We start from the raw sequence: 141,757 nt of genomic DNA, 5'->3' as shown, positions 1-141,757 counted from the left end.
TCTTGCTTTCAGAGATGCAAAAAGGGCAAATGCCCGTTTGTTAATGAACTACAGGTATGGTTATGAGAAACCAGTGGACCGGGATGTCACTGCTGATTCGAGCATGAGGATTTTAGTTCTTATGACATAAGACTACTTTTCTTAAGCAAGAGGAAGCAGGACAAGGGGGCTCCTGCCTCTTAGGAGAGTGTCTGGGGCATGGGTAAGCCATGGAGACGGAAGTCCCCGCACCACCTGGGGAAATGGAAAAGCGTGAGCCGTCCCTATTTCTCAGGATGGAAGCTGGTGGTGGGGAGAGGTCTCACGGGAAGACTGACATGTAGACTTTGTCAGATGCTGCCGTGGAGCATGTCCTATGTGTTCAGGTGACACACTGTCACTTGCCGCATGTGCTGGCTTTCCCCAGGCCTTCAGGAGGACTCAGGCAGATGTCTGGTCCGTGAAGGGTTAGGAATATCGCATCTGATCCCAACCACATCAACACTGAAGGAAGGCCAGGAGGGGGAGATTCAGGAGACTGTGGGGCTGGGGTCACTATATCTTTTGATTCAAGTGCGTATCCCAGATATAGTTTCTTTCCTTTTTTTTTTTTGAGAGCTGAGTTCTCTCTGTCCTATTTGCCCAGATGGGCAGCCTGGGAAGGATTGGAATCTGCTTTTTCTTTCCTGCCTTGAATTCCTCTAGCTAACTCAGAGACTGACCTCCAGACTGCCATGAATTAAACTCTGGTTTGTTCTTCAGAATATCCTTGTTACATTAATTTAGAGAGCATAATAAATCTGGAGTGAAGTATGTTTGCTGCAAATGCTAATTTGCTCGATGAGAATATCAATTAGATCTCTGAGGCATAGAAATTATGGCTGTTAAAGATCTCAAAGGTCATTCTTCGCCTGCTCCCAAGTAAGAGGATGAGTTGTTCTCTGCTGGAGACGTCTGGGGTAGAATAGTAAAAATACAAATACTTAATACCAATGACGTGTCAAGTCCTGGGCTTGAGACTGAAAAATTCAGGAGTTTCGCAGATCCCAAGTGACACCTAGGATTTTTACCCATCTACAGATATATGGTAATAATAATGATCACCACCACCGCCACCAACAATCAGAGCAATGGCAGCTTTTACTTACTGAGCAATTACTATGCATTAGATTCAAGTACTCATGCATTTACTCCTTACAACGGCTCCGTGACACAAGCATTATTCTTATTCTCATTTTATAGGCGAGGAGACGGAGTCATAGAGCATTTAAATACATAGCTTTCCTGGCATCTATTTCTGGCCAAACTGGAAGAGCAGGCAGGCATCAGCCTTACTCTCTCCTTGAAATAACTGAAAAACTAAACGACAGCTCTCACAACATTGGCTATCAGTGTACGAAGGACAGTGAGCCCTGAGAGACGGGGGAGCCAAGGAGGCGAGCCTCAGGCATGCTTCAGCTCGCTGCCTGACAGTTTCCAGTCCATGGTGCAGACACAGGGAATCGAGCAGAGCCCAGCACATTCTTGAGTTGACACAGCACAGGGAGTCCGAAGACGTCAAGATCTGCAAGGGGGAACACCAGAGAGCGGGGAGCTTGGTGGACAGCGAACTCTGGGGCTCTGCAGAGGATCACTCATGAGTCTCCAGGTCAAGGATCATTGCTTGTGTGTGAAGAAACCAAGTCCGAGGAAGGAGAGATCTGCCCAAGAGAAATAGGAGGAAGCATTGCTTGCTTGCTTGTTCGCTGAGAGCTCACCCAGGACTGGAACTGGGGCTTTTCCCTACCGCCAGCGTGGGAAACTCTCATCATGCGTGGCGTTGGTTAGAGGACTGGGAAGGCTGTTGCTCGGTAGTGGGGAAAATTATCGCTAGACTAGATACTGGTCTAGCCCTGCCTAGGGAAACCTAAGAGGAAGCCCTCAAAGATCAAACTCCTCCCCAGTCACTGAACCACATCCCAGAAAAACAGCTCGAGGACGCATTTTAGAAATATACGACGGTGGCCTGGCCAGAGAAAATGTTTAAGTGGGTGGACTGAATGTGTGAAAAGTAAAAAGTAAAAAAGCCAAAAACAAAAAAGCAAAGCAAAGCAAAGCAAAACAAAACAAACCTATATGTTTCATCATTTCTGGTTATAAGTGTACTAAATTAAAATGGGATCTGTTCAAGTGTGTTTGTCTGTTTAATGCAACAAAGTCCAGCGCACGACAAGGTAAGATTTCCAAAGTCTGGCATCCAAACACACAAGAGCAGCAAAATAAGGAGAAAAATCAATCACACCTGACCCAAAAATGACATGGATGATAGAATTAGCAGATAAGGACAGGAAAAGAGTCATTAAACTTTATTTCCTATGTTCTGGAAGCCAGCGGAAGGATCAGGCGATCAGACATGTTAAACAGGTATAAGGAAGAGGGGCACCTGGATGGCTCAGTCGATTTTAAGCATTGGACCATTGATTTCAGCTCAGGTCAGGATCTCAGGGCCGTGATCTCAGGGTTGTGAGATGGAGCCCTGCGTGGGGCTCCTGGGCATGAAACTGCTTAAGATTTTCTCTTTCCCTCTCCACTTCCCACCCCACTCTCTCTCTTAAAAACAAAACAAAACAAAACAAAAAACCAAAAAGCAAGGAAGATATTTTTAAAAACCAAAATACCCAAATTGAGATTCTTTGAAATGAGAACTGCCGTGTCACAGATAAAAATACATCAGATGAGATTCTCGGAACATTGGACGTCAGAGATTAGTCACACTGGTGACGTAGCAGTAGAAACTACTGGAAACTAAACAAAGAAAATGCAACCTGATCTGTAGGACAGAAAGCAGGGGGGTGGGTCCCTGGAGGTGCGGGCACTCAGAAGCGGGAGGGGCATCAGCAAACTTGGGGAGATGGATGTGTTCATTATCTTAGCTCTTGGTGATGGTTTCACATGTGTTTATATGTGTCAGAGTTCATAAAACTGTACACTTTGAACATGTGTAGCTTATTATATGTTGATCATGCCTCCATAAAGCTGTTACAGAACAATTTTTCAAAGGTCATTCAGCTGATAAATTGCAGTCTGGCTCCAGATGCTGAGCCCTGGAGAATCACTTTATATGGCAAGGCAGATATTGTTATTCCCATTTCATAGATGAAAGAGAATCAAAGGGATGCCGGGACTTCTCCAAGTTCACACAGCGGGCAAGTGACCCCTAGGATTTATACCCATGTCTGGCTGACTCCAAATCCAGTGCTCTCTCTGTCCCATTCTCTATGTTTTTGCTGTTGACTTGAAGGCAGTAGACACCAAGCACGCAGCCTCCGTTCTCCCATACATCTCTGGGTCACCTCCTTCCCCCCGCACCACTTCCTCCATGTACAAAGCCCACCCTGGACTCCCAGTCCTCACCCATGCATCATTACTCAGCTGCCTCCCTTCTGTACCTGGGAACATGGGAACAAATCAATTTGTAAATGCCTGGACCGGAGCAGGGCTGAGTAATTGCCAATGCATCTTTGTGAAATCGCTGGGCACTTGGAAAGCAGCCCCTGCCTGTTTTAAAGAAGTAGGCACTCCGAATCGAGACAAATAGACCAGCACACATGCAGCATTTAGCATATTTCCCCTTTCCCATCTCTTTACAACAACTCAGCTCAGTCTTCTTGCTGCCCCCCTCCTTTTTTTTTTTTTTAAATGAAGCGACTGGTGCTGAAATTGATTATGAGGAACGTAAAAATGTAAATAGCTAAGCCTGCATTCAAACTCATCCTTGTTGGAGGAGGGGGTTTGCTCTGAAGTCTAGATCTCATTTAATTCACCGCAGAGTGAATATCTGACCACATTTTTCATCATAAGCATGAACTTCATGCAGCCCTGTTTAACAGCAGCGCTGTTAAAAATAAACCTCTAAACCTAACTGCCTGATTCTTGGGTGGGGGCGCTTTCTGTTAGGAGAGAGGTTCCAGGAGAAGCCTCATGGCTGCTAACAAGCCCGATGCCAAGAAGATTCCTGCATGGAGTGGAGGGCTGCTCTGAGACTTCTGGGGTCCCTTCCCCATTGGGAACGCTAACCTCACACTCAGGACACTGATGATATTTATTATACGTTAGGCTGAGGGTGAGGGTTCTGTGCCCTGTTTCCTGCCCTGCTGCTGTTCTGACTAATTCAGTATTTTTCAACCACTGGATTTTCTCTATCAGTCTGGAGCAAAACTTTAATCACTATGTAAAAACATTTGGGTTATAACTGAGAGAAGAGGCTACTTTGTATTCGCTGTCCATGGGACACTTAGTGGTTTTGAGATGCGGAACAGAGCAGAACATGCCTCTCCCTGTACTCAGAGTAAATCTGAATTTGGTGAACTCTAAATGGTGTGATATAGAACATATTCATTAAACTTTCATACTGCATGCAAAATTTGAAAAGATGCAAATTCCCCCTAAACTGACATTTTTAAAAAAGCACCATGGAAAGAATGATTTTTAAGCTGGAAAGGGGCAAGGGACTGTATTCTGTGCTGTATTCTGCGTTTATGTTATTGATTCATGGCTGTACATCTTTAGCAGGCAAGCTAAGGTACCCATTTTTCTTGCTCAGGATCTGTCTTGAATCCTGTGAGATCTTTAGGAACCGTGTCCCTCGCACTGCCCTGTTCCAGGTAAGAAGCACAGGGCAACATCAAGCCAGCTCTGATGAGGTGTTCTGTATTTTCTGGAACATGGGAGAACTGCACCTCCAGAGCAGCACTGTCCAACGGAAATATAATGTGAACCGGACATGTGATTTTAACTTTTCTGGTAGCCATATGAAGTTAAAGGAAACAGGTGAAATTTTAATATGGTATTTTATTCAACCGAATATATTCAGAACATAATTTCAATGTGCAACCCAAAGAAAGAATTTTTTTTGAGAAATTTTACCTTCCTTCTTCCGTACTACTTTCAAAATCCTGTGTGTATTTTACACCTACGGTCCATCGCAATTCAGAATGGCTGCATTTCAAGTGCTCAGCAGCCGCATGTGGCTGGTGGCCGCCATATTGGAAAATGTAGGGCTGGACTATCTATGGAGCACAGTCAGGGTTGTGAGGTCCAATACAGTTGGTGAGGTCCATGGTTGCAGGGTGTGGTGCCTCTCAGGAAACAGTGTGGTAACCGCCTCCTTTAAGGATGCTCTAGAATGCTCTTCCACTCTGGCCTTTTAGACCTTTTCCCTCCAAATGGCCTGCCCCAAACTCCAATTTCCAAAGGCATCTTCTCCCACAAGGAGACTGAGAATCACGGATATATTAGACAAGTCACAAGTCAGTTAGCTATTTCTTTCAGTAAACTCCGCATCTGTAGAATGGGGATAGGCATACCAAGAGGATGAAAGAAGACAGCTGATGTGAGTGGTACTATTTGGTTTTATCATGAATGGTTACAATGATATTCCTTGGCTTAATTTCTGGGTGTATGCCTGTGTATGATTTTATATTTCATCGTGACTTTGAAGCACGTAGTTGAACTTAAAGCAAGCAAAGCCAAACCTAAACAAATTAAAAAAAAAAAAGTCCTAATTGCCTGCATGTATTTTTTGAACTTCTAACAAACCAAATCCAAGTATTTTCTGGAAGTTGGACTGAATTGCACCAATCCCCCCAAAACAATAATAGCAATAAAACAAAAAGACCCGGTAAGTCATTTCTAACTGGTCTAATGTTTTCTTGTCCCTCCTCTTTGCTGTGGACCCCTGTCTCGGACCCTGTCTCAGACCCGAGTCTATTTTCTGTACCTCCACCAGAGGGCTCTTCGGAGGCAAGAAAAACCAACACATAATGGCTTGGGTGGAGATGTGAGGCATCAGGCAAATAATCATTATTTGCTTATGGTGTGGATGCAAACACACATTTAGGGCTTGTGTGTTTATCTTACAGAATGTACAAAAAGGAATAATTTCAGAGGAACATTCAAGCTGCCAGGGCAGGGTATTCTGTCCCCAGTCAATTTTCAAAATTGATTCAGGCGTCTAGATTGAGAACTTGCTTAAAAGAATATGCCCCAGGTGAGAATCTACTCAGTAGCCTGTTCTGCTCTGTCCTGCTCAGAATCAAATTATTTCCTTCCCATTTGAATGATAGGTTATTATTAGGTAACTGGGAGATGATTTGAAGTTGCTGAACATGGATGTTGTACAATATTTCACTCAGTGCAATTTAATGAAGAACAACCAGAAAATCTATGCTCACTCTCCTTTGCATAAACAACAGACAACATGCTCATTAGGGCTAAGTTCTTAAAGATGATTCCTGGGGCAGTTTTCATGGGCTTTGCAGTGGGACATGCCTGGTTCATATCTTAGCTTTCCTTCTTACACTGTATCTTAGTTTTTTTCTATCAGTAAAATAGGATTACCATGACTGCCCAAGAAGAGCAAAAATGAAGTCATATAAGTAACTTCTTGGCACATAGAAGGTGCTCGATAAATACCTTTCCTTTCTAGTTGCCAAGCCAGAATTCCCCTCCCAGACTGATCTTTCAAGTAATTGCTGGTTGTTTTCCAACTGGCACTACCAACAATGGAACTTGTTGACCCTATATAAATCATGAGCAACTTTCTTATAGCAACCCTAGAAATGCTTCCCCTGGGCTGGTGTCCAATCATTAAACCAAACTCAGGGAGTGTCTGCTCTTGGCCCTAAATTGGTGTGATACTCTCAGGCGTAAGATTCTATCAGCTCCTGTGTTCATATTGGTGTGTTCTCAGAGGCAGAGCGATCCATCTGAACATACCAAGGAATTAATGGGACCTGTATGTGGAGATGCACAGGTATTACTAATTAACTCCTTGGAATTAAAATTCTAGAAGTAGAATGGTTGGTTATGAAGGGCTGCATGTCTGAAAGACTTTCAGAGCATGTGAAAATGAGCCTGGGAATATTCTACCAGCAGTGGACGAAAATGCTCCTTTCTTCAAAACCTCATGCCAACCAAGTGTTGCCACTTTTTGTGTTTACTAATATGAAACATAAAATGGTATAATGTTTAATTTGTAAGGCTTTGTTGGACCTTTTTCCCATATGTTTATTGGCTGCTTGTGTTCGTTCTTTTTCTGTTGGTATTTTGAGTCTAATGTTCCCCAGAGGTTAAGTTTTTCCTTAAGGGCTTATAAAGGATCTTTGTAATATAGATATAGTGGATCCTTATCATATCTATAATGACTGTTTGTTTTTTTCCCCAGTGTGTTATTTGACTTTTAAGGTTTATTAGTCTGTTTTTCAAAACTGCCTAAAAAGTAATGAGCAAACATTTATCCACCCAATAAACACTTGCTGAATGCCAACTATATGCCAGGCTCTGTGCCAGGCATTGGCATTACAAGAGGGGAAAAAAAGCCCAAATTTCTACCCTCTGAGAGATCTGAGTCTAGTGGAAAACAGTTATTTCTGTAAAGGTGCCATGAGCACAGTGTGATAGTTGCTCTGGCCGAGGGAAGCCCTGAGGTTCCTGGCTGCCAAGTAAGGGCATCCTAACCAGTTGGGAGGGGAGAAAAGGATTGAGGGAAGGCTTCATGGAGGTGGTGGCGTTAGAGCCGAGTCTCAATTAGAGAGAGCAAGGAGGGCATTCTAGGAAGAGGAAAGAACACAGGCAAAGGTCCCAAGACAACGAAAGACTCCATCGTTTCAGAGATTTCCAAATAATTTAGAGCGACGGAAGTGTGTGATATGATGGGATGGCAGAGCTCATCCACAGACAGAGATTTGACAGCAACAAAGACGAGTAGGCGAGGGCTGGATTGTGAAGGGCCCGTACTGTATGGTAAGGACCATGCAATTAGAGTCTAAGACTTAGGAAAAGCAATAAGGGGCTTCCAGAAGTTGGCTCTTTTCAGCCTGAAAGACTGTATTCTGAAGGAAAGCTAGAAAAGCAAGTGGAACCCAGTGTGGTAGGAGACAGTCACTGACCCTTTTTACTAGGGAGCACTAGAGAAGTGCTTTAGGAGGGTAATTCTGGAAGCAGATATGGATAGTCTGGGAACCAAGAGACCAGTTAAGAGGCCACTGCAACATTCAGGCTGCTCTGAGCCGTGGTGGCAGGGATGGAGAAGGGACAGATCTCAGGGACATTATAAGGATTGAAGGACCTGAGGGATTCAGGTATGGGGGAGGGTGATGCTCTTACAGAGTCAGTTTAGGGAACTGGACAGGGGTTCCTGGAATCCAAGGTCAGCCGAAGCCCTCAAACCACGGACATCCGAACTAGCAGAGCCCTTAGAGTTCACGATGGCAGACTGTCAATGGCTGCACATTCTTTGACATTCTTCCTATGAGAAGAAGCAACTGTGTGTCCTTCACTTGAATCCAGGTGGGCTCTGGGGCTATTTGACCAAGAGTCCACCACTGTGCCAGCTTCTGAACTTGGGCCTTGGGACTCTGACTGCTTCTACTTCCCATCTTTTGGATGAGAACAACCGCGGGGGCCCACGCAGCCCCCACGAAGAAGCTGACACGAAACAGTATCATGTCCCAGCGAGTTCCCAGCCGATGGCCAGCACCAGCTTGCCAAGCACGTGAGTGAACTGCCTTGAAGTGGCTCCTCCAGCCTCCAGGGAGCGTCCTCTGCTGAAAGTGCCTGGAGCAGAGAGGGGGCGTCTCCCAGATCACAGGTTCATGGGCAAAATAAATGTTCGCTGTTATTTGAAGCTGCTAGATGTTTGAGTGGACTGTCACACGGCAATAGGGAAAGCAAAGAAAGAATCAGGTATTAGAGAGGTGCCAAACTAAGGCTAGATAACCAAACGTGGGCCGCCACCTGTTTTTGCAAACGAAATGTGGTTGGAACACAGCAATGTCTGTACACTCACATATGGCCTTTTTCTGCTTTTGTGCTTTAATGCAGAGCTGAGTAGTTGGGAACCTGGTGGCCCGCAAAGCCTAAAATATTTACTCTCTGCTCCTCTGCAAAGAAAGATTGCTGACCCCTCCTCTGGTGTATCAGAAAGAGGCCCAAGGAGAAGGCACTGGTTAAAGTCTACATACAAGTTAGGGACAGGATCGAGACAAAAACACCAGGATTCTTAAATCCCGGTTCTGTTTTTATTTACTCTATTCTACTAGGATTTATTAAACGACTATGTCAAGATGATATCCTCAAAGCTCATTACCAGTGGATAAGAGTAAAGAAATAACCATCTAGAAAAATCTATAGTAGAAATGAGCACTGTATGTGAGAGGAGGCAGAGAATGTGCTTTTCATTCCTGCTCCTGAGTACCTTCCCAACATCTGGTCTCCCATCTTTTTTAATAACAGTAAACTGATTTTCCTTTAAGAAGCCATTGCCATTCTGCCAATTCATGTGGTTTGAGTGGAACTGACCTCACCGTTCAGTGTCAGGCCTGACCACTGTGCTTTGTTCTGAGACGTCCAGATGACACACCTGCCAATGAGATCCCACCTTCAGTCTGTTGCTGGGTGTTCTAGGACCAAGAGGAATTCTTTCCCTAAACCGGTAGCCCATCTTCCTGGAGCTGCAGGGACCATTCCTCCCGCCATACTGGACGGACCTGGCCAAGACCGAGCCCCTCGGAGGAAAGCAGAACCGAGAGCCGAAGAAAGATTCTTTATGACATTGAATCAGATATAACTCCAGGCCATTCCAGGAATGCTAATAAATACCTTTGTTTTTCTGAAACCACGTAGACTCTGCCATTATAACTCAACAATTCCAGCTGATATTGGTGTTTTCCTAGGCAACCACCACCAGCCCACTTCTGAATCCTTCCCTTCCCACACCACCTCAGCCGTCTGCTATCTGCAGCCCCATCCTCCATCTAGGAATGCAAATTTCAGAACCGAGAGTGCCAGAGACACATCTGAGAGGAGCAGAGCCAACTTTGATAATGAATTCCTGCACACTGTGTGAGCCATTCCATGGTTATTCAGAAGCCCATTTGATTTTTTCTCCAGTGAAAATAAGTACACTGTCCTTGGTATCGTGTCTATCACCAGCTAAATGACAGACGTGTTTCCACTCAGGGTCTTGATAGACTTGTGGCTCTGGGAACGATGCCTCTCGGAGGGGATTGGCAGTGCAGGGCAAAAGATGGGCATGCGCTCAGTGGGCTTGGAGTTACTAGAAGCAGGAGATGTGCTGCCCGCAGAGGACCTGGCAGAGGTCTGGAGCCCATTGTTTTGGAAGATTTTTGTCTTTGGAAGTCTTTTTCTTTCCTTTCGAAGTGAGGACCGCCCCCTGGAATGGGCATCTCCAGAGCAGACAGTGGAGTGGCTGGAAAAGGATGGTCAGCAGCATAGTGGGACTGGCTCAGATCTTGGATCTCCAACACCAGCTGCCTCCACATTTCATGGAGAGCTTTCTAAAAGTCCCAGAGCTGGGCCCATCCTCTGCGAGATTCTGAGTCTGTGGGTAAGAGTAAGCAATCCTGGTGTGGACAATGCTCTCCGATTGGAGAGAGCTGCCTGGGTGGAAAACCATTGCAATGAGATGTCCAGAGGCCAGGGTCTGTCTCTTTCTTCCTCCCTGGGGGCTTCCTGTGAGTCCTCCAAGGTGCTTCTCCTCCTGGCCTCAGGATCCTCACTGAGACCCTCCCAGAGTTACCTCATGTGGTCAGAGGCTGTTGGAAACAACAGTAAAAACCAGCCGTGTAACTTTCTCTTGAAGGAAACCAACCAAGAACCAGACCTGCGTCCCAAGACCGCATAACAAGTTCTGGGCTTAACCGGGGTGCACATCAGGACAGCTGAACAGGGAAAACTCTCCTCAGTCTGGTCTCGCTCTGAATTATGGGGCTGTTATCCTCTAGTTAGCTCACTCAGCCCCTAAAGTGGACTCAGCAACAGCCTGTTCTACATCGTGATCAGTGGGAAGGAGCTGCCCACTGAGGAAGGGAAAGAGAGGGGCTTCTTTTAGTTCCCCATTCTCACATACCAGCTTTGGGCCTTGCAGAGGCTGCTTGGAACTTAACGGGTGGCTCACCAGCCTCCAGCCCCTGTAAGTAAATTTCTTTTCCCTCCGAATGGGGAGGGTAAATCTGGCTGGTGGTTACCAGCTCTACCTCTACCCTGCCTCCCTCCCTCGGCCCCTGTCCTCAGTATGCTGTATACCCACACTACCACTCACCTAGAATCAGCTCTTTCCAGTCCAGTGTGTCAGCAAGAGTGAGTGGCGGAGCTCGCAGACTATTGTTCAGGGGAGGATGGTGGTGAGTCACGGTGAGAGACTCTTTCCAGGCTGTGCTGGAAGGCAGAACAATAATGCCACTCGGACTGGCTTCTTAAAAATAGAACAGATGGAGTCTGTGACCTGGGAAGAGAGGTTGTAGGAATCCAGAGGTGTCCTGGGTGCTCTGGGTGTTCTGCCCAGTCAGGTTACAGTTCTCCAGAGATGCTGGCTCCTGGAACACCTGTGGGGGATTAGAGAGTGTCGTCACGTGCCATTCAGGGTGGGGCTTCCAAGTCTTTTGGTGGTTACAGAAACTTTCAGGATTTCATAGAAGCCAAAGACACCCCCCACCCAAAATTCATTTATGCAGATGTTTCATGCAGTTTCAAGGGTTCATGGAACCCTTGGACACTCAGTCATGGTCTCCTGGCAAAGGACTCCCAGTCTATGGGTTCTATTTGTTCACTAAGTCTATGAAACATGTTCTTTCCAAATTCTTCTCTCCAAGCCCTCCATAAAACCAGTTTTTTTTTTTCTTTTGGGTTGTCATTTCCTTACAAACATTTGTCAAGGGCTATCCAGCTCCCACGGGAAGTGCTGTACTCCTGGGAGAGACAGGAGAGGAGGGGCCGCCATTTTGGATGTCTGCAAGACAGGTGCAGGCATGGCCTAGGCAGAGGCCCTGAGGGACTGACCAGCTTTGAGAGAAAACACATGGTCAAGGTTGGCCGCCCTGAGAGCTTAGTGGTTGCTCCCCACCCTCCACCTCCTTCCCTGGGGAGTAGGAAGGGAAGAGATCCTCCCTTGCCCTGAGGTGAGTCCCCATAGGTCTAAGGCAGCCCTGGCAGTCCCAGCCCTCTTTCTGAGTGTCTCTGGCCAACAAGACCAGAGGGGAGGTCTGCTTACAGCCCTCATTTTCTAGAGAAAAGGCAGAGCTCCAGAAGGAAAAGGTTTTTGCTTATGCACCTTCTTTCTTCCTTGTGATGTCGGTGTAAGGATTTATGCCTGTTATGGCCATAATGGGAACTTGAGATGATGAGTGTGAAAATGAAGAACAAAAAACAACAACAAAAAAACTCTAACAACTTAAGAAGGAGGAACCAAAAGTTAGGAAGAAACTGGGACCTTGAAGGACTTCACTGGGCCTCTGACCTGCCCTGGCTTCTCAGACTCCTTGTCTTTCTAGGTACAGTAGTCAATGTCTGCTTTAGTAAAGCCACTGCTGGGTGGGTTTTCTGTTACTTGTAGCCAAAAATGTATGCCTAAGGGCTGAAAGTGAAGCCCTGAAGTCTTAGGTCTCTCTTAGGGGTATGTATGAACCTGGTCTACCACCAGGGCTTGGAAAAGGAGGTGATCTGCTCTAGCTGCTGGTGAATGAGGGATTGAGAAAGGCTCAAAGTAGGCAATACCCTTGACCAGGCCAAAAAGATCCCCTTTCTTTCTCTTTCATTAGATTAGACTGAAATCACTGGTGCCTAACACAGGCACGTGCTCCATAACTATTTGTTGAATGAACACACAACTATGCTTATGAATGAATGGGTACTTCAATTCAGGAGACTGAGGGAGGAGGAGGTGTTTGGCCTTGTGGACAGTGTGACATTCAGACAGGGAGACCCTCTCGTTCCCTTTCAAAGACTAAGACAAGCCCAGGGCTCCAGTTGGAGTGTTTGCAACAAAGGGCACTGGCATTTTGTTGCGCAGTTTGACATCTGTTTAGCCAGCTGGTTTGCAAAACTTCTCATCTACTACCTGAACAGGGGAACAGAAAATCATTAAGAGATGCGGAGTCAGGAATGAGTGATCAGAGAGGGTGTCAGAAAAGTGGTCCTGAATTCCTCCTTCCTCGGAGCTAAAGAAGACAGTGTCCACACCTTCACATGAAATATGGGGAATGGTGCCCGAGGAGGGGTACAATATGGCAGCCCTGTTGCCTATCGGGGGTCACGTTAACCAGGTCACCTTAACCAGGTCTATCCTGGCTGCCTTGGGATGTGTGGTTACCTTAATACAGAAACAGCTTTAGTTCTTTGAATAGGCTCTCCAACTGTCACATACCCGTGATTTCACTATGGTGAGATTCTTTGATTTTACCTTCTCTTTCAGTCAGAGCCATCCTTGGCACCCTGGACTCTGAAGGCGCAGACACACTGGGTCCCCTGAAGCCTCAGAGCCACCTGGGTAGGGTCTGGGGCAGTCAGAGCTCCTGGTCACGAGTTGCCTGAGGCCACGAGTGATTAATAAATACCATCTTCTTGGGAACAGTTTGAGAAGACTAGGAATTAACTCTACGGGGTTTGGAAGTGCTTCTTTAGGTTATTAGCAGGGTCTCATTTGGGTGTTTAAGATACAATCTTGTTCATTTAATTAACTCACTCCAATTCCAAATGCAATTAAAAACTCTCCTCCAGCTTCTTCACACTCTTTCCTGCTTTTTCAGAGAACTCCCTCTGAGCAGACAGGGCCATGGGCTTGGCAAACAGAGCAAGCTCTGGATCTCAGCCACCACCCGACCGGACTGTCTTGAATCATGACAGCCTTCAAGGGTGGAGTGCGGCTCCCCTGAATCCGCACCACAGACAGTGTGGGAGACCCTGTAATGTGCTTCATTTACTCCAGAGCATGGCTCTGGGTGCTTACCTCCTAGGAAGCTCTTTGGACCCGCTGCCAATATGGTCAGTTATGCTCTAACACTACCTGAGCTCCTGAAAACCATCGTGTGATGTAAAATGATCCAACGATGAACCACAGACTGATAGGGGAGATGGACTTAGGGTACCATACTCAAAACCTTTTTCGGTAACACACTGAAAAAAAAAAAAAGAAGAAAGGAATCTAATAAAAACAATGTCACAATCTTGCTCATGTTAAATGGTGAAGAAATACATCAATACCACAATACACATGGCCCCTTACCTTGAGAAAGACCTGAAATTTGCTTGTACAAGTGGGGGAAGGTTACAGCTTGTGAGTTATGGTGAAGTGGTGGGAGAGGGGTATCTGAAGTCAGAGAGACAGCTGTAACTTCAGATGGGGGAAAGAACTCAGGCAGCTGGTGACATTTGAGGTGTATGTATGTGCGTGTTTTGTGTAATCCTACTGACAATGTTGAATTTAACTGGAGTCCTATGATCCTGGAAAACAGGGAAGACGAGAGAACCCCCTTCTCCTTTTTGTGTTCTGGAAGCAGCTTACTGTAGAAAACCACACTTCCCATGTGACTTAGGTAAGACTCACAGAGGACCCCTTGTTAACCTATGGTAAGACCAGACACAGACTCTACAAATTCTGTTTTTTTTTTTTTTTTTCCTTATAAATGATTAGCTGAGTTGTTTTGTCCCACTGGTCAGTTGGAACACAACGGTTGTTAACCAAACTTTGGTTAAGCTTTCTCTCCTTCCCCCAGTCCCTGAGCTTTGTTGGCTCCCTTGCAGCCTGAGTCAGCATTACAACCCCTCCTTTGGGTCTTCCTGAGTGTAGGCTGATGTCCTCTGAGCTACTCTGTCTGATCATGCCAGCCTTTCATCCTTCTCTTCATGCTCGTCTCTTGTGGGCCTTGATTACTTCTCTCCATAAAAGAAAAATCCTTTTGCTTAATCTTTGAAAGCCTTGCAGATCTCACAGTGGGAGTGTCCTCTCTAATGCCATTGTTCCTCCTCCCACCTTGCAAAACCTTTCAGATAAAGTGTCTCCTTGTCGCCATCCTGATTTTTGTCTTATTTGATACACAAAGTTGGTTCAGGAGGGTGCCAGAGTTCTGCCTTCACCCAGTGTTCCTTGTGGATGAAATAAACATTTGTATTATGTTCAAATTGTCCTCCAGTATGTCAGTGGCATTGGGACAGATTCCTATTTCAAAGTGAATGTCAAAGCTGAGCTGACTAGGGAGGTCTGGCCCAGACATTCCGAATCTCAGTGGTGGTTGCAGCTTATTCACACGCTAGGGTCCCAGTTACGTGATAGTCTTTAAAACTGAGGGGAAGATTCTGGTAATATTTTAGATCCGTTGCAAAAACGCATGATATTTCCATCATTTCCCATCCCGATCTTTATCTTCAAGTAAAGCCTCTCTTCACAGGGCTTCCTCCTAGCCTTGCCTCATCTTCATAAAAAATAGCAGAATTTCAGATGAGAGAGGACTTAAAAATCACTTGGTCCAATGCTTTTATCTTACGAAGAAGGAAAATGATGTTGCTGATAGTGAGCTCCTTGGGTCCAGTCCGAGGCCAGCGTCCTATCCGGGACCCTTCTGCTTAGTTCAGGATCTGCTGTGATCATGTATTCAAGAGGAACCGAGATGAATTATAAACTTCCTTAGAAGGGAAGGCAGAGTGAAAGGCATCAAGGCAGGCAGCGAGCTTGGTGGTCTCTTGAATTACACCAACTGGCCAAAGGTTGCTCTTCCTTCTAAAACCAACCAACAGTTGCTCTCCTTCCCACCCTCTAGAGATGTTCCCTAAACCATCTAAAATACAGAGGCACCTTTGTGCTCAGGGAAGACTAAATGGAACCTTTTTCTGTTTTCCCTATTTGACTGTTTTCGCCCATATCTCAGTAGATGATATGGATTATAAATGGCCTGACTGCATACTCTAAAATGTGACTCCTCTGGGAGTTTTTAATCTATCCAAGACACAGACAAGCACAGCAGGGAAAAGTGAAAATATCTCAGCTTCATTAGAGGAAATTTATGAGCTTGTCTAGGGTCGCCATGGTGACCAGAAGACAGGCACTGTTTGTGGATGCCAGTACCTCTAGAAGATCTCAGGTAAGGGACGAGGCTATGTTTACTGACAATAAACTATGTACCAGCTTGCTTAGCATCTGTTTATCTAACCCTCACAAAAACCTGCAAGAGGGTTAGTATTAATCCCATGCAGAACTAAGGAAACTGAGGCTCAGAGGTTCTAGGCCATCTGCTGAAAACTATGCAGAATGGATCTGAACTCAGGTCCGTTTAACCCTGACATCTGTGTGAATCAGACTTCTCAGAATTGTGAGGATCACCATTCTTTGACTCGGGGGGTGGAAGTTGGCAAAAACTGCACAGAGACAAACACATACCCAGGAAATCACATCACTGGGGTATGGCACAGTCGTCACCAGCCTCCCTCAGGATGCCACAGATCACTATTTCCAGGATCCAGCCCATCTGTTGTTGTCTTCTTTGTCTTCCTTTAGTTTCTTCCTTCTCTGCTCTGCAAGAAAAAGAATCAGGTGGCTTTGCTTAATCATAATCTCGTGCAGAGTAGCATTCTGGCCAACGGCTGGTGGCTGTCTTGGATCAAGGCTAAATTTTTGTCTAACCAGTTGAACCTGAGAGTTAGTGGGGGTCCTCTGGGAAGCAGACCCTGAAGCAGTGATTTGAGCACAAGATTTCCTTGGGAAGGTGTGGGGCAGACTGGTAGGGGAGGGCAGAAGTGACCCAAAGAAGGGGAGGTCCATTATGGAGGTGGCTACTGCATTGAGAGACTAGAGTGACTTCCCTAGGGAAAACCCAACACAAAACATTTGCCTTGGAATTGTTCCACTGAAAGGTCAAGGAATAGGGAGACTTTATACTCCAGCTGCCCAGTGTCACTGGATGAGGGCTGCTTCTGGGAGATGGCAATTTCTAGTCCTTTTCAGCTGACTCTGTACCTGGGGGGAGAGCCATGGTTCCTCAATTCTGGAAAAGAAAAAAGTCTTAGGCTGAGAGATGCAGATACTGATAGCTAGAAATGGGCTAGAGCCCCCTAAAAGGTCACAGGGAACTGGATGGGGGCAACAACAGCTCTGCTAGACAAGGGTTGCAAGACTATATGAGCAAAAGCGTGATGACCTGTGTGCCAGGATGTGCCTCTGGCTGCTTGGCTCATAAAGGGAGCTTTGAGAGTGGCAGACACTCACTGAATATGATCTAGGTCCTTCTTGTCGATTATGACCACTCCTTCCAGAAGACCAAACTGTTTTTCCCACATAGTTCATAATAACAGGCTAACATTTCATGTGTTATCTCATTGACCACCTAACCCCACCCCCGTCACACTCCTCTAGGGGAGGGCTATTATTTTCATTTCACAGAAGAGAAAACGAAGGCCAGGAAAACAGGTAATAATGACTGAGGATATAATTATCCTCTTTTTTGAAAAAATATTTTACTGATGGGACGCCTCGGTTGCTCAGTCAGTTAAACGTCTGTCTTCAGTTCGGGACATGATCCCAGAGTCCTGGGATTGGGTCCCACAAGGGGCTCCTTGCTCGGCAGGAAGACTGCTTCTCCCTCTGCATGGGCTCTCCCTGACAAATAAAAAATATCATTAAAAAAAGAAATCTTTAAAAAATATTTTATTTATTTGAGAGAGTGAGCAAGTGCACGAGCAGGGGGACAGGCAGAGGGAGAAGCAGAGGGACAGGCAGACTCCTCACTGAGTAGGGAGCCTGATGCAGGGCTTGATGCGGGGACCTTGAGATGCTGACCAGAGGTGAAGGCAACCACTTAAACATCTGAGCCACTCAGGCGCCCCTTGAGGATATCATTTTCCCAAAAGGTTGTTATAAGTGCTCAGTCAAAATTGTGGTGATAGCAATTTACTTACGAGGTAATTATATATGGCTCCTGGCAGGTTTATTCATCCCACAGTCTCAAGCCTCACAAAGTGCTTTGCACATAGAAGATGCTCAATGAATGGTATGTTCAACCGAAATGAATCCATCGTTGCTGCATTGTACATACATGTACATAAGATCATAGTTTCCAGGGGCGCCTGGGTTGCTCAATCATTAAGCGTCTGCCTTTGGCTTTGGTCATGATCTTATGGTCCTGGGATTGAGCCCTGTATGGGGCTCCATGCTGAGCGAGAAGACTGCTTCTCCCACTCCCCTGGCTTGTGTTTCCTCTCTCGTGGTGTCTCTCTGTCAGATAAATAAAATCTTTAAAAAAAAAATCATAGTTTCCAAACCAAGAAGTTCTGGTTTATGAATGTTTATCGGAAAGGTCTTGTCAGAGACAAAATGCATGGGAGAATTAAGAAGATATTTTTGTTCAAGTTATCACAATAGAGAGAGCCATCCAGGTGTGAAGATCAAAGTGCCCTTGCAGGGTAGCTTTACCTTAGACCTGGAGGGAGGAATAGACAAGTTACAGGTAGGGTGACTGTAGAGTTAGAACTGTTTTGCAGTCAGAGGAAGTCTCAGCCAGCTGAACAAGGAATGTTTGTCTTTGTGTCTGGCTGGTTTTGAAGGGACAAACAATTCTAATCTTAATTATTGGTGAGACAAAGAATGGGAGGTGGGAGGGTCGGCTGTGTTCAGCTTTGTCACAGGTAAAGGATGGAGTCATCTGTGAATTTGTGGTAGTCATGACAACGAGTGTGCAGCGGGTCTTATCTAAATCACGTGGCGGGGCGGAAGAGCAGTTCTTTTGGGTAAGTCATTTCTAGGAACACACAAGGTTGGGGGATTTTGGAAAACAAAGGTTAGGGAGATTTCTGAACTGCTGCTGTCTTCCGGGATCACAGGATTCAGAGAATGTTTGACATGGTCAATTTCACACACACAAAATATAAACATTAAACTACATTTAATTACGTATTATGCCTCAGTTACTTAAAAAATAAAAGCGGGGTGCCTGGCTGGCTCAGTTGATGGAGTGTGCAACTCTTGGTCTTAGGCTCGTAAGAATGAGCCCCACGTAGGGTGCAGCAGTTACTTAAAAATAAAGTCTTCAAAACAAGTAAGTACATAAATAAGTAAAAACACACATATGCACACAGATGGAGCAAGGGCAACCTTTTCCAAAGACAAATGCAGCCCTGTCCCCTCTCTGCTGGCTTCCTGTTGTTTTTGAAATAAAGATCAAAGTCCTGAGCAAGGCCTCCAGGCCCCACCTGATCTGGCTCTGGCCTACTGTGCCCCTCTGGGCCTCACCTCACCTGGAGATGTCTTTTATATCTCCATCTGCGCATTCCAGCCTTCGTTGCTCTTTCTGGAATGTTCCACGATGCCTGTTGCCTGAAAACTGTTGCCTGAGTCATTTTCTCTGCCTGGAAAGCTCTCCACCCACCTGACCTGAACCCCACCCCCGTATAGACACTTCAGGCTTGTCTGGTTACTTCTTCCTCTTCAGTACGGATCAGGTTCCTTAGTTAAAGGTGGTCAAGGAGATTCCTTGACCACCAAAGGTTTACAGACTACTTTGAAATGACTTATCTTCCTTAGAATGTCTTCTAGAATATGTAAAAAGTGATAAATGTATCTTCTGTGATATACATACAATAAGAACTTCCATAATATATAATATATATTTGTCTTCGATATATTCTCTCCTCAAGATTGTCAACTGTTCGACAAGTGACTGTTACATAAACCTATAATCTGTTCAAATTTCGGGTTATAAACATTATAACAGAAATTGTTTCACAAACATAACATGTGAAGCACTATTAAATTTTGAGCAAACAAGTGTTCTGTCACTACTTTAATGAATGGTTCCTCCTTTCCCTAAAAACAAAAATCCATGGAGATCAAAATTCTTTTCCTTCCGAGCAGCACCATAGAAATACGATGCGAGCCATATATGTAATACCAAACTTTCCTATTGGCAAATTTGAAAAAAAAAAAAAAGTAAAAAGAAAAGGTGAAATTCAAGATTTTTGTGTTGTAATTTTGTAATTCTTAACTGCAGTGAAATGTACATCACATTCAACGTACCATCTGAGTCATTTTCAAGTGCACAGCTCCAAGGTGTTGAGCCCACTCACATCATGGTGCAATCAATCTCCAGAGCTTTTCCATTTTGTAAAACCCAAACTCTCTCCCCATTAAACAACTCCCCATGCCCACCATCCCCAGCCTCTGGCAACCACCGTCCTACTTTCTGTTTCTAGGAGTTTGATTAAGTACCTTAGATAAGTGGAATCACACAGTATTTGTCTTTTTTACTGACTTCTTTCACTGAAGAATGTCCTCAAGTGTCATCCTTGTTGTAGTGGTAGCTGCATTTCCTTCCTTTGGAAGGCTAGATAACATTCCTTTGTATGGTTTGTGTATCCATTCGGGGACCTTTGGCTTGCTTCCCCATTTTAGCTATTATGAATAGTGCTGCTACGAACGGGGATGTACAAATATTTCTTCAAGACCCTGCTTTCCATTCCTGTGGGATATATACACAGAAATAGAATTGCTGGATCATATGGTAATTTCACTTTTCATTTTTTTTGACAAGCTGCTGGACATATGTCCATAGCTGCACCATTTTATCTTCCCACCAACATCACACAAGGGTTCCCATTTCTTCTCATCCTTGCTAACACTCATTATTTTTTTAGATTAGCCATCCTAATGGGCATGAGGTGGTAAAATTAATTTTAAGAAGACATTTTATTTTTCCCAGTATACCTAAATATTATCAAGTCTACTTATAATCAATATCATGAGATATTTTATATTTTTGTGATACAAAGCCTTTGAAATCTGTTATGTATTTTATACTGAGAACATATTTCAATTAAGATGAACTACATTTTAATTTCTCAAGAGCCATGTGTGGTTGGTGGCTCCCATATTGGATAGGCCAACTGTAGCACATTTAACTCGGTTCAAACTTAGGTACTCATTGGTAGGCATTTCTGTTTGGCTGTCTCCCCCATGAGTTCCAAACTCCAGAAAGACAAGGAATGTGTCTGTTTTGTTCATATACAGTAGCTTGCTGAAGTCTGGCACAAACCAGGTGTTCAATAAACATTTTCAAATGAATGAATGAATGAGGTGTCACTATTCATATCTCTTTGCCCGTGACTTTGTTCCGACTCATTTGTAATTAATTACCAGCAATAACTTTCAATGCTTTGTTCCTTGATACACTTTCCAGACATGCAGAGGAATGAATGTTACCCAAGTAGATCCTAGATCTGTGTCTGTGAAGAGATGGAAATGGTAAGTAAATGCTATTGGGAGGGAGGAAAATATCTTTCTTCTACCCAACTTAGGTTTTTGGCTGGGTCTTTGTAATGAAAGACAGATTTACAAGAGAGAAGCATCCAGATTTATTTAAGTTCTATGTGGCATGGGAGATTTCATAAGGAAATGAAGACCAGAGGAAGTGTTTAAACCTGAGTGTTTTTACACTAGGTTTGATGAATAGTGGAAAGTCACGGCAAATGTGCTAGGACAAAAGGGGTAAGAGCTAAGAGTAGGAAACTGGAGAAAACTTAGCAAGGTCCCTTTGTCCTGATCCCTCTGGGAGTCTCTTGGGGTCCTGGAGATAAGGATGTTCCTTTCCTCCGGAGGAGGAAGGGCGTTTCTCACATGAGGGTCTCATGACCTGCTTCAAGGGAGGGTCAAAGAGTCCTTCCTGCCCCTGTTGATTCTCAACTTCTTTCAGTTTAAAATATTCAATATGGCAAGATGCCATATTTGGGGTTGGCATGTCCTGAACCCTATCACTGTCACAGCAACACACAGATAACTGGGTTCATTGAAGGATAAATATTATCTCCCTAATACCAGTAAGATTCGAGAATGTAATTTTAGTCTCTTGAGAATTATTTTCAGTATTAGTCAAGGAAGAGTACGGGTTAACTATTAATCATCAGCATTCCAATGTGCAAAATGTATATGAAGAGGTCAGGAAGCTGACCTAGGTCAGGAGGCCCTATGTGGGGTTGGGAGTGGGACTGGTGCATTTAATTCCTTTATGAGTTTCCCATAGGGCAAGTCAGGCCGCCCATCCTGCTTGGCCACATGGAGCCTTCGAATGAATTAGAGAAAGCCGCTCCCTCTGGGAAGAGTAGGCACAGCATGGGCTGGATTTGAGCATAGTCTCACTTCCTTGTGCAGTGAACAACCTGTTCAACCATAGCACCGGTCCTGCAAAGTCTCTCTCAAGCAGTCACTTTGTCTGGGGCAAATTTCCATCCACTAAGTACACTAGGTTGAAAGATAAAATTAAAAGGCCCATTGATTATTTTGAGAAGTCACTATCACCAGGATTCAGATACCTCTGTTACTAGGAGTGGTGAGTACATTCTAAGCTAGTTACATGTATTAACTAATTTAACCTCACAATTATCCTATTCTACGGTGATCAACTCCCATTTTTTTAAAAAAAGATTTTATTTATTTATTTGACAGATAGAGATCACAAGTGGGCAGAGAGGCAGGCAGAGAGAGAGGAGGAAGCGTGTTCCCTGCTGAGCAGAAAGCCCCATGTAGGGCTCCATCCCAGGACTCTGGGATCATGACCTAAGCCGAAGGCGGAGACTTTAACCCACTGAGCCACCCAGGTGCCCCTCAACTCCCATTTTTAACATATGAGGAGTCTGACGCTCACAGTAGTCAAGTAATCTGCTCAAGATCACCCAGCAAGTAAATGACAGAGCTGGATTTGAACCCAGCTGTCTAGTTTCCTTAGGCAAGGCAATGACAGGCCCAGTTCCCTGAGTCATTGCTGACCTGGAGCCTGTGAAGGTCATCATTACTCCTTCACCTTGTTTCCAGTTGTGCTTGAAAAGCCACACATCTGAATGGGCAGTCTTTTCTTAGATGTGCTAATACTTTCACTCATCTGGGGTACAAAGTCTGGGATCCGCTGGGGATCCTTCAGATGACCTTGTGAATTTTTCCTCTGGAATGCAAGCTCAAGACTTCAAGGCTTCCCTTGGAAAGCAATTGCTTCACCCTCATTTCCTGGTTATTTTGGGACATCTCCCCGGAGTGCCCAAGTCCTGACAACTAACACCCACTCAGATAACCAGAAAATACAAAGCAGTCTGAAAATTTCAGAAGATGGATTGTCTAGTATTGCTCTCTTTATACAACGAACTTGAAATGTTGCAAGCAAAGAAATTTAAAAAAAAAAGAGAAGAGAAAAAAATCTGGAATGTGTAGATATTTCCATGCTTTCAGGAAGCTGGCTGTTAGCAGAACCCTAAAGGCTTTTGCCCATTCAGATGTATGGCTTTTCAAACACAACTGAAGGCTTTTGCTAAATGGAGGACCAGATTTGTAAATCAAACAATACCCCCCAGCCAGATAAAAACAACAGCTTTCATTTCCTGACATTTACAACAGAGGAGAAACCTGCAAGGGCTTCACATCCATTCCCCCCATCTCTCTCTCTCTCTTTTCCTAATAGTTTTATTGTGACATAATTCACATACTGTGCCATCAGAAATTTGGTATTTTAAGTATATTCATTCACAAGATGTGCAACTGTCACTGCTACCTCATTCTGTTACAGTTTCACGATCCCAAAAGGAACCCCATATCAGTTAGCCTTCACTCCTCCTTCCCTCTCCCCCAGCTCCTGTCTAGCCACTAACCTGCTTTCTGTCCCCATACATTTGCCTATTCTGAACGTTTCACATCAGTGGAACTACACAACATGTGGTCTTTGTGCCTGCATTCTTTCACTTAGCACAATGTTACCAAGGTCCATCCGTATTGCTACAAGTATCAGTACTTCTGTTCCTGATCAAATAGTATCTCATCTTGCGGATATGCCACATTTTGTTTATCTACTCATTGGCTGGTAAGCATTTGGGTTATTTCCACTTTTGGGCTTCCATCATCTCTTAATCCTTTTGCCACTCTTAGAAGTATGTGTTGTCCTCTGTGGATCGCTTGGATGAATTATGTTTTCACAGAACACTGAAAATGACAAATCTTCCCCGGGAATCCTTGGCTGAGCTTAAAGTTCCAGAGACCAGTCAAGCACTGCTTCTTCTATCAGGAAAGAACAGGTGTTCTGGATTTTAGCCTTCTTTCCAGCCTTCAGCTCTAACTTCCATCAAAGGAAAATGTCCTGAGCCCTGAACCCAGCTCCTCCTCCAGTGCGAAGATGCTTCTATGGAAAAGTTCTGGCATTCCTTTGTTCCCATTGCTTGGCGGACTCCAGGAGACCATCCTGTTCTTCCCACAACCCACCAGACTCTTGCAGAAGAGCACAGTGGATTATATGTTCCACTCTGCAAGCCTGGGTCCATTCAAATACCCCATCTGACAGTTAATAGGGGAGTGACTTTGGGCAAGTTAACTTAACCCGCCTGAGCTTCAGTTTGGTTAATATAGAAAGTAGTTAATAATACTACCTTAGAGTTGCTGTCAGGAGCAAATCAAGTCTTCAGGCAGAATCCGTCATATTGTGTAAACTCAACTATTGGCTTCTTATCTACCTATCTGTGCTAGAGGATATCTCTGTGCCAAATTGCTTCCCCTAAATCCACACATGCTGGTCCTTTCCCACTAATCAACCTTATCTTTCTCTAACACTAATCCCCACTATCTTTTCCTGGCTACCTTTTTACTCTTTTGATCTTTTTTTTTTTTTTTTAAAGATTTTATTTATTTATTTGACAGAGAGAGAAATCACAAGTAGGCGGAGAGTCAGGCAGAGAGAGAGAGAGAAGCAGGCTCCCGCTGAGCAAAAAGCCCGATGCGGGGCTCAATCCCAGGACACTGACATCATGACCTGAGCTGAAGGCAGCGGCTTAATCCACTGAGCCACCCAGGCGCCCCGTGATCATTTTTGTAAAGATTTTATTTATTTGACACAGATCACAAGCAGGCAGAGAGAGAGAGAGAGAGGAGGAAGCAGGCTCCCCGTTGAGCAGAGAGCCAGATGTGGGGCTCGATTCCAGGACCCTGGGATCATGACCTGAGCTGAAGGCCGAGGCTTTAACCCACTGAGCCACCCAGGCGCCCCTCCTTTGATCTTATTTTAAATGCCACTTCCCTGGAAAAGCCCTCACGGCCACCTCCACATCCCCCTCTTTCTTAAAGTGCTCTGGTTTTCCTTCATGATTTTATCAGTTTGCGCTTTTTTTCCTCTCTCCATCAACCCTGCACTCTACCAGAGATTTTATCTTGCTCTCTGCTATTTCCTAAGTACCAACAGTGGTCTAGGATCACAGCAGGCATTCATTAAATATTTATGGAAAATAGTCCAGCTCTCCCTAAACTGGGATACAGCAAAGGAAAGCATCCTCCCCCAAATCACACAGCATATTAATGTTAGATCTGTCCCCAAGTACCCTATTCCCAATCCACGCTCTATGCCCGGAGCCTGGTAAAACTTTTCTTAATATGCCTCCTAATGTATTCAAGTGCCAAGGAACCTTCCAGAAAGGGGGAGAGGGTGAAGCAGGGTGCAAAACGGGAAGCTATTTGTGTTTTGGCCTGACTCCTTCTCTCCCGACCTTAATGCGGGCATTTTGCAAAGTGAGGGATTACAGCAATAACGACGTCGCGCCCCAACTGAACCAGGAAAGGAACAGCCACACGTTGGAGCAGGACGAGGCCGAGTGGGGGAGGGGTGAAAGGCAGAAGACATATCCTGCGCAGGCGCAGCCGCGACGCTCTGTCTTTCCTTCCCCGCCCCACCCCTTCTCTCTCCAGTCACTAGACGCCGAGTGCAATCAGCTGACGCGGCGCTGCGGTCGTCACGTGGTGGTGGGCGGGGCGCTGGCGCAGAGCGCAGGCGCAGATCTTAGGCGGCTGGGTCAGCTGACCCGAGGGACCCGCTCGAACCGATTTAGGCCGCTTCCCTCGGCCTTAGAGTCGCCACCGCCATGGCCAGCCAGTCGCAGGGGATCCAGCAGCTGCTGCAGGCCGAGAAGCGAGCTGCCGAGAAGGTGTCGGAGGCCCGCAAGCGTGAGTTACGGGGCGGGGTGGGGCGGGGCGGCCAGGCGTGGCGTGGGTGCAGAGATCGTGGATGAGGCCCCAAAACTGAGGCGTGGAGGGGTGGTGACCGTCGCGGAAGCTTGTGAGTCTCGAAGCTGTCTGGACGTGAGACTCCGGAAGGCTTGTAGGCCGACTGGAAGCTGTGATGTGGGGTAGTGGATAGGACGAAGAAACAATAGTAGGTTGACCTTCTTGGGATCTGGGAGGGGTGTGGGATGGGGTGTTCAAAGGGAACGCTTCGTCTTTGCCCGTCACTTGCTCCTTTGTGTTGCTCTGTCTCAGTGTGCAGAGCTGCCGTCCATGCTCTTGCTCAGGCTGGAAACAGCCCTCTTGCCACGTCTCTTCCTCTTCGCCACGTTTAGTCAGTCGCCTAGATGTTTATTATGGCTGTTCGCTTTTCCCCCTCCCTACGGCTAGCATCTTAGGCCGGGACATTAGAATTTCTGAGGCTCTGGTACCAGCCTGGTGTGTTAATTTCTTTAAAAAACTTTTTTTTTTTTTAATGTGGTTAATATGTGCCAGACGCCTTGGCGCGGTGCTCTAGTGTCTCCATCAACACGGTATTCAGAGTCCCAGAGAAGGAAGCAGATAAGTGGGTGGGTTAGTAGCAGGTGACACGAAGGCTAGAGTTGAGAAATGTAAGGTTGCTCAAGAACTTCACAGGTGGTTCTGATCTAGACTGGTGCGTGGGAGAAGGCCACCTCCTTCAAGTCCATTTTCCTCACTGCAGTCGGAGCCCTCCCTGGGATGCACATCACAGTCAGCAAACATGTGCCGAAGAATAAAGCTCAGATTCCTTCAGAGGGTGTAGGCCGCGTTTTTTGGACCTGGGTCTAGCTTTCTTCCCTTATTTCATTTTTAGGTTCTCTCCTCCAGGCATCCGGAACCGCTGTGATGCCTGTGTGACCTGCCAGCCTTTGCACAGCTCTTTTCTCTGTTTGGAAATGCTCTTTTCTAGTTTCTACTCTCTTTTATCTAACACTTAACTTGTCCTTCAGATCTCAAAATGTAGGCAGCGGTTCTTCCAGGAAGCCTTCCCTGCTTTGTCCTTCTCCTCTCGGGCTAGTCCACGATTCCTTCCTAAGACCTTATTTTGTCATCGCTGTGCAATAACTTGTTTTTTTATGTTGCTCAGTCACTAGACTAAGCTCCTGGATTGGAGGGACTATGTGCAAATTCAACTGTATGTATTCATTTTCCCATCTGGCGGGATAGGTATTTTTATCCCTTTTATACAGATGGGTGAATTGAGGCTTAGAGAAAGCATTTGACCATATCCTGGGAAGCAGCATAGTAGCCTAGAGGCTTCGTTTTCCATGCAAGGATAAAATAGCAAGAACTGTTACTCTTAGTAATTCCTCGGTCTCGGTCTTTCTCCTGTTAAAAGACTTTTTTATTCCACACCCAAGCAGATTTCAAGCATTTCTTGTAATTTCTGGATGAGGGGTTGTGTGATACTCTGTGTTTCACAGGAAAAGCTTTCATTGAGGGAACCGGAGATGGGAACGAGCCTTTTACTCTTGCTTTGGTAACTGGAAAGTTCTCTGTTCTTCATAGACTGTTTCTCATCATGCTCTTTATAAAGTATTTCCAGAATGACTTAGCGTTTGTCCCGTGATGACTTATTAGTAACAGAAGTTGTGTCTGTTGAGGAGCATGTGAGATAATTTGGGGGAGGTGCAGGAACAAACACTTGGAGTATGGTAAGAATAATTCTGAGTGTCTTGGAGGTGGGGATCACCTTTTACATTTTTCTCTCTCATCAAGCTTGGTGCAGGATCTTGTATATCTCCGATAGCTATTAGGTATTTACTGAATGAATCTGTTTTAAAGGAGTGAGTTTATAGCTAGTGTACATAACAGAATTTGCAGTAATTAGGAACGGAAGTATTGACAAGAACTACAGTTTGAAAAGAATCACTGCCTTTCTTGATCTGTAGTTAGAGTTAACTTGTCCATTTAGGAATTGATGTGACAGAATGGTCCAGCCTACATTTTTTGTGAAATCGTTGCTTTGGACCACAAAACTGAATTGTGTTACAGTTTATTTTATTGGAATAAAACAAAATATTGGGGGGCACCTGGGTGGCTCAGTGGGTTAAAGCCTCTGCCTTCGGCTCAGATCATGATCCCAGGGTCCTGGAATCAAGCCCCGCATCGGGCTCTCTGCTCAGCAGGGAGCCTGCTTCCCTTCCTCTCTCTCTGCCTGCCTCTCTGCCTACTTGTGATCTCTGTCAAATAAATAAATAAAAAATCTTAAAAAAAAAAATTGGTAGGGGGCGCCTGGGTGGCTCAGTGGGTTAAGCCGCTGCCTTTGGCTCAGGTCATGATCTCAGGGTCCTGGGATCGAGTCCCGCATCGGGCTCTCTGCTCAGCAGGGAGCCTGCTTCCTCCTCTCTCTCTGCCTGCCTCTCTGCCTACTTGTGATCTCTCTCTGTCAAATAAATAAATAAAATCTTTAAAAAAAAAAATTGGCTCCCTGAAAAATGAACTTAGAAACGTAATTTCCTGTTTGAATATTTATTTTTGGTTTTCAAAGAAGCCTGTCAGAATTGAACTTTGAAGTTACCTGACGGGCAGAGAATGGTTTTATCTTAATTCAGAGAGCTGTGGGGATTGGGAGTGACGAGGACAGTGGTTTTGTGAAGTTATGTGGAGCTAGCCTAATGTTTGAACCATAAATGTTATTTGTAGATTGGAAAAGATCTTTGGCTTTGTAATAATGGCATTGAATGTAGCTGATGAGGATGGCATGTGGAGAAGAGGGGTAGAAATAGTCTCACGTGGATAGCAGTAGGCCCTAAATAAGACTGGAGTAAAATACAGTTGCAGAAGCAGTCTCTGGGTGCTCAGAGACATCTGTTGATTGTTTTTACCAGAAATGTCATGGTGTGTTGATGTTGTGGAGTCATTATACATCCTGTTCTTCATTAGGAGGTGGGAGGTAAAATTTAGTTTCATTTGCCCACATGGTTTGAGTGGGATTTGAGAAACTGATATACAATGATATCTAATAAAGCTTACTCTTAGATACAGGATGGTTTATGTTCTAAATTAAGTAAATGCCCAGGTTGATCATCTAAGACTCTTCTCCCCCTCTCCATTTGGGTATCAGAGAAGTTTGATCCAGTGAGCAAAGATGCAAAGCAAAGACTCTATGCTGTTTGGCCTTGTGGTCTGTTTTCATACAGGCTCTGATGGCATCTAGAGAATTTTTCAAGCTGTATGTTTATTCTCTTCAAGAAATCAGAGTACCTGTATTTCCTCACTTAGATGCTTGTCTTAACCGTCCAGGGTCCCCCATTCCAGATTCCTTCCCAGAACTACTTTCCTTACTTATTTCCTTGCACACAGGCATGGTTTTTCCTTTCCAATATTACATCATCTGTTTCATTAGTTACATTTTAGGTTGATGTCCCTTGGGAGCATATCAGTCTCCTTGCTCAGCTTCTAAGGAGAGCGCCAGTTGTAATCAGTGGGATCCTTAGGTGTTTACTTCTTGGGAAGAGGAGGAGTTCCCCAGATGGCTAAATCCCCCATTTTGTCTTGGTTTTGAGTAGTGGAGATTGAGAGAATATTCTGACACACTGCAGATTTTTTCCCCATCATTTATAGTCTGTAGTTACGGAAGATGGTCCTTTTTACCTAATCACAAGTACAGCCTGGAGAGGGCAGGAACCTATACTCTTGAGTTATCTCTGAATTCCCTCTTCTATGCATGTCTCTTGGGACTGTACCTTTAATAAAAGTTTTTCCTTGTTTACTGTTAGAATTTACCATCTTAGTCTCTGCTTCCTCTTCTCCTTGTCTTTTAACCACTTCTTGATGTAGATTTTTCCTTTGAAAACAGGAAAGAACCGGAGGCTGAAGCAGGCCAAAGAAGAAGCTCAGGCTGAAATTGAACAATACCGCCTGCAAAGAGAGAAGGAGTTCAAGGCCAAGGAAGCTGCGGTGGGCCTGGTTTATATTCATTACTGCTTTCGTGTCTTGAGGCTTTCCTCTTCTCCCCTTTTCCCCAGGTTCTCAAAATATGCGTCAGAGCTGGGAGATTGTGATTCTGGTTGAAAATTGAAATTTTGACTATTAAATGTCCAGGCTGAGTCACTAGGTGATCAGTTTTTAACTAACTTTGAATCCTAGTCTTCACTTACTCAGATCATTTCACAAATACCTGTTGAACATGTTAACCTGTGCCCGATATTAGGGAACCAGCTGTGAACAGAAATAGACACGGTCCCCGCCTCATGGAGCTTAGCTTACAGTCTCATGGTCAGGGAGACAGTAATAAAGTGCGAGTCATGCAGACCTACAGTTGTGAGAGGGGCTGTGGCAGTCATAATGTCCATTAGCTGGAGCCCACTCCAGTGTGGTAGAGACACTTAGCAAGAGTGTGGGCTGGGCTACGAAGCAGAAGATGGCATGCAATAGTAGTACAACAACAGATCACGAAGCAGGGAGAATTCTGGAAAGGGGAAAGGCTGGAGAAGGGTTTCACAGAGGAAAGAAACTCTATCAGGACTCTTGGATACAGGTGGCAGGAAACAATTCAAACTAGTTTACACAAAATGGAATTTATTGGCTTGTGTAATTAAAGAGCCAGGTGAAAGGCTAACTCTGTTTTGATCCAGGAGCTTCAGTAATGCTCTCAGGACATTATTTCCATCTCTCAGCTCTGCCCTTGTCTTTGTGGGCTTCATTCTCAAGTTCTACCTTGTGACCTTCACTGGTTTCAGACACACACCATCCCATGCCCAAGTCCAGTGATGAAAGGCACATGCCTCCCTTGTTGCAGTAAGTAGCAAAAGTGTCCTCCATCTTTGGACTGCCCCAGTGCTATTCAAACTTGAAGTGTCCCTGACTCTTGAACTGAGGCAGATTGGTGCTGTCAGTGGTCAGACTGTCGACAAAACATTGCAGCAGTCCTCATGTTAGGGACCTGCCTCGGCTTATTTGTACGTCGATGCCGTTGTTGCTCATAGAGACAGGAGCAATGCTGTGGGGCAGGCATTAGCTCTGAGGTTTCCTAGCGGTGTTCAGTGTAACCCCTTCAGCTTGGACACAGCTGACTGAGGCCTGGCTTGTGGATTATAGTCACAGAACAGAGATCATGTCCCCCTTTCCCTACCCCCACCCCAGTAGGGTTATGGACCTTTAAAAATAAGAATTAGCAACTGAGCTAATTAGCAACTGAGCTAATTCTCTATTCTGCCAGTATGAATAGTTACAGTAAAAAGCGAAGAGTCCCAAGTGTGGATTCAGGAAACGCAGGTTAGAGTCTTTACATGTTCACTTTGAGCTCTTTGAGCCTTGGTTTCCTCATCTGTGAGAAGGGGAGTGATGGCCTCGGTGCAGGTTATGGAGGACTAGGTGACATGCGAGAGAAGGCTTTCCCCTTGTGCGCTGTCATGTGTGTACAGCTAGGGAGGGCTAGAGTTAATGCACACGGAAAGAGGCAGGAGCAAGTTAGAAGATAGAAGTGGTCAGACACAAAAAAGTTTGTCTTCAAGAACCTGATAGGGAGACTTCCTTAAGCTATTTTCTCAAGCTCCGGGATGAACTCTCCCCACCCCCATTCCTTCCGGGGGACCCCTCCTTCTGCTCTGTGTGTAAGTTGCGTGGAGGCCTGTCTGCCTATGCAGGGGAACACGGTGCTCTGGGCTTCCTGTGGGAACCCCTCACCCCATCACTCCCTGTGTGGCCTCAGCATTTGCGCAGTCCCTCCCTGAGGTCCGAGCCGTCCCCTCTTTCAGCACCCTGGGTCAGCTGCTCCCTGGACAGGGCCCTGACCTCCATTCTGCCTCTGGTTGGGTTGCCTTCTCTGGTCCGGTAAGTTCCAACAGGGTCTGCCTTTCCTGGGGCCTCCAAGAAAAGTATTTTTTATGGCTTTCTCCTTCTGTTATTGACCTGTTAATAAAGGCTTTTAGTAAGAAGAAGAATCTGATAGCTCTCATTTTAACAAAGTAGGCCTATACTTGACAGAAAGCCAGCCATACCATGAAGACCCAGGATAAAAGAAAATTTATCCATCACTGTGTGTTAAAGTGTGTCTTAAATTGTGAATGGAGATTGAAAGAGTAAGACATGATTAAAAATTGAAGCAGTAAAACAGGATGACAATGAAGATAGTCTCCCTCCCACCCAGACCTTCAGTTTTCCTCAGAAACCATCACTATTAATAGTTTCTAGCATATTCTGCTAGAATATTTATATTTGAAAGAATAGGTGTCATGTATTGATAATACTGGGGAACCTGCTGCTGAATGTCAGAGCTGGAACATGAACCAGTTATGCAGAACCTGTTCCTCCAAAACTGCATTCTCTTGTGTTTTATTTTATTTTATTTTATTTTTATTTTTTTTATTTTTAAGCGGTTTTCTTTCTTATTTTTTTAATATACCATGATTTATCTCCCCTTTTAAAACCACACAAGGAAACACATTTACTAACCACACTGACACCATTTTGTATCTTGCTTTTTTTCCTCCTTAAACTGCGTATTTTACAGTTCATTCCATTTTGCTGCACATGTCTACTTTATCTTTCTTTATAGCCGAGGACGTTCTCTGGTAGAGATGCACCATAATTTGTTATGTCCTCAGGTATGGGATCTTTGGGTTTATTCTAGTCTTGGTTAGGACTGTACGTTAGACTCTGGAGCATGTGAATATATTGCTCTCCAGGGTAATTTCTGAGCCATGGAAATGCTGTGCAGTTTACCTTTTGATAGATGGTTGAAGGTTGGCCACCAAAGTGATTGCCTCAGTTTTTGTTTCCATTAACCAGGAACACCACCTTCCCCACGTGCTCGTCAATCACGAGGTTACATGGCCCACTGCTGATTATTTGTATCCCCTGCTGAGACTTGGTTTCTCCAGAACTAAGGAGGAGGCGCCAGCCCGAGCGCCGACCTGACCTTCCCTGTGTGTCCTTACGCCCCCCCCCCCCCCCCCAACTCCAGGCTCTGGGATCCCACGGCAGCTGCAGCACTGAAGTGGAGAAGGAGACCCAGGAGAAGATGACCATCCTGCAGACCTACTTCCAGCAGAACAGGGATGAAGTCCTGGATAACCTCCTGGCTTTTGTCTGTGACATCCGGCCGGAAATCCATGAAAACTACCGCATAAATGGATAAGGGGAGGAAGGAGCAGCTCTGCGTGCAGATTGGCATGTTAGATACCTTCATGGAAAACGAAGCTTCAGCAAAGCTTGAGTAACTACATCCTTGGGAAAAGGCATTAAATTATTTCTGTATATTATGTTGTAGGTCCCTTCACTTTTTGGAGAATAGCAAATCTAGCTTCTTTGTACAAACGTAGAGCTTATCCAAAGATTTTCTCCTTTTACCTCATATTTCTTAGAAATTTAATGTGTATACGTGGTTTGTTTTCCTATGCCTTTTAGCTCAAGCAACATATATATCAGTACTTTTCTTTCTTAGATGTAGAAAAAAAAATTTTTTTTTTTTTTTTTTTAAAGAAAGAAAGGGATTAAATTTTTTTTTCCCTAAAGCTTTCTTGAAGGTCAGGGGCTTTATCTATGAAAAAGTAGTAAATAGTTACTTGTAACTTGTGTGAAGCAGCAGCCAGCCTTAAAATAGTCCTTTCTGGCTAAGGGTAGAACAATGAATACTAGGATATATTGTTCAGGCTGCTTTTAGTTTCTCTTAATCAAAATTATTAGATGATAGAATTCAAGAACTTGTTACATGTTATTACTTGGTGTACTGATAATCATTTAAAAGTAAAGACATTGTCATGCATTTCCTCCGCTCTGGTTCATTCTTTTTGGTAATGCAGACTGCACTTTGACCCAGGTGTTCTGCAGAACTTCTTAGGAAATTAAATTAGCACATGTAGCGCATACACATTTGCACGCATACGCAAGATATTTGTGGTATGTATCTAAGCAGGAAGGAAGTCACTTGTGATTTCACCCAGCAATCGGTTCAAAAAACAGCATCCGATGAGTAGTAAGCCTGCAGTTTGCCTTTTCTCTAGAGCACCCTGGACTGGGATAGCCTTGGGCAAGTTACCAAGCATATGTCTTCCCTGGTGGGCTACATGATATTTGTAATACCTATAGGACTTCACACTAGCTTTTAAGAGTTAAATGCTCTGTGACTCTCCGTTAGCCTAAAAAGTCTTTAGATGCAAAATAATTTCTAGTAGATACGAACAGTTGGAAGAGAACCTGGGATTTCCTTGCTCGTTCTGAGAAAGGACGAGAGCATTAGATGCCCTTTAAAGAAATCACATTTTATGAGACTCAGCATGGGTTGATTTTAGGCTGTGTCTGTCTCTAGTTACTGTTCCTTTTTATAGTGGGATTCCTCAAAAGAGTTCTGTGTGAGCTTTTCCAGTTTTGACTGTGAAAACACTCTAGTCAGGCTTGCCATGCTGCTGAAAGTGAGTGTCAAGGTCAGCAGTGATGACTGCATTGAGAAGTACAGTCTTCCTCCCCCTTGACTTTCAGTCCTGTTTGACAGGGTCGATCAGTTCTTCTTGAGGCACTTCCGTAGCTTTAGTTCTCTTGCTTTAGTTCTCTTTTCCCAGGGCTTTGTTCTTGAACTTCTCTGTGCTCGTTCCCTTGTTGAAACCCACCTTCTCTTCATGGATTTAAACACCATCTCTGTTGAAGACTCGAGTTTATATTCAGCTTCTCTCCCCTGAGCTCGAGCTGTCAGTTGCGTCTTTGCTATTTTGGTTTGGATATCTAGTAAACATCTCCATCTTAATGTCATCCACGTGGTACCTGGGTTGGTTGGGACTTGACTCCTGGTGTTGCTGAGTGCCGCAAAGTCCACCTCTGCCTGCTGCAAATTCGGATTTCCCAAACTGGAGGAGCAGGAAGGAGCAACACCTGCATTCACCAGTCCAGATGCAGTATTAACCTGTTTGCCACCAGTATTTTCATCCTGGGTTCATAGCGTTCTACTTAACCTACCTTTCTGCCTGACTTTTCACTTCCAGCCGACCAGCTGAACGTTGGTAAAGTTGAAGAAGCAACATAAGTCCTTTAGGAGTGTGGTCCAGGGTCAGTTGAGAGGTAGGATCTGAAGAGAGCTTGGTGGTTTGGGAGAGAGGAACTTAAATGGTCTGAAGAGTGAATGGAATGTCAGGTGAGTGGAAAGACTTGGCCGTGAAGGGCAGGGCGAGGAGGGGCAGTAGTGGTGGATGGCGGAGGTGGTTTAAGGGAGGTGAGAACATGTTCAGAGAGGGTAGAGAAGGGAATAGAGGGAGTGAGACTGGAGAAGGTCTTCCGGTTGGAGAGTGAGCCCGGAGAGGTCCGGAGGTTGCTGGAGCTGGAGCACAGATGGAGGGAACTAGTTCTAGCCTTCAAGCTTGGTGGAACTCAGGGAAAATGGTGGGTGTTTGCATCCTGCTAGGCAAGTTGAAACCATCTCTGGGAGTGGGGCCAGGACAGTTGTTTTAAAATCTCCCTTGGGGAGGGCCTTCCATTGTGGCCCAACATGAGAAACTAGCATCTCTTTGGTTCTTTGGCCACTAAGGCAGATGGTGGTTCTGACGTGGAATGAACTAATATACACATACATGTAGAACGGTGTGTGATTTGTTCCCATTGAACATAAAAAAGGATATTCACATGCCTGTACTTGAATATACAGAGGATAGAAGAAATAAGTGCTAGTCATTAATCTCAGAAGAAAGGTCTGGGCTGTGATGGGAGGGTGGTTTTTTTTTTGACTTTTCATTTCCAGGGTCCCTCAGTGGTGTCCCTGGCCTCTACCCACTGGTTGCCAGTAGTATCCCTTCAGCTGTGACAACCAAGAACACCTCTGTTGTCAGGTATCCCCTGGGGGCCCAGACCACCCCCCAGTTAAGAACCGTGTCCTAGAGTAATTCTTAAAGTACCACCGTGATTCCTGGAACACTCCAGGTACTCAGCAAAAATTTTCTGATTTTTATAAAATTTTTCCTTTTCCCTCTTTATCATCCTTGATTTGCACGTCTATTACTAGCCATTACTGGTCCCTATAGGATACGCTGAAATCCCAGTGGTTAATACAAAGGTCTATTTCTTACACTGTTGGATGACTGCAGGGCAGCTGTTCTGGGGGTGTCAGTGACTCCGTTTACTTCCACTTTGCCACTCTACCATCTTAGCACATGGTTTCCATGATGGCAGAGGCAGGGGAAGGAGAAGTTGGCAAATAAGCACCAGCTTTTACACGCCCCGGTCCTGAAATGACACGTGACACTTGTTCTCAGCCCGTTGACCAGCAGGGGTCCATGAGCCGACCTAACCTTGCAAGGGGTCTAAGAAGGGAGAGCCCAGGGATATTTGGATATTCAGTGAGTAAACAATGCTACAGTTGTTAACAGCTTTCTCCATGCTGGCTGATGTCTGAGAACTGCACTGGTATTACCTAATCCACATAGCGACTTTATTTTGTGGGCTGTGAGGCAGGTTGCAAGGATGAGTGGTGCTGGGGCCCAGACTGAGCCTGGCGGTCTCGCTGAGCATCTGTGCCAACCCCAGCCTGCGCTCGGCACTGAGCAGACAGAGCTCCACTTTTATGCTCCTCACCTGTGTGGTCCTTTTCCCTTGACATCTCACATCCCAGAGTAATTGCTCCTTGGGACAATTTCTTCTTTTTCTAAATTTTATTTTAAGTAGGCTCCCCGCCCAGCGTGGGGCTTGAAATCACGACTCTGAAATCAAGAGTTTGTGCTCCACAGACCGAGTCAGTCAGGTGCCCCTCCTCCGGGCAATTTCGTGTCACGTGAACCTGGTGTTTAGAGAGCAGGATGCCCTCAGCACTGCCCATTACAAGCACAGAAACTGGCCGTTCTGTTCGGTGCCAGTGCTCAGACCTACTTAAATTCTTGGTAGAAGGCATAAAATGGCTTCTAGAAAGACCTTGTGTGTAATACCTACAAATTCTCTGAAGATGTACCATTCCCACTTCATGGGCAGGAAAAACACCCTGAGTTTCTCAAAGGTGATGCTGTTTGTCAGAGGCCGTATGTGGAACCTCTGTGATGTTCAAGGGAAGGAGCCTAGGTTCCAGGCGCTTCGGTCAACATACAGCACCCCTGCAGTTCAAGTGTGTGATCCCACTTCCGGTCATGGGAAAGCTGAGGCCCAGAGAGGCTTCTATCATGCTCAAGGTCACAAAGCAGGGAAGTGGCAGAGTGGGCAGCAAGTCCAATCAGATCAGCCTGAAGGCTGCAAAGGAAAACCCTCCCTGCTCTGTCCGCAGCCTTTTCCCGGAACTAGTGGTTGGAGGCCTTAGGCTCCTAAGGCTACAGCCGACATTCTCGGCACATTTGGTCTTCTATGCCAGGAGATTGATGGTGCCAGAAGTCCATGGAAGCTGCTTGGTGAGAAGGACCTGCTCTGACGAGTCTGGCTTGCTCTTCCATCTTTGACCTCTCCTGTTTTTTCCTCCTCTTCAGGGACAATCTGGCAGGTCTCAGAGTGTTTTTTTTCCTCTCAACTGATCTACCACTTCAGTGGCTCTGAAATTGCCAAAAGAGCTTCCACTCAGGCAGGCAATTCCAGTTTTGCTCCCTCCCACTCCCCTTCCCCCGGAGGCCGCTCTGAAGAGCAGGAGAGGCGCTGTCTTTACTGAAAGAGTTGGCCGGTGGTTCTGGGAGAGGAAGCTGCCAGATCATGTCAACATCTATCATCTCTGGCTTGTGAAAAACTTAAAAGGACACTGGCTGGCAGGTCAAAGATCAGTTCAAGGCCATAGCTCACTGTGTTTAGAGGGGATGAGTGAGGGGGATGGGTGGGCTTGGAGGGCCAGGGGCACACAGCACCGGCCCCCCCCCCCGGCCCCCAGCCACCCCTTCTCCTACTTGAAAGTAACTTACAAAGGAAAGAGCGTGGCAGCATTCTGGAACATGTGGCAGCAGCTGAAGAAGATAAGATTAGGGGCGAAGCCAGGCTGGTTGTTCCAAGTACACGACTGGGTTGGCTACTGTTGTGCAGTTTTCGAAGGTAAAGACCAGAGGGTGGAAATCTCTAGTTAAAAGACCAAATACTTTCAATTGTTCCCCACCCCCTCCCAGCCAGATGCGCGCTCTCCCTCTTTTATTCTCTTTGTACCCATCCATGGCTTTTGCTTTCCTGTGCTGTGTCGAAACAGATGCCTGACATCCAGGCCTCCCTGACAGGAATTCAGAGTAATTTTTTTTTTTTTTCTGGTTTTCGACCCAGTTTCCCAACAACAGCACATGACTTGTCTTACTGCCCGCATACCTTCTGACAAGGACAGCTGTGTGTTTAGTTCTAAGCACCCACGTGCTGGTGACCTATATTGTGTAGATCTCGTCCTGGAGAGCTCACTGCGCAGTGTGGTAGCCAGGATCTCAAGTCAACGTAATGGAGTCGCTCTCCAGTGAAAATTCTGTCGGGTGGGTTTTGGAAATAATTTTAAAAATAGTTTGCATTTACTAACATCAGTTTTATATCAGCAAGCATTCCAGGCATTTTATATACACTTTGAATTTTCCCACCGTCTCTCTGAGGTAGGTATGATTCCCCTTTACACATTAGGAAACTGAGGTGCGAAGCGGTAAAATCACTTTCCCAAGGTCACGGAGCCAATTAGTGGCACAGCCTGGATTTGAACCTGGGTCTGCCTGGCTTCCCGACCTGAATCTCTGTGTGATGTTGTTCAAACTATTCAGGCCACGGCAACATCTTAAGTGGTATGTTTCTAAGAGTCAGGAAGTTGGTGAATCTAGAACATGCAGCCTAAGATCTAATTCCTGTGCTTTGTTTTTTTTTACTCACTCACCCAGCGGTTCTGAGGCCCCCCATGCCCCATCTGCTGCCACACCTGAGGACTCCGTCAGGTGGGGAAGAGCCGCATTCCTTCTCATTTCAGGGCGGCAGGGAGTTGGTAGCCAGCCCTCAGACCTGCATCTGTAACCCTTGCAAACACGACAGAACAGATGTTGCAACTGCTGAGTAATGGTGGCTCTGGCTGGAGCTTGTGGTTACTTGGATTTACCTGTAGCTGAAGGCCTGATGATTCCATTCACTATTTCAGATGCCCGTGGCACATCCTGAGGGCAGGGGGCCGGGGGACAGCTGGGACCGTAGGCACCAAAGGTTTCTTCTTTCTGGGGAAGGGGACGTTGAACAATGACCACATTACATGCTCGGTGTGTCTGTGGGTTAAACAAGGAGAAAGTGGGGGGGAGGGTGATTGGCTGGGGTCCGGACAGGAACGGGGTTCCCAGAAGTGCCCTTTTACCTGAGACCTGAGAATGGGTCCATCAGTCAGGTGTTGAGGTGGAACGGGGTTTGGGGCTACTTTCCAGATGGAGAGGAATGGCAACCGTGAGAACTGGAAGTGAGAGAGGGCATGGGGTTTAGGAGGAACTGAGAAGTGCTCTGTGTTCTTTGAACTTAGGGGTTTTTGGGGTTGGGGGCAGAGCGGGTAAACAGTCCAGGGTAGACTGGGGTGGGGACGGGCTTGGGCTCACCACATAGAGCCTTGTGAATCTGTCCGGACAGTGCCACTGAAGCCTGCTCCCCAGAGAACTTGACTGGGTTTTACTCACCTTTGCCTGGATTTTCTTCACCTCTCTCTCTTCGTGTAGGGCCCCTACTGCCTGGTGCCCTGGTGCCAGGACTCACTGCATGCTGACGTTCCAGAAAGGCGAGAGGCGCTTTGCCTGGCTGGCCAAGGATGCCGCTCACGTCCACTGAAGCCTTCCCCGTAGGCGCTGCATCTTCTAAGTCTTACCATCTCTCAGCTGGGCAGATACCGTTCCCCTTCCAGAAAGGAGGGAACCAAAGCTGGGAGGGGTGAGCCCGCCTGTGCACATTCATGTGTCAGTTAGTGCCGGAGCCTGGAAAGCCAGTTCCAAAGGCCCACGTCTGCTGTGCCTCCCCAGCACAGGAGACAGATGGGTCCACATGGGCGTTCATGCTAGAGTGACGTACAGTGAGAATGCGGAGTCAAGGTCACCTGGCAGAAGAGGCAAGAGTATGCTATCTGGCCTTGGGGAGGAGGTGGGCCTTGCTGGAGAGGCAGGATTTGGGTGGGTGCTGACTGGGCCACACACCTGTCATAAGACCCCTTTCAAGGTTGCATCAGCAGTTAGGAAAGCTCCAATATCCCACGGGCTTTCACTCCCATACCCCCAAATCGTGTTTTAGGAAATTAGGCCACCTAAGTAGGAATCTTGTGTACCGTGTTCGCTGCTGCCTGGTACAATGCCCGCCACTGAACAGACACCCAGGGTCCTCTGTTGCCGAATAAACGAATGAACTTCATCTCTAGCCACCTACTGACTGGATCCTCACTTGCCTGGGGACTGAGGACACCTGCACAGCATCTGCGGCTCTTCCTCAATCCCTGCTCTCTGGCCCCAAGCACTTCACCTCTGCCTCTGGCCGGGCCACAGCCAACTAAGTCTTGTGGCCTCAGAGGCCCCCAGCAATTTGGCAACATCTGTTGAAATTAAAAATTCACCCATTCTGACTCAGCAAGTCCACTTGTAGAAATGCAGGCTGTGACAAGTCCGCAACCCTGTGGTGACCATCCTAGCAAGGCCAGGGAGCCAGCGGGAACCCCCATGTGTCCTCCGGGAAAGAGGGAGCCTTCCTACAATATTTGGAGGTTTATGGGCCCCCGAGAAGGGAGGCAGAGCCGAGTGTTCCGTCACGAGGTGATGCCAGGGAACTCTCTATGGAGTAATACGCAAGGTCAGTGCTTTCCCGGGGCGCGGCTGGCGGGAGGGCACCTCTCGCTGCAGACCTCTCAGAGTCCCGAGTGGTACAGGTGGGGGCGGCAGCCAGCGCCGAGGGAGCAGCTCTCCTGTGACTGGGGCTGTGAACGCTGCATACAGACTGTCTCATGAGAGCTTTACACAGGCCCGTGAAATGGTCTGTTGTGTCCACAACACGAAGACATCGCGAGGCGAGCTGCTTGGCCGGGGAGGATCTAGAAAGCGGGCGGAATTGGCTTGGAGCTCAGGCAGCCTGAACCCCCGGCAGATGCTCTTCATCGTGATGCGCTTAGGATTTTTCATTCGAGAGCAAGCCCTCGAGAAGTTTCTGGTCCCTAGACCGCCTCATCCGCCAGGTGCCCCGCCTGCGTTAGACCGGGGGGAGACCCCAGGTGTGGAGGCTCGGGAGAGGCGCGCACGCGGTCGGCGGGCCCGGAGGCGCTTCCCGGCGGGCGCCCGGCTGATGCAAGGGAGCAGGTTTCCCTCTGGGCCCCAGCAGCCCGGCGGCGGCCCCTCCCGGTGGGGTGACGGCGCGGGGCGGCCCGGCCGGGGGCGGGACCCGAGAGCGCGGCAGGCGGGGCGGGCGCGGGCGCCGGAGGCTGCGGCGCGGAGGGGCTGCGGCGCGGAGGGGCTGCGGCGGCCCCGACCTTCCGCGTCCCCGGGCGGCGGCGGCGGCGGCGGCGGCGGCGCGGCGGTGAGTGTGCGCGGTCTGGGGCGCGCGCCCGGGTGCCTGCGCGGGCGCGGGCGGCTGCGAGCCCAGATTGGAGCGACGCGGCCGCCTGGGCGTCCTCTCCCGGCCTGGGGTCGGCGGCGCGGGCGAGGCCGGGCTCTCCGGGCACCTGGGGCTGCGTTCCCGCGCGTGTCGGGCGTGGGAGCGGCTCTGCGGCGGCTCCTGGCGGCCTGGAGCCCGGGCCGGGGGCGGGGATTTCCGGGGAGAAGGAGAGACCCGGGCAGCCGACCCCGGAGAGGACTTGAAGGCAGAGATCCGGGTGAGACAGCTGCCCAAGGCCAAGGCCAGGGCCAGGTGTGGTAGCACATCCCGGCCCCAGTGAACCCTGTACCGCTCAGACTCCATCCTGGGCTGGCTCTTTGACCTTGGATAGTTCACTTTCATTTCTGGGTCTTACTTTCCTCATCTGCAAAATGGAGAGCTAGGACCCATTGTCTTTCAAGGCTTTTCCATCCCAAAACTTCTGTGACAGGCTCTCTTACGGCCTTTTGTTGGGGCTTTCCAATTTAACAAGAACAAAACCTGATCTGTGAAAACTGTAAGCTATTTCTCGCTCCCTTTCTCACGTCCATCCCAGGGAGGCAAACGGTTCCTGGGGAGACCGGGCATTCTGTCTTCAAAAATGGAGACCTTTGTTCAGTGACTTAAGGATATCTTCCTTTGCAGGGGCTCACCAGCTAATTAAAAAAGAAGCATGACTGGAAGGTCTGGTTAAAATGCAGAATCAGCAAAGGAAACTAAGGAAACCAGGGAGTGGATGACCAGTTAGTTGCAGGAGCCTCGAGGCTGTGTTCACTTGCTGGCTCTGCCTCCGCCCTGGTGTCTGGCTCCGTCTCCCCAGTGCCTAGGGCTGGTGCAAGGCTGAGCAGAATGGCAGGCCCAGGACACACGGAAAGGTGATGGGGTCCACTAGTGCCCAAGGCTGGTGTTTGCCAGCCCCCTTAACCCCCTCTACAGCTTCCAGGCTGGACCAAAGGCTGCAGGGTGAGTGCAGAGGGCCCTCACTGGGCCCATCCTGGCCTCTAGTCTGTACCTGTCTCTGCTTGGCAGTCCCTTCTCTCACCTCCACCTTTGCAAAACCTTTCTCCCACCCCAAGCTACTGCCCGCTTTCTCTGACTGCATTGTTTGGTCATTGTCTCTTTTTTCTCTTTCTCTGAGTTCATCTTTATTTATTTATTTATTTGACAGAGAGAGAGAGAGATCACAAGTAGGCAGAGAGGCAGGCAGAGAGAGAGGAGGAAGCAGGCTCCCTGCTGAGCAGAGAGCCCGATGTGAGGGCTTCATCCCAGGACCCTGAGATCATGACCTGAGTCAAAGGCAGAGGCTTTAACCCACTGAGCCACCCAGGTGCCCCTCTCTGAGTTCATCTTTCCCACCAGTTGGGATTCTCGGCAAGGGAAAGCTAACCGAGAACTTTAGCTTTTATTTTTGGTGTTTGAGTTGAGATAGCACAGGGCCTGACACCTCAAGGTTCCTAGGGAATGTTTGTGGAGTAAAAATAGAGACGGCTGTATTCCTTGGGTGATTCCTATTTGCCCCTGCTCTGATTTCCTATCAAATCAGATTCGAATTCCTATCTGTACTGCTCTGAGTGACGTACGTGCCTGAACTCCTTCAGCCTCAGTTACCATATTATCCCCTTTCACATGTAATGAAACTGAGGCAGAGAGAGTTAAGTGACACGCTGCAGGTGACACAGGTGGGAAATAGCAGGACCCTAGGGGTACTTTTTAACTATTATTTAACTATTACTCATTATTTCAGATGAATGAATGAATTCTGATTGAGACTTTGCAGGAGGCTAATTGGGCCAGCTGGGGTGCTGGGATTTCTCCTCAAAGGCAATGCCTCCTTGTGGGATTTTGCAACTATGGGAAACTTTCCGGGGGTGGGGGTGGGGGGGCTCTCTGGACAGCTCCAGCCTGTGGGTGGTTCGTCCTGCCTGGAGGAGGGAGTGTGGGCTGCTGGGTCCCACAGGCCTCTCAGACTCCAGCGCAGCTTCTCTGGGCTGGCTGCAGGCTGTTAGCTCTGACATCCCTGAGATGTCTGGGAAAAGTGAGTTTTCTTGTCTGGGAAATGGGCCCAAGGATTCTTGTTTGATGGTGGGCCCAGGAGGTGACCAGAGGAGGCAGAGAAGAGCTTCAGAGATTGTTGAGATTGTCAGTGCTGGGCTCACTTCCTTGGGCTGTTGTTGTTGCTTTTAGGCTTCTTGGGGGAGGGGTGGGGGGTTTGCAAACTAAGAGGAAGGAAGTGAGGGGTGGTGTAATTGACAGGTTAATGCTCTGTAGTGTTTGGGAATCCCTGCTGTGGGCAGGCTGGGCTAGGGGAGGGGGAAGATGCAATCTCAGAAGCCAGTAGAAGTTTGCCCCAATCACCACCTTTTTTCTTTTTCTTTTATTTTTTTTAAAGGTGAATTAAAGAACAGACTCAGAGACAGCCAGGCCTGGGTTCTAAGCCTAGGAATTATGGGCTTGGACTCTGGAGTCAGATGGTTCAACTCTGGGCCCTATAGCTTCCATCCACCCCACCGTGGGCAGGTTTCTTTACATCTTTGCCTCTCAGTTTTCTCTCCTTTTTAGGCAAGAGGCCTGTTGAGTGAGCAGAATCCTGGATGTCATTCCTGGGCAGCTGGGCTGGGTGGGAGTCCCTGAAGCCTGGTTACAGGGGAGGACAGCAAGTCTCAGGGAGGAAGTAAGTACCGTGCACAGAGCGTGTGGCTGAGCCGGGCTTCAGAACCAGCCTCTTTGGTGTTCAAGTCCTTGTTTCTTCATAACATTTTGTTGCTTTTTGGCCTCAGCCCGGTACAGGGCAAGTGTGTAGATACTTGTTAGTCGGTGTGTGATACTTGTTAGTCAGTGGTTCATACTTGGTTGGTGGAGGGGGCTCCCAAATGATCTTCTGAGAGCTTAAAGTCACAGCTGGCTCGAGGTGCCTGCAGCCTGGTGGGTCACACAGGTCCCTGCGTAGGAAGCTGCCCCCTTATCTGGTGGAATGTTCTGCTGTTGCCATCTTGAACTTGTCATTTTTGAACCAGGGACCCCACATTTTCATTATGCACTGGACCCCACAAATTATGTAGCTGGTCTCTTTTTAAAAGACAGAGAAATGTAGGGTGGTTGGGGGTATGGGAGTTAGGCTCCCCTTTTTAGGGGACCTGTGCCATGGCGGTCAGCCCTTCGGCTAGCTTGGAACCAAGCAGACGTGGGTTGACTGGATGCTTATTTTCACCAGCATCAGGAACCATGGCAGCAAAACGCAATTCCGCTGGACTTTTCACCAAGACGGTTAGCCAGGCCGGAGTGTCAACCCAGGGACTCAGGCCTGGTTTTCCTTGGTGATGGGTAATTCTCAGGGTCCCAAGTGGACACATAGCTGAAAGAATGAGAGGGCAGGCTCCAGCCAGAGTGTGTGGCACTGGAAACTCTGCTTTGGTGTCAAGAAAATCCCCATGAAGGACATTTCTGCTTTACTGGTAAAAGTGCCTTAGGCTCATGATCACGCTGCTGTGCTGTCCCTGACCCAGCTCCCAGGGCTTTGGAAAAAGCATTTCCCAGATCTCTCGGAGCTAGATGCCAGGAAGATGCATTGCTTTCCTTACCGTCCTGTTTCTTGTCTCCTTATAGAGAATGGGAACTGCTACTGCTCGACTGACAGTATTTCTCTTTTAGCTTTGGCCACCTGGAAGCTCAAACCCAAGTTCTTGGCTCAGGCATGGCAACTGCACCAAACCTCTAAACACCACCAATGAGAACTAGTAATTGTGGGATGTCTCCTTTGTTCCAGATGCCCTTGTCTATTCCCACTGATTCTTCGGAGCAGCCTTGTGGGGGAAGATACCAGTGTTTAAGGATAGGGAGCTAAATCTCCTGGAGGCTACACCACTTGCCCAAGTTTAGGAAACTAGTAGATGGTGTAAGTGTTGTTTACATCGATTAGTCTGAACCTGGAGCCCATGCTCTTCAGCATAGACTTCTGTTGCCTCTGCTAGGAACCCTGATCCCCTGATTATGTGGGTATTTTTTGTTCTTCATGGTTGTTATTACTATTATTTTTTTGTAAACTATATTTCCTGCATCCTGATTTTTTTTTTTTTTTCATTTGTATTTTGTGATGACTTCTGGGAAGCTATTTGAGATCCTTTGAATAAACAAGGCTTTCCATGATGGATATACTGGTCCTGTGCCTGGCTGCCTGGGTGCCTGGGTGCTGTCAGTAAGGGAACAGAAATCCCAGATGCCTGGGAGTAGGGCATGCTCAGGTCATAAGCTCCTGGTAAGTGCCTGGTTGTGTCTGAGCTGGAGAAGACCCAAGACCAGAGGGAAGTTTTCAGTTCTCCCTTGGAGGAGGGTTTTATTTATTTCTCTTCACTCCTGAGAATGCCCCTCAGCATTATTGGAAAGAGCAAAGTCAGGGGAATGACTCTTGGTGGCTCTCTCTGGCCTTGGGATGACTTTGGCCTTGGAGAGGCCATGGAGCCCAGCCTGCCCAGCCCTGAAGTTCTTTCTTGTGCTGTTTTCTGAAGGCAAGCGAAGCTGCGTTGGCTGCTCCAGAATGAACCACAGCTCCAAGAAGGGGAAGTAGAGCCCAGCTGGCTCTCTGCTATGGCCTGTGAACCACAGATGGGCCCCAGTGGGGCAGCCAGCCCATTGCCCGCCTCCTCCCCTGGCTGGAGTGCCTTGCCTGGAGGGAGTCCTCCAGGCTGGGGCCAAGGTAAGGTCATGACCCTTTTTCCCCTCCCCCTCTCCCAGGATGCCAGAGATGGACTCACATATCATGATGGAAGGGAGGGGAGTAGAGAGTAGTAGAGAGTAGAGAAGGACCTTTAGCTAGGGGTGGACATGTACAGGCCAGTCTGTCATTTCTACCCATTCTGTCTGTCTGTCATCTTGGAGACCAAGTCTCCATCACCTTCTGCTTGGACCTCTGCCACCGTATCTTCCTAGCTGATCTCTCCTCCTTGCCTCTTTCATTTATGTGGCTATTAGAGAGCCCTTTTAAAAATGCAGAACAGACCCTGTCACTTTCTGCTTCAGTGTTTCCCACGGGACTTAGTGTGAAGATCTGTTTATAACCAGCTTGCAAGTCCTGTGTTATTGGTTCTTGCTGCCCCTATTCTCCGTTCCTGGCATGCATTCCTGCCTCAGGGCCTTTGCATCTGCTCTTTCTTCTGGTTGTTATGCTCTTTTCTTGCCTCCTTTCCTCTGATTAATTTCTAGTCCTGCTTCAGAGCTCAGTTCAGATATCCCTTCCATGGGGAGTCCTAAGTCAGGACTCCCTGATATATTCCTGTTGCTCCCCATAGTGCTTATCCTAGCCTGTAATTAAGTAATGACCTGTGTCATAAAGTGTTGAATGTCCACCTTCCCCACTAGAATGTCAACTCCATGAGGGCAGGGGCTCTGAGTTGCCTTGCCCATCCCTGCGTCTGTAGTACCTAGCACAGGCTCGGCCCATTGTAGGTGCTCGGTAAGTATTTTGTTGAGTGAGCAGAATGAATGGGCGGCTAGATGTAGGCATTTTATTTTTATTTTTATTTTTATTTATTTTTTTTTTTTAAAGATTTTATTTATTTATTTGACAGAGAGAGATCACAAGTAGGCAGAGAGGCAGGCAGAGAGAGAGAGAGGAGGAAGCAGACTCCCTGCTGAGCAGAGAGCCCGATGTGGGACTCGATCCCAGGACCCTGAGATCATGACCTGAGCCGAAGGCAGCGGCTTAACCCACTGAGCCACCCAGGCGCCCGATGTAGGCATTTTAAATTGTGACTGGTTAGGTTACTCAGATGATTTAAAACTTCTTAAAAAGAAGGGTGTCTTTCTTTCTTTCCTTTTTTTTTTTTTAAAGATTTTATTTATTTATTTGACAGAGAGAGAGTGAGAGACAAGTGTGAGAGGGAACACAAGCAGGGAGAGTGGCAGAGGGAGAAGCAGGCTCCCCACTGAGCAGGGAGCCAGATGTGGGGCTTGATCCCAGGACCCTGGGATCATGACCTGAGCCAAAGATAGATGCTTAATGACTGAGACACCCAGGGTTTCTTTTACTACTACTGGTATTGGGAAAGCAGTTTACACACCCACATACACACATACACACATGCACACACACCAGTAGAATGAAATGGGGTGAAATAATATTCCTTTAGAACTTGGAAGACATTGCTCCACTGGTTCTTGGCAAAGGAGCTCCTTTGGAGGAAATTGCTCCCTGCCCCGCCCCCCTGCCCCACGTGTGTGCACACTTGTGCAAGTGCCTACTTCTTTGGTAGCTTTTCAAGTTCTTGTTCTTATCTCGGTGTAAAAAAAAAAGTATCTCTAAGTGGAGACTTGCTGTTCCCACTCTAAGGAACAGATGAGAGAGATTATTGCTACGAATCCAGGAACTTAGTTCAAAAGGCAAACAAAGACACTGCAAGAAGTCTTGGCCTTGCTGGGCCGGGCGCTGTCCTCGGGGTGCACAGAGCCAGGCTGGGGGAGCAGCTGATGTTCCGTAGGCCTGCTGCCCTGGTCCTTGTGGGTTTTCTCTTCTGTGCTGTGAGATGCAGAGCTAGTCTGTGGTCCTGCCTGGCCTGCCTGCCTGTCTTTTGGGCACTGCCTTGGATCTAGCTGCTTCCCTTTCTCACTTTCATTTCCCTGGTAACTTTGGGCAGGTCTGTTCGTCAGAGGCTCTGTTCCCTTTTCCGTGGTAATGGTTTCCATCTTGAGGGCTCTCAGAGGATGGGATGAGATTGGGACCCTGAAACCCAAGCCCAGTGCCATGTGTGGGCTCGACATCTGGAAGCTGGTCTTACTTCATCTGATTCTGTCTTCTTACAGCCTTTATTTCCTTTTTGTCCAGTTTCTCTCATTTGCTTCTTTTTAAATTTAATTTTATAATTTTTTCTCGTCCAATTTTACCTCTATGAAGTCACCTTAAATCCTTCCTGGAGCAGGTGTAGGAGGGTCAGGAGAAATACAACTAAATCCATTTGGGGGTGGTGGGGAGGTGTGTGTGTGTGTTTGCTTTATGGCAACTTTTGAGTCCTGACAAGCTTGCTTTTTTTTTTTTTTTTTTTAATTTATTTGAGAGAGAGAGATCACAAGTAGGCAGAGAGGCAGGCAGAGAGAGAGAGAGGGAAGCAGGCTCTCTGCTGAGCAGGGAGCCCGATGCGGGACTCGATCCCAGGACCCTGAGATCATGACCTGAGCGGAAGGCAGCGGCTTAACCCACTGAGCCACCCAGGCGCCCCTGACAAGCTTGCTTTTGAATGGGCAACAATAGTGGCCAGTTATGTTGTGCCAGGCCTTTATTTTCATCCTCTTACTTCTCTGTAAAGCCCTCTGAGGTGGATATGACCCCCCTCCAAGTGAGAAAGCCGGCCAGGGATTTAGGTCACTTCTTCAAGACTCCTCTGTGAGCAAGAGGCTGGGCCACACTTTGAATCCTAAAGCTCTCTAGCTTTTGCTTCCCCCACCTTGCCACCTTGCCTCCACACCCCTCACCTCTTGCAAAGACCTTGGGGGAAAAAAAGAAGAGGAAAGCAATTAAGGTTCTTTTTTGGCCGGGGGTCGAATATCCTGTCACCCTTGAGCTCATAGGCAATACCCAGAACATAAAAAAAAGAACCCTGTTAGGGTTGGGGACCAGACTTCTGTCCTGTCAATTCATTTATACATCAAACATTTATTTATTGCCTACTGTATGTAAGTACCGAACCCAGCTCAGGGGATTCAGTGATGAGCAGAACCAGTGTGGGAGTACATAGTCTGGTGGGGAAGATAGACTTTACTCAACTAATTAAATAAATATGTAAGCAAATAATTGCAAATATATGTACTTATCCTTGATGAGAAGAGCCGTTCTGAGTAGGTTTAGCAGGACTTGATCTGTTAAGGATAGTGTCGGGGCAGACTCCCTGAGGAAGTAGCTAATGAGTTGGGATGCCCATGATGAGTAGGATTTAACTGTGTGAAGTCCAATGGAAGTGTTCTAGGGAAAAGGAACAGCATATGCAAAGGCCCTGGGGTGGGAGAGAACACTCCGTGTTCCAAGAACAAAGGAGGCTGGTGTGGTGTGACAGAACTGACTGGCCTGGGGTGAGTTTAGCAGGAGGTTGTTTCCCTTAAGTGTTGGGAGAGTGTATTGAGGAGGTTAGAGCACCAAAAAGCTACTGAAAGTTTTCCTTAGAGGACTGATGTCTTCCAGTTCGCAGGGTGGCCATTGTGTGGAGAGTAGGAGGAGTGTAGGCCGGAGGAGTGGCCGGAGGAGTGGGTGTAGAGACACCAACGAGGAGGCCGCCACAAGGGCACAACGGAGAGTGAAGGTAGCCTGGCCCAGGCTTGTGTTGGACATGCCAAGAGGTGTTCTGTTGGCCCAGCTGGGAGGGCCCAGAGAGGGGCCGCGTGAAGGAGTAGAGGGAGTGCGTGGGCCAGGAATTCCCAGGTGGGTAGGACTAGTCATTTGGCTTTGAAGACTCAGGGATTGCCCAGAGCTAGCCTCTGAGGTGACAGATTTGGGCCAGCACCTAACTTACTTCTGGTTTGATCTCTTCTGTGCTGCTTTATCTTCCGAGCCGTGCCCACAGAAAACGTGCCAGCAGACCCAGTCCCCAGCCTTGCAAGGCCGAACCCTGGCATCCCCCGGCCCCCTGGCTGCTGACCTGAAGGGCGGCTCTCGGGGCCTCATGCTGGGGCGGTAGGAGATCTCGATCCTCCCGTCCAGAGTCTCTGCACTCAGAATGGAAGGTAGATGTGGCTTCATTCCATGGCCAGCCCTCCGTGGGCCTGAGGGGGTTTCAGTCCAGAGCTTTCGCCCCAGCTGGCCTCGTTGGTCTGGCCTCCTTGCATCCTTGCCGTCCTGCGGGAGCGTTTAGGTAGCTGTTGTGACTAGGCTGGGCTAATGTGTGGTGTGTTCCTTGAGGTCAGACTTAATTCAGTCGGTGCTTTTGAAATGGTGAGTGCGTTGCAGACACCCTGGGGACGGGTTACCAGTAAATTAGTTCTGTGGTGTTGGATCCTCAGAGTGGGTTTTTGCCGCCACAGAGTGGCTCGCAAAACACAGATCCATCTTCTTATGGTTCTGGAGGTCGGAAGCGCGACTGGCGTTGCCGAGCCACAGGCCTGGGGTCAGCGTGTCGGCAAGGCTGCTCTCCTTCAGGAGCCCCGGGGATAGCCTGTTTCCTGTTCTGGCTTCTCGAATCCGCACAGCTCCTCAGCCCGTGAACCCTCCTCCACCTCCAGACCAGTGGTGTTCCATCTCCATGCTTTTCTTCTCCCCATCACACCCGTCCCGACCTTTCCGCCACGGCCTTCCTCTTCCATTTTTAAAGAGCCTTGTGATGACATCAGGCTCACCCAGACAGTCCAGGAGGATCTCCCTATTCCGGGCCAGCTGGTGAGCAACCGTAACTCCACCTGTAACCTTCATTCTCCTTTGCCGTGTGAGGGAGCGTATTTCATAAGCTCTGGGGAGTCCAGTGGGGACATCTTTGGGGGCTCCTTGTTCTGCCGGCCTCAGTCAGACGGAGCCCACTGAGCGTGTCATATTGGGGTGAGCTTCCTTTGCGGTGATCATATAATGTCTGATACGCCACCTTCTCCAGTAGTTAGTTGTTCAGTCTCTGTTGAAGTCTCTTTCATGATGGGGAGCTCACTACCTCCAGTTCTTTGTGTGGACAGCTCCCATTCTCGGCAAGTTCTTCCTTCTGTGGTCTTACCTTGTGTCTGGATTGCCTCCACGCTCTGGTCCCAGTTCTGCCTTTGCAGGGGTCTCCTCTCAAGTTCAGTGCTTCCCACAGAGGGACTCGGGGACCGCCATGATGTCCCTCCTTGCCATGAGAAGGGCCTCACGGCCAGAGGAGGTGATGCCATCAGGCTCTGGGCTCGTGCACAGTAGTTCTCACCCAGCCAGGTGAAGCTTCTGGTCTGCTTTCAGAGCTCCACAATGGCCAGGTCCTCACGGTTCTCCGGATCGACAACACCTGTGCACCCATCTCCTTCGATCTGGGCGCCGCCGAGGAGCAGCTGCAGACGTGGGGCATTCAGGTGAGTGCTGCTTTTCTTGAGAGCCTCTGCCATTTTCCCTTCCTTTTCTCCTCCCGCCTGTCTGTCCGTCCATCTGTCCTTTCAGTCAGTTGTTCACAAAATATTCGCTCAACACTGACTCTGTGCTCCGTAGGATGGGGCAGCTAAGGAATATGTATGAGAAGGGTCTCCTCCTTCCCGATACCTCACTTAAGGGATACGTGTTTTGGGGCACCCATCCTTTGCCAGGCACTGAGCTGGGCGCTGGGTACCATGGGGGTGACCAGGACCCCGCGCCTGTGCTCGCACTGCTCATGGAGCCCAGCGCAGGAGATGGTCTTGCGCTGGGTAAATCAGGACAGCAGGATCTGTCCCGTGCCAGGCAGAGGACCATCCAAGGTGCTGAAGCCATTCACAGGAGAAAACGATGAACTCATCTGGGGGAGCCCTGGTTTGGAAAGCGTCACGGAGGAACAGATACTTGATCTGGGGTCTTGAAGGAAAAATAGAGGAGTTTGCTGGGTAGACAGGAGGAAGGGCATTTCTGGAGAGGGAGCTGTCTATTGCATTGTCCATTGGGAGTGTGTCTATTCAAAGGAAAGTTGCCTGAACTCATTAGATGGTAATGCCGTGCTTTCAAGCATAGTGATTTGAGACATAGGCTTCTCAGACCTGTGGGTCTGGGTGCAGATCCAGCTCTTCTGCTTCCTGCCTGTGTTACTTTCAGCAGGTGACTTAACCTTTCTGAGTGGCTGTTCCATCCTTTATAAAACGAGGGCCATATTCATCCCTATTACATAGGGTTTTAGTGAAGAGGAAGGAAAATACTGCTTGAGGGATAGTTGCACTGTCTCTGGAACATAGTACATGTTCTGTACATTGTAGGTGTCGCTGTTGTTAAAAGGAGCCTGAGGTGTGGTGTCTGTCTTCCTGGTCACTAGGCCCTCCCCTGCACCACCTAGGGAGGACTGGTTGTGGAGGGGAAAGATACACTGTTAATTTGACCCTGAAGATTTTAAAGTTTACTTCTTTCAAACTGAATTGCATTTGTGTTTAAATAACATCTTATCACTTAAAGGGAAACTTTCCAATTGATGGTACTAAGGGCAGATCAGCAACAGTGGCTGGTTTATCACCCCCTAGTCCCTTCCAGCCGTTGTCCAAAAGAACATTTTTCTTAAACTGTTGTCTGTAGATGGGGTTTTCTTTTCTTTCTTTTCTTTTTTTTTTTTTTTTTAAGATTTTATTTATTTATTTGACAGAGAGAGATGTGAGAGGGAGCAAAAAGCGGGGGAACGGGAGGGGGGAAGCAGGTCCCCCACTGAGCCGGGAGCCTGATGTGGGGCTGGATTCCAGGACGCTGGGACCATGACCTGAGCCGAAGGCAGACACCCAATGACTGAGCCACACGGCTGCCCCCCAGATGGGGTTTTCTTTTCTTTTCTTTTTTTTTTTTTTTAAAGATTTTATTTATTTATTTGAGAGAGAGAGACAGTGAGAGAGAGCACGAGCGAGGAGAAGGTCAGAGGGAGAAGCAGACGCCCCGTGGAGCTGGGAGCCTGATGCGGGACTCGATCCCGGGACTCCGGGATCATGACCTGAGCCGAAAGCAGTTGTCCAACCAACTGAGCCACCCAGGCGTCCCCAGATGGGGTTTTCTTAACTGGGGAACAGTTTATGTATTATTCTACCATGTTTCTAAATATCATCTTTAATGGTTAAGTTCTGTTTTCTTAAGCAGTCCACTTTTTTTTTTTTAATAAAGAATTTTTTTATTTATTTGACAGGCAGAGATCACAAGTAGGCAGAGAGGCAGGTAGAGAGAGGAGGAAGCAGGCTCCCTGCCAAGTAGAGAGCCCAGTGCGGGGCTCGATCCCAGGACCCTGGGATCATGACCTGAGCCGAAGGCAGAGGCTTTAACCCACTGAGCCACCCAGGCGGCCCGAAGCAGTCCACTCTTGTAGGGCCTTTGTGTGCTATGCCATCTTTTCAGGGGCTGGGAGGCAGGAAGATGGTAGTTTTCAGTGCCGTGGGCTGTATACACACACCTGTTGAAGTAGCACATAACCGCTGGAGTAGGCAGAACAAAGGTCCCCCCCCGCCCAGGTCCTATGTATACGCACATTTATAACATATATGTTAGCATTGTAAATGTGGTATGTTATTTAATATGCAAGCCCCTCCCCCACAAGGTAGATATTCTTATTGTCCTCATTTTGCAGAAGAGGAGCCTGAAGCTCAGAGAAGTGGGGTTCCTTGCTCCAGGTCACGTGGCCCATGAATAGAAGGGCCAAGTTTCGGACCCAGGCTCCTGACTCCGGAGTCTGTGCCTTAACCTAAGCTATCATGGGTCTGCCGTGAGGTCCTGAGCCTTGGGCTGCAGGATCGCCCCCCCACCCCAGGCTGTCCTCTTGGATCTTGAGTTGCCCCACCTCCCCAGTGGTGCCCAGCCTTCCCTGAGCTGAGGGCAGCATCCTGTGATTGCCACTCTGAGCGCTCCGAGCTCCTCGTTCTGCCTTCCGGGCTAGCCTGGCCTGTGCCTGATCCCCCTTCCACCTGACAGTCACATGAACTGGAAATGACTTGCTTGCATGCAGGAAGGGGTGGGAGTGGTTCTCCGTGGCTGATTGGTCTCTCTCCGTCGTATGGACAAGCAGGTCCCTGCCGACCAGTATAGGAGCTTGGCCGAAAGTGCCCTCTTGGAGCCCCAAGTGAGAAGATACATCATCTACAACTCCAGGCCCATGCGGCTGGCCTTTGCTGTGGTAAGGGGGGAGGGGGGCAGCATGCCGACCCTGCTGCAGTACCCTGTGGCATGTTCCAGAGCCTGCTGGTGTGGGCAAGGGGCTTGGGGCTGGTGGTCCAGCTGCCTGAGTTATGGCAGGACACACGGACCTGGATGTGGTGTAAGGAAATCGGTGGGAGAGAGTCCTAACCAGATCCTCGTGTACAGGACGGGAGGCTGAGCTTACGGAGGCCAGAGTTTGGGACTGACAATCGGAGGACCCGCTAGTGAGACTTTGGGCTCAGAGTCTAGCTTTGGTTAAGACTTGTCTTCTCCCTGGGACTTGGTTCCCCCATCTGTTCAGCTGATAGGTCCATTTCAGCTCTGATCGTACATACAGGGGTGTGTAGAAGTCTCTCTAGGTATGTGTGCATGTATGTCTGCACATGAAGACACATGCATAGAAACCTCCTATCTGCCTATAGTTCTGCAGACACACATACACACACACAGAGGTACAAAGAGCAGAGCCAGTATTTGAACCCAGACAGTCTGATTTCAGCATCTGTGCTCTTAACCACTCCGATCTGCCATTACTCTGTGCTCTTGACTCCCATGTCTGCTGCTAGGGAAGGGAAAGGATTGGCCCCTGGCATGTCATCATTTTCTAACAAGTGCTAGGCTGTTCCACACATTGTCTGATGAACCCTTACAACAACCTGTGAAGGAGGTATTATCCCCATTTTACGGATGAGGAGATTGAGGCTCAGAGCATTGTTCTTTGTGTTTTTTTTTTTTTTTTTTTTAAGATTTTATTTATTTGACAGAGAGAGACAGTGAGAGAGGGCACACAGGCAATGGGAGAAGGAGAGGGAGAAGCAGGCTTCCCGCTGAGCAGGGACCCCGATGGGGCTCGATCCCCAGACCCTGAGATCATGACCTGAGCTGAAGGCAGATACTTAACACACTGAGCCACCCAAGCTCCTCCAGAGCATTGTTAATAACTTGTCTGAGGCCACACATAGTGGTTGAAGGATCAGTGTGGGTTTCCAACTCAAATTATCTCACTCCCAAGACCCGTCCTGCTTCTACTTTATTTCAAGGTAGGCAGGAATTCAGAGGGGCTTTCCTGACCCCTTGCCTCTACTGTTGCTATGGACAAGAAACAAGGGCTCCACCTCACAGGCCCCGATGTGTCCCTTCCTGGCCCTGTGAGCTCTTGGTCTCTGAGGAGGGCGTCGGATGTGTCCCAAAGGTGTCTCCCTTTGAACGGAGTGGCTTTATTCGATCACCGGATTCCTGATCATGCTCTTTCTCCGGTTTCTCGCAGGTTTTCTATGTGGTGGTGTGGGCCAACATCTACTCCACTAGCCAGATGTTTGCCCTGGGGAACCACTGGGTGGGTGTGCTCCTCGTGACCCTGGTCGCCATGAGCCTGACCCTGACCCTCGTACTCATCTTCGAGAGACACCAGAAGAAGGTGAGCTGTCGGGAGAGCACAGCCATGCGCCCTCCGGAAAGGGCTTGCCGGCAGGAGAATCCCAATTCCCACCTTTCTCTTCTCCTTGCCTCGGAGAATTTCTCCAACCATGACAATTCATGCGGGCCCTTGTGCCCAGTGAGTGAAAGAAATGACATCACATGTGTGACTAATTCCTCTCTGTTTTTCCTTGTCTAATCCCTGGAGGCTGTTTTTCTGGAAGCAGGCTGTGGTTTGAGAGCATCTGGGGTGGGGGCGGAGGGCTCTTTGGGTTCACTGAGCCCTTTGATGCTAAGAATGGCCAAGCTGGCATTCAAGGCCAGGGCACTTAGATCCCAGGCCATGTTCTCGGTCAGTATCCTACAGCATTGGCAGTCTCCAGATGGCTGCCATCTCCAATGACCAGAAACACAGTGGCTTAAAACAACACAATGTGTTCTCTTAGACTTCTGTACTTCAGGGATTTGTCCTTTCTGGAACCCCTAGGGGAGAATGTACTTCCTGCCTCTTCCAGCTGCTGGAGTTCCCTCTCCATTCTCTGACTTAGCACTCCTTTGTCCGTCTTTAAAACCCAAAATGATGGGTCTAGCTCTCCCCTCATCTTTGACTCTGAGTCCTTGGGCTCCTTCTTCCACTTTTAAGGCCTCTTGTGATTACACTGAGCTGCCAGGATTATCTGGGACAATCTCCCTTTTTTAAGGTCAGCGAGTTAGCAATGTTATTTCTACCTATGACCTCCATTTCCCTTTTGCCGTATTAACGTGATTTGGTCACATGTTCTGGGGAGTAGGACTCAGGCACCTCTGGGGGCCATCACTCTGCCTGCCACACCGCCACTGCCTTTCCAGCTGCTTAAGAAGCTCCCCTGGCTCCTGGCATGGAGTTGGACTCGGAGATCCGTGCCTGCCTGACTCGGGAGGAGAGGGACACTGGGGAGTGTGGTCAGAGTTCGGGGTATGAATTACATTTAGTTCCTGTGCTCACAGGGACAGCTAGGAACTTTATGGCTTAATCATCCTGAAAAGATCTTTGTTGGGCTTTGCAACAAGGCTGACGAAATGATGCTGCCCTTGGGCTCTGTTGCAATTTTCATGGCTCTTGTGCTGGGCATATAAAAAATAAATTAAACTGGCCGCGCCTGCAGCGAGAAACTTCTCTTGGCGAGGGGAAGAAGTAAAGCATCCTGCCTTAGCCAGAGCAAAGGAGCTATGTGGCACCTGTCAGGGGCTTCAAGGAGGCAGTTCAGAGAATGCCTGCAGTGGCCGTTTTGTGGCCTGTTCTGTGCCTGCCTTGTTCACTGGTACTCACCGCACCGAGTTGAAGAGGACCCCATGTCTTTACTCAGAGGGGCAGCATGGAGGTCCTGGGAATGCGATGGCCTGCCTGTCATTCGTGTTTGCTCCTTCAGGGAACCCAAGGAGGTTCTTTCACTCCCAATAATGACCACCATTTAATGAGCACCTACTATGTGCTCTGTGCTTGGCACTCGCTACCTATGGCTGCCAGCAGATTTGCCTCTGCCGTTGGCTACCTCTGCAAGCTGGGATAAGTTACTGACCCTTTGGGGCCTTACTTTCTTTGTCTGTGTAATGGGATAGTAATCATAGCTCCCACAAGGCGCCCATGTGGTAGCGCCTGTGACTCTTGATCTCATGGTTGTGAGTTCAAACCCCACTTTGGCTGTAGAACTTATATTTTAAAAAAAGTGGCTCCCCATCAGGTTTTTGGGAAAATTAAGTGACTTAATATGTGCCAAGTACTTACAATCATGCCTGCTATAATGGAAATACTCAGTAAGTACTAACTGTTAGGATTATTGACTCTGCCAGTGGGGAAGCCACTGCGTAGAGAGGCTCGGTACCCAGTCTGTGGTCACACGGGCTTCTGGCTCTTGCCTCAGCTTGAGGATTTCTTCCTCCTCGATCCCTCATCACTTGGACCTTTCAGCGCCCGCCTCCTGACCACCACTGTCCCGCTTCCTGTCCTGCTTGTACCGTAGCATCCTTGAGAGCCCAAGCGTTTTGCATACACTGCCTTGTTTTCCCTTGTTGGGGGGCCATGAGCCCTTCTCAGGGTTGGAAGTTCCGTGAAGGCCCGCAAGGCCCTGCCTTGAATCGTGGACAGAGTAAAAGCACGTTGCTAAAGCATGTGGGAAGTTGTGGCCAACAAGGGACCGGAAAAAATGATATCTTCGACTCAGTATCAGCATCAAACTGATGTCAGGAGCTGACGGGCATTGGGCGTTCATTCTTCCAGGCGTTCTGCGTGGGTTGGCTCATTTCATCCTTATCGCGAGGGTGTTTTTCTCCCCTTTTGGAGATGAGGAGATGGAGGCAGAGAAGTGGGGGGTAATTCGGCCAAGGTTATCAGGCGGCAAGAGGCAGAGCCAGGGTCAGGGTCTGAACTCCCGCAGGCGCAGGTTTCAGAAAGGGCGCGTAGCCCTTGCTAAGTCTCCAGGTGAAACAGAATGTATTAACCCCTTGTTTTCATAGTCGTGGCATCCCTGGAAAATTCACTGTGTTTTAGATCCATTTAAAAGATAAAAAACGCTCTAGATTTCCATGTCAAACGGAGCTGGGTTGGCCGCTCAGAATTGTTAAGTAGATTTACCTGTGTTTACACGCGGTGGGGAGCGTGGAGTCTGGGTCAGTTGGGAGGCTGTTCTTCTGAGTGCGGGATTGTCTCTCATGGGTCATGGTCTTCAGTAGAAGGCAGCCCTGGTCCCTGTGCCCAAGTGCCAGCCTTGCCCTTCCCATCCCTGTGACAACCACAGGGCCTTCTTGCATTCTCAAAAGCTCCCTACAGGGGTCCTGCCCTCCTAGGGACCTGGCTTGTCCATGATGGGGTCATCATCTGGTTGCGTCTTTAAATCCTTATGGGGTCTCTACTTCAAACCATTCGGGTCCTGACACCGTTCCTCCTCTCCCTCCTCCCTCCTCCCCACCTTGGCCTGTTTAGTGAACATCTACTTAGTCTACTAGATCTATGGTGTCTGGTTGGTTTGGGTAGGAAAGAAGGGGATGGATTCCCGGAGTCTCCTTCCGAGGACCAGGCACTGTGCTCAGTGCTTTGGAAAGTGGGTGCTTTATTTACATTAAATAAGCAGCTTTCAAACCCACCCACACCCTCCCCCTGCAGAGATCTCTGTCAGCGTACTGGACTGTGTCCCGGGCACTGGGTTAAGTGCTTCACACACAGTCAAGTTCAAGCTCACCACGTTCCCAGGAGTCAGGGACACTCTTTCTCCTTATTCTGCAACTGAGGAAAGCAAGACTTGGGGAAGGAGCATAACTTGTCCAGGGCCACACAGCTGGGAATTAACAGGGCTGGGCTTCAACCCAGGGCTGTGTGACACTATGGAATTTATTGTCCCCCAAACCCTGCGATCCCATTTTATAGGGGATATGATGCATAGATCTCAAAGGTCAGGACTGCCCCATGGTGTCTAGAGGCAGTACAGTGTGAGTATTGCTCTGGACCCTAGAGCTCCCCGGCAGTGTGGAGATCCGGCCACGAGACCCGTGTTTGTCTTACAGGCCAACAACAACACGGACCTTAGGCTGGCGGCTGCCAATGGAGCCCTCCTGCGACACCGGGTGCTGCTGGGGGTGACGGACACAGTGGAAGGCTGCCAGAGCGTGATTCAGGTACCGTGTCTAAGAGTGACCTCGGCTTGGAGACCTGCGTTAGGGCTGGCTTGATGGGGAGAGGGGGCCTCCGGATTCCCCTGTCTGCATGGTATCTTGGAGTCTGCTAATGAGACAAGTGTGGGAAGTCCTTCCCTTCCACCCTGCTCCAGCGTTTCTTCCCAGAGACCCATCTCTGGGTGGTGACCCGCAGCCTAGAAGCTGCACAGAGCAGGGCTGGAAGGAGGCTTGGAGACCGTCTAAGCCACGCTCCTCATTCAGCATTTATTCAGGTGACAGAGGGGACCTCCTCTGGGCCAGGCCCTTCGGCGAGCCCTCAGGGGCCCACGCAAGGTTCCTGGAGAGGCAGGTCAGACCCTGAGGCTTTGTCCACCTGGCTTGGTCATTTTTTTGGTTCAAGTGCCCTGGGAATATCTTAAGTGATAAGTATGAGGTCACACAGGGGGTCTGGCACATAGCTGGGGTCCAGGTCTCCTGACCCTGGCTGGCCTCTACCCAGTAGGATTGCTGGATCTCAGTGCCACATCCATGTTCTCACTGGCCCCCCTTTTCTGCTCGGAGCCCAGGGGTGGGCATGTGGGCGGGACCTGGGAACAAGCTCCTTGTGCATATGACCTGCTCATCCTATAAATAGTTATCGACATGCCAGACCCTGTTCTAGGTCCTGAGGCTGCAGCAGAGCACAGACAGGTGCAGATCCCTGTGTTATGGGGTCTTGCACACCTGAGATGGTGTAGGGCAGAAGGGGATCTTGCCTGACCCCGTGTGTGTGTGTGTGTGTGTGCATGCGTGTGTTGAGCTCAATGATGTCACAAGATTTCTGGTAATTCAAGTGTGACATCATAGACTGGGAGCTCCTGGAATCTGGGGGTCCTTTGAGTCTCATTTGTTCCCGAATCCCTTTTATGGATTGTCACACCGAAGTGCCTTGGCATGTGTTAGCTGAACACACGGATGGATGGATGACTAATGTACAGGCACATCCTTGAAAATAATTGGAGCTATCTGTCAAAATAAATAACTGAAGAAATAACTTCAGTTTCAAAGTAGTGTCTTAGGATGAGCTAATAGGGTATCTTGGATTTTCGTTCACTGTTTCCGGGATGGGGAGGGGTGTGGATGGTCTGAGGGGTGAGTCATGAAGAAACGAGAGTAGCCACGAACTGAGGGCCCCTGACCTAAGCTCATGGGCAGTTGGAAGTCAATGACGTCATCTGCCTCACTTTATATGTGTTTGGAAGATTTCATAATAAAAAGCCAAAAAGAAATCTGTTTTACAAAGCTTCCCTTGGGGCCAAGACAATGAGAGAGACTAGTCAGCAAGAGGGGTGAGACCCTGGGTCCCATGGGTCTGTCACTGGGAGGAGGGAGGTCGGGGATCCAGAGGAAGTGGTGGGTGGCTGGAGGCGGGAGGCGTGGGCCACCAGTGTCTCACAGAACTTCCGTGGTGACGTGATGTGATGTGGAGGGTTTGGGCCTGGGTGCATTTCTCCTGACCTTCTGGGGACTGTTGAGGTTGAGGGGGAAGGAGAGGTAATGGTAGGTAAAAATTTACCCCACTCCCCTCCTCCCAGAGCACCCAGGTTGGATCTCCTTCCTTGAGCCTTGAGCCGTGGGGGTGGGTGACTGGAGGGTTTCACTCATCTGCTTGTGGGGCTCCAGACAGCAGGGCACCCCGGCCCCTAAGGATGAAGGTCGTAGCCCCAGATGAATGCACGGTGTCCAGGATGAGCTGGCATCTCTTGGGGTGCTCAGAGACTTGGAGCAAATGGCGTGGTGGCCATCGTGACGGCCATCTTGAACAGGGTTTGACATTTTCCAAATGCCCATGCGAGGCCTTTTTCTCCCAGCCGTACAAAGGAGTCCCTGCTATACATAAGACTCTGGGAGAGAGCGGAGAGGCACGGTCCCACCAGAGACTGGCATAGATTTGCTCATCCACAGAGGGGTGGACCTCGGGTGAGGAGGCAGGAGGTGGAGGATAGTGTCAGGGATGGAGAGTTCAAGGTCGGGCAGTTCAAGGTCGGGCTGGCTCTGAGCCTCCGCCATTGTGGCTTCTCTCCCCAGCTCTGGTTTGTCTACTTCGACCTGGAGGACTGTGTGCAGTTTTTGTGTGACCACATTCAAGAGATGAAGATGAGCCAGGAGGTAAGATACCATAAGTTAAAAACAAAAATAATCCTGGAGGCCAAATTGTGCAGATTATATTTCCCTAAGGTTAGACGAATGTCTAAGGAATTGTTACTTGGAAGGAAGAATGCCTACATGGAATCAGTGGTCGTTTCTGCCTCGGGAATTGTTACTTGTTAACTGGATATTAGTTAGCCTCCTTTTCAACTAATTGCATTTTCCACATTTCCTAGCATGTGCATATATTTATTGACAACATAATAATTACATTAATAACTAAAATAAAGATAACAAATAACAAAGATTCTGGCAGAGGGAAATACCAGGTATTTAGATGACTTTCCTGTGTTTGAAATGCCTTCTACCATTTATGATCATGGTGCTCTTGCTCTGATCCCACACACAAGGACACTGAAGCTCTGACAAGTCCTGCAGCCCCCACCGAAGGCAGCCACAGGGCCGGTTGGTGACTTCAGGATTGGAGCACAGACCTCCTGTCTCCGAGTCCCAGGCTCCTTCCCTGGGATCAGCCTTTCCCTGGGCCCTGCAAGGGCTGTCCTGAGTCTTGAGGTCAGGATTGTGGTTTAGCCTGATCCCAGCCCGTTCGTCCCTGTAAGGTTTTGGGCAAGGCCTTTGAGCTGTGCTTTGCTCATTGGCAGGGACCCATGACCCAGGCTGCTTTGAAGAGCAAATGAGAGCATGGAAGGGAGAGTGTTTTGGAAGCGCGTGGAGACTGTAGAGAATATTGTGGGTGGTTATCTGATTTCTTGAATGTGGCTCCAGATTGTCCTGAGGTCAGCACCTGAGTCTATACACGGCTCTATCCGTCCTCTGTGGGTCTGCAGCGCAGGGAGTGACTCAGCCTCCGACACACCACCCGTTGGGACACCATCCACATCCCCTCTCTCTTTTGCAGTCCTTGCTGAGAAGCAGATTGAGCCAGCTGTGTGTTGTCATGGAAACTGGGGTGAGCCCCGAGACAGGGGAGGGGCCTGAGAACCTGCTGGAGGAAGCGCCTCTCCTGCCCAGCAGCCCTCATCCCCAGGAGCCGCCCCTCATGCAGACTGAGCTTCGCCAGCTTGTTCCTGAGGCGGAGCCGGAGGTAGGGGCCGCCTGGGATGCTCCGGGCCACCTTCCCTCCCTGGGTATCTGTGTGGAGGCCGTGTGGGACCTCAAATTGTAAATCTCAGGGAACATGACTTTGCTGAGTTGGTAGGGGCCATACAAATCTTCTAGCCTACGAGTTATCAGTATTTTTTTTTTTTCCCCTTACTCTAGCACTTTAAAAATAGTTTATAGGAGTCACTTTCTACTTCTTGGTCTTTTCCCCACATTTCTAAATACCTTGGATATTCTTTTTGGTAGTTCCATGGGATGTCTAGTTCCATGTTGATGGGTCGTAACCTACCGAGCCATAAACGTGCTCATGAATATTTGGGTCATTTTAAAAGTCTGTCTTTCAATCAGTCTGTCATCTATCCATCCACCTACTTAAATTGCAGTTGGGTATATAAATCTTATATGCATTTCTGTTGAATTCCAGTGCCCCCAGCCCCAGAGTTCTGTCAGGTCCCACCACCCAACTCTGTTGGATATGACCAAGTACTGGTAGACCAGATATCTGATTTTTTTTTTTTTTTTTTTTTTTTTTTAGCTCATATCCTCCATGAGGACAGACACACTATCTGGGAAACATACACCAAGGGGTACCCTCAGGCATTCTGTGATGGAGGGATGCACTTGAATTTCCTTTTCAGGCAATAGATTTGGACTAAAGGCCCAAACCAGCCCAGACGTTCCCTTTTGCCTTGGTGGGCCCCTAGGGCATCCAGCAAATGGGACTCCTCAAAAGAGAAAGTGATAAATATATTAATCTCTTCACTTGAATCCCATTGACTTTATTTTAACTTTCATTTTATTGACTTAAATTATTATTATTATTATTATTATTATTTTTTAAAGATTTTATTTACTTATTTGACAGAGAGAAATCACAAGTAGATGGAGAGGCAGGCAGAGAGAGAGAGAGGGAAGCAGGCTCCCTGCTGAGCAGAGAGCCCAATGCGGGACTCGATCCCAGGACCCTGAGATCATGACCTGAGCCAAAGGCAGCGGCTTAACACACTGAGCCACCCAGGCGCCCCTTAAATTATTTTTTAAAAGAAATTATTTATTTACTTGGGAGAGAGAGATCGAGCACACGAGCGGTGGGGAGGGGCAGTGGGAAAGCAACACACAGACTCCTTGCAGAGCAGGAATGTGGGACTTGATCCCAGGACCCTGAGATCGGGACCTGAGCCAAAGCCAGGCACCACCCAGGTGCACCCCCCCCCCCCGACTTTTTTTTAAAGAGCAGAAAAGATTGATAAGCTCATATACTTTGCTGTGGCATGCCTGGGTTTATAGGACATAGCCTGTTAAATCTGATGGGTTTTTTAAATTATTTTTTCCAAATTTATTCAAAGCAATGATAATACGATATCCTGCCATGAATATTGAGTGTGTGTGCACATGTTTTTAAAGGAGCTTCCCCTTGTAACTTAGGTAAGGAAAATATAATCAGTGCCCAAGTCTCAGCATGGGCCAGACAGACCGTCATATTTCAAAAGGAAACCAAGAGGTCGGCTGACCTGCCCAAGGTCAGAGAGCAAGGGAGAAGGTAGCCAAGCCCCAAACAGAAGCCAGCCCTGCGAATTCTAAGTACAATTTTCTTGCCGCAGTTCTTTGCCTCTGATGCTCTTGATTTTAGACAAGATTGGCCAGGAGACCAGTCTGAGTTAGGGAGTGGTAGACTCCTTGGGGTTTTCAGTATTTTTCTAGCACCAAGGATGACTTAAAGGAACCAGCAACCCTACAGAGGGAGGTGGAGTTTCTGCTTTCTAGAGCAGTGATAACGATGGTGATATTGGCCACATTGAGCACGAGGCTGGAGGCGGGAGGCTTTTTATCGATTAGTTCCTTTCATCCTTCCTCCAGCTAGACCAGCTGGATGCTGTGATTTTCTCTCTTCGACTGTTGAAGAAAAGGGCTCAGCAAGGGGAGGTGACTTGTCAGGGTCTGTTAGAAGGTACCAGGCAGAAATGGCCACTTTGATTCGGAAATCCTGACTCCCTTGACATGAACAGCCTGATGTGACCCGCACCTTACTTTATTACCTTCACACTGGACTCAGGGATTGTGAAACACGCTCAGTGCCCGGCCGACGGGACCAGAGCATTTCCTGTGGGGTCCCAGGTGCCAGTCCAACAAATAGAACTTTAGAGATCAAATGTGTTAATAAGAGCATGCATTAAATCCAATTAAAAAACTTTTTTTCTTTTTACTTTTTTTTTTTTCAATCACAGTAAAATATACATAATAGAAAATTTGCCACCGTAATGGTTCCTAAATGTACAATTCAGGGTACATTTGCATACATTTGCATACATTTGCCTTGTTTTGTGAGCATCTGCATCAAACATCTCTGGAATCTTTTCATCTCCCCAGACTGAAACTGCGTACCCAGGAAACACCGACTCCCCCATTTCCTCTTCCCCCAGCCCCTGGAAAGCACATTCTACCTTCTGTCTCTCTGAATGGATGACTACCTGTTTCATATAAGTAGACTCATAGATACAATATTTGTCTTTCTTGTGATAAATCTCTGCTTTTTAAAAGCAAACTCTAAGTACAGTGGGAGTGCTTGTCCCAAGAAACCCAGCAGGTGCCTGGGATGAATTGAAGGACCTGCCATCCTGGGGATGATTCCCTCACCCCACCCCCGTTTGCTAAAGATTTTCTTCAAATGCATCACTTTGACCTCGTGCACTTTGTAGTCCCGCGGTCATCTGAAGCTGGGAACAGTGCACGCGTGTGTGTGATTGGTTGGTATAAATCAGCGGTCACTTTTTTTTTTAATTTTAAAGATTTTATTTATTTATTTGACAGAGATCACAAGTAGGCAGAGGCAGGCAGAGAGAGAGAGAGAGAGAGAGGAATAGGAGCAGGTTCCCTGCTGAGCAGAGAGCCTGATGCGGGGCTCCATCCCAGGACCCTGGGATCATGACCTGAGCCGAAGGCAGAGGCTTTAACCCACTGAGCCACCCAGGCACCCCCAGAGGTCACTTCTTTAGTACTTTGAGGCTCCATAGCTTTTTTGTGGTTATTCTTATTGCCTCTGAGCAGTGAGGTCACCCTTTCGGAGGTGAGGAAGCTGAGGCTCCAGGCACCCCACAGGGTGAGTAGCAGAGTTGGGGTCCAGACCATTCCAGGCGTCTCCTAAGAGCTGCAGGTGAGGCCCTGACAGGGTTCTTCCCAATGAGCATCACTGCTGCTCCGGGGCGGTGAGGACCACTTGGCTTTCTCCTTGTGCATTAGATGCTTCTCGGCGGCCCTCACTCTGTTCCTCTGCCTCTTCCAGGAGATGGCCCAGCAGCTGCTGGCAGTTTTTGGTGGCTACTACATCCGGCTCCTGGTGACCTCGCAACTCCCCCAGGCCGTGGGGACACGACACACGGACTCTGCGAGGATTCCCTGCCCCTGCCAGCTCATAGAAGCCCATATCCTGGGCCCTGGGTGCTGCCCCTTCCTGGCCAGGTGACCTAAGGAGGAAGGCACCCAGCTTCCTGTGAGACTGAAGGTGAGACGTCCGGAAGGCTTGGAGCCCCAGCTGGCTGATGGCGAGCCCCAGGTGAGGAGAGAAGCATCTAGAAGCATCTAGAAGCACTCTGAAGAGTGTCGCTCATGTCAGCAGCAGGGGTGTCATGCTCTCTCCAGGACTCTGCACAGAAGGGCCTGTTGACGTCCCAGGCTGACCCATGGCCTTTCCAGAAGCTGCTGGTTGCCAAGCTGGTACTCTTAGTGCTGTAGACGGAAGGCCACTCTCCCAGGCCTTTCATTTTTTGGAGAGCCCAGGAAATGTGAAGAGGGTCCCCACTGGGCCCACCATGCGTCGAAGGCTCAGTCTCCGATGATGCTCTTCCCATCCTCAGCTACTTCATGTCAGATGGGGAAACTGAGCCTTGGAGAGGACTCTGCTCTCGGTAGCATTGCCTTGGCCCTCTACGATGCCTAATCTGAAGGAAAGAAGTCAGTTCTCAGAATGTTCTCCACTTTCAAGTTTCTCCTGCCCTGTATTTTATGAAAAACAGTGGTCCCGTGTTGTTTGCTGCAGATGTCCAGGGGACAGCAAAGAAGCCAGCAGCACGTGACTGATGACGGAACTCTTTGGAAAAGATTGATTCTGTCTGACTTGAGGGTGTGTTTTGTTTAAAGGCATGCATGCTTGTGGTTGTGGGTTTGTCCTTCAGGCCTAGAGCCACAGTCCTCTGTTTTCTGACACTAACACAGTCCTGGAATGAAGCACAAATCTGTCACTTTTGGTGTTCCATGAAGAGCTTGGGGGCTTCCAGGTTCTCTGCTCCTAAGTAAGTTTGAAGACCAACTAGTCCATAGGCCCAAATCCAAAGACCTGCCCTGGCATGGAAAGGCTCCCCAGCCTCCAGGACCCAGCCCTCATCCTTAGCTTTGGCTTCATCTCCCACAAAACTTCTTGCTAAGCTGAAACTCGATCCTGGACTAACATACCTGTATTCTGTTGTGTCTTTTGAACTCCTATGCATGCTTCAAAGCCTAGCGTTACTTACCCCTGCTTCAGGAATCCTCTCAACATAGAGCATGCCCTGCTTCTCCTTTAAATTCTTGCCTCCTTTAAATTCTTAATGTAGCTGCTGCCTTTGTTGAGATTTTAGGTTATTCTGTTTTCCTATGCACATGTGTATTTTTCGAGCTAGAGTAAGCTCCTGAAGGACAAAGATCTCACCTTAGAGCTTTTTTGCCTGGCCCAGACCTGCTAAAGAAAAAAAAGATCCCATGGATCGAGTGCTTTGTCATCTCCATAGTAACATTTCTCCTCAATAGAATGATGAGGTTGGCACTGACCTAGGTTCTGGTTCCGGCTGACATTTCTAGCTGTCCTCAATTTACCCATCTCCATAAAAATGGGTAGATGGTGGACAGGTTGATGATCCTTAATTACCCTTCCAAAGCCAAAGTTCTGACTTCTTCTGTTGCAGTCTAGCCCTTGGCCTGTTACGTTTTAATCTACATGTAGAAGGTCCTCTAGCTTTGCATGAGACCCGGGTTCTCATCCCAGATTGGCTGCTTCCTAGAAGCATGACCATTGGCATTGGCTACATCACTGACCAAGGGCCCGTTTACTCCTTTACAAGTGGATCGGGTGAACATGCAGCATGTGGGTGACTTGCTGTGTAAGAGACCAGTCTGACCGTTTGCTTTTTTTGAGCCAGAGAAGAGAAATCATGGACGTAGACCCACCCTGGGAAGGTGGCCATTGTAGACATTTCCCTTTAGAGATTTCTCTGAGGGCAGCTATGCTCAGGCAATCGCGGTCCTTCTCACCTGTCGCAGAGGAGATGCGGGCTGGGAACGGGATCTGTTGAAGCCCGTCTTTATTGTTCTCCCATAAAACCCTGGTAAATCTCCGAAGAGAGTAAAAATGTGTAAGAAAGAAGTAAGAACAGTAAGAAGTAAGAAGAAAGAAGTAAGTAAGTAAGAAGTAAGAAGAAGTAAGAACAGAACAGCTGTTCTTCCAGTTCAAGGCTGACTTACAGACCCACCTGGAGGGGTTCTTTCCTGCCTTTTCCTCTGCAGGGTGTCTTGTGGTCTCACCTGGTGGGCGGAGAATTCAGGTGTGTCCCCAAGTACTTCCTTTGCATCTGCCCGCATCTGCCCCTTGGTTTCCTCGTTCAGAAAATCCTGTGATCTCTGGCTTGCCTCCTTCCCAGGGTTGTGTGAGCATCAGAATCCATAAACGGACGTGAGCTCCGTTTTAAGGCTGTGTGCCGAGGACAGGCACGGAGGCAGTGTGGGCGGTGCGGCGTCTCACGGGGGGGAGCAGAGGGTGCGGCTCGGAGCCTGGATTCTAGACAGACTCAGATCCAGGTTCTGCCGCTTGGAGCAGCGTCCTTCCAGCCTTGGGTGTCACTCCTCGTGCGTGGAATGAGGATGTGTACCTCCGAGGCAGCTCTTGTGAAGATTAAATGGAAAGTACTTGCAACTTTGAGTTGCAAGCCTGAGTAAGAGCACAATAAATTGTTGCTATCCGTATACATATGTATATATCTTTAATCTCTCATTGTGTCTTGTATACCACAGGTGCCCCGGCTGTATATTTATTGATGTAGTAGGTCATTAACAGTTAATGTTTATTCGGTCTGCATCAGACCTCAATGACTCCAGCACCGTGGGGCGTGTTCACGTGAATAAAGCTTCTAGTCCAGTTTCTCTGAAATTCAGTTGCAGGAGACAGTGTAGCAGCAAGCTGACGACTTCGGGCCACCTGCCCACCGTCTCGAATCCTCCCGTTCCTCCATCTCCTCATCGGTAAGGGAGGGTGTGAGAACAGAGGGATTAACCCAGGTGTTGCTTGGGAAGTACAAGGTCTGGTCCGTAGTGTGGTTGCAAGTCAGGGCTCCGTCAGCGATCATGTTTCCCTGCCGCTGCTTCATGCTCTTGGCTCCCCGTGTCTGCCAGAGCAGGCTCAGACCTGCGTTGTTCAGCTCTGTGTCCTTTCCCATTCCGGTGTGCTTGTTCTTTCGGTGACTGGGGGAGGGAAATCTCCAAGTATAATGGTACATTGTTTGCCTTTTACTTCTGACACATTGTTTTTATTACATTGTTTAAAAAAAAAAATGGAGATATAATTCCAGCATAAAAATCACTTAAAAAAAAAGATTTTGGGGCACCTGGGTGGCTCAGTGGGTTAAAGCCTCTGCCTTCCGCTCAGGTCATGATCCCGGGGTCCTGGGATCGAGCCCCGCATCGGGCTCTCTGCTCAGCAGGGAGCCTGCTTCCTCCTCTCTCTGCCTGCCTCTCTGCCTACTTGTGTCCTCTCTCTCTGTGTCAAATGAATAAAAAATATCTTAAAAAAAAAGATTTTATTTATTTATTTGACGGAGATCATGAGCAGGCAGAGAGGCAGGCAGACAGAGAGGAGGAAGAAGGCTCCCTCCTGAGCAGAGAGCCCGATGTGGGGCTTGATCCCAGGACCCTGAGATCATGACCTGAGCTGAAGGCCAGGTCACTGAGCCACCCAGGCGCCCCTAAAAATCACTCTTTTAAATATCTATTTATTTATTCCAGGAGAGAGAGAGAATGAGCACACACATAAGTGAGGGGAGGGGCAGAGGAAAAGAATCCCAAGCAGACTCCATGCCAAACGAGCACCCAGTGCAGGGCTTGATGTCATCACGCTGAGATCACCAGCTGAGCCCAGACCAAGAGTCTGACACTTAACTGAGCCACCCAGGCGCCCTCCAGAACTCGCCATTTTAAAGTATGCAGTTCATTGGTTTTCAGTATATTCACAGGATTGCCTGACCATCACAACTATTTAATTCTAGAACATTTTCATCACCTTCCTTGCCCCTCCCCCCCGCCAAAGCCCATACCCATTAGTAGGCATTCCCCGTCCGTATCCCTTCTCCCTGATAACCACTGATCTGTTTTCTGTCTCTGGATTTTCTCCTTATGGACATTTCCTATAAATGAAATCACACCTTTATGTCCTCTTGTGTCAGCCTTTTTTTTTTTTTTTTTTTTTTAGCAGTAATGATATTTTCAAGATCCCTCCATGTTATAGCATGTGTCATTATTCCTTATGGTTAATGATTAATCCCTTATTATTCCTGAATAATATTCCATTACATGGCTATATCCCATTTTGTTTATCCTTCTTCAGCTGGGTTGTTGCTACTTTTTGGCTTCTGTGAATAATGCTGCTGTGAACAATTATGTATATGTTTTTGGGTGAACATATTTCTTAGTTCACTTCCGATAAGTCTCGCTCTGTTGTCACATGCAGACGAATGTAGAATTGTTAGAACTTCCCAGTGGGTTGTCCCTTTTGCCTTTATACAGTGTCCCTCCTTATCTTGATTAGATTATTGCCTTAAAATCTACTCTGTCTGACACATGAGCTTTCTTTGGATTAGAGATTACACAGTATATATTTGTGCATCTTTTACTTTGAATTTATCTGTGTTTTTGTAGTTAAGGTGCCCCTCCTGTGGACATGTGGGATTAAAAAGAATCAATTCTCTGCCTTTTTTTTTTTTTAAAGATTTTATTTATTTATTTGAGGGGCGCCTGGGTGGCTCAGTGGGTTAAAGCCTCTGCCTTCGGCTCAGGTCATGATCTCAGGATCCTGGGATGGAGCCCTGCATCGGGCTCTCTGCTCGACAGGGAGACAGCTTCCCCTTCTCTCTCTGCCTGCCTCTCTGCCTACTTATGATATTGGTCTGTCAAATAAATAAATAAAATCTTTTAAAAAAAAGATATTTCTTTCTTTAAAAAAAAGATTTATTTGAGAAAGAGAGCAAGAGAGGGGGAGCGCAAGCGGGTGGGAGGGGGGAAGCCAATGCGGCGCTCAACTCTGGGACCCCAGGATCCTGACCTGAACTGAAGGCAGATGCTTACCGGACTGAGCCACCCAGGCGCCCCTCAGTTCTCTGTCTGACACCACTACAGACATTATTACTTAGCTCATAGCCAACACTCATTTAGATTTATCTCTGTGTTTACTTTTCATTACTCTTTATGTTACCTTTTTCTTACTTTGTGTCTTTCTGCATTTCCACACATGTATCCATGACTCCTCCTTTTCCCGGAGCTACTTTTGGAATTTTTCTTTAGTCCAGGAGAGCACTGCATACATTTAGAACTACCTTTGGCATTTTTCTTCCAGAACAGATCCTCGGGTGACAGGTGGAGTTTCTGTTTGCCAGAAAGCCTCTGTTTTGTCTTGAATTTTGAAACATACTCATGGTGCCTCAAGAATTCTAGGGCACTACGCTATTTTCTTTAAAACTTTGGAAGATGTGAAAAAAGCCCCACAACCACACCAACTTTGGAAGATGTCCCTGGCTTTCCTTGTTTGCATTTGCAAACTTAGCTCTCTGTCCATGGCTGTTCAGATCTGCTGTCTGCTGGGGGCCTGGGCAGGGGTGTTACCTGCACTCAGACGTAGCTTCCTTTTTCTCTCTCCTGCTGGGGCTCCCCAGGCATCTGGAATTCCTGACCTGGCTTCTTCTGTTGTAGCTTTGACCTCCTCTCTCTCATCTCTCCTGCCATGTGTCTGACACCTTTTCTCTAAATCTCAATGGCTCTTGGTGTTTCCCATGCTTTTGGTTCTTTGTGATTCAGCCTGAACATTGGCTTTTTTTCTTTTTTCTTTTTTTTTCAGTCTGAACGTTTTCTAGTGGTACTCTCTACCTCATTCCTCCTGCCCTCCTTTGTGTTACCATCGGTTGTTAAGCCTTTCAGTTGGATTCATTTCAGCTTGCCTGGGATCCAGTCCTAAAATGTTTAATTGACTTTTTAATACAGGTTACAGTGTTCGGAGGAAATTACCCATCTTGTCACCTATTCTCTTCCATATGTTATTTATTTAGTTAGTTACTTTTCAAAAGATTTTATTTATTTATGAGAGAGAGAGGGAGAGAGGGAACGCAAGCATGGGGGAGTTAGAAGGGAAGAGCAGGTTCTGCACTGAGCAGAGAGCCCAATGTGGGGCTTGATCCTAGGACCCTGGGATCGTGATCTGAGCCAAAGGCAGATGCTTAACTGACTGAGCCACCCAGGTGCCCCTTTCTTCAATATGCTAAAGTGGATGTTTGCTGACTCCAGTTTCTGGTTCTTCGGTGAAAGGTGTTTCATTTGCTTTTTAGGTAATTGGTCTTTTCTTTTCTTTTTTTTTTTTAAAGATTTTATTTATTTGACAGACAGAGATCACAAGTAGGCAGAGAGGAAGGCAGAGAGAGAGAGAGGGGGAAGTAGGCTTCCTGCTGAGCAAAGAGTCCGATGCGGGGCTCGATCCCAGGACCTTGAGATCATGACCTGAGCCCAAGGCAGAAGCTTAACCCACGGAGCCACCCAGGCACCCCCGTCTTTTCTTATCTTATGGTGTTCTTGGTATCTTTTGATTGAGTGCTAGACTCTTTAAAAACTGAACGATTTGAAGAAATACACAAGACTTTGGGTATTCTTTTAGAGTGGATTTACTTTTGCTTCTGAGAAAAGTAGGGCTGGGGTAGATTTGACTCCGGGTTTCAGTCTTAGTAAGGCCTGGTCTATTTCTGGATAGCCCTGACTTCCCCTTCAGGGATTTTAACTGAAAATCTGTTTTCTTCCTTGTTTGTTTGTTCTTTAAACTTTTATAACCAGGACTTCTCCTTTAGAGTGAATTCTTTCTGCCGGGTGAGCCTTCAACCTCCAATTTTGGTTACCCCAATCTATGAGTCTGCTGAAGGTTCATCCCAGCTTTTCAGCCTCTTAGGCTCTGCTTAGGAATTGGCAGGTGCCTCCAGGAGGTCAGGACACTCAGTGTGTATTTCTTCCCTCTGTACTTCCTTTCTCTCCAGGACGTTGGTCCAACTCCTCACTGCACTGGGAGCTCTCTGATGCATTCAAACAGATGTAAGAAAACTCAAAAAACCCCCACAACAACCAAACCCACAAACTACAGCTTTTTAAGCTGCTCTCAGCAGGAGGCTTGGTCTGATACAAGCTAGTCTGCCACAGTCAGAGGTCAAATCCAGCTGTGGGTTCTGTTATTATTTTTATGTTATTATTTGAAAATCTTTCAAAGAAAGAGATCACCCTGAGGCCAAGAACCCTCTGACAAGCCCCTAAGATGTGAGCCCCTTCTCATCCCTCTGGGGAGACCTTCTAAATGATCAAAGCAGGAAGTGCTTTGGTGGCTCCCTGGGGAAAGAGGATGAGCCCCTGGCATGGCAGGTGGGGAGGAACAGATAGGATAAGAATCTGCTTCAGAGGGTGGGTCCTGGGTGCGCAGTGCGACAACTAGCAGCAGAAGAGGACCAGGGAAAAAGAGGCCCCAGGGGAGCATACTTTCCACCCGACTGATGCTCCTGGGGAGTCTCCCCCAGTGGAACAGGAGCTCCAGCCTAGTGAACTGATTACTCACACACAGTTCGCAAGCCCTCCTGCTTCCTTCCGCCATTGTTCTTTTATCCTTTCTGGCTATGTATTTCCAGCCTCCTTCCGGTGGTGGCCCCCTAGACATCCCATAGGCTCCTACAGCTTGACCTAGGTCAGGATGAAATGATCTTCCGTGTGCTTTCAACTTGGTCTTAAGCCCACCTCCCATCTCAGTTCTCTGGGTGGCAGAAAAAGTCCAGAACCTCCTTTCCCAGAATCTTCTTCTCTGTGTGGCTCTGAGTTAGGAAATGGCCAGCTTTGCCTGAGAAATTGACAGTAACTCAGGACTCTCCTCTCCATCCCGGGGCTGCTGGCCTAGTTCAGGCCATGTCACTGGCTGGCTGCCCTGGCCTCCTCTCCTGAGGTGTTTGTGGCAGTTGGGGTCCAATCAGAAGGCAAAAACTACATGGTCATTTGAATATGGGAAGTTCTCTAGAAAGAATGATTAAGTATAACAGGGAAGTTGAATAATAGATGGGTAGGTAAGAAGTCAAGAGATGCCAAAGAATATAGAAGCGCATGTGGGAGGAACAGCTAGGCAACCCCCCACCCCCCTTTTGGGTGGAAACAACCCTGAAGGGAGAGCCCTCCACACCCCGTCCCCAGCTGAAATCTGGACCTTGTTGGGAAGGACATAACTGTGGCTTCCTGGGTGCACAGAAAACTGTGAGTTGCTGAGTTGATAGAATGTTCTAGAAATCTACACTTAAAGGGGCCAGGGAAAGCTATCACAGAGAGGAGGAGGGACTTCCCAGTTTGTTGGTGGGCACTGGGAGAAGGTGTTGACCTGCTAAGCACTACTTACCACCATGCAGGATCTGGGTGCTGGAAAGTTGTCTTCACTGCAGGAGCCTGAAGTTGGAGAACCTTCTGCACAGCAGGAACTGGGTGCTCGGGAAGCCACACGTACAACCAAGACCACATGACTGGAGGCACAGTGTGGGCTGCAGGAGCGGGCTAAGATGAGCACCAGAACCAGGAGGGAAAGCCCTTCTTCCTCCAGTGTCTCCAGTGCCTCCTACTGACAAAGCTTAACGTTGCACCAGTTGCCAAAGGAAAAAGATCTCCAGGGCCCAGCTCTCTATTCGAAGAGCAGGCAATGTCAATAGTCCGTTTGGGAGCCAAGAGAAATGCCTGGATGTCTCTCCCCCGTCACTGTAAAGGGCAGCATAACTGGCTCAGAGGGTCAACGCCAGAATCAGGCTTCCTGGGTTCGAGGTTCAGCTGTGCCACTGCTTTTAGTGTAACCTTCAGAGACTTCTGTAAGCTCTTCGTGTCTCGGTTTCCTAGTCTGTAAAACCAGCGCCCTATTCGTGCTAACCTTGTTGGGTTATCATGCTCGGGGAGTGGATATTTATAAACACTTGGAAGAAGCAGTGACATGGCAGACTTTACATGCTCCTTCAGATCTCTGTCCTTTAAATTGCAGCCAGGAAGGGCTTTCCATTGTAGGCGTGCATTTTCGTCCGCAGTGCTAGGGCATAAGACAGCATTTTCTTTCTTTCTTCTCTGAAGTGGGGGCCAGCCCAGGGAGAGCTAGTCAGAGAAGCTCTCTTCTTAACAGCTCACCATGTCCATATTGCAAAAATCAGAACTAGGGCTATGTCATTTTGTTCATCTCTGGTGCCCCCATCATGTTCAGGAGAGGGTCTGACCTCCTTCCCAGGGAGCTTTTAATGAGCCCCTGCCCCGCTTTCCTCCCAACCCACCCTGGCTCAGGCTTTTACTCGGGTCATTCCAAACATGGAAGGTGGCTACCCTCACACCTTACCACGTTCTGCCTCTGTTCTCCAACATCATTGATTTTGTTCCCCACTTCTGGAATACCATCTCCCCTCCTGTTTGCTTGCTTTCAACGCTCAGAAAACTCAAGCAGCCATCTCTTCCAGGAAACCTTCCCCCAAACCCCAAGTTGGTTGCCACATGCTGCCCATTCATTTGCTCCCCCCGATTGTCCTGTTAGGTGGAGGTGATACGCTTCTGTGCCAGTTCACTGGCTGAAGTCGGAGCCACGTGGGGTTGCCGACATGTGACTCGTGTTTGCGTGCTCTGCGTTTCCTCAAACATCTTGGTCGCTCTGCACCAGCGATGCATCGCTCCGGGGCTGTTGGTCGGTAACAGAGTTGTGCACAACCTGCCCCACTGTTCACTACGGCTCTGAGCACCAAGTGGAGTCACATAGCAGATGACAGTGGTGCCCTCAAGCTCTCAAAATGTATTACAGTGTCCATTTAGAGCCACCTGTTAGCTCTCCCCGGCCTCTCCTAAGCACCTCCTTGCTGGGTTGGTTAGGAGTGACTGAGAGCGTTTGAGAATGATTAGACCACATTTCTTTTACAAGAGATACCTGGTTCTAATTGCTCCACATTCAAAAGAATCTCAGAAGCAGGGCTGGGGGAAGGGAAAGGAGGGACACAGTCCTGCGATGCAACGAGAGATTTTAATTGGACGCAGCTCCTCACGCAGTGGCTGCAGTGACTCGCGGTGGTGGCCCAGGGGTGGCTCAGATGTCTTCTCCTCCAGGGGAGTTTCCGAATCCATCTTCATAGCTCCTGCTCACCGCACTCATCCTCCTGGAGGAGCCGCTCAGGCAGCCGCACAGCAGGGGGGCCGCCTTCTAGAAATGTCAGGGTCTCCTGAGATTGCACGCTTTCAGCATCCACTTGTTGGTGGGATGGTGTACGTCTCTCTTTTGGAGACCATTCTTGCGAGGATTTGTGTTCAGATCTGAAAGGGGGAAGGAAAAGGTTGATCCTCGGTAAAAGCTTTGGGTTACGGGTGGATGAACAGTCTGGGTCACATCCCACGTGGGGACTGCTCAAGTTATGGATGGCTTTAAAAAAGAAAAAAAAAAAAAAGAAGTTCTGCTTGCTGGAGCTAAAAACACCCCAAGTTGGGTTGAGCGAGCGAGATTTTGTGGTTACTTGTTACATTCGCAGAGCCTCGCTGGACCTGCCCAGAACATAGCCAGTCGGCGTCTGTGGAGTGCCTTCTCCTTGTGGGGCCATATTCTAGGCACGTCTATAGGTTGGCTCATCTGGTCCTCTCAACAGCCTGAAAGGTAGGAAATGTACTCTCATTCTCCCCAGTTTGTAAAGAAGGGTGCTGAAGGTCAGAGAGAGAGAGGGTCAGTGACATGCTCAAGTTCAGCTAGTTCAATTTAACTAGTGTGTAGGACCAACACCAGTGGGCTTAAGTAGTATCTCATATCTAATAAATAATCATTAGGCTTCTCTGCTATGGGCTTGGGTAACAAGTCCCACACCCCTCAACGACTGAAAGAAATCTGATGTGTCCCAGCAGGGGGTGGTTGGGGAGACCGAAGCCCCGTGAGGGAAGTCCGGTGTCCTCGCCCGCTACCACATGTCCCCTCCCAGGACCTACTGAAGGTCCGTGGCTGAGGCTGCTGGGATATTCTTGTACTATGTGAGACAATAGTAGCAGAGGACTCCTCGCTGGTCTGGCAGCAACAACAGAAGATCTTTGACGCCATGTCTTGATGGGCTGTGGGAAGAGGAAAGGGCATTGCGGCGTCTGGCTCTGTAGCCCCAGTCCCAGAAGCCCATTGTTATTTAAGCACTGGGTCATACAGGGTCAGCCTCTCCCAAGGTATCAAGCCCCTTCCCCTCCCAAACCTCCTGTAGCTCCCTGGGGCTGCTATGTGCAGGCCCACCTATGTCTGACCAGGCCTCCCTCTCCTGTCCACAGTTGTCTTACCCATAGAAAGGAGTTGGAGCCTTGACCCTGCCAGTCTTTACTTGTAGGGGTGCCTTGTTGAATCAGCAGATCAGCTGATAACACAGCTCAATCTTGCTGGTTCAAGTCCCGGCTCTGCCACTAATTTGCTATGTGGCTTTGGGCTTATCCATGTCTATCTCTGGGCCTAGGCACCCATCTAACAAGCAGTGGTTGGGCTGCACCATTTCTCCAAGGATACCTCCAAGCTCTGATGACCCAAAGTTGTACATCCTTGTCTTATTCCCAAACTTCTTTCTCTCTTCTAGTCTTCTGGTCCTCTCCTGTTCTCATCTTTCTTTCCCTATAGCCAAAGACCCACTCCAGGGAATTTCCATCATGGAGGCTGTATTTACTCCCTGCATGTTGGGTTCATTCCAGGGCCTCCCCCTTGGGCACTGACTTCGCACCTCTCCCGGCCACCACCCTGTCTCACCTGGGTCATTGCAATGGCCTCCTGACTGGTGTCCCCGCTTCTTCTGCCCTGGTCTTCATTAGTGTCAGCATGGCAGTATTCTCTTAGGATGTAAGTCACGTCATGTCTCACCTCTGCTCGAAGTCTCCCCGTGGCAGATCATAGAATCAAAGTCGAAGCCTTTCTCTGATCCTCCCCTGAAAAAAATCTATAATCCCAGCGCTACCTTCACCCACCCCTTCCTTCTGTCCCAGCTGCACCTTTGGCCTGGGATGCCCTTCCCTGGAGATCCACAGAACTCATCCCTCCCCTCCTCCAAGGCCTGGAGTAGAAGTCACCTTTTCTCGTGAGGACTTCTCCCCCTATTTAGGCCTATCTCTCCTATTTATTTCTCCCTACTTATTCCCCTAAATAAACTCTTTCTTTCCCTCCCATGTCCCCTGTTTGGGGATCAGGTCCCACTATTCGCTTTGTGTGGAGTCAGAAAAGGGGACCCCCCCCCCCCCCCACCGCACTGGCCCCTGCCTCCCCTTCCTTCCACATTCAGTCATTCATCAAGGCATTGTGACCCTACCTCATGAATATCTCCTCCATTGTCTGCCAACCTCCGCCCCCTGCCCTGGCGGGGACCCCCATGACACAGCTTCCCTGCTGGCCCCTGGCTCACCTACAAGCCGATCTATCTCCTGTGCCAATCCCACATCATCATCCTCAGCCTCCGTCCCTCACGGGCTCCCCTATTCTACTACTTGAAACTACTTTGTGGTCTGGCCCTGCCAGCTCTGCCAGCCTCATTCTCTCCCAGCCTGGCTCCTGGGCCTCCAGCGGTAGGTGCTTCCGGCAGCGCCTTGAACGTGCTCTCAGTGTGTCACCACTGTGCCTTTGCACAAGCTGTTCCACCTCCGTGTTTTTACTCCCTCACTCTTCCCCTGGAGACTCAGCTCAGGGGCTGCTCCCTCCTGGAAGCCATCTCTTCCAGCCAGGAGGGATTAGGGGCCTCTCTTGTGTTCCCACAGATCCCCGGGCTTCTGTGGGTCATGGCCATTGTCTGTCTTTGCATAAGCGCATAGCAGGTGTTCAATCAATATTTGTTGACTGGAAGCTGTTTTCACTAGCTGCTTAGTTGTGAGAGTCTAGACTCTAATCTAAAACTTGTCCTGCATGTATTTGTTGACAACTGGTGCCAGGCACTAGGTGAAGGACATGGCAGTGAACATGAACGAGAGATTCTCGCTCTCTGGTGTGGGGGGGGGTGCAGGGATGCATCCAATTCACCTTTGCATCCCAGCACCAAGCACAGGGCTTTGCACGGAGTGAGTTCTCTCTCAGTGTGACCGGAGTCCACATGCAAGCCCTCTCTGACTGCTGGACGATAGACACACCATTACCCCTACTGTCCCTTCCACGAACAGACGTTGTACTCCCTGCTCGTAGAAATGGATAGAAACATCCTGATTCTGTACTGACCTCATTGTCCCCGGTGGGAAGTTAACAGGGCGGGAGGAAGAGCCACAGGATCCCGGACACTGACCCTCACTGTGCTTCTTGAGCAGGTCCTTCGACATCTCTGAGCTCATTTACCTTTTCAGATGGTGGAACGAAGCCCCATGAAAGTGCCTGTCGGGTCTCACAGCCAAGAGGAGCAACTGGGATTTTAACGTAGTTTTGTCTGGTTCCCGAGGCTCTGTGGTCCAGGGCCTCACCTTGGCATTTCCAGGGGCAGAGAGATGTTCAGAAATACCATCTCCTTCCTGGAGAGTTGATGGCAGGAGGCTTTTAAGGGGAAAGGCTCCCCTGAAGCTCAGCAGAGCGGTGTAGCAGTTAAGAGCGTACATTTTATTACTGAGATAAGTTGGAATGTAATTCTTGCCTCACCTTGCTGGGTCATTTACAGCAATTTAACCTCCTTGAACCTCAGCTTTCCTATCTGTAAAATGGGGATGGTAAAACCTACTCCAGAATGTTGTGTGAGGATTGGGTGGTGTAAAGGTGTGACGAGCTGAGCTCAGTGTCTGGCACGTGGTTAAGTGTTTCATAATGGCCGGGGATGATGTAGGAGAGATACAGGCTGGGGGCGGGTGGCTACGATGTTGCTTGCACTACCACTACACGCCTCTAGATGGAGACAGGAGCCAGAGAAAAAGGCCTTTGGGTTATGCCCAGTGGACTGTGAACCTCAGGTGTCCAGTGACTCATAGCACTTGGGCCAGACCTAGAAAGACCCAACAAGGTCCAACAGGAAGGCTTCTGGAGTTGGAGGAGTCCCTAGGGCTCATTCAGCACAAGTGGGGAGGCTGGGGTTCAGAGACAAACCGTGAGGTCAAGGCAATTTAGGGGTAGTGTCTGCTTCCAGGAGTGATGGAGACATTGTCTCTTTAAGTACAAAAATACCCCCTTCTGGTCTTAGATCTAACCTTTGAGGCTGACTCACCTGCAGCTGGCAGAGCAGAGAGGAGGCTGTGATGTCACAGAGCCAGTGAACCAGGGAATGCTGGGAGCAGAGGGGTTTGACTGGACCACAGCATCAGGGAGGAGGGGAGGACAGTGGCTCCTCTCTCCAGTGGTCCTGCCCTCTGTCCGCAATGCCGTGATCTCCACCATGCCCAGCAGATTGGCTCGGTGGTCCTGCCTCATGCATCTCTTATCTATCCTAGAATAGTATGCTAGCTGGGCACGTTCTTCTCGGCGGGGTGGTGGTGGTGGTGGTGTTCTAGACACTTAAACTAGTGAGCGAAAGTTTAATGAGCAATGGGAGATTCACAGAATCTTTCCCCAAATGACACATTCATTCCAAAGGGAAAGACAGTCATTTGCCGTGGAAAAGGCTGGCAGCAAAAACCACCTTAAACAAGGGATCTAGTTAATGTCACCAGTGGCAGGACCTACCTCCACCATGTGTCTCCTGATAGGATGCAGTGTCCCTTCTGTGACCTTCCTGCCACACAGGCAAAACTGGTATGTCAAACACAAATTGAGGAATGCTTTATAAGACAATCATGTCTGTGTGCTTCAGAAATGGGGAACTCGTGGAGAACAGAATTGTTCCAGATTAGAAAACACGGAGGGGACATGATGACATGGGACTCATAATATTGGGTTCAATCCTGTACTGAGTATCAAAGCAGCTGGAAGACATTGGGGGGCAATTGATGATAATAGTATATCAGTGTTGAATTTCATGTTTTCGAGAACTGTCCTGAAGTTATGTAAGGGAATATCGTTGTTCTTAGGAAATGCACACTGTAGTATTCGGAGGTGGTGGAATCTGATGTGCACCACTCGCTGTCACGTAGTGCAGAAAAAACTAACAGGAAGAGAGAAAAGACAGGCTAGAGCAAGCGGGGGAGGTGTAAACAATTGTGAAATCTGGGCAAAAGGTAAATGGGTTCTTTGTCCCTATTGCGACTTTCCCGTAAGTTCAAGATGATTTCAAAATGGGGGGGGGGGGGGCTGGGTGGCTCAGTGGGTTAAGTGTCTGTCTTCAGCTCAGGTCATGATCCCAGGGTCTTCGGATCCAGCCCCTGTTGGGCTCCCTGCTCAGTGGGGAGTCTGCTTCTCTCTCTGCCTCTGCTCCTGCTCTCTCTCTCTTTCTAATAAATAAAATCTTAAAAAAAGAGATAATTTCCAGATGAAAAAAAATCTATCCATAAGGATTAAGTGTTTTGTTTTAGCTTAGATGGGACCATGTATGTAAAAACAGTAAGGTCTTTGAAAAGAGCTACTCCCTGGTGAGGAGGGTGAAGGAGGAGACACAGTCCCGTGATATCACCAAGGGCTTTAATTGGAAGCAGCTCCCCCCACAGTGGCTTTTTCAGGAGCCGAAGGAAATCTTACTGGTGGCTCAGAGGTGGCTCAGACATCTTCTCCTCCTCTGGGGGAGTTTCTGAATCTGTCTTCATGGCCCCCGCTCACCGCCCCCTTCCTCCCGGAGCCCCTCCAGCAGCATGCAGTCCTGGAGGCCTGCCTGGGAGCTGCGGACTAGAATGGTCAGGGTCTCCCTATGTGGCATGGCTGGAATGGCCAGTGGTCCTGAGAGTAGCGGTTTAGGTTTCTCTTGTAAAAACCTCTTGGGCACACACGTGTATTCCATTCTAAAAGAAGAAAGGAAGAAATTATGATGCTGGGTGGAACCTTTGCATTGAGCTTGGATGGCCCATCCTGGTCACCTCCAGCCCTGAGCACAATCAGATTCTGGAATACTGGGTGAGCCATGTGGACCCCAGGCTGGAACTCAGAAGTCCTTTGTGATAGGGACATGTGTCCCTAGGTTCACTGGTGTATTCAAGGGCCCAACATGCTTCTAACACCAACCTTACTTCCCAATGGACTTTTGGGAAGTCCCTTTCCCTGTGGGCCCCAGTCTTTTCTATACAATGGGAGGTGGGTTTTTAAACTGTTCCACAGAGCCCTGTGGGGGTTGGGAGGCACAAGGAGGGAGGGCGGAGCTCGAGGGTCTCCCAGGCCCTACCTTGGATTCAAGGGCAGGAGAAACCCCTCTGGCCTTTAATTGCAATTGGACTTTCTGTGAAACTGTTTGCAAGGGAGGTGTAGTTGTTTAGAGAATTCTGTGATGCCTGCGTGGGGCTGGTCCTTGACTCTCAGCGGCCAGCCTCCCAGGGTGCTAGTAAGCTAAGCCTGGTCACCCAAGTAGTGTTGGTGCACAACCATGTGGACTTGTTTTTTCTTCCTGGACTGGGCTTCTGTCCTTCTTCCATGGCCCTGAGGTGTTTTGCCCCCTGCTGAACTACCCTCTAGCCCACAAGCATCTTCTGGCATGCACCTGGCTGGGGTTGGGGGTGCACAGCTGTCTTCCTGGGACTTCCCCTCTAGTGGCCAGCGCAGACACAAGCTTAGAAGAGAAGCCTGGATATGTGTCCTTTCCTCCCAGACTTGCAGCACCTCATGTAATTCCTAGCTCAGGAGATGACAGGCAGGTCTCAGAATATGACTGCAGCTTCCTGGTGGGAGTGGTCCCGTCTCTCCTATTGCCCCCTTTGGCTTAGCTCACATATCCGTGGGACTTAGTCATCTGGACCATGGGGGTTCCTGGTCTGTGTTAGGACCCCTGTTTGGGACTCACCTTCATACTCTTTGTTGCTGGTGGAAGAGGCTTTCTTTTCTGGGTGGATCAGAGGTTGTCCCAAAGGCAAGCCGGAGGCTTCCTTAGCATGCTTGGAACTCTTGCTGGCCAGCTCCCCCTTCTGCAAGCCTGATGGTGATAATTCCACACCGTTAGGCAGGGAGGGTCAGGGGAAGTGATGGAGGTGAAAGTGCGGTTCTGATGGGGTGGGGGCCACCTGGGTCTCCCTCCCCCGGTCTGCTGAGTGTTTGCTCTCATACGCATGTGCTGGGTTCAAAATAATATATAATTTTTCCAAAACGTGAAGTTTTCCTTTTTCTCTGTTTGTAAATGTGAGTACATATCTGTAATGGATATTACAGAAAAGCTACAAAATATCAAAGACTATGAAGCAGAAATAGAAATGCCCCGAATACCCATCTCTTCAGATGTGATCACAGTTCCCATCTTTTCTCGTGCGTACTTTTACAGAACCCATTATATCCTACATGTCATGTATACATTCTACTTTTTTTCATATACGATGTATCAGAAACATTTTTCTCAGGTCACTAAATTTTAGGAAATAATGGTTGTAGAATATTCTCTTTTGCAGATAATTCAAGAGTCATTTAACCAATATTCCTTTTTTTGGGGGGGGGATGTTTAAGTTGTTTTCACTACATAAATATCGTTATGGTGAATGTGGTTGTACAGAAGACTTTTTTTTTTTTTTATACAGACTTCTAAATTCTTAAAAGTAAAGCAAAAGATTGAGCTGTATCCTGTAACAAATACCTCCGTCCTTTACCAAATGCATAACCACAGCAAATCGCTTCCCTCCTATGCCTGTTTTCAGAGCTGCAAAACGACACATCCATTTTGGGTAATCACGTCCCCTTCTTAGAGTTATTGTGGGGATCAAATCATATCGCCGTTCTCCTGCATCCACTCTGAAACAGTGGGGGGACTTACCTGATCACAGCTGGGTCCCTAATGCCTAGATGTGCCTTGCACATAATAGGGGCTCAGTCACCAGCATGGTTATTGTCTTGGAAAAAGGGATTGATATTTTTAAGGTTCTGGGTTTTTATTGTGAAATTTCCAGGGGGAGTATCTGAAAGACCCTCCAGATGGATTTCTGGCAAAATCTGCCACGAGAATTTCTCTCCTGCTGTTGAATGGCTCCATCTCTTAATGGGACTGTCCTCGCCACCTCACGGGTCTCCCTGCCTGTTGTTTAAGGGTTTGGGTTAGGAAGCCCCTATCTGATTTTAGGTTGGAATTAGCACTCAGAAGCTGAAGGACATTTGAGGGAATCTCAGCAGAAGGGGAGGAACACAGGAGGTCTAGAGAGGTCAGGTGGGTGGTGGGTTGTTCCTGTCTGGTACCCACTGAAGTTCGATGGCTGATGCTCTTGGGTTTGGCTGGGGACCTTGGAGTCATCCATGGCATGGGGCTCCTCACAGTCTCTGCAGCATAAGCAGAAGATCTTCGAGGCCAAGTTTTGGTGGGCTGTTGGAGGAGGTCAAGGAATGGGGGCCATTGGAAATTCAGCATGATGGGGGTCATACTGGGTCAGCCTCTCCCAAGATAGAATAGCCTTCCCCGCTCCCAAGACCCACGCCCTTCTGGGTAGGTTGCCCTCTCTTAGAATGACTTTCCCCATTCTCTACAAAATTTTCTCACCCATGGAGAGGAGTTGAAATTTTACTCTGCCAGCTCTGCCTGTAGGGGGCGCTTGGTTGAATCAGCTGGTCTTGACTTGGAGCCCAGTTCCTGGATTCCTAAATAAACATAAGACTGTGGATGAAATATGCTGGTCCTTTACCTGTGTTCACACTCTAGGTAGAATCCCCTGACCACAAAATCCCAGCTTATGGCAACCCACAAACATGCCCTGCCCCATTTCTAGGTGCATATTCTTTGGGTAGATTTGTTAACCTCCTGGAACCTCAGTCTTCTCATGGGGAAAGTGGGAATGAAGAGTCTGCCTGCAGAAGTAAAGGGTTAAATATGTGACAAGTCACCCCCCCCCCCACCATGGTGCTTGGCACACAATAATGCCAATAAATGCCAAGTCAATGGCCATTCCATCCCTTCTCCCTTCCCTTCATGTGTTTCATCGGCTCCAGAATATTCCAGCTGGTCTAGGTTCCAGGAGAACATGCAATGAAGCTCAGTCTTGCAGGTTTAGGTCCTGGTTCCACCACTAACTTGCTGAGTGGCTGCGGGCAAATCCGCGTGCATCTCTGAGCCTCAGGGGCTTCATCAAGGAGAAGAGGAAGTTGGGCTAGACGGTGCCTTCATGGATCTTTCTGGTTCTGTTGGTCCAGAATGATAAAACCTTGTTTTACTCCCAAACTCCTTTGTCTCTGGATACTTCCTGTTCTCACTCCCCCTTCTTTGGCTAGATCCCCTTTTAGGAAATTCTTACTATGGTATTGGCGGATGTCCCTCACAAGACCCAGTTCGCTGTGTGAGCTGCCTCACTCATGGACACTCACTTCTCAATTTCTCTACTGCTCTCCCCTGGTCCAAGCCACTATTATCTCTTGCATGAATTAGACCAATAGTCTCCTAACATCTTTTGCTTCTTTTACCCTTGACCTCTTAAATTAATACAAAATCTTTAACTTCTGGCACGTATGCTATTTGACAATAGCACAATTTCTATACTGTGGCTAGATACATCCAGCCGACTAGACACATATGAATGTCCCCATTTTGCAGGATCCTTGGACTCAAGAGTTCCTCCAGTGAGCCCACATCTCCAACAGTCTTTGGGATTTGTTGTCAAGTGAGTTTTTCGACACGATTGGAGCTCTGATATTTCCTTGAGCTCTCTTTGATGAACTTATTGTATCTTCTCAGGATTTATAAACAGATAGAAATTTATATAAGGCAATGAACTCTTTTGTTTTGGAAATGCACCATTTAGCAAATATCCTTGCCATTAATATGTTTATTCTGCTGCTTGCTTTAATTTCAGTTTCCTTCATGTAAATTCTTGCCTCGTGGGATTTTCCTTTGTTCCAGATTGCCTCACATATATTGAATGTTGAAGGAAGTGTTTCCTAAGGAAGGAATGGAAACATGGGTCTGACAAGCTTTCACCACAGATCAGCTCTGAGGACTAATGGTGGGAGGTCTGTTAGGTGGTGATCAGTGGGTATAAAGTAATTGTTAAAACTCTGCCTTGGGTTCCCACAAACCTTCATGAGCCCCTGTTCTCTCTTGTTAGCTTAATTAATGAAAGGTCACTTTCCTCGGTGCATGTTCTGGAGTGAGGATTTCCAGGTTATTGACCAGATGGCTTCTTCTAGGCTCTCTCAGGGCATGGAATTCAAGCCACTATGCATAACTGGGGTCAAATGTGGTGTGTCCTCTCCTGTTTGTCATGGTCTCATTTACACCAAAGTTGCTGCCTCTTCTTGGAAAAACTCCTGCTTCATATAGACACTCTTACTCTATGTCCCTTCATGTGTGTGCGTATATCAATAAGAGGAAAAATTTCACCAGGTGACTTGAAATTATGGGCAGTATGGCAAACCTTTAACATCAAAAATAAGAGATTTCAAAGGGACTCTAGAAAAAAGAGAAGACAAAAATACCAATATTCAGTAGAGAGAGCTTCCTTGATTGGTATGTTCTGGCCTCAGAAAGAAAAAAGAAAAGTACTCCTACTCAAACCTTCTGAAACCTACTTTCTTTACATCTTTTTCTCCCTCCACCCAGCTTTATCGTTACTACCCACTTACACTTTCTATTCCTTCCCGTGACTGCCTAAATAAATTCCCTTCATTTCTGTAGAAAAGAACAATCAACATCGTACATTATCCCCTCAAAACCCCCCTATACCAGGAGGTGGGTCCTGAGAGGCTGAATTCAAACCCTGGGTAACAGAGGAGTTGAGGGCAAAGATTAAGAATCATTCCAAATTTCAGAATGACAGAAAGCAGCTGTATTGAACTCAGGATCCTGTTAGTTATTCTCACTCGTCTTGACCACCATATTTGTACCCATCGCTTCACTTAATGGTTGACCTTCAGAGAGGGGGAAACATGTTTAGGAGCAGCAGGATGGAAAAGGCCAGAAGATTTAAATAAACCCCTGACACATAACTCAAAAAAGTGGACTTGGGAAGAAAAATAGGAAATGTACCATATGAAAGTATTTAAAAAGGCTTCCTCTTCTGGGTAGATTGAGCAAAGATTCAAAATGGCAAACAAAGTCAAGATGAATTACTGGGAGATTTAATGTAATAGACTTCAAGACACTTACCAAGAAATTCTAGGGCAGACCAACAGCTTAAGTAGAAGGAGGCTTCCCTCTCTCTTTGTGAAAGACTCAGACCTAAAATAGGGAACTTAGATAAAATAGATCGGAATGGGAAATGCCAGCTTAGATCTCAGGATCATCTTCAATGAGTCCTCCAAGATTAACCAGAAATGGCCTCTTGGAGAAAACAGTTGGCTCCTGAAATAAACCAGAATCAAAACTCCTCTGTCCATAAAGAATGTGAAGCCTGTTGATAAAGACCCTTGTATTTACTGTGAGCAGAAAGCCGTGGGAAGAACTCTTTCCAGGGATGCCACTCAGAGGAGACCTTAGCATTCAACACATTCCTACCCTTCCTCTCAACTCTCAAGGGGAATTGTTGACAAATATAGACAGACAATATTGCTTGTTGACATGATTTGCTTCTTAGGTGGAAAGCACAGTCTTCAATGCCAACCAGAACCAGGACTATTCTGTGTGATGAGTACTTGGACCATTCCACGTGTACAACTCCCCAACACCCGCAGTGGACTGTGTCGTCTCACATAGTGTTGGAAGGAAGGGAACCCTTCCGGGCTATCAAATACCGATAGGGTGGACCAGACTTCTGAGGTCAGAGGGTCATCCATAGGAGCTGGACAGCCCAAGGTCCTCCTTTTCTCTCACTCTGGCTGACATAGCAAATAAGACAGCCCAAACCCTGGAGCGCAACCAACGAGCTGCAATTCCTTAGCTCAAATTCCCGTGGGTAACAGAATACCTGTTGTTGGATCAGAGAGGGGATGCACTTCTGCTAACCCTTCATGGTGTACCTGGATTCACACCACAGGTGGGGTTTCTAAGCCCCAAACAAAGGCAACCTGGCTACAAAAGCAGACACAAGGAATCATTGGAAATTTATTTTCTCGGTCATGCCTAGGAAACTGGATCATGATTCTGGAGCACCTTCCAGATGCTTCTTTTAATGAATCTCATTATTTAATCCAATAATTAAACTCTTAATTATTATCTTTTTTTTAATTTAAACTTTATTTTTTCAGTGTTCCAGGATTCATTGTTTATGTATCACACCCAGTGCTCCATGCTTTTTTTTTTTTTTTTTTTTAAAGATTTTATTTATTTATTTGACAGGCAGAGATCACAAGGAGGCAGAGAGGCAGGCAGAGAGAGGGGAAAGCAGGCTCCCTGCTGAGTAGAGAGCCTGACTCGGGGCTTGATCCCAGAACCCTGGGATCATTACCTGAGCCAAAGGCAGAGGCTTTACCCCACTGAGCCACCCAGACACCCCAACTCCATGCTTTTTAAATGGATATTGTTTACCCCGCATTTGGTGGCTGTGGTCCAGAGAGCCAAAGGATCTCCTGGGGCCACTGGCTCAACATATAGCTCCGTAGAAGATTCAGAGAGAAAACTGAAAGACATCAGGCTAGCTGATGCTCAGACTGAACGTCAGATTGCTGTTGGTGGAAAAGGGAAACTGTGTCTTCAAGAACAGTGGTTGAACATGTGCACAGTCCCTGAGGGTCCCTCGTGAAGCTTTGGTTGAGGGAGAACAAAAGAGGTTGGCTGAGAACAAAAAAGAAGTTCCCACTCTCCTAAGACCGATTGCTCTGTAACCACGGTTAACAGCTAATCTCCAGAAACCCATTTTAAACTCACCTGTTAATGAAACGTTGCCTTGGTGACCATTCTCTTGAAAGTATGAGAAACACAATGGCAGGTACCCTTTCCCACCATTCCCAAGCTATCCTGCCTCTGAAATGCCACCTCACATCAACTCTCCATCTCCCGGAATCCCTTGTATGACCACCATTAGCTTTGACTTTGTTATAAAAGCCTGATTCTCCCTTGTTGAACTGGAAATAAATTCAGTTTTTGTTTCACACACTGAATGGAGGTCTCTTTTCTGTACAGCAGCTCGCAGAGGTACAAACAGCCTGGAGATCGTTCCCTATTAGCAGTGCTGCACGGGTTTAAATGTGGGTTTGTTTGAATCTAGCATTAATGCCTTCCATACTTTTACTCCAGCCAGCAATTTCATGAGAAAAAGAAGGGGAGCACAAACTCTTTCTCCTTTGAGTCTCGGTAGCAAAAAGTTTGGACTTTTGAGCCTTCTTCAGAAATGGAAAGGCTTTCAAGAAAGGTAGTGTAGCAGTTACAGGCACATTCTTTGGGGGATAATTCTTGAGGATCTACTACTTATTAAGCTATGAAATTTACAAGAATTTTACTTCCTTTAAGGCTCAGTTTGTTAATTTGTACAATGGGGATGACGATAATCGTATTTACCCTAGAAGGTGGTTGCGAGGATTAACTAACGATGGAAAGTGCTTAGCACAGCTGCCTGGTATGTTGCAAAAGTTACCTTAAAGTTAAATACTGATGCTGACCACGGTGGTGTGGAGGCTAGCCATGGTGGGGTCGGTGCGATGCTTTCCGCACTACCACTGCCCGCCTCTAGATGGAGACAGGAGCCAAAGAAAACGGCCCTTGGGTTCTGCCCAGTTGACTGGGAGCCTCAGGTGTCCAGTGACTCATAGCACTTGGGCCAGACCTAGAAAGACCCAACGAAGTCCAACAGGAAGACTTCTGGAGATGGAGGAGCACTTAGGGCTCATTCATCACAAGTAGAGAGACGGGCACCCGGAGACTAAAATGGTGGGGTCAAGGCAAGTTAGGGGTAGTGTCTGCTTCCTATAGCAAAGGAGTCCAGGAATGATGGAGACATTGTCCCTTTAAGTACAGAAAACCCCCTTCTGGTCTCAGATCTAGCCTTTGAGGCTGACTCACCTGCAGCTGGCAGAGCAGAGAGGAGGCTGTGATGTCACAGAGCCAGTGAACCAGGGAATGCTGGGAGCAGAGGGGTTTGACTGGACCACAGCATCAGGGAGGAGGGGAGGACGGTGGATCCTCTCTCCAGTGGTCCCGCCGTCTGTCCACGAGGCCATGCTTTCCGCTGTGGTGTCCGTCTGGGCACTGGAACAGACGTCCAGAAGCCTCCTGTGGAAGCAACTCGAGGACAGCTGGTCCAGGAGGGGCAGAACAGTGTAGGACATAAGAGATGTGGGTCCACCTTCTGTCTCTGTGCACCTGCTCGGTACTAACCTTGGGCAAATGGACTTCACCTCTCAGCTTTCAACTCTACAAAATGGAAATAATGCTGATTACATGTCCTAGGTATACTTTCAGGATGAAGTGAGGTCAGGTAGATAAAAGACAATTAGCAGGGTGCTAGCTATAGTAAGCGTTCAAGAAATAGTTGTTAATAATACGTGCAAAAATAAAGCGACATCTTCCCAGATAAAAGGAGAATCGCTTTGTATTTGAGTGCTCACAAAATCTCTCACCTTAAGGGGCACTCTTCCGATTCCTTTATTTAGGACAACCAGGCACTATTTGAAGAAGCCAAATTAGGTTGAAGCGTTCTCCATCAGTGCTATCTTTGGATGCTTACAGAAGTCACTGATACACTAGCCAAGCCATTCCATGCAGTTCTGTAGTCATGGGGTCATTGGGGAGGGACTTATGTGGGAGGGGGGCATGACCTTACCATTGTAAGTATTGGGTGGTGGGTAAAACAGCCTTTTGAACCTCACTTATAAAGCAGTACTCTTAAGACACAGTGTCGAAGATTCTCAAATCTGGCCGCAGATGAGATCCCGCTGAGGTGTTTTTGAAATGTAAGAATGCCCTGGAACCTAACTAAATCAGAGTTTTTTTGGGGGGGAATGGGGAATGGTACCCGGGCTTCAGGATTTTTACAAAACTTTCCAGGTGATTCTTGTGTTTAAGCAAGACCGAGAACCACAGAACTACTTGGTGGAGATCTTGATGCCTGTAAACAAGTGGTTTTCAGCCCAGGCTGTACTTGGAGTCACGAGAGGAACTTGAAACAATGTCACACCCCATGTCCACTGCAGGCCAGTAAACTCACTATGTGGGCCTTGATAGTTTTTAAAGTTCCCCAGGTAGTCTCCCCAATTAAAAAAATTAAGATATAGTTGACATATAACATTGTGTAAGCTTGAGGTCTAGAACATGTTGGTTTGATACATGAATATCTGTAATGTAATTTATCATTTTCAAATTTATTTAATATTTATTACAATATTGTAATACTGTACAATATTATAGCAGTAGCAAACGCCTCTATCACACTGCATAGTGATCATTCCCTTTTTTGTGTTGAGAACTATGACGATCTAGTCTTTGAGGGACTTTGAAGTTTATAATACAGTATGATCTTTTTGACCTTTACTTGTCTTTTTTAAAAAAATATTTTATTTATTTATTTGACAGAGAGAGAGAGATCACAAGTAGGGAGAGAGGCAGGCAGAGAGAGAGGGGAAGCAGGATCCCCCTGAGCAGAGGGCCTGATGCGGGGCTTGATCCCAGACCCTGAGATGATGACCTGAGCCAAAGGCAGAGGCTTAACCCACTTAGCTACCCAGGGACCCCTTCCTTGTCTTTTTAAATACGGTATGATTTTAATTCTCCTTCAGTGTTGAGAACCACTGAACTATAGAGCAAATGTAAAAAATCAAAATTTTCTTGATGTTGTATGGATGAGTCCTTCTAGCTCTTCAGGGACAGCGTCATAAATGGGTTCAAAAGCATTAATTTTCAAATAAGAAATGGAGACAATTTACTTTGGAAAGCTGTGTAAGATGAAGGCTGATGTTAAAGTTGTCTGTGAATTGTTTCAGAAAGTGGGTGAGGATAGCAGTATGTCCAAATTCATGTATTTTATGTAACATACCATTGTGAATACATATCGTATTGGATCCCCGTAACTGGAGACTGGTTTATTTCACCTATAGTACTGAACATTTGTCTATGCAAGTTGGCAAAAAAACTTTAAGACTTCTCTGCATGAGAAACTTGGGGATTGTGTTCTGTTTGGGGTCATTTACCATTCCAAGATATATGGTATAACTTGCTTCCTTCCCTTTGGGTCTGGGGTAGGAGACTAGTCAGCAGGCTCCTCTTACTGATTCTTGGTCCAGGCAGAGAATCATGAAGTCTTGAACTAAGACACTGGCCAACATTGAGGGAGGGTGGATATTGAATCTGGTGATTCCATATGTTATGGGCAATAGAGTCAGACTGCCAGGTGAGAGGTCTGTCTTAGCTTGCTGTACGACCTTGACCATGTTCTTAGCCCCTGGACCCCTCATTTCCTTACCTTTAAAATGGGATGATTTTAAAGGTAATTGAGTTGATGTGAGGAATAAATTCAGCCATGCATGCTGTAAGAAGTCTAGAGAAGAAGCAATCAATGGATGTTGCTTTATTATTTTCATTGTCACTATTGTCATTATTATTACTTGATGTTGAGAGGGAAGGATGAGGAGGAGTATGGGCAGATGCCTTTGTGTGTAGCTTTCGCATTTGTGGATGCGAAATGGGAGAATTCAGGAATAGGAGAACATTTTGGATGAGGACAAATTCAGGCTTTGGAAAACTTTCGTTTGGAAAATAATCACAAATTTGTAGGAAGTTGTCGCAAAATGTGCAGAGAGATCCTGTAAACCCTTTACCCAGACTTCCCCAAGGTTAATGTCTTGCATCACAAACAGTATCAAAACCAGGAAATGAAAATTGTTAAAATCTACAAAGCTATTCAAAGTGTACGGGTTATACGTGGATTGGGACGTCCGCATGTGCATTGCTGTGTGTAATTTCATTACATGTGTGGTTCCTGTGTTGTGCCACAATCCAGACGCTAAACTACCATCCCCGCAAGGCTCCTGTGTATTACCCCTTTCTTATCGCACCTACCCTCTCTCCCCACCACCTCTAATCCCTGGAAACCACCAATCCTCCATTTCTGTAATTGTCATTTCATGAATGTTATATAAATGGAAAGATGCAGTACATATGTATCTTTTTGAGGTTGCTGGGGGTTTTTTTTCCTCTCTCTCGGCATAATTTGAGGTTCATCCAAGTTACAGTGTGTATTAGTAGTTCATTCCTTAGAACTGCTGAGTCATAATCCATGGTATGGACGGATCACAGTGTGTTTAACTATTCATGGGTCGAGAGATGTTTAAATGGTTTCTGGTCTTTGTCACAAACAAAACTCCTGTGAACACTCAGGGACTAGTTTCCATGTGAAAATAAGTTCGGAGAGATGCCCCAGAGTGTTATTGCTGGATCATATGGTAAATCCAGTTTTAGTTTTGAAAGGAAGTGTCAATTGTTTTCCAGAGTGACTGTCTCATTTTTCATCCCTTTTTTTTTTTTTTTTAAAAGATTACATTTATTTATTTGACAGAGAGAGATCACAATAGACAGAGAGGCAGGCAGAGAGAGAGAGAGGGAAGCAGGCTCCCTGCTGAGCAGGGAGCCCAATGTGGGACTCGATCCCAGGAACCTGAGATCATGACCTGAGCCAAAGGCAGCGGCTTAACCCACTGAGCCACCCAGGTGCCCCTTATTTTTCATTCCTATTGCAAGGTATGACTGGTTCTATTTTTCTGTCTGCTCAAGTGGGTTTTTTAACCCCCGCCATTTTTAAATTTTTTCCACTTAGCCAGGTGTGTGTTGGTATCTCATTGAGAATCAAATGTGCATTTTTCTAATGGCTAATGATGTAGGATATCTTCTACTGGGCTTGTTCGTTACCCACACACCTTCTTTGGTGAAATATCTGTTGGTGCTTTTTACTCATTTTCTAACTGGATTTTTTAAAAGATTTTATTTATTTGTTTTGACAGAGAAAGAGAAAGTGAGAGAGGTAACACACACAGGGCAAGTGGGAGAAGGAGAAACAGGTCCCATTGAGCAGGGAGCCTGATGTGGGACTCGATCCCAGGACGCTGCGATCATGATTTAAGCCAAAGGCAGACATTAACGACTGAGCCACCCAGGTGCCCCTGGATTGTTTTTAAAATTCATGCTTAAAATGACAGCTTTATTGAAATATAACTCATATGCCACAAAATTCACACTTCTAGAAAATTCAGTTTTTATTATATTCATGGAGTCATGCCACTATTACCACTAATTCCTGAATATTTCAGTCACCCCAAAAGGAACTCCATAGCCATTAGTAGTTACTCTCTGTTCCTCTTCCTTCCAGCCCCTGGCAACGAGGCATCTACTTTCTGTCTCTGCAGATCTGCCTCTTCTGAACATTTCATAGAAATGGAATCCTACAATATGTAGTCTTTTGTGTCTGGTTTCTTTCACTTATCATCACTTATCATAACCCTTTTCAAGATTCACTTGTATTGTAACATGTATCGGTCCTTCATTTCTTTGGTCAAATAACGTTCCCAGGGCACCTGGGCGGCTCAGTCAGTTAAGTGACTGCCTTCTGCTCAGGTCGTGATCCTGGGATCCTAAGATCAAGCCGGGCTTGGTGCTCCCTGCTCATGTTCTCTCACTGTCTCTATTGCACTGTTTCTCCCTCAAAAAAATAAATAAAATACTTAAAAAATAATATTCCCTTATATGAATATATCATATTTTATCTATTTACCTGTTGATGGACATTTGTGTTGTTTCAACTTTTTGGTTCTGTGAATAACGCTGCTATGAATACTTGTGTGCAAGTCTTTAACTGCCATGTTATCATGTTTCTTGGAGATGTGTGTGTGTGTGTGTGTGTGTTTGTGTGTGTGACACACAGATTCAATTTTTGGAGATATATAGACATATGCACATCTGCATACAGATCTATATGTACCTCTCTCTATACATGTATAAGTGAAATTGCTGAATCATATAGTAGCTCCATGTTTAGCATTTTGAAAAATTACCCACCTGTTTCCACAGTGGCTGTACTGTTTTGCGGTGCTTCCAGCCATGTGTGAAGGTCCCATTCACTTGACATCCTTGGCAGCACTTGCTATTGTCTGTGTCTTATTTTCGTCATCCTAGTGGGTATGAAGTAGTATCTCATTATAGTTTGACTTGTGTTTTCCTACTCTCTAATGATGTCGAGCATCTTTTCATTTCTATATTGGCCATTTGTTTATCTTGTTTGGAGGAATATCTATTAAAATCCTTTGCACATTTAAAAGTTGGATTGAGGGGCACCTGGGTGGCTCAGTGGGTTAAGCCTCTGCCTTTGGCTCAGGTCATGATCTCGGGGTCCTGGGATCGAGACCCACATGGGGCTCTCTGCTCGACAGGGAGCTGGCTTCCCCTCCTCTCTCTGCCTGCCTCTCTCCCTACTTGTGATTTCTCTCTCTGTCAAATAAATAAGTAAAATCTTTAAAAAAATTAAAGTTGGATTGAGTTAAAAAATTTTTTTTCAGAGTTTTAAAAGTTCTCTAGATATTCTGCAGTCAAATGCTCTACCACTGAGCTATACCCCCACACTCTCTAGATATTCTGGATGCCAGACCATTATCAGGTATATGATTCATAAATATTGCTCCTATTTGGTTGTCTTTTCACTGTCTTGGAATTCAGCACAAAAGGTTTTAATTTTGATGAAGTTCAATTTAATTATTTCTTTTCTTTTGTTGCTTATATTTTTGATGTCATGTCTAAACAAACACCTAGCCCAAGGTCATGAGGATTTACTTCTATATTTTCTTCTAAGAGTTAAATAGTTTTAATTCTTACATGTAGGTCTTTCATCCATTTTGAGTCAATTTTTGTATTTGGTGTGAGGTTGGGGTCCAACTTCATTATTTCACATGGGAATATCCAGTTGGCCCAGCAGTTTTTGTTGAAAAGACTGTTCTTTCCTCATTGAATGGTGTTGGCACTCTCATGGAAAATCAGTTGGTCATAAATGTAGGAACTTAAATTTACTTCTGAGCATGTTGCTGTTGATATTGTAAGGGACAGTCAAATGAAGATTTCTGGAAAGGTTAAATGAGATATGGAGTGTGGTGGATGGCATTGTTGCTTCCCATTCTTTACTCCCACCTATGGTCATACCTTTGCCATAGCACCAACATGGAACACGGTCAGAGTATAGTTCTTTGCTTTTGATTTTGAACTTGACTAAGTAACTTGCTTTGGTCAGTGGTTTGTGGGCAAAAGGACAGTATTAGAATTTCAGACCACTTCTGCTCTTCCTTTTCTGGCATTGACACAAAAGAATATGATCCCATTCATCCATTAGTCCAGGAGGAGGCTGAGAGACATAGATCAGGGTCATTCTAGATACACAACCCAGCTAAGCCCAGATGAGATCAGTCAACCCCCATGCAAGTCCTACACAAGGAAATGATGATAAGTGACTGTTGCCACTGGGTTCTGGGGTGGTTAACCTGTGGTTAAGTAAGATACAGGGCATGAGGTCTCCTTACATACACAAGGTACTGTCCACATGAGAGGAAAGATGGAGATTGCTCACTCCACTTTCTTTTAAGTTTTAAGTTGACTTCTGTTTGAACAAGAGCTCTGATCATTTACAGTCCTCAGGATGTTTGCTATAGGTGTGGGCATTACCGCAACATTTTCCCTAAGTGTGGGGCACAGTCCCCTGGTGGGAAGTAGGATGATGTAGGGTTGAACATGGACATGATATTATGTAGCACTAAATCCTAGCATGGGGAGAGAATCTCTTTTTAGTCCTTTTGCTTTTATTTTTATTTATTTTTATGGAGGTATAAATGAGAAGTAGCACTATGCTAGTTTCAGGTGTACAGCATCAAGATGTGATGGCTCTAGGCACTGGGAAATGATCACCGCAGTAAGTCTAGTTACCATCTGTCACCCTAAGTGGTTACAAAAACATGTTTTTGGTGATGAGAGCTTTTGAGATTTGCTCTCTTAGCAACTTCCAAATATGCAATACTATGTTATTAAAGATAATAACCATGCCGTACATGGCCTCGTGTAACTTATTTATTTTATCACGGGAAGGCTATACCTTCGGACTCTCCCTCATCCATTTCTCAAACCCCCAAATCCCTCACCTCTGGCAACTACCAATATGTTCTTTACTCCCATGACCTTACTGAGTTTGTTCTGTTTTTGAGTTTCCACATATAAGAGAAATCATACCAATGCAGTCCTTTCGATGACACGGAGGGAGAGATCTCAGAGGCTGCCTGCTCTGTAAGCCTTATAAATAGCTGTGGATCTCTCTTTTCAACAAGAAGAAAACAGCCTACAGGCTCAGAGTCTTTGGCAGCCGACAGCATGAGACAGAACTTAAGCACCTTGTTTTGTTTCTACTAACTTTATTTTTGTGTGGAACTTTTCCACGGTTCTAGTCATTATACCTTTGTTTTAGTGTAAGAGAATAAGATGGTTGAAAACCAAAGATTAAGGAAATGATGGTAAAGATAAAAAGGGGAAGCCCGATGCTGTGGGACTACATGGAGTTTAGGAGATACTGATTTGTTGTGTGACCGCAGATCTGTGACCTATATAGTACACGTTATGGGACGAATTTATGTGTCCCTTCTGCAGAACATCATTTCGAATGTGAGCTCATCTCTTGTCCATACTTTCTAAGTTGGAAATTTGGTTTATTCTTTCAAAGGATTTAGGCTTCTCAATTTCCAGGAATCCTAACCCCTAGGCTCTCTCCAAAGCCCCAAGGTGATTGTCACAAATAAAACCCTTTTGTTGCTCTTACACAATCAATACCTAAGAACCCTTTGGAAAAATCCTCTGTAAATTCACATTCTAAAAATAGGCTTGACTTTTGGATGGCTTCTAAATAAAAACATATTTTTCGATTACACTGGAGACAGAAAAAAATTTCCAGTATCATTTTGAGACTTGTGGGAAAATGAAGAGGAGAAAAGTTTCACTGTTCTCGGTGAAGGTTTTGGTATTGAAATGTTGTCAGGCTGGCTGGCTTCTGAGTGTGGTGGGGGTGGGGAGGAAGGAAGGGCAAGGACTGTCACTAGTCATTTAATATATCACTTATTACTCAGATCTGACACCAAGTACAAAGGCTGGAGGAGGAAGATGAGGCTTGCATCACTGTACCTGCTGTGGGTCCGGGAGAACGTCTCTGAAATTCTGTGGTTTCTCTGAGTCATTCCTGAATCATCTCTTTATTACAGTGAAACTTCACACTGGCAGGATTTACTGTGGTGCAGAGACAGAGGGCTTCATTCTGGGCCTTTCAGGGCCGCGACTGAGAGGCCTGAGCTCCTGAAGAGGGGGGTACGTGTTCCTGACAAGTCTCTCCTGAGGCGTGGCACAGTGGTGACGGATTAGGTTCTCAGGAACGCCTGGTGGGCAATCTCTCGCTCGGTGCTGAGTTACATTCTCCCTCCGTCCTCTTCTAGGAGAGTGGGTAGAGACAGTGGAGCCGCGGGTAGTGTAGGGCAGCGTGTAATGCAGAGACAAAATGTGGGCTTCCCCCATTCCTTCCAAGGATGTTTTCCCCTTAACACCAAGTCATCTAGGAGGTCCGTGGCTCCAGAGATTACTCCCCCTTAGACGGAGTCACACTTCTGCTCTTCCCACTCAGGGTAAAACATGTCCCTTCTCTGTGTCTCATCGGCTCCTGTCAAAGATGGCAGCCCCAATTCCCGCCTTGCCCAGGGTGAGGAGATCCATGTGGGTAAAGTTACTTGTTGCTCTGCACTGTGTGTTGTGTTTTGGAAGGATGTCTGTGCCTTCCCTGGTGTCACACTGGGTTGCCCCTGGGTGGCCATCCACATCCCTGGGCTCCCTCTGCGAGCTTTTATGCTCACGGAACTCCATCATTTTACCTGACCCAGAAGGAATGGGGTAACTAGACCGAAGGATAAGTGGGCAACCTTTGGCCTCTGAACAGCAGTACTGATGAAGTTCTAGAATCTAGGTGAGGTTCGGTGGGGTGAGGTCCAGAGCCGATGACCAAGAAAGAATTCTTGAGACATCTTTGGTGCAAAAGGGTGGTTTATTAAAGCACGAGGACAGGACCCATGGAAAGGAAGAGCTGCTGCCCCGGGTTGTGAGGGATGGCAGGTTGTGTACCATGGGGTTGGGGAAATAAGGGAAAGGGTTTCAATAGAACTTTCATATGCTAAAGAGGACCTACAAGATACTGGATACTGGAGGCCTTGCGGGTGCCAAGGTTGTCTTTCCCTTTTAGCAAGCCATTAACATTCAGATAGTTGGGAGATTCTTAAAGAATGTCATATTTGTCCCACCCAGGAGTGGGGGTGAGGGGGAGACTGTGAGGTGTCAGCCTTTTGCTTGGTCCTCAGCCAGCCTTCTGCTCCCTCATCAGTACCATTGATGATAACTCCTTCTGTTACACACAGATCCCAGCACAGTGCCATGTAGACATGGAAGATGGTGCATAGATATGACTGGATTTGAGTAAGAAACCCTCTTTCTTGTTGCCTTGCTGCTTGAAAGAAGTAAACAGAGGCGAGGGGAGGAAACATACTCTCACACAGCGATAAGCTCTAGGGGGACAGGAGAGCAACTGTGTGATTAGGCAAACACCAAATTCTTGCAGAAAAAAAAATTTGTAAAAACAGTCAAGAAGGAAATTCAATATTTCCAAGTCAATGGATTTATCTACTGGTGTTTCCACTTCCGTTCTTCCAGAATTTTCTCTGTCCGATACTTGGCATGCAACATGCGGCCCCCCTTTCCATTTCCGATATCTGACCGTCTGAATGTGCTCCCTCAGTTGCCGCAGTGGATACATTAGAAGCTGCTCTTGTGAAGGAAGATTTGAGACCACGAGGGGTTCCACTCTTTTCATGATCATTCTTCACTTAACCCTTCACTTAACTGATTTCCAAGATGGTTTAGTAGCTCTCTGGGGATATGGAAGAGCTGATTTCTTAAGACTGTTCTGATGAAACCCTGAAAAGTGAAAGTGAAATGCAACATTCTCAGAAACCAACAACCATAAGACAAATCCTCTGGTCTTGGTAGGTTGGTGGGGGGCTGGTACCCCATAGGAGAGTGACTTCTCTGGTGGAAGTCAGCATGACACGGGGTTAGAGCCCATCTTGGGACCGCCTTGCCCAAATATAGGCAAGGATCATTTCATGAGGGAGTTGGAAGGATAGTAACATTTCTGAGTCTTAACCATTTGCCAGGGATTGTACTTTGTGCTTTGTTCTGGAGCAACGACCAAGGATGAAATCCCAACTTAGCTGTGTATTGGCTGTGTGACCTTGGATTTGTTATGTGGCTTCTCTGAGCTTCAATGTCCTTGCCTCTAAATGAGATCATAATACCTCGTTGAGTTTTTTAAGGCTTCTTTGAGATGTTGAACTCAAAGATCTGGGTCGACATTCCATACCTAATGTTGCCATTTTGATTTTTTAAAAAATTTTAAAAATTTATCTTCAGCATTACAGTATTCATTGTTTTTGCACCACACCCAGTGCTCCATGCAATCCATGCCCTCTCCAATACCCACCACCTGGTTCCCCCTACCTCCCACCCCACGCCCCTTCAAAACCCTCAGATTCTTTTTCAGAGTCCATAGTCTCTCATGGTTCACCTCCCCTTCCAATTTCCCTCAACTCCCTTCTCCTCTCTAACTCCCCTTGTCCTCCATGCTATTTGTTATGCTCCACAAATAAGTGAAACCATATGATAATTGAGTCTCTTTGCTTGACTTTTTTGACTCAGTGTAGTCTCTTCCAGTCCTGTCTATGTTTCTACAAAAGTTGGGTATTCATCCTTTCTGATGGAGGCATAATACTCCATAGTGTATATGGACCACATCTTCCTTATCCATTCGTCCGTTGAAGGGCATCTTGGTTCTTTCCACAGTTTGGCGACCGTGGCCATTGCTGCTATAAACATTGGGGTACAGATGGCCCTTCTTTTCACTACATCTGTATCTTTGGGGTAAATACCCAGTAGTGCAATTGCAGGGTCATAGGGAAGCTCTATTTTTAATTTCTTGAGGAATCTCCACACTGTTCTCCAAAGAGGCTGCACCAACTTGCATTCCCACCAAGAGTGTAAGAGGGTTCCCCTTTCTCCACATCCTCTCCAACACCACCTTACACCAGTTAGAATGACCATTTTGATTTTTGTTATTCAGACATTTCATACAAAATTCAGACAGCCCTGAATTTCATGGCAGACAGAATGTTCTGTGTTTCAGTAAAATTCTGATTTTTTTTTTTCTCCCAAGGGGAGAGAGAAATAAATACTTGAATCACAAAGTAAGAGGATTTTGGAGTTGGAAATTAAATGAGTCTCATTTATAAAAATGTAATAACTTTGGCCACAAATTCGGTAACGATGATTTCCAGGTAGATAAAGACAAAGACTACGGATCTGGGCATTTTTGGAAAGAAGCTGTTTTTATGTATATTAGATAGAAGACACTTTTACTCTATAAAATTTGAAAGCCTTGAGATATTGTCTCAGCCCACAAGGTAACTGTAAGGCTTTACAACACTTGTAGAAGGTCTTCATTAGACTCTGAGCAAAGATTTCTTCCCTCTGAAAGTGCACATATAGGATATGTAATTTGATGTGATAAATTAAAATGTATTTTTCTCTCTCTCTCTCCAAACAGAGCCACATAAATAGTGCCTGGCTGGATTTTGAATATCTGACTGCTCCCTTCTCAAATTATTTTGAGTCACACAGCTTCCATGTACTGGGTCTAGGGTAGGAGTTGAACAGCGTAATCTGATCTTCGTTCTCTGACCATTACTAGATGCCTGAGGGTTATGGCTCAGACCAGCCAGAAGTTTCTAGGAAGACAGCCACTTCTATGTAACTGGAAAAGCCGGCACAAGAGAGCTCATGTAGTTCTTTCTGTATGTCTGATGCTAGTTCGTGCTTGATGCTTACCTTTTTGTTCTGTAAATGCTTTCAGACCGAAGGGGAAATGTCACTGGGGTGAATAGACAGGTGTATCTCTGCCAGCATCTGATGGAAGGCCAATCCCTTCAGAATCTTCACCCTATGATCCTGGAAAGGAAAGAGCCAGAAGGGGCTTAAGAGGCTTTCAGACCTACTGCCTTCCCCAAGATAAAGGTTGGGATGCTGAGGCCCAAAGAAGGAAAGCGTTTTCCCAAGGTTAGAAGTTGAGTCCCTGCTTGAGCCGTCATGTGGACTTAGGTCTTATTGATCTAAAACCCTGTTTGTTTGTAATTATAGCAGAAACTACGAATTTTTTCCCCCATTTCCATCCTCCACTTCCCTTTTAATAACAGAAGCTCCAATTTGTGACTAGGCGTAGAGCTGTCTGGAAAAAAGTTTTTGCTTCCAGTCTTCTTTGCAGTAGAGGTGGCCATGAGACAAAGTTCCGGCCAACGACATGTAAGTTGTAGAGTCCTGTGTGACTTCTGGACACATTCTTTTGTCCTTCCTCCATCCTGCTGGCTGAAATGTGGAGGTAAGAGCTGGAGCTTGAGCAGCTGTCTTGGATTATGAGGTGGATGCCATGTTGAGGATGGTGGAGCATCTGGATCAGGATCCTGGATGGCTTTGCACAACATTATAAAATCCCTGGATGCCCACCTCTGGGCTTTTTATGTGGGAGAATAAAACCATGTGTTTAACAGCTGTTATTTCCTAAAAATTATTTGTCAATTGCACCTACACTTTGTTTTTAATGAGATTCCACTACCTCATTCTGTCTTCAGATCAATTTTCTTGTTGGTAAGAGGACAGAGGTTAGGTCTTGGGAGTTCTGCTAGGGGATGGCAGGACACGATCCTCCTAGATAGAGAGGTGCTGCTCTCTGCGTCTTTTCCAGTAGACTGGGATCCCAAGAGGAAGGGCCATGACTGATTTTCCTCTACTGTTCAGAAGTCAACCTAGGATGTAGAAGACACTGGCAAAATGTTACTGGGTCTTGTATCAGTTATTTGTTGCCATAATAGTGCTGAGTAATAAATAACCACAAAACCTCAGTAGCTTATGACAATGCCTGTTTATTACTCATGTCTGGGGTGGTCAGCTAGTCAGCTCTGTTGAAACTGGCTGAGCTGGTCACACGTCTGGGGAGTTGGCTAGCTACTGGATGATCAACGGTGGCCATGATTTTGTAGCTGGGGTGCTTGACTCTGCTTTACCTGTCTCTCATATCCCAGCAGGCTAGCCCACACTTGTGGAAGAGACCAGAAAGAATGAGTGGAAACGTGCAGGTAATTTTTCTTGCCTTTGGTTGTGACATGTCTGCTAACATCCCATTGGCCAAAGTAAGTCTCAGGGTAGGAGCCAAAGACAGAGAGGGAGAAAGTTTGACTGTTACAAGGCAAAGGTATGGGCATAGGTTGGGATGAGAATTGGGGCCTTAATGGATCCGATCTACAACAGACAGACAAAAGGGAGAGAGGGATGGATGGAAAGAGAGATAGAAAAAGGGCAGACAGTGGGAGGAAGTGCCCTTTATTGTGTCCATGATAAGGGCAAAGGAGGCACTAGAGGGCATTTTCCCATCTCTGGTTCTCTCTGGGATTAGCTGTGCTGGGGCCATCTTGGTTTGGGGACTGCCCATGGTGCCCCAGGACAAGAGCTTTGTCACAGCCCCAGGCGGTGGGGTGTTTATATTATGACTTGCTTCTGTGCTGGGGAATCTTTGCTTCTGCATGAGTCATTATGAAAGTCTTCACAAGCTTTACCTAGTGGTTGGGAAGAGTTCTATTTTGGAGACAAGAATCCTTTTCAGCAAGAGCTAATTCATAACATGAAGACAGTTGTGCTGTGGCCTGAGAATTGAACTAGGAAGCAAGCGACCTGGGTTTCAGTGTTGCCTCTGCCAAGTCAGAAAAAAATAACACCACCAATATGAGCTTCTTTGGGGCTATTTCTAAGTATTATGGTACTTTTCAGCAAGAGAGGAAGCTACAAAAAATACATTTTCTCTCAGTCTTCATGTCTGAACTCCTGATAATATATTCTTTTAAAAAAAGATTTTATTTATTTATTTATTTGAGAGAGAGAGAAAGAGAGAGTCGGGGGGGGGGGGAAGAACTAAGCACAGAGCCTGACGCGAGGCTCGATCTCACAACCCTGAGATCACCACCTGAGCTGAAATAGAGTTGGACACTCAACGGACTGAGTAACCCAGGTGCCCAATGATAATGTATCCTCCAAGAAGATGAAAATTCCTCCAATGGCCATAAATTTGGCAATTTGTTTTCTATTATATGTATTGAAGATCCTTTTCTCATTAGTCGCTTTAAACACTTTTACAATAATGCTTAAATATTTGTGTGTCATAAAATGATGCCTAGAGTAGACATTAAAGTAATAAAATGATGGTTAGTGTGGAAATTAAAGCAAAACATCATTAATGTGAAAATTCATGATCTTGAATTTCATAATAGCTGATGCAAGAGATTTTGCAGTTAAGCGTGACCGTGTTTCCCTCAAAGTCAGCGCAAATTTTAATTTGTTTGGATGGTGTGAGGATGAACACACTTGGTCATTTTCCTTCTGTCGTAGAAGTGATTCTGGCAGTTTTCCTGAATCTTCACCAGAAAGTAAATGTTTTGTTTGCTTAGTTGGTTTAAATGCAAACAATTAGATCTAATTCTTTGGCATCTGCAGATCCTGCTGGTTTTTCAGGGTCAAGGTCAAGGGCACCAAAGCAGGGCAATTTCTGAGAAGCTGGTTTCTGAATGCCTGAGCTGGTCTTTTCTGGTCCTCTCCCAACCCTCCAGTTCTGGGGAATACTGAGCACCAGGAGAGGAGAGACTTGGTCAGTCTCAGGGGACCACCTGGAACACTGGATCCTCCTCGGGGCTCCCCGTACATTGCATCAGATCTCGTCCTTCCGTCCTACACAGGTCACGTCCCTTTAAATGGTGACTTGCCAGTTCCTAGGAGCACTAATTCAAAACATATTTCTCTATCTGCTCTCAGAAGAGAGAAAACAATGTCATATAATGTTGCCCCAGGGAAAAGTGGAACAGAAGTTATTTCATTTGCTCATTACCTGAGTGCACACAGCCTCACCCCTGTAAGTTTGTTAAATAGATCCGAGGTCTGTCTCATTCTGTCTCAATCTTTTTAGCCTTTTCCTCTGTGGCTGGCACTGGAGTATGGAAGAGAGGCCTTCTTTGTCTTGGTGCAGTCTTGTTTGCGACTTCCCGTTATTATGAACTCGGTTTGGGAATGAGACTGAAGGAGTCAGCACCCGGAACTGACAGCTGTGAGATGCAATGGCTCCTGGGAGTACCTCAAACCTCCTTTGATCTGAGGGCAAATAGTTCTTAGGAGGAGTGTGGCCCAGGGACTCTGGCCCTGTCAGTTTGATTCACAAGGGATAACGATACCTGTGGGCAGAACAATGCCTTCTGATACAGGAGATGCACCTGCTGATTCCTTGAGTTGAAACCTGGCATCTGGAGCCTTCGAGAGAAGGAACAGTCCCGGTCTCACTTGCCGATGGTGGCAGGATTGGGCGTGCCTCTGGGATCCCGATTCACCGTGATTTCATTACCTGTAGTTTGTGCTCTTCTAGATAGGGTGAAAATGACTAACTCTAGAGTGCTGGTTTGGGAAGCATCTGGAACTGATGTTGGGAGTGAGCTTTTAGAGATCCTAAACTCACTGCGCTTCCTCATTCTCTATGGAGAATCACTCTTACTTCTTTGCCTTCCGTCTTTCCTCTGCTAGGACAGCTTTCCAGGTAGCCCTCATTCCAGGGGACCAGACACAGGCTGAACAGGAAGGGCCCTGGGGCTCACACAGGCTTTAGGCAGAGTAGCAAGCTGGACGTGGCTCAGATTCTAATCAGCTTCCCAAGTCGAGGATCCATGTGAGACAAAGCGTTCTGCAGTTGCAAAGGAAGCTCCAACTCTTTCTCGCCTTGTACAAATGTGACCCACCCTTGCTGTCTGAGAATGTCTGTTTCTCTATATTCCCAGGGATGTGAGGGGACAGTGAGGCTCTCTTGGCCCTGGTTTGAACCCCTGAAGATCTCCTGAGCAGTGAGCAGCCTTGGCAGCAGACTCATTTTGCCCAAGTTCATAAGAGACTGATGTGCAGCTAGATGTCATGGTGTCAATTTACAGTCTTTATAAATTAAATATGTGTCTATTTGTCTGTATTACATGTCGTGAAAATATTGATTAAATTTTGAGATTATGTTTTAGATGGAATGACCTAATAACAGTCTGTGATTTATTATTATTATTATTGCTTGCATAATGATACCCCCCCAGTGGCTTTTATCACGTATCTTTTTCTTATAGATCTGCAGCCCGTCCATGTGACTCTGTTGGGCTTTGCTTGGATCAGCAAGGCTTTGCACGAGGAAGGGGGTCAGTTTGGGTCTATTTCCCATGTCTTCATTCCATGGCATCAGTATGGAAGGTAGACTGGCCACTCTCGATTTCCTGTCCCTGTCCAGATTCTCTTTTCCCTCCCTTTTCTCTTGTGTTGAGTGGCATTACCGTAGGCAGACCATGAACATGGCAGATACAGTCCAGTCTGGAACTCAGTCTTCTCCCTGAGATTGAGAATAAGACAAAAGTTGACTTTCGACTTACCGTGGCACACAACAGGAGTCGAAGAGATGGGAGCAGAAGCACGGGATGCCTCTTAAGGTTGTCATCTGGAACGGGTATGTGGTCCTTTCTACCCATGACCCATTGGCTAAAACAAGTCTTATGGCCAAGTCCGGTGCTGACGGGTTTAGATGCATGCTTTACCTTTTCTACTCAGAGATAGTGTCAAGTCACAAGGAAAAAGAACATGTAGTCCTAATAATAATTAAAAGGCGGGGAAGAACTGGGAGTAGCCATCCACTTCACTGCAGAGAAATATGTTAAATTTGCATAGTGGGAGGCACTGGGGAACCATTCCCCTCTTAGGGTGGCTGTGGACTCAAGCTGTGAACTTTGGTTTTTCCAAGAGCAACTGGAATTCTTCTATAGATGATGGCTCTCAAGAGTCGAAAGTCAACTTTTGTCTTATTGTCAATCTCAGGGAGAAGACTGAGTTCCAGACTTCTGCATCTGACTGTATCTGCCATGTTCATGGTCTGCCTACGGTAATGCCACTTACTGTAGGGAAAAGAAGAGAAAAGGGAGGGAAAAGAGAATCTGGACAGGGACAGGAAATCGAGAGTGACCAGTCTACCTTCCATACTGATGGCAGACATGGCCCAGCAAGTGTCGCCTCCCCTGTTGAGCTCATGTCTGCCTGGTGTCCTCTCAACAAGGGAGCTCCAGGCAGCCATTGCCAACCCGTCCACCTGCGGGGAAATCTATTTGTCATCCTTGAGCTAAGATGCAATGTCTATGATGCCACAGAGAGAGTTTCTGGGGTTAGAGATCTCTAATAAGAGCAGCAAGGTGGTAGAAGACAAAAGAGCTTTGAGTTGGGACCGACACAGGTTCCAATCCCAGTCCCGCTGGTTACCTGCTGGGTGTCCTCAGGCAGGTGGTTTTCCTTCCACAGCCTCAGTTTCCCATCGCTACAGCTGACATCTATGATGGAAGATGTGGGTTTTAGTCCTGGCTTAACTTCGTGTCCCCAGTTCCTCACCTGGCATAACAGGGTCAGATTTTCTCCGATGGGACTAGAAACCGGTCTCTGTAAACTCCAAAATGTGGGAAGAACCGTGAAGGGCCTTCCTCCAAGGTCTGCAAGTTGATCGGTCCTGGAAGAACCAGGATTCTGCCCGCACTGGGTTTTCCGGTTCACCCCACAGAAGTCAGGGGGCAGGATCCTGAAGCTTTGGGGGTCCCTTCTCATCTGATTTTGACACTTTTTGCCCACTTTTCCTCTCAGAGAAGGGGAAAGGCCCCATTGCCCATTGGTGTTAGTGTGCCTGTTGGAACGAAACCAAACCAAACCCCACCACTTTCTAGCCTGGGGCCTCTTCAGAGGGAAATCAGGGATGCCCCGAAATTGAGACTGTGGCCGAGAACCGAGCCCGAGTTGCTCGCAACATGGTTCTGTGACGGGTGCTCAGTCATATCAGGACCCAGAAGACGCACAGAGCCCTGCCCTGCGGGCTGTTTGAAGGTCATGCCGACTTTAGCCTGCTGGGAAACAAACTCAGTGTCTCTGTTTGTGGGTTCCCTGTGCTGGGGGCGGGGGACGGGGGGGGAATGATTCCCTGGGGCTCCGACTCCCCAGTTCCCACAGCTGTCTAGCCGTCTCTACCACCCACCGCCTGACCCCTATCCCTGAGCCTCTCCTGGTGGGAGCCACTGCTAGACTTACTTTTTTGTGTGTGCTTGCTTCTTTTTGTGTGTTTTCCCCCAAATTGATTTTAATGGGCTAGCTTGGCACAGGAAATGCGGTGGTAGCCCGAGGCTGTTCCAGTCTCCTTGAATCTGGGCCAGAAAGGAGCGTGTGACTCATCTTGGGCAAGAGGCTGCGGTCTTTCTGTTTTGTTGCCACCCCTTGGGGAGTGAAAGCAGAATGACCCCTGGGGTCACAGGGCTACTCTGGAGGGGAAGGCAAATGACTCCAGGGGAGCACCTGCTGGGAGGCATTTTATCTAAATCATGCTGTGTAAACCTCACATCATCGCCCAGCACTGGGAGGGAGGTATTATTACTTCCCCCGTTTTGCAAATACGATTCAGGGATGGAATGGCTCATGGGGAAGGGGTGGGGGTGGGTCTCTTTGGTCATCCTCCTGAGGTCCTGGGGTATGAGTAGCCCCTTGGTGTCCCCTTTTTCAGCTCCTCTGCCTTAGTAGAGGATAAGGTGTCTTTGGGGAAAACCCTTTCCTCTCTGGGCCTCAGTTTCTGCTTCTGTAAGATAAAGTCCTTAGTATTTGGTCTCTTTGAGCTGGAGAACTCTGGATCACACCTCCTTAGTGCTTGCGTCCCCTCTGCCCCCAACCTAGAACAGTCTGAGCTTCCTGGAACGTTGTCATCCGTCGCGAAGGCCAATCCCGCTGACATCTCCAAGAGGTATGACCCAGATGCCGAAGGCCCGATGGTGCCTGTCTCTGACCCAGCCCGAAAACAGGACTGGGTGTCTTCAGCAGAAAACGAGGTGTCTTTGAGGCCTCTGTGCCTTTCACTGCCTTGGAACTATTTCAAAACTGTGTCAGTTGTAGGTAACAGGAGCAATGCAAAAGGTTCCTGTTCAGGGATAGACAAATGAATTTTTCCAGTGGAGGTACAACTGGTTTACCACGCCCCCTGTGGGACAAGCCAGCAGGGCGCCTTTTCTAGGAATTCACTGCATCATTTCTTCTTGTTTGTGTCTGTGTGATTCTGTGAACTAGTCGTGGCATCCCGCCGGTTCCCTCACTAATTAAGGAGCTAAACAAAATCTTTGATACATGTTGATTTTATCTTTCTCTGAGAGGCATGATTAGGTCTCTTTAAAAGCGAGATTATGCTGAAACAATATGGAGCTAACTGCAGCACAGATCTCTTTGGCATTGTTGGTAGGTAAAGGCCGAAGGTGGGGATGGATAAGCTTTTCACTGTACTTCCCACTGACAGGCTGATTTTCTGGTCTAAACTGTTTTCCTGCAAATAGTCTGCCCCTCTGCATTTCGCCCCCCACTTAGAAGCTACCTTGGAAGCTTTGCTAATCTGCCTACTCTGTGTTTGGATCTGCCCCTTGTGATGCGGTGGGGGCTGCAAATCCCTCCCTTGGGGCGGTGATAAGGACTCTGTTAGGTTGCACCTGTCCTTGGGCACTGATCAGCTGTCATTTCAGGGGCCTCCTGACACGGTCACTCAAAGGCCAGGGGTGCCTTGTTTCTTGTTTAGGAGAACTGGACTTCCCCAGCTCCGGGCCACCCATGTCACCTCTCTGGCCCTGAGCCAGGCTGGTGGAACTCTCTCCAGCTAAAAGATGGAATCTGGGCCTGAAGAGCCAACCAGACCAGAATGTTCGGCGCTCCTGTGTCTCGGGCCAGGTGCTGGGACTTTAGGAGGCCTCCCGTCCTTCCAGAAACATCCTTCTGCGGGATTTCCTCACTAGCACCTCCCTGTGTATGAAATGTGTTTCTAACCCTTCTTAGTGGGGCTCTACGCATTATTTATTGCCTTGAGCTAGGCAGGAAGGGCTGGACGGCTCTCCATTTTACACAGGAGGGATATGAGCTTCAGAGAGAGGCGGCGACTTCCCCAGGTGAGTGCAGCAGGGAAAGATCCAAACCATCCCTCGGGCCAGCCTCCCTGTACCTCTGCCTCTATATTCATTTTAATCCTAGGTTTGCCAGCTTCCCCCACTGCCTGGTCTTTGGTCAAAGAGAGAATCTGGGTGAGGGAGGGGACGGCTCCATTCCACCCTTCCCTCCTTCTTCTTCTTTTTTTAAAAGATTTTATTTATTTATGTGACAGACAGAGATCATAAGTAGGCAGAGAGGCAGGCAGAGAGGGAGGGGGAAGCAGGCTCCCCGCCCAGCAGAGAGCCCCATGCGGGGCTCCATCCCAGGACCTTGGGATCATGACCGGAGCCAAGGCAGAGGCTTTAACCCACTGAGCCACCCAGGCGCCCCCCACCCTTCCCTTCCGTTTTGCATATTCCCGTACCCTGATGTTAGCTGATGTCCTTTGAGATACAGATGAAATGGGGTTGATGGCTTGGATAGGATCTCCTGGACAGTGGGAGCTTCAGGGCTCTTTCCGTCTCTCTCCCCAGTACTGCCAGTTAGAATGCATTTGACTGCAAGTACCAGAAAACTCCATTTTCAGTGACCTAAAAATTCGGGATTTATGTTTCTTGCACAGTGAGTTTGGAGGTAAGCGGCTCCTCATGAGGGCCAGAGAGCCTACAATCTCACCTAGCTGTCCCATAAGGAAGCTCCTACCCGAAAGTAGCTGTTGAAATTTAGGGGAATCAAAATTCAATACAAATAAAAATTACAAAGAATTTAGTTGCTCGGTCACACTAGCAGCATTTCAAGTGGGTGGTGGCCCCTGCATGAAGTCTGTGCAGATCTACAACATTTGCATCACTGTGGAGAGGGAAGAGGAGGACAAGAGACAGGCTTGGCCATGTTTGTTCCTTCTAGGAAACGGAGGCTCGTGGACAGGGTCAGGAACTCTGTGGCCCCCCATAGGACTGGAGTTCTGACAGTAAGAAGAAAGGGGTAAGGATACTGAGCGCGTGATTCTGCGGTGAGGAGAGGCTCCTATTTCCCTGCACCACCTCTCCTGAGATGGGCTCTGCTGGGTGTTTTCCCTCTGTCCTTGGACCGCCTCTGTGTGTGCTGTCCTTGTCTCCGCATTCTTCCTGACCGCCTTCCTTCAGTCCGCTCAAAACACAACACACGGGGGTAGAGCTCAGTGGTAGAGCATTTGACTGCAAAAAACAACACAGATGCTCCTGCAAGGAAGGCTTCTGGTGTGGGGCACACTCTAGGAGATGTTCAAGGGATATGAAGGGGGAAGGGTTAGATCCTATTAATACAAAGCCCTTAATGTGAACATCAGTCATCCCTGATCTTACTGGTCCGTCCACACCACGTCCTCATGTCCCTCTGCTGTCCTGTTTCTCCTCTAACTCCCTCTTTGTACCCATTCTTAGGACCTCCACCCCTGAGCCCCCAATTTTCCATTCATTAAGTAGAGCATCTTAGTGTTTCAAAAAGCAAGACAAGTGTTGAAATGGCAGCCCGTCCTTTCTCTCTCCCTACCAGCTCTGCCAGAGAAGAGGTCACTGCATACATGTATCTTTCTTCTGATAGGAACTTTTTTTTTTTCTTTAGATTTTATTAGAGAGAGAGTACATGAGAGAGAGAGAGTGCGACCAAGCATGATTGAAGGGAGGGGCAGAAGAAGAAGCAGAATCCTCTCTGAGCAGGGAGCCTGATGAGACCCAGGGCTGGATCCCAGGACCCGAGGATCATGACCTGAGCCAAAAGCAGACGCTTAACGGACTATGCCACGAGGCATCCTAATAGGAATGTTTTTACTTGCCTTTGGGAGGCAGAAACCACCACAGCTAGTTTTGATTTTAAATAACATTTTTTTTCTTCTATTGCATTCATGCACAGCATTTGTATTATTAAATATAAAAAATGCAATTAATCAAGTATTTTGGTTGAAAACTAGGGGTTAACAGATTTTTGAAGAAATAGAATAAAATGAAGTATTTTTAATTCTAGAGGCACATTGGTCTGGGAGTCAGATCTGAGTATGAGTGACGGTCCTTATGCTGAGTGACCTTGGACAAATGTAATATGAACCCTTCAGAGCTCAGTTTTTCTATCTGTGCAATGGGAGGGTTGGATGAATCAGGGATCACAGACCACAGCCTTGGGGTCTAATTCTGCCAGAGGCCTCCTTGCGTGTAGTCCTGAGTGAGAATGATTTTTACAATCTTAGAGTGCTTTTTTAAAAAAAGAAAGAATATGCCATGGAGAATGGATGTGACCCACCAAGCCTGACTTTCTTTGACGCTTCACAGAAAAAGTTTGCCTTTCCCTGGATTAGATGGTCTCTGGGTTTTTTTCTTGCCCCGACCCGACTCCTAGAAGTCTGGGGATGCTGGTAGCTTAGATGTCCAGGCCCCTGTGGGGTGGGGATCTCTGTATTCCCACCTCAGAGGGACATGGGAGGGGACATGACTAATCAGGGCCCGGGGCTGGAAGCTATAGAAGATGACTTTACCGTAAACCTGCTGACGAGGTCTGGGGGAGAGATTTCCCTCAGCAGGTGAGCAGCAGGCGAACACGTCAGATCCTGGAAACTGCGGGGTAGAACCTTCTGGCTTTCCAGTCACCACCAGGCCTGCCCACCTGGAGCAGGTGTCGGAAGTCCCAGTTGCGGTCAGCTGGGCTGCTCTGTGTGTTGGGAGGAGGTTGGAGGTGGGGGAGTCGGGCCAGGGAGACTGAGTCGCATTCACTCTCCAGGAGGAGACTGAGGTCTTGACTTCCTCCCCGAGTAGCAGATTTCGTGTGGGGACTGACACTCTTGGTCTCCTGCTTGGAGGCGCATGGATCTAGCCCTTTAGGGTCACAAGTATTCCTTCCCGTCCAACCCCAGTGTGACCTTGGGCAAGTCACTTCACTTCTCTGAGACTCCGTTTGGTCGACAGTAAAACCATGTTAATCAGTTGTTGTTGAGAGGTGGAAAGGAATGCAGAGTGCCCTGCTCCTAGCCACTTTTCAAGATCTGTTCTGGAGCTGATGCTTTTAAGGGGCTCTGGAATGCCTCATCTCATTCGTGGGAACGGCCTCCATTGCTTTGGAGTGGCCTCGTGTACGTCATCTTGTGTGATTTTGTTTTGGCTTCTGACAAGTCAGATGGATGCTTCTTCTTATTAAAGGTCTTAGATGGAATGTTGATAGGGTTTAGTAACGAGAGAAAAAAGACTAAATGTTCTTGGAAAATAAACAACAAAAGAATCTCAGCTGAAAGAGAATGGGAGCAATGGAAAGCCGGTTCAGAGGAAATGCTGATGTTCTACTTCCAGTGAATTTTTATGCCATTCGAAGCTTTTAGAATCCTTTGATTTCCTCTTAGCTCTCTCGGTACTAATTTTTATCTCTGCTTCTGCCTGCATGCTGGGTAATTGTGGAATGAAAGCATTTTTGCATTACACATGTCCAGTCACATCTGAATAATCATCATCCTTGGAGGGAGGCAGACCACAGAGTCCTCTAACTGCTTTTATTTCCATTGTCTGAGCTGGATTTTGCAGAAGCCTTCAGAGCTCTGGGCAGCATTGGGTGTCTTCTCCAGAGGAGGCGAATGGAGGCTCAGGGAGGTCAGTGACTTGCTCAGGATCATAACACTACTATACAGCCCAGGCAGAATGTCTAAGACGCACCACATCTGGCCACCTGCCCCGGGGAAGGCAGCCTGCCCTGAATTCATGGCATCCGGTTGGTATTCTCAGCAGCAACGACCACAAATGCTGGTGAACCGGGCTCTAATGACTTCTTCTTTAAACTTCACAGCAACTCCACAAAATAGGTCTTTGTTATTACAGTTTTGCAGAAAAGGAAACTAAGACTTAGGGATGTGGGCACTTGGCCAAGCTTGCCCAGCCAATTCGAGGTGGGGGCAGGATTTGAACCCAGTGCTGCCTGACTCCGAACCCATGCTCTTGTCTTCTATGCTGTCATTGGCACGGCCAGGGATGGTGGGAATGCGGGGGAAGGGAGAGTCTGGGGTGTCTTGATTCCACAACCCACTGAGATTTTGTCTGGGCCATTGGAGATCCAGATTTCGTCAAGACTGAAGACTGAACATCTGTCATCGAAAGACCCATCCGGATGACGGCAGCTAAGGGGATGATCCAAAAACAGCCCCAAGTCTTGTTGAAGGATGTGTGCGCGCATGCAAGGGGGTCTTTGTTCAGCTCAGGATTCAGGAGCTAATATCTATAAAGCCCTTCTTCTTTACCTTTCGCTCATTGCCAGATGCATATTTCTGGTCTCCATTTTAGAGGAACTGGAAGCTTCGGGGCATACCAGCCCAAGGCCATGCTCCCGGAAGGCACGGAGCTGGGATTTACATCAGGTCCCTCCGGTGCTGAGCCACTCCCCCTGCCGCCTTCCTTTCTCTGCCTTTTCCTTCAGCCCAGGACCCCTTCTTTTTCAAGTGGTGTGCCCACATATTTCTAATCTGATGCGTTCCCAGGCCCAGCTTCTGGGGAAGTCCCGTTGCGCCCAGATGTGAGAGAGCTCCGTTCCCAGAGCCCCCGATGCTGCTCCTGTGCATAGGCTCTGTTGGGTCCGACGGCTCCTGTCTTTTGGTCTTTTTTCCTCCCCAGCATCTGTGGGACCTGGGCCGGCAACCCCTACAGGACTGGTGGTGGCTTCAACCACCACCTACCTGCATAACTCTTCACCCTCCCATTCATTCTCCCTCTGAACCAAAGGCTCAAACATTGCATGCCTGTTTCCCCTTCCAGGGGGGCCTCCTGGCTTCTGATCTGAGCTCCACCAATAATCTTTGTATGACCTTGGCTCCACACCTTCCCTCTTCGGGACCTCAGGTTTTCCACCTGCCATTAAATGAAGGACATTTTGGCTCCCTCTGTCCTTTCAGTTTTGAGCTATATCAACAAACAACAGCTCTCTCAAACCCCCTTTTGCTGTTTGGGGGGAGGGCATTTTGTTCTTCTTACTGTGTGACCTGTGCCCCAACATAGTTGACCCTTTTCCTCTACTCCACCTCCCAAAATGGGGGAGTGAAATTTCGCTTTGAGGCCTCTGATTCTAACCGGCAGAGTCTCCCTGCCCTGGGCACAAGCTGAGCTCCTAACAGCACCTGGGAAGGAAGACACACACATTTTCCACCCAAGGGACAGAACCTGTTTCTTTCACTAACCTTGTCCTTGTCCTCTCCTTCTCCCTGAGGGCTCAATCTGTGAACAATTTCGAGAGCTGATTTTAGGGAAAATCCATTTTCTACCTGCCAGCAGAGCTGATATTTGAATCAGCTTTGGAAACTACAGACCAAACACTTGGTCTTTTCCCTTACAGGGTGTGGCTTTGAAAGCTTCCCTTTGGCCCGCACGACCCCACCTGTCACCTGTGCGCTAACTGGAAGCATGGGTCTAGGATGGGAAATGGGACATCAAACTTGGAGTAGCATCTTACCAGGCTGCAAGGTTAGGGGTGTGTGGTTCCATTCTTGGCCACTTGGTCCTTTATAGCTGCAGGGCATCTGCTGGCTGGGTTGGGGACGGTGTCCTCACTTCCTTGGAAACAGCCCAGATCAGCTGCTCTTTCTCTATGACCAACTGGATTCTGGAGGTTTCCAGAGCAGCCCAGGGTCGACGTTTTGTCCTCAGGGGGTGTCCCTTTGAGATAAGCAGACTTGATCGAAAAAAGTGCAGAGTTCACCAAGCATGGTGGCCTCACTGAAATTACTAATTTGCGCCTGCCCCGCCCACGAAGTCTGGGGCTGCAGATTCATGCGCGTGTATGCTAACCACCGAAAGGTTTGCAGATCACCAATCAGTTTAACTCTTTGGTCTTCAGGGACCATGAGGTAGCCTGGTCAAAATCCCACTTTCATGGTGTCCCTGCTTGGCTCAAGAATACTGAGTGCTTCCTTGACATTGTTTTTCTGTTTCTGTGCAACAAAATGACTCCCAAACTCAGTGGGTTGGGGATTCAGGGGCCCCTCTAGCTGGTGGGTCGAGGGTGTGTGTCTTCATGCCTCAGCGGAGGAGGAAGATTTGATCACAAATACGATACCTGTGATTTGTGTTTGCAGCTCTGGGGCTAAACATGGTCGCAGGAAGTTATTAGGAAATATATCTTAAAGGTGGAAGGGCCTAGAGAATCATGGGAGATGGGTGTCCCCAACCTCTCCTAAGAAAGAAAAAAATGTTCCCGATCTTGTGGAAACCCCTGGGTATCTATTCCTTATTATGTCTTCCCCACCAACTCCCCACCCAACAAGGAACCAGTTCCTAGAATAAGGTCTTTTATCGGTCCCTGTCCTTTCTCCTCTAGTCTTACTGCCCCAGCGTGCATGGATCTGTGTCGCGTTGCTTTGTGGGCTTTTAAACTCTATTAAGTTATGTCACCTTGCATGGGTTTCTCTGCAGTTTCTGTTTTCATGAACATGTTCTTTTACGGAGGAATCCCTGTGTTCACCCATTTCTTCATTGCTGTATACCATTTCACCATGTGGAGGTACCACAGTTCATTTCTTTGTTCTTTTGTGGCTGGATGCTTGGGTTGTTTGTAATTTCTTTTGAATGAATTGCATGATCTCTCCTTGCCTGCTGAGCAGGAAGTTCCCCATCCCCCCCGGAGGTTCTGTGCTTAACTCAACCCCCCACAACCCTCCCTGCAAATGGCTTGGAGTCTCTTAGGTGTAAGGTGTCAGGGACCAATTCTGCTCAAGAGCCAGGAGAGTTTGTGGCTGCCCTTGCTTCTGTGATGGTTATATGATGTCACTGCTCATACTTGCTCTGCGTGGCTCTTTTTGTCCTCATTTCCTGATATGGGGACACCCTAGAAACCCTACTGAGCTGGTGAGTAGGAACTGAAGAGCTATAACCCGAAATGTGAGCCTGGGCCACTGCCAAACCTGTGCAGGGTCCCGGTCGTCAGCAAAGCTGTTCCTACAGCTGGGAATAGGGACAAAGTGCTAGGATCATCTCCAGAGAAAGCCAGCCCAACCAGCTGACCCTCTTTTAAAACTCGTAAGAGGAGTTGACAAGATCACCAGACCTAAGATCGGCTACTAAAAACCCATAGCGTGTCTCTATACCAGCAAATCCCAACCATAAAATATAATGGAAAAGATGATGTCATTCACAGGAGCTGTAAAATTACCCAGGGATTCATTTGTCAGGGAATAAACATGTCCTCTGTAGAAGAAAACTTTGGATCTAATTAAAGGACAGAAAAGGAAGCTTTGAAGAAATCGAGAGCTCTCTCATATTCAGGGTAGAATAATGCAGCGTTGTACAGATATCAATTCTCTTTGGATTGATTTCTAAGTTCGATGTTAATTGCAGGCAGAATTCCAGATGGGTATGTTGAGAAACTTGACAAACTTACCCTGAAATTATAAAGTATAGAGGCCTGCAGATAGCTGAGTCAGCTTTTAAAAAGAGAAGGGACTTGTCTCCTAGATATTAAAATATATTAAAAAGTCATAGTAATAGAAGAATTACATGATTCCGATGGAAGAAGAGGGAAACAGACCAATGGAAGAGGGCAGGGAGCTCAGAGACAGACCAGGCCTAGAGGGGAGCTTGACACGTAACGAACACAGCCTCACAGTTCAACAGAAAAGCTTCCAGTAACCTTTAGATGGCTTTGGAAAACTGACTGGCTACAAATATCAGAATAAAACTGGATCATCACTTTAACTGGAAAACAATAAAGACTTAAAGGTCAAAAGTTAAACAATAAAGCTGATTGGATAAATGTAGGGGGAGATTTGTGTAACTAAGAGTGATGAAGTCTTTTCAAACAAAACCCATGAAGAATAACATGAAAAATGAATGAATTTTATTTTCTTAACAAAAATTATGAGTTTATAATCAATGGGAGCAGCATCCAGTGGAGATGACCTCTAGACCAGAGGTTCTCAATCGGGGTGCGTGTGTGTGTGATTTTGTTCCCTACCCCAGGACATTTGGCAATATCTAGAGGGATTTATTTTGTTTGTCACAGCTGGTTGGGAGTTGCTAATGGCATCTAGTGAGTGGAGGTCATGGGTGTTGGTAAACATCCTTCAACGCAGAGGGCAAACCCCAAATGAAGAAGTATCCAGCCAAAATGTCAATAGTGCTGAGATTGCGCAATCTTGCCGTAGACAAGTGTCACAAACAGACGTCACATCTACAACTCACATGTGACTAAAACCCAGAATATTCAGGAAGTCCTATACATTGTCAAGGAAAAGACAAGGAACCCAACAGAACATTGACAAATAAGCAATTGACAGAAAAGGAAAACTTACTGGCTCATAAATACATGAAGAGTCCCTCAAAGTCCCCAAGGATTAAATACAAATTAACACAACAGGGAACCGTTATCAATGAACACAACAGCGAACTGTTATGTTACACTCCGTGGACTGGAAAACATGGGCAGTTGGATAACTCAAGTGGTCCCAGGGATGTGGGGAACCTGGGACTCTTGTGCACTGTTGGTGGGGTGTAGACTGATGTCATGACTGGACGGAGCCACCAGGCAGAATGTAGACAAGGTGATGTATCCATATGCGCTGGTGAGGCCTCAGGCCCTCTGCACCAGATCCTTAAGGGGACATGTTCCAACGTGTTCCCTGCAGCATTGCCTTTGTTAGCAGGATGACTGCGGCTCTCCGGGGCACACCATGGAATGGAATGGAAAAATCAAATATGGCGCAGGTGCGTGAGAAAAAAGAATCCGCAAACCAGTTCTGCACACGCCAGCATGGGTAGATTTTAAACAATTGTAAGAATTACTTGAAAAAGATTAGAAATAAATGAGAATACAGTTAGCTATGAATGCTATCTTTGCAAAGGCGGTGTAGACGAATTAAAAACACACGTGTGCATACATTTTTACCAAATCACGCACACGTGTGCTTTACATGGGTCAGAATCCATTCTCTGTCTTGCTCTGTTCTCTCAGCACTACAGTATATAGGGGGATGCTGCTTCTGAGCTGACGGTGTGTCAGGCACTGCTGTTCTTATTACCCTGCCCGTGCCACTGGAAGTCATTATTTTAGAGTTGGATATTTATCAAGTGGGTATGATAATAAAAAGTAATAAAAAATAAAACAGGAGGGAGGTGTTGCAATAATGAGTCTTCTTAGGCTGTCATAACAAAATGCCACAGGCTGGGTGGGTTTCAACAACAGAGATGTATTTGCTCATGCTTCTGGAGGCTGGAAGTTCAAGGCGAAGGTGTGGGCAGGCGTGATTTCTCCCGAGATCTCCGTGGTTTGCAGGGGGAGCTCCTTCCTGCTCTCTCCTCACATGGCCTTTTCTCTGATGCGTGCCTCTCTAGTTTCCCTTCTTCTTTTTATAAGAACACCAGGCCTGTTGGATTAGGGTCCTACTTTATGACCACACTGAACATTAATGACCTTCTTAAAGGCCCTATTTCCAAATGCAATAATACTGCATGGACGTCAGCATATCCATGGTTGAGGGAAGCAATTCAGAAGCTAACAGGCCCATTGATTTTGAAGGGGGCATGAGAAGGCCCCCGGGATCCTTGCTCCTTCTGTTTGCTGGTCCTGGTGCTAGTCACAGAGCTATGCATCAGGGATGAAAATTCATTGACTGGGGACGCCTGGGTGGCTCAGTGGGTTAAAGCCTCTGCCTTCAGCTCAGGTCACGATCCCAGGATCCTGGGATCGAGCCCCGCATTGGGCTCTCTGCTTAGCAGGGAGACTGCTTCCCCCCCTCTCTGCCTGCCTCTCTGCCTACTTGTGATCTCTGTCTGTCAAATAAATTAAAAAAAAAAAAGAAAATTCATTGACTGTACAGTTAGGATTTGCATATTTTCCCATAGGTACATTATCCCCCAAAGAAAGTTTTGAAAGAAGGACTGAATTTTACTAACTTCTTTTACTGTATTTGCTGATATGTTCCTAGGGATTTTCTACTTTGCTCTTATACTGTGGTTCTGTGTTAGTTTGCTAGGGTTTAGCCACGCTGAATTACCACGGGCTGGGTGACTTGAACCAAAGAAATCTATTTTTTCTTGATTTTTAGCAGTCAGAAGTCCAAGATTAGGACCTACCCTGATGACGTTATTTTAGCTTAATTATCTCTTTAAAGACCTTATCGAGAAATACAGTCACATTCTGAGGTCCTCGGGGAGGTTAGGGCTTCAACATGTGAATTTGGGGGTGGGGGAGACCCAGTTCAGCTTATAACAGCTAAACTCCACGGATGGATTATCTGGAGGGATATGTTTGTGGTAATATTGGACCATAAGATATTTTACACACTGACAAGTTCAAGTTTCTAGCATTTCATCGAAGATTTTAGAAAGTCTAGGGCCATGTTTAAATGCGACTTACATTTTACTTCATGGTGCCATCCCTATCAGGTTTCAGCATCAATGTTATAACAGCGTTATAAAATGGGCTAGGCAATTTTTCTCTTCATTATATCCCACAACGCACCTGTTGTCATTTCATCTCGTGTGTGCCTCGAAGCCAAACGGTAAAAATCTATAGCCTTAAGAAAAAGGAAATCAATGGGGGACATGAAGCATGGCGGCCTTTGTGAAGGTGGCTGAGGAAACACCCCGTGAATATGGTGCCTGCATCCAAGGTCCAGTTCCCACTTCCTCAAAACACAAAAAGGAAGGAACAAATCAAGTCGAATCAAGCCATGCTCCCTCTCAAACTCTTCAGTGGCTCCCCATTGCTCTCAGGAAAGAATCCACTCTTTACTATAGAACTTCCTCGTTCTTGGGGTGTTGACACTACCAGCCTGTCCCCTTCTCCTCTCTGAACCAGGGGCAGGCTCAAATGCATGAGCTTTTCTCTCACTCCTAGGCTTTGGCTTAGAAGGCTGCCCTTCCCTCCTCATACTCTCACCTGTAAAACTCTGCCTCGAGTTCCTAACTCAGATATCACCTCCTCCAGGAAGGCTTCCAGACCTGCCTCTCTCCCTTCCACCTACCGGCTCAATTAAATGCCCTTCTTCTGTGCTCCTCTGGACATCCCTGCTTCCCCCAACCTCAGTACTCCCTATCCTGTCTGTCCCGTTGCTGGGAGCCCTTCGGGGGCCTGGGCCTCTCGTCCTCGTCATGCAGAGTCACATCAGGGAAACAGCTTTCCCCTAATTAAACATGCAAAGAAATGGGCCTCAGTGTTTGCTCTGAAGCTAAACCTATTTTTGAGAAAACGATGGCTCTCAAAATTAATCTAAAGCTAATCGCCGCCAGTTTTGCAGTAAGGAGTTGGGTGGGTGGGGAAATGCAGCTTCCCACTCCCTCTCTCTCAAAGCGCAAAGCCTTCCAGAGGCAACTTCTTCCAGAGGGCTCCAGGGGCGGGCTGAGACAGACTCCCTCGCTCTTACGGAGGCTCTCAAGCTTCTAACCTTTGTACTACCTCTTTCTCATTCTTTTTGCCTCAAATGGGCCAATTTGAAAATTCTCCAACTCTGTCCCATATATTGAAGCCCTCACCCCCATTGTGACCATATTTGGAGCCAGGGCCCTTAAGAGGGTAATGAGGTTATCTGCTCGGTAAGGGTGGAGCCTTGTCCCCATCACCTTAATGTCCTTATGAGAAGGGACGCCCCAAAGCCCACCACGTGATGACGCAGCAGGAAGGTGGCCCATCTGCCAGCCAGGAGGGGAGCCCCCCCAGCTCCCTGCCCTGCTGGGGTTCTCAGACGCCCTCAGATAACAAGCTTCCACAGCGATGAGAAAACAAACTTTGTTCTTTCACCCGCCCTGCCTGTGGTCTTTGTTCCAGGGCCGGAGAGCCAGCCGGAGACCCCTTCCAGCCCCTCAGGGCTCTGCTCGTCTGGGCCGCTTCACCTACCAGCGCGTTGGCTCCCTTTCTTCCCAAGATCCAGAATGTCGGTATTCTCTGAGGTTTCCCCCTTTACTCCCTGTCCTTCCCCTCCTCTTCTCCTGTTCCCTCTCTTTCTTCTCTTTTCTGTGCTCGACTCTCATTTCTGCAATTCTAGCCTCACCGCAGGTGACATCCCCGTTTAGCATTCCCTCCCCATCCCCACCTAGGATCTCCTGCCACCTCCTGGACTTTTCTCCTTGGATCGCCTGCTGTCAGAGGCGAGCATCTGCTCCTGGACCAGAAGATTCCTGCTCACTCCGGCTTCCCTGCTGTTGGCACCCCTCCCCTGTGAGGGTCGCGTGGTCTTGGGATGAATTTCCCTGTCACCTTGGCCCCTCCGCTCCCTCCCTCTGGACCAGAGAAGCGTGGGCGGCAGGCGCAGCCTTAGGGAGGGGTTAGCAAACTTGGTCGAAGAGTCAAAATGCACAGCTGCTCTAGCCACAGGATTTGAATAGCCGGCAGGAGTGGCCTCTGTGAGTCATGAGGGATGAAACCACGCAGCCCCCACCTCTTGTGTTTTTTCTTGGAATCGGGTGCGTGGGTGTGAACACCCTCTCACGAAGACCTCTGAGGCGATGCGTCCTGAAAGGAGGCTAGCAGCTGACCTGGACGGGGCACTCTGTGGATGACAAAATGCTTTCACACACCTTGACTCATTTCCACCTAACGACAACCCCGTGGGGCTGGGATGATTATTCCCGGTCAAGGCCTGCAGACTCTGAGCCCCTGCGAGGGGCTTGGGTCCTGACGGGCCGATGGCCAGGCTGGTCTTCCTGCTGACAGCTGGAGGAGAGCGTGCGCGCAGGGCCCCTCCCCCAGCCAGGCTCTGTCAGGTGTCACCACCTCGACGCGTGAGGGAAGTCGAGGCTTAGCTACATGCGATGGTTTGCTCAGGGTGTTCTGTGGCTGAGTGCTGTCACGAGGTCCAAACCTTTTGTCACTCTGACTCCAAAATCCATGGATGCACAGATTCATTAGGTGCATGGCCTCCCAGCTCCCAGGACCCCCTTTGACCCGGAAGGACTTCCCAGGGGCTCCTGAGCTGTGTGGCTTGTCACCCTGTCATAGCGTTTCCTAGTCTGGAGGGAGTCATTGTCTCTGTCATCACCCTTAACTTTGGAACCACTTCTTGAGCGCTTATAAATGCCCCACACTATACCAGATGCATTACGTAACTGACATTCTAGGCTGAGTTGTGTTCCCCCTGGAAATTCATGTGTCAAAGTCCTCACCCCTGATACCTCAGATTATGGCTATATTTAAATATAGGGTTTTTAAAAAAAAATTATTTATTTATTTGAGAGAGAGAGGATGAGAGAGGGGAGGGTCAGAGGGAGAAGCGGACTCCCCACTGAGCAGGGAGCCTGACGCAGGACCCAATCCCAGGGCTCCAGGATCATGACCTGAGTTGAAGGCCATTGCTTAACTGACTTAGTGACCCAGGCACCTTAAAGATAAGGTTTAAAAAGAGATAATTAATTGAAAAATGAGGTCATTAGGGTGGGCCCTAATTCAGTATGACTGAATTCCTTATAGGAAGAGGAAGTTAGGACATGGACACTTAGGGGGGAAACCATGTGAGGACAGAGGGAGAAGACCGCCAGTTGCAAGTGAGGAGAGGGTTTCTTCCTCAGAAGAAACCAACCCTGCTGACACCTTGATCTTGGACTTCCGGTCTCTGGAGCTATAGGGAAAAAAAAATGCCTGTTTTTTAAGCCCTGGTCTGTGGTACTTTGCTATGGCCGTCCCAGCAAGCTCATACCTGATCTCCATTCGTTGTTACAGGCATTTTGGTCTCCCTCCCTCTCTTTTTTTTTTTAGTTTCAGAGGTAGAATTTAGTGATTCATCAGTTGCCCTCCTTAAGGCCCATCACCCAGTGACCCCATCCCCCCACCCCCCATCTCCCCTCTGGCAACCCGCAGTCTGTTTCCTAGAGTTCAGCAACCCTTATGGTTTGTCTCCCTCTCTGTTTCCATCTTACTATATTTTTCCTTTCCTTCCCCTACGTTCACCCATTTTGTTTCTTAAATTCCACATATGAGGGAAATCCTATGGTATTCGTTTTTCTCTGACTTATTTCGCTCAGCATAATACCCTTCAGTTCCACCCATGACATTGCAAAAGGCAAGATTTCATTCTTTTTGATGGCTGCATAGTATTCTAATATATATATATATATATATATACACACATACATATATATATACATACATACATATATGTATGTGTGTGTGTGTATATATATATATATATATATATATATATATATACATACCCCATCTTCTTTATCCATTCATCTGTCGATGGACATCTAGGCTCTTTCCATAGTTTGGCTACTGTAGACATTGCTGCTATAAACATTGGGGTGCACGTGCCCCTTCAAATCACTCTGTATCCTTTGGATAGGTACCCAGTAGTGCACTTGCTGGGTAGAAGGGTAGCTCTATTTTTAACTTTTTGAGGAAACTCCATTCTATTTTCCAGAGTGTCTGCACCAGCTTGCATTCCCACCAACAGTGTAAGAAGGTTCACCTTTCTCTGCATCCTCTCCAACATCTGCTGCTTCCTGAGTTGGGAACAAGATTTCTAATCTCGGGGGTATGCAGAGAAGGCAGGAGTGGGAGAGGAATGGGCCTCGTGAGGTGGCCTGGGAGACCTGCTGACAGCCAGACCATGGCCCACAAAACGGCAGGTACCCTGGTGGGATCTCCATCTTGGCGGCCCTCTGTTCTGCAAGTTCAGAAACCCCGGGGTCAGCACACCCAGAATGGAATCACCAGTCACTCTTGACGGGGCTCTGCCCCTGTGCCAGGCACCTCCTTGGTGCTGAACCCAGCAGCCCTGTGGGGCAAGTACCACCCTCTTTTCACTTTACAAATGGGGATATGGAGGCTCCGGGAGTTCCCCTACAACTTGCCCTACAACACAGCTTGTAGGGACTAGAGGTAGAATGTGAACCAGGCTTTGCTTGGCTCCAGAACTGAGTCACCGACCAACTCAGAAAGAATGATACACACACACACACACACACACACACACACACACACCCGATGTCAAGAGCAGTTTCTCATGAAAATGCACTCCTTGCATGGTCCAGACTCTCTGGGCCCTGGAGGGGCACTTTGTTCCCTGGAGCCATGCTTGTCAGGAATCGTTTGGGAATGCTGGGATTGGGCTGAGGAGAGTGAGAAAGGGTGTGTTTCTTCCTCTCTGGAGCCGCTAAGGCAAAGTAGTTAAGACACTCAAGTCCTGTTGGGATTCGAGTCTTGGCTTCGTCATCACCAGCTGTGTGACCTAGGACAAGTTGTGTGACCTCTGGGAGCTCAAGGTCCTCATCCAGATGGGAGGCTGTACTCACAGAGCCCCCCTCCTGGGACCGCAGGGAGGACAGGCAGGTCCATGTTCCTAAAGCTGCCCCCAGGTCCCCGTTCCCGGTGGGAAAGTGCGGGGAGAGCCCTTCCACGGAGGGGCCCCCTGTGCTGAGAGATCTGGAGATCTGGACACCTTTGGGGTGGCCTGGGATGGCTCCCCCTTGTCTTCCCTTTCCTGAACGTCAGACCTGGCTGACCCTGCTTTCTTTACTCTCTTTGTCCTCACAGAACCCAGTCTGATGCCTATAGGTCGTCCTCCTTGGAGTTTTGGAAACCAGGCTCTTCACTCACACATTCTCCTGGTCCCTATGATGTCTCATCTCCTTGATTTGGTAACTTGAATACTCTACCCCTCTCTGCTTCACTGCCCCTGCACATGCTTCTCCCTTGGCTTGGAAGCTTCTCTTCCTGCCTCGTTGCCTGACCAACTCCCACTTGTCCCTCAGGTGTGAGCCTAAAGCGCTGTCTTCTCTGAAAACCCTGGCTTTGTCCTAGTTTCTGGGTCCTACCACAGAGATGGCCGTGGCATGGTAGGGGTCTCTCTGCCTCCCTAAAGGCCATTAGACATGAGTTCACTGAGGGCAGGAGTTGGACCCTCAGTGAATGTCTGATACACGCCATGCGCCTCACACATTTTTATGGACTGTCTGAGGGTGACAGTGACTTGTTTAACTGAAGGTTATACAAGTGAGCGGAAGGGATGGCAGGAAGCTTGCTTGACCCGGTTATCACTCCTCCATCTTGCACCATCTTGCAAGAAGCGCCCTTGGTTGACGTTGCCCACTGGGGTGTGGAGAGAGAGAGGGTGGAAGTCTCCAGGGCAGGGGGAGGGAAAAGCTTCTAGAATTGGAACCAAGTGAGAAAGACTGGAGAAGAAGACCCTGTGAGCCAGCACCATGAGGGAGAGAACTTTGCAGGAGGGAGGAATGTTGGAGTATTTTTAGGAACTTTGGTGTGTGTGAGGAGCAGTCAATCTCCTTCTTCCGTGTCCTCAAAGGGTTTTCAAGAACGTGGTGAGAGATGTTCAATAAAGTGTGGTTTCCTGGCTGGCGGACCCGCGGCATTGGCGTCTCTCAGGAATGACCAGCAGTGCAGATTCTCGGGCTCCACCTGGACCTAGTGAATCGGAAACCTTGTGGGTGAGGCAGTTGGAACAGGCCATCCCAGGGCTTCCCAGGAACCAGCTGCTGTAGAAACACACGTATGTTTCCTTGCTTTTATGAGCAGCCCTTGTGCTTGGTCTTGGGGAGGCCTGGCCCCGAGGAGCCAGGATGCAGGCTGAAGCCACAAGGCCGAGTTCTGTTCTCACTTTCTCCCAAGGTCTCGACCTACATTTGCTCTGCCTTCTAGGTCCTGTCGGTGACCTCTGATGGAGAAACTGAGGCTCAGGGAGGTTAGGAGCTTGCTGAGGGAGATCACAGGAGTGAATGAGCTGGGCTTGGGGTTTGGAGCTGACTTCTAGCATCACTTTGTGTCTTCCTAAAGCATTTGTCATGGTCTCCAAGTTTCATGGTCTGCAAAATGGTAACATGGGTGCCTGGAGTCAGCCACGGGCTAAGGCTGTAAAAGGGAAGTGCAAAGAACCTCAAACAGAAGATGCTTTCCTGGTCCAAGTGCACTGCTGTTGCTCACCGAGGGTGCGGCTTCACAAATTTGACACTTCTAGTAATTTGGGGCTGGCTGTCACCAAAGCCTACCGTCCAGGACTGGGTGTCTCTCAACGTTGCTCCAGAAAGGGAGGGAGAGAGGAACAGAGGGAGAAGATGCCGGCAGCCTCTTGCTCATTCATACATTTTGAATGAGCAAGACTTGGTCTGCATCTGATTTCAGTGCGTTTATTCAGGACTGGAAGGAAAGTCAACAACCCGAATCCTGGGACGTGGCTGCAGAGCCGTGATCTAAAAATCTGCCTGCTTCTTAGAATCCCTGCCTGGAGCCCCTGCTGTCTGCTCTGTGCATGGCTGATTCCTTTTCCGTCACATCCCGCCCGCCAGGGCAGCTGCATTCCTGTAGCCTGCTTCTTCTGCCTGTCCTGGCTTCATTTTGTTTCTTTCCTTTGCTCTCCTGTCCTAACTATCTTGTGCTGACTTGCTAACCCATCGGCCACTCCTCTTCTCCCCAAAATACAAGTACACCTACCCCCTCCGGCCAAGGGCAGGGTCTTTGTTGTTTAACCACGGATCGGGGGTCTGCACAGTCTCTGTACTCAAAATAGACTTGGCGAAGGAACGAGTAAGTCTGCTTCCAGTGGGGAAATGAGTAAATACTCATGCAATGTGGCTGCTGCAGAGGGGGAGGTCCCGTCTCCACGGAGGCACTCAGGACACTGTGTGGTGATAACGGGCTTCCTCTGAGAAGCATCCCTGGGTCCCCAGACCGAGGCAAGCCCCCCTTTCCTGTGGGCTGATGGCTCCCTGAATGCTTTCTCTACAGGTCTCAGTGCAATTATACACATTTGTATGGTTGGTGTTATTTTCGCTGTGATAAAATACGCATCATGTAAGACTTACTCTTAGTGACATTTAGTACCTTCACGGTATCGCTGGACGGCCACCACCACCTGGTTCCAGACACTTTTCACCGTCTCTGAGCACACCTTCAGCAGCTGGTCCTTGTCCCCCACCTCCAACCCCGCCACCTCTCCTCCCCGGCCCTGATCTGCTTTCTGTCTCTAAGGATTTGCCTGTCTGCCTAGTTCATGTTCATGGAAAGAAGTTAGCATTAAAAAACTTTGCTTCTCTGTGGTCGTCTCCTCCAGGTAAGTATGGTGCCCCTTGGCCCGCTTACCTTGGCCCAGTCCCCAGCAAAGACAGACAGCTGGCGTGATGCGGGCACATCAAGGGTCCCCTGAGGACACTCACTTAATATTTCGAAGCATCAGTTTCCTCCTCAGTAAAATGGGGATAATCATGATGTTTGCCTCATTTGGGCTACATGAAGGCAAATGACACGCTGTCTGCACGAGTATGCCTGGCCCGGAGCCGATTCTCATGGACGTTGTCTGTGAGGACTGTCATCCCGTGCTAGGCAAGCCCAAGCTCTGGGTGGGGCCTGAGGAAGGGTCCACACTTGGTAAATGCATTTTAATTGGACTGATGCCTCCAAGCGTTTAAACGTCAGACAGGTGGACCTCTGGGTCACAATGGCTGAGAAGTCTGGGGGATAGGGATAAAGAAGAGATGCTTTGCATTTGCTCATGCTGAGTTATTCTTTGGGGATGAATGCTACCACCAAGTCAGAGGCTTGCACCAAGGAGAAGCTGTCTTGTTGACTCTCGAGGTCCCTGGGGGCCAATTTGGCTCTGCTCCACGTGCTTTGACTTCATGTGGGGGTCCAGGCTGAGGAAGAAGCTCTCCTCTGGGAGGTACCATTCCTCCAGCCTTGGGAAAGGCAGCAGACTGATCCCCAAACTCCTGCTTCCATCTTGCTTACACCATCCTTGCTCATAGCCCAAGGCCACCGCAGTCACAGGGCCACACCTGATGTCTGGGGTGGAGTGGGGACAGGGGTTGGACGGCCCTCTTCTGAGGATGGCCCGCAGGTCACAGAGCACTGAATGGGGATGGATAATCCCCTTCCAAGGAGGACAGCCAGGAATTGGAGATAATATCAGGACTTCCCTCTGTTCTGAGAACTTCAGGTAGTTTGGGGGCATGGTCTGGTGTGTTCCTTTGGCTTGCTTGCTTGAAGTCTCCACCCACAACCCAGAACGAGGACCCAAAGAGACTTGGTGGGCAGCTGTCAAATAAGAATAGGACAATGAGTGTTCTGGGAGGGTCTTTAGCTTTACAGATCTGGCCCACAGATGAAGGGCTTTGAAACTCCCTACATGGCAGTATGATTTCTGGCAGTGGAAGACTGGGGGCAGCCTAAATAGCCAGCAATAGGAGAATGGCAAGTGGACGGTGGTTTTGTTTGTGCAACGGCATCTGGGTAAACGACAGCTAACCACAAAATTGGAAAGATCTCCAAAACATCATGGTGAATTGAGAAGGCAGATGCGAGAGGATACCAAAAAAAGAACATGCAGAGTCTTGGAAGCAGGTAGGCAATTCCTCGAAACATTGAACATGGAGTTACCATATGACCCAGCAACCTACTCCCCAATGTCTACCCGAGACTCAAAACGATTTGTCCACACAACAACTTGCGTATGAATAGTCTTAGAAGAATTATTTACACTAGCCAAAAAGTGAAAGCAGACAAAGGGCCCAACAACAGTTGAGTGGATACAGGAGGGAATATTACTCAACCATGAAAAAGAACAGAGGGCTCCCACATGCTCGCCAGGCTACGTAGAAGAAGCCAGACTCAAAAGACCACAGATTGTATAATTCCATTTATAGGAAAATGTCCAGAATATGCCTATCTGTAGAAGTATCAGTAAGACCTGTGATTGCCAGGGGCTGGGGACAGGAGGGCGGGATTGTTAAAAGAGGAAAAGGTTTCCTTTTGTGAGGATGAAATGTTCTGGACTTTAGTAGTGGTCCTGGTTACCCAACCTTGTGAAGGCACACTGGATTTTATGCTCTGCAATGATTAAAGTGGTAAATTTTTATTATGCCTGCCTTGCCACAGAGAGAAAAAACAAAGAAGGACACACGTATGCATGTGCATGAAAAGCTGTTTGGAGCTGCGGAGCCCCCTATTAGAATAGTGGTGATTCGGGGGAAGTCGTAAAATGAATGGGAGGTGGGAAGTTTCAATGGCTCCTGTAACGTTGTGTTGCCTGAAAACGCCCTGCAGTGTATACGGCAAAATGTCAGCACTTATTAAATCTGGACTAGCGTGTATTTATTGGTACGATTCTCTCCGTTTTTCTTTTCCTTTTTTTTTTTTTTTAAGATTTTTATTTATTTATTTGACAGAGATCACAGGTAGACAGAGAGGCAGGCAGAGAGAGAGGGGGAAGCAGGCTCCCTGCTGAGCAGAGAGCCCGATGTGGGACTCGATCCCAGGACCCTGGGATCATGACCTGAGCCGAAGGCAGAGGCTTTAACCCACTGAGCCACCCAGGTGCCCCTCCGTTTTCCTAAATATTTGAAATCTATTGTAATTAAAAGAGAAGAAAGGCTGGTGGCTTTGAAACCTGTTTCTGAGCAGCTCTGAGTGTGAATGTGCCTTCCACCCCACCCACCTGTGCCCCGAGCGCAGGTGACTTAGGGAACAGGGAACATTAGATTTCATTGTATTTTGGCCTGGCTGTATCCTATTATTTTAGATTCTATTGAAATTAATGATGCGGGGACCTTAGTTTTTTTCTACCTGGACCCAGAACCCTGACTCTGATCAATGAATTCCATCTTCTAGACGCATAGTGATGGGCTGGGGGTTTTCATCTCAGATAATTGCTTTTCCCCCCTTTATTTGGTGGTAGACAGAATTTTCCTTTCAGGCTTCAAGATAAGGCAAGAAACTTGTATTCTCAGTTTGCAACTTTTAAAATGAGTTATTCCGTCATCATTATATAAGCAATTCTCCAATCTATAGAACCTCTCAGAGATGATGAAGTGGGAGAGAGGAGAAACTCGGATGTTAATTTTAGATGTTAGAGATTATGTCGCACAACAAATAAATTCGGGGAGTATCACTGGCGATGAGGCGGGAGATGGTTGGGGGTTGTTTTTCCTCAGCAAGATTTAATACCTTTTTGCCTGTAAAATAAAGTGATTGTCCTGGTTATTTTGGAAGCCCCTACCCAATAAAGTCAACAACGATTTAAACGAGATTTAGCTAAACACGCATCGAGCATCAAACATGAGGCCACGGGAGTTGGTATTGTTCAAACCTTTCCTAAAGGGTTCTTCAAGGTCACATTGTCCAACAAACTCATTTTACAGATGAGGAAATGGAGGCCCAGTTTAGCAATACATCTTGCCCCAGATCCGGAAGTCTGTTTTCCTCTTTCAAGGTCAAATTCCTATGGGAGCTACTCGAAAATCTACCTCCCTTGCCAATCTTGACTTTGAATATCTGTTGTGCGTTTCTAAAAGAACAAACTTTTCCTTCCAAGGACACAGATTCCCCCCTAAAAAGATTTTCCTGTGGGATGATCATGCTAGGAAAAGATCCCTGACTATTGGAGGCAGAAAGCCTGCTTCAAGTCCTTGCCTTGACTGAGAACCTGTACGAGTTCCCAAGCCAGCTTCTCCCCTACACACGGATCTAAGGATCTCTAAGTCCAAGGGCTGTTGCGACATGGCAAATATTTCCTGTGCTTGAGAAACTTGAATTCAAATACAGGGGCTCTGAGGGCGGGAGCTGGGCCTATGCATGAACCCAGATGGCCACACAGAGTCCGGCTTCCTGTGGCGGCACAGGGCCAGCAAGCGAGAGCTGGCTTCTCTCAACGCCCTTGCTGTGTGCTAGGCACCCGCACGGTCACAGTTCGTGGGCTTTGTTTTGTAAGCCTCGTGGAGCCCTATCACATAGATGCTGCCATTGTCCCTTCTACTGATGGGAAGGTAAGGCACAGGGAGGTTGAGCAGCTTGCTACCAGGTCGCATGGCTGCTGAGAGGAGCTGGAATTTGCATGAGGATCCCTCGGGTTCCGGTGCTCCTGCCTGTGGCCACAGGCTGGTCTTCCTCTCTGGTTTTGTGGCCTAGAACACATTCTTAGATTGTTTAAGTGTCTCTTACACCTGAGCTCCAGCTCTTTCTTGTCTCAATCCCAGGAATTTTTGGAGCATCCTCATGGCTCAAAACATCCCTTCAAAACACACGCTGTCCTTCCCCAGCTCCTCCCTCTCCCAGGAGAGTGAGAGCAGGATGATGGTCTAATTGCTACCATTTCCTGACCACCTACTGCGTGCCTGCCTGCCGGCCACTGCTGGACACGACACTCACAGACGGGTCTCAATTAGTTGTCAAAATGACCGTATCATGTTGACATAATTGTCCATGTTTTCTAAGATGTGGAGAAGGATGTCCAGAGTGAGTAAATATCCAAGGACAAAGAGCTAGCCAAGACAGCAGAGTTGGGTTTCCAATCCTGGCCCGTCATACCCCAAAGTCTTCATTCTTTCTGAAAATATCATATTGCCCTCAGAAGGAGGAAACACCAAATGTGCCCCCAAGGTGGTGTCACTTCCTCTCTTTGATGGTGTGTACACACCTGTGTTGCTAGAAGGAGGCAGAGTGAGGGCAGATGTGCTTAGAATGAGCATGAAAAGCCAATCAAGAGACGCCTTGGGGAGGCCAACAGAACCTTTTGCGATTTTGACCTTCAACCCTGACTAACATCCTACTGGGATGTCCCAGTACTCCCTACTGGGATGAGGGATAGTGAAGAAGTTGGTTTACATCTGCATGGATAATCTTCAGCGTGGGGCTGAGCCATGACTCGGAAGTCGGGTGGGTTTGGCTTCAAATTCTGACTCTTCCACTTACGAGCTGTTTGATCTCGGGTGAGTGACTTCCCCTCTCTAGAGCTCAGCATTTCCATCTGTAAATGGGGATAATTTTGCCTTCTCTATCAGTAGAGAAGAACTCAAGTTCTGGTGGGGATTGAGTTAAGCCATGTAAATCTATTGGAATAGTGGTACTGTAAACAATCATTTTTGTTGAGTAGTAAATAATGAAGAAACAGAGGAGTGAATCAAGCAAAGCTTTGGGGTGCTGTCAAGGAATGAGAGAAATATTCAGGCTATACCTTCTTGGGTGACTAATAGGCTGTGCATTTGTGATGTTTCTGATCCTGGGGTAAAGCCCACTAATTATTCTCAATGACCCTATAATGCCAGCAGCATCTGCTGGGAGCTGGTGTGTGTGGGGGGAATGATTCACACCAGATTCCATCTGCTGTCTCCGGGGACAGAGCCAGGTGACTTATTCGAGGCTTCCCTTGGATGAAGTCTTCCCCATGACCTTTCCAGGTTCTTAAATGATTTAGGGGCTAACGAAAATGCTTCTAAAAATCTCGTTTGAGGGGCACCTGGGTGGCTCAGTGGGTTAAAGCCTCTGCCTTCGGCTCAGGTCGTGATCCTGGGGTCCTGGGATCGAGCCCTGCATCGGGCTCTCTGCTCAGCGGGGAGCCTGCTTCCCCCTCTCTCTCTGCCTGCCTCTCTGCCTTCTTGTGTTCTCTGTCTGCCAAATAAATAAAATCTGTAAAAAAAAAAAATCTTGTTTGACATTTATTAAGATGGCTAACTGGACATCATTAGAATGTGGATCTTATGTAAGTCACTCTCAGGTTGGCAGCTGGGTCCATGTGAGGGAGATTTGCTCTCAGTTCCTCTGGACTCTGATACAGCTTCCGAGATAACCACTGATGGGAGGGACTGGTGTCTCAGATAACGGACTTCTCTAGTTCATGGAAAAATCAGTCCTTCTGTTGTTATTCTCTCTTAGAATTATCTAGTCATGCTTGAGAGTATTTTCTTCTCAAGGCCCCAAGAGGTTGCCATAGTTACTGCTAGGTTTGCTTGTATCAAAATTAGAACATTAGCATGGTAGGTTTAAAATAGAAATAATGTAACTTTTTGACAATGTAACAGGGAGGGGGAATGCCCCAGTCCCCTGAGGGCATGGCTGAGCTGTGCCAAGAGTCCAGGGATACGTGGACACCAAGAAGTGAGGGCTTCTGTGCTTTGTGTCCCAGACCATGACCTTGGCTCTGGATGGGCATCAGGGACTGGGATCTGGCTCTGATGTTCGTTCTCAGTATGACCTCAGGCAAGTCACTCTCCCTCTTAGGCCTTTTGTCATCGTCCCAACTGTAAATGAGGAGGTTAGACTGAATAATCTCAAAACTTCCTTCCACTTCTGGAATTCCAGAATTCTGAGCTCGGTCTTTGGGGCTTTCTAACCAGTTTAAAACCCATACCCTTTCTATGTAAGTCCACCAGAGGGCGCCATGTCCCCTGTTTTATCCGTGTCCCAGGGCGGAGAGACCTGCTCACTCTGGTAAGTGTCCTGCAAGAGGAAAGAACAGGACCCAGTCCCTGCTTGCCAGGGGAGGCAGATGGAAAAAAACACATGGCTGAAGTGGTCCCTTAGGTCTACAGTTGACAAGGGGTCTTCATATCCATTGTCATTCTGATCTCACGCCAGTTCCCTGAGCCGGATGCCCCTTTCCCATGTTTTGGGGCCCGAGGTCCTGCTTTGGACCATGTGGGACCTTACCTCCTCACTCCCCCTTACTCCTTTGGCCATTTCCCACTGGATGTGGAGGGGCCACCTCTGTTTCTAAGGGGCTTCTGTTGAGTCCCGAAGACGTTGCACACACGGTGATTGGAACAAAATTTGAATGCATGGCAGGTTGAATCGGGACCAGATGCTGAGCTGCGTGGGTAGACTAACTAAAACTTCTTTCCAGCAGAGCTCTGCTTTTGGAATTGAGACCCAATCATCTGTCAAGTGAGGTGGCTGATGGGAGCTCTTATGGTCCTGGTCCTGCCGCCAGCAGAATCTACCCAGGCTCACTGAAGTGGCAAAGGAATTTTTGAAAAGGGATCGGGAAACTCTCAGAATCTCCAGGAGGGCCAGAGGGTGAGAGTCTGAAATGATGTAGCTGGAAACTGTGTCCAGTCCCACTGTGGGGACTTTTCTAGAAAAAAAAATACCGCTGCTGCAGGTGTGCTATTGATGTGACTGTGCATTAACCTTTGCGTAGGAAAAATTTGAAATATGTATGAAAACATTCTTCCCCTGGAATTAACTTCCTAGACCATCTCCAAGAAAAATAGCTATAAATCTGTCTGAAGATACAGTCACGAAGGATCACCATGTCGGTTATAATAAGTAGCAAAATCTGGAGAAAATCTAAATGTTCAACAGTTGATTGCTTATACTAAGAATGCTGTAGCCACGCTACCAGTCCGCATTAGATTTGGCCCTGTGTAACAGAAAACCCCAAATAACAGCAACTTAAACATATATGGGTTTATTTTTCTCTATTGGAAGGAATCCTGGAGGTAGCGTTTGGGGGTTGCGTCATCTGGAACTCACGTGCCTTTGTCCTTTGGCATCGCTGTTCTTTGTGCATGGTCAAAGTGGCTGCCGGCGCTCCAGCCATGTCTTCGCATCCCATGTGGAAGGGAGAGGTCGCAAAAATGAGGGTGTCCTTAGCACTTAGTCCTCTGGCCAGATGTATCTGCAAAGAGAACCAGAGAGTGGATTTTCAGCTGGACACCAGCTGGGCACCATGCCTGCAGATCTGGCTTAAGGAGTAAGAGAAAGAAGAAAAATGTGTGTATTGGGTAGGCTTAGGGTCTTCAAACATTTTTGCTTACATATCCCTCAACAGAATTTTGAAAACTTACTGACCACCTTGTACATTCTTAAATGTCCCTGAATTTTTTTTTTTAAGTTACAGGTGTATTTGAATACAAAGGAGACAATTTCTCATCCATTTTTATAGTGACACAAAACAATAAAACTATTGTATCACTTTAAAAAATATATCTAGTGGTACATAAATGCCACCGTGATATGACAGCCGCCATCCTCCTTCTAAAAATAAACAGGCAAATTCTTCCCCAGTTGGAAATCTCCTATTCTTCCTTTTTTTTTTCTCATTCTATTTCCTATACAGATTTTATCTTTCTTTTTTTCTTTACTTTTAGTGATTTTATTCATTTTTCAGAAAGAGAGAGAGAGAGCACAAGCAGGAGGAGCAGTGGGCAGAGGGAGCAGAGGGAGAAGCAGACTCCCACTGAGTAAGGAGCCTGATGAGGGACTCAATTCCAGGACCCTGGGATCACTACTTGGGCCAAAGGTAGATGCTTAACTGACTGAGCCATCCAGGCATCCCTACAGAATTTTTTTCTGACATATGTTTTTCAGCTTGAACTTCTTTTCTTGATCACTTTAGGACATCTCTCAGCCACAGCAGTATTTTTTTTTTTTAAAGATTTTATTTATTTATCAGAGAGAGAGAGGGAGAGAGAGTGAGCACAGGCAGACAGAACGGCAGGCAGAGGCAGAGGGAGAAGCAGGCTCCCTGCTGGGCAAGGAGCCCGATGTGGGACTCGATCCCAGGACGCTGGGATCATGACCTGAGCTGAAGGCAGCTGCTTAACCAACTGAGCCACCCAGGCGTCCCTACAGCAGTATTTATAGAAATAGAAATTTTACTTTTAACTTCATGTGGCTATAAGAATCTACTAAAGTTTTTCTTTGAATTAACATTATAGTTATAACTACTATTCAATTGATAAAAATAGTAGAAACATAGCAACTTTTTGGCAATATAAAACATAAAATGAGACTGATTGATTGGTTTGACGTATAACTAACATTCATGGTAATATTGGTAGCGGAAAAACGAGGCTTTAAAAAAAAACTAATTTATATGTCTGTGGATGAGTATTGGTGCTGGGAAGAGTAGACATACTTGTCAGTTATATTTCTGATTTTTTTTTTCACTGACTTAAGCATCCCAATAGGTAACTTGTTATCGAAGGGTAAGTTAGGATCTGTTGTTAATTGAGAAAATACCTACAGACCAATATGAGTGAATGATACTGTTTTTGTTATAAATGTGTTGAAAGGTTAAAAACAAATGACTTAGTCTAGGCAAAGGATTAGGATTTTAATTTTTCTTGTATGCCAAATGTCCTAAGCTTCAAAAACATCTTTCTTCCCCTATTCCCTCTTTTTCTCCCTTGCTTTCACACATGAATATCTATTTTGCATTGATTTTATATATTTTAAATTTCACATTTTTTATATATTTTACATTTATTTATGATATATATTTAATCTCTATACTTAATTCAGATCTTAAGCATACCATTCAAATAACTTTGACCAATGCACATCCAGACACCAAGTATTTCCATCAACCCAGAAAATTCCCTCATGTCCTTCCTGGTCGATTCTCCCCTTATTGGGAATTCCCAAATAATCACTGATTTGACATTTATTGCCATAGGTTATTTTTGCCTACCCTAGAATGCCGGGTGAATGTATCCTACAGTGTGTACTCTTTCATGCTTGGCTTCTTTCACTTAGTACTATAACCTTAAGACACAATCATGTTGTAACATTCACGAGTAATCTGTTCCTTTCTATTGTTGCTTAGTATTCCCTGGTATGAAGATACTGCAATTTAGTCTTTCTCCTGTTCATGACATCAATTGTTCTTTAAAAAGATATTCATTTTAGAGTAGCTTCAGATTTACGGAGAAGTTTCAAAGATAGTACAGCTCCCCCCTCTGTTAGCGATTTGTCCCAACTCATGAAGTCAAAAATGATACAATATTAAGTCAAGTCCACAATGCATTTCAATTCCTCCATTTTCCCCTGATGTCCTTTTGTTGTTGGTTGTTCCAGAATTCCATTCAGGATACCACATGACATGTAGCTGTTTTTGGTTCTTTTTCTCTTTTCTTAAAGGCTCCTCTGAGGGTGCCTTTGAATTAGCATTCAAAGCAAAGGCTCAGTTGTTAAGCATCTGCCTTCAGCTCAGGTCATGATCCCAGGGTCCTGGAATCGAGTCCTGCCTCGGGCTCCCCACTCAGCAGGAATCCTGCTTCTTCCTCTCCCATTCCCCCTGCTTGTGTTCCCTCTCTCGCGGCCTCTCTCTCTGTGTCAAATAAATAAATGAAAATCTTAAAAAAAAAAAAAAAGTTTCCTCTGAGCTGTGACAGTTTCTCAGATGTTCCCTGCTTTTGATGACCTAGAGTGTTTTGAGGGCAGATATCTTATAGAATGTCCTTCACTTGGGATTTGCCTGATGTTTTTCTCATGATCAGGCTGGAGTTACAGGTTTTGGGAAGGGAGACCATGGAGGCGGAGTGCCATCTTTGCCACATGACAAGGGGACAGGCGATCAACCTGACTTACCGCTGGTGATGTTAAACCTGATTCCTAGCTGAGGTATTGCTTTGGACATTGGGAGCTCTTTTTCGTTTTCTTCTATGCCCCTTGGATATGCCCCCAGCCGTTTTTTTTTTTTTTTTTTGAGTATTTTCCCACTTTCTGGCAGGTAAAATTTCTCTAGGTTTATCTTCTATATTTTCTGCCCCAGTCCTGGAATCAGCCATTTCTCCCAGGAGTCTTGTTTTTTTTAAAATTTTAATTTAATTTAATATTTATTTATTTATTTTACTGGAGAATGGAATTACAAACCAACATCTGGGTGCTGGCTCCTACCTTTCCTTTTGATACAAAACTTCTTACCATGCACAATTCAACTTCAAAAGGCCATTTTGATCACCTGTTCTCAAATGGTACCCCATCCCCAATTAATTGCTGCCTGTGACATACTCTTTAAAATATCTTTATAGGACTTATTATGACATACTTATCCTGTCTCATATGTATGCTCACACACTTAAAATAAACTGTACACTGTGTTCTGCAAATTGCTTTCTCCAACCCCACAATATATTATGGATATCTTTCCAGATCGATGTAGCTGATTCTATCATAGTAAACAAAATAACTATTTAGTATTCTTTTTCTCTCTCTGTGTTCCTTTGCACACACATGGAATAAAGTTTGCATGGCTGGCACTTTAGAGAATTTCAAATTTTCTACTATTACAAGAAGTACCATGAAGAATGTGTATGCCATCGTGAATTTTTGGGTGTTGAACAGTGGCTAATACTTTAAAAAGAATTTAGGAGGGGCTTTTACATGAAACCCTCATATTTACGGGATAGCCGCTGCCATCATTCTCACTTTACAGATGAGAAAAGCTAGGTTAGGCTGGACAGCTTTTCCATATCACACACATGGTAGGTGGCTGTCTGGATTTGAATTTCAGATATGGTTGACTCCAGAACAAAAGAGCATAAATATTATGCAATTATTGTATTTGAAGGTAATTCGAGGGTCAAAATTTCTTAAAATTCCCAATAAATACCCCAGTATGTATTCCCAATGTGTATATATATATATATATATATATATATATATATCCCTTTCCAAAAGCTGTATGTGGTTCTTCAGCCTGTAATTCTGTTCCAGATCTTGGAGGAAAAAAAAAAAAAAAGAATTCCTGTTTTTGAGAAGGGTTAGAAGGTTAACCCACTAATAGAAATATTTCTCAAAGGAATGCATGTTTCTTTACTTTGATTTCCAGGATCGTCCCATTTTGACCTGATTGTTACCATTAGTACTGCTTACCAAATGTTTCCAGATCTTTGTTAACCAGGCCAAAAGAATATCAGTCATCTTCTACATGTGACTTACAGGACTCCTGGATGTGATGGAGAAGAGGGAGATGAAGGGTCACACAGAGCTTTTTTTTTTTTTAATTTAAATTAACATGTAATGTATTATTTGCTTCAGGGGTACAGGTCTGTGAATCATTAGTCTTAACACAATTCACAGCACTCACCATAGCACATACCCTCCCCAATGTCCATAAACCAGCCACCCTATCCCCCCACAACCTCCCTGCCCAGCAACCCTCAGTTTGTTTCCCAAGATTAAGATTCTCTTATGGTTTTTCTCCCTCCCTGGTCCCATCTTGTTTCATTTTTTTTCCCTCCTCATCCCCCACAAGCCCCTACCCTGCCCCTCAATTTCCTCATATCAAAGAGATCATAGGATAATTGTCTTTCTCTGGCTGACTTACTTTGCTTAGCATAATACCCTCTAGTTCCACCCACATTGTTGCAAATGGCAAGATTTCAGTTTTTGATGGCTGCATAGTATTCCATTGTGTATATATACCACATCCTCTTTATCCATTCATCTGTTGATGGACATCTAGGCTCTTCCCATAGTTTGGGTATTGTGGATATGGCTGCTATAAACATTCAGGTGCATGTGCCCCTTCAGATCACTACATTTGTATCTTTAGGGTAAATACCGAGGAATGCAATTGTTGCATTATAGAGTAGCTCTATTTTAAACATTTTGAGGAACCTCCATTCTGTTTTCCAGAGTGGTTACACCAGCTTGCATTCCTACCAATGGTGTATTTCCCCTTTCTCCATCTCCTTGCCAACATCTGTCGTTTCATGACTTGTTAATTTTATCCATTCTGACTGGTGTGAGGTGGTTATCTCACTGTGGTTTTGATTTGCATTTCCCTGATGCTGAGTGATGTTGAGCTCTTTTCCGTGTATCTGTTGTCCATTTGGATGTCTTCTTTGCAGAAATATCTATTCATGTCCTTGCCCATTTCTTGACTGGATTCTTTGTTCTTTGGGTGTTGCGTTTGATAAGTTCTTTATAGATTTTAGATACTAGCCCTTTATCTGATATGTCATTTGCAAATATATTCTCCTATTCTGTCTGTTGTCTTTTGATTGTGTTGACTGTTTCCTTTGCTGTGCAAAAGCTTTTGATCTTGATGAAGTTCCAATAGTTCATTTTGCCCTTTCTTCCCTTGCCTTTGGTGATGTTTTTAGGTAGAAGCTGCTGAGTTCGAAGAGGTTGCTACCTGTGTTCCCAAGAATTTTGAATGGTTCAAAATGGTTGAAAGACTTTGAGGTCTTTCAACCATTTTGAGTCTATTTTTGTGTGTGGTGTAAGGAAATGGTCCAGTTTCATTCTTCTGCATGTGACTGTCCAATTTCCCCAACACCATTTGTTGAAGAGACTGTCTTTTTTTCCATCGGACATTCTTTCCTGCTTTGTTGAAGATTAGTTGACCGTAGAGTTGATGGTCCATTCCTGGGCTCTCTATTCTGCTCCATTGATCTATGTATCTGTTTTTGTGCCAGTACAATACTGTCTTGATGATTATAGCTTTGTAATAGAGCTTGAGGTCTGGAATTGTGATGCTACCAACTTTGGTTTTCTTTTTTAACATTCCTCTGGCTATTCAGGGTCTTTTCTGGTTCCATATAAATTTTTGGATTATTTGTTCCATTTCTTTGAAAAACATTGATGGTATTTTGATGGGGATGGCATTAAATGTGTAGATTGCTTTAGGTAGTATATATATTTTCACAATATTTGTTCTTCCAACCCATGAGCATGGAACATTTTTCCATTTCTTTGTGTCTTCCTCAATTTCTTTCATGAATACTTTATAGTTTTCAGAGTACAGATCCTATGACTCTTCAGTTAGGTTTATTCCTATGTTTCTTATGGTTTTGGATGCAATTGTAAATGGGATCAACTCCTTAATTTCTTTTTCTTCTGTCTTGCTATTGGTATATAGAAATGCAACTGATTTTTGTGCATTGATTTTATATCCTGACACTTTGCTGAATTCCTGTATGAGTTCTAACAGTTTTGGAGTGGAATCTTTTGGGTTTTCCACATAAAGTATCATATCATCTGCAAAGAGTGAGAGTTTGACTTCTTTGCTGATTCGGATGCCTTTTATTTCTTTTTGTTGTCTGATTGCTGAGGCTAGATCTTCTAGTGCTATGTTGAATAGCAGCGGTGATAGTGGACATCCCTGTCAGGTTCCTGACCTTAGTGGAGAAGCTCTCAATTTTTCCCCGTTGAGAATGATATTAGCTGTGGGTTTTTCACAGATGGCTTTTATGATATTGAGATATGTACTCTCTATCCCCACACAGTGAAGAGTTTTGATCAAGAAAGGATGCTGTACTTTGTCAAATGCTTTTTCAGCATCTTTTGAGAGTAGCATATGGTTTTTGTTTTTTCCTTTATTGATGTATTGTATCACATTCATTGATTTGCAGATGTTGAACCAACCTTGCAGCCCAGGAGTAAATCCCACTTGGTCATGGTGAATAATCCCTTTAATGTACTGCTGGATCCTATTGGCTAGTTCTTTGGTGAGAGTTTTTGCATCTGGTATTCATCAAGGATATTGGTCTGTAATTCTCCTTTTGGATGGAGTCTTTGTCTGGTTTTGGGATCAAGGTAATTCTGACCTCATAAAATGAATTTGGAGGTTCCCCTTCCATTTCTATTTTTTGGAACAGTTTCAGGAGAGTAGGTATTACTTTAAATGTTTGGTAGAATTCCTTTGGGAAGCTGTCTAGCTCTGAGCTCTTGTTTATTGGGAAATTTTTGATTACTGCTTCAATCTCCTACTGGTTA

The 141,757-nt window shown here is 47.1% G+C and overlaps 3 protein-coding genes and 1 long non-coding RNA gene across 12 annotated transcripts; 2 read left to right on the top strand and 2 right to left on the bottom strand.

Annotated features, from left to right (window-relative positions):
• Positions 1 to 25,571: 25,571 nt before the first annotated feature.
• ATP6V1G1 (ATPase H+ transporting V1 subunit G1) lies at positions 25,572 to 33,542 on the top strand. The gene is made up of 3 exons (XM_032307609.1): positions 25,572 to 25,753; positions 29,634 to 29,734; positions 32,742 to 33,542. The coding sequence occupies exons 1-3, from the start codon at positions 25,672 to 25,674 to the stop codon at positions 32,913 to 32,915; spliced, it is 357 nt and encodes a 118-aa protein (XP_032163500.1). The 5' UTR covers positions 25,572 to 25,671; the 3' UTR covers positions 32,916 to 33,542.
• A 4,632-nt stretch (positions 33,543 to 38,174) lies between these two features.
• LOC116570460 lies at positions 38,175 to 41,012 on the bottom strand. The gene is made up of 3 exons (XR_004277439.1): positions 39,325 to 41,012; positions 39,015 to 39,107; positions 38,175 to 38,928 (listed from the first exon to the last, which is right to left on the bottom strand). It is a non-coding gene; the product is annotated as an uncharacterized LOC116570460 (long non-coding RNA).
• Positions 41,013 to 41,110: 98 nt separating this feature from the next.
• On the top strand, positions 41,111 to 68,325 carry TMEM268 (transmembrane protein 268). 6 transcript variants are annotated; one of them, XM_032307557.1, is made up of 9 exons: positions 41,111 to 41,191; positions 45,751 to 45,938; positions 51,138 to 51,247; positions 53,884 to 53,991; positions 55,282 to 55,431; positions 58,968 to 59,078; positions 61,146 to 61,226; positions 62,125 to 62,310; positions 65,608 to 68,325. In XM_032307557.1, exons 2-9 carry the CDS (start codon positions 45,830 to 45,832, stop codon positions 65,785 to 65,787), a joined length of 1,035 nt encoding a protein of 344 aa, XP_032163448.1. In that variant the 5' UTR covers positions 41,111 to 41,191; positions 45,751 to 45,829; the 3' UTR covers positions 65,788 to 68,325. The 6 variants fall into 6 exon arrangements, with proteins under 6 accessions (XP_032163448.1, XP_032163447.1, XP_032163452.1 ...); XM_032307556.1 differs by lacking the exon at positions 41,111 to 41,191 and adding an exon at positions 41,400 to 41,486 and having other exon boundaries at positions 65,608 to 68,317; XM_032307559.1 differs by lacking the exon at positions 41,111 to 41,191 and adding an exon at positions 41,437 to 41,521 and having other exon boundaries at positions 65,608 to 68,317.
• Positions 68,326 to 81,103: 12,778 nt separating this feature from the next.
• On the bottom strand, positions 81,104 to 89,519 carry TEX48 (testis expressed 48). Of its 4 annotated transcripts, none has more exons than XM_032308628.1 (6): positions 89,489 to 89,508; positions 86,702 to 86,773; positions 84,107 to 84,204; positions 83,813 to 83,932; positions 82,439 to 82,567; positions 81,104 to 81,449 (listed from the first exon to the last, which is right to left on the bottom strand). In XM_032308628.1, the coding sequence occupies exons 3-6, from the start codon at positions 84,108 to 84,110 to the stop codon at positions 81,346 to 81,348; spliced, it is 357 nt and encodes a 118-aa protein (XP_032164519.1). In that variant the 5' UTR covers positions 84,111 to 84,204; positions 86,702 to 86,773; positions 89,489 to 89,508; the 3' UTR covers positions 81,104 to 81,345. The 4 variants fall into 4 exon arrangements, with proteins under 4 accessions (XP_032164519.1, XP_032164518.1, XP_032164516.1 ...); XM_032308627.1 differs by lacking the exon at positions 89,489 to 89,508 and adding an exon at positions 88,358 to 88,394; XM_032308625.1 differs by lacking the exons at positions 86,702 to 86,773; positions 89,489 to 89,508 and adding exons at positions 84,362 to 84,411; positions 88,358 to 88,381.
• Positions 89,520 to 141,757: the final 52,238 nt, after the last annotated feature.

The sequence above is a fragment of the Mustela erminea genome, chromosome 12 (assembly GCF_009829155.1).
Source record: "Mustela erminea isolate mMusErm1 chromosome 12, mMusErm1.Pri, whole genome shotgun sequence".
NCBI lineage: Eukaryota > Metazoa > Chordata > Mammalia > Carnivora > Mustelidae > Mustela > Mustela erminea.
This window is presented reverse-complemented; position numbering and strand designations above follow the sequence as displayed.

Coding starts and splice junctions, on each gene's coding strand:
- TMEM268 (XM_032307557.1), top strand. CDS start 45,830: ATGGCCTGTGAACCACAGATGGGCCCCAGTGGGGCAGCCAGCCCATTG. Junction 53,992..55,281: donor TGCGGCTGGCCTTTGCTGTG/GTAAGGGGGGAG, acceptor GGTTTCTCGCAG/GTTTTCTATGTGGTGGTGTG. Junction 61,227..62,124: donor AGATGAAGATGAGCCAGGAG/GTAAGATACCAT, acceptor TCTCTTTTGCAG/TCCTTGCTGAGAAGCAGATT.
- TEX48 (XM_032308626.1), bottom strand. Junction 82,568..83,812: donor GCATCAGCCATCGAACTTCA/GTGGGTACCAGA, acceptor TATCACCATCAG/GCTTGCAGAAGGGGGAGCTG. Junction 81,450..82,438: donor CAGCAACAAAGAGTATGAAG/GTGAGTCCCAAA, acceptor TTCTTCTTTTAG/AATGGAATACACGTGTGTGC.
- ATP6V1G1 (XM_032307609.1), top strand. CDS start 25,672: ATGGCCAGCCAGTCGCAGGGGATCCAGCAGCTGCTGCAGGCCGAGAAG. Junction 25,754..29,633: donor GGTGTCGGAGGCCCGCAAGC/GTGAGTTACGGG, acceptor CTTTGAAAACAG/GAAAGAACCGGAGGCTGAAG. Junction 29,735..32,741: donor TCAAGGCCAAGGAAGCTGCG/GTGGGCCTGGTT, acceptor CCCCAACTCCAG/GCTCTGGGATCCCACGGCAG.